Below are 121,696 nucleotides of genomic sequence, written 5' to 3' on the forward strand. Positions count from 1 at the left end.
AAGCATGGCCTAATTTCCACATCTCCTCAGCACATTTTAATATTCTTTAATATTCAATGTTGGACGTTTCCAGGGCGATCATCATCCTGGCCGGGGTCCAGCAATCAATTACTTGTTTGTTGATTCACATACACAGTTCTATACACTTATCTTAGGCCAAACATGTGCAGGAAAGCAAACTCTGTAAAAACAATTACATTGAGCCCAAAGAAACAACTCTGGACACAACTGGCAATGAGTCTCCTTTAGCTGTCAATCAAGACTGAGACCAAACAGAGCATCCAGTGGTCACTGGAGTGTGAGCAGAGGATGGACAGCTCTGGGCTCCATCCTCAACTCAGGCAGGCCCCCTCGGCCTCCTGCTTCTGAATAACAGAGAAAAAAAAATACATTAGTGAGTTTTAAATGTGAGAACTGAGACTGCCATGTCAGAGGAATTACAGGTCTTAAAGAAACGAAAGTTACAAAATAAATCTGGCAGCACAAGTTGTATTCTTCCTACTTATTAGTCACCATCAGAAGCATGGCAGGAAGACTCCCAAACGTTTTGTTGTTGTTTTAGTTTTGTACTTGGGATTGAACCCAGGGGTGCTCTACCTTTGAGCTACACCCCAGATCTTTTTTGCTTTTTGAGACAGGGTCTAAGTTGCTCAGGTTGGCCTCAAACTTGTGATCCTCCTGCCTTAGCCTCCAGAGTCACTAGGATTAAAGGTGTACAACATGGTCCCTGACTCTCAAGAAAGTCTTTTTAGTTAGAAATTTTCCTTGAACATAAGACAACTGTATAATTTTTTTTTTTTTTTTTTTTTTTTTTTTTTTTTTTTTTTTTTTTTTTTGGTGGTGCTGGGATTGAACCCAGGGCCTTTCTGCATGCTAGGCAAAGTACTCTACCAACTGAGCTATATCCCTAGCCCCTGTATAAATACTGATTACCAATACTTCATAGATAGATTTTACTTGTTTTTTATCAAACTTGTATCTATACAACAGAAACAAAGATTGCAATTCAATCAGGAAAATGACAATTAGAGAATTTTCCCCTGAACCTAGGTCCTGAAATTTAACATCCTCACAATCTCCCGGGTCCCTCTCCTCTCCTCTGAAGGCAGGACTAAGAACTGATTCCCCACCAGGCACAGTGGGTGAGAAACCACACAGGCCAGGGACCGAAGGGTGGGTGCTGCGTCTCTGGAGAGAGGCTGTCTCAGAGCTCTTCAATTCTCTTACAGGTTCTCACTGGGATGGGAGATCATGGTCAAGAAAGTAAAACACGTTTAGGGTTAAGGAGGGGGTAAGAATGGAGGAAGGAAGGACTGTATAGAGGGAAAAGAGGGGTGGGAGGGGTGGGGGGAAGGGAAAAAATAACAGAATGAATCAAACAACATTACCCTATGTAAATTTATGATTACACAAATGGTGTCATGTACAAATAGAGAAACAACATGTATCCCATTTGTTTACAATTAAAAAAAAAAAAAAAAAAAGTAAAACGTTTTTAAAAATTCACTGGGGGAGGGAAGGAGAATCAGGGGCTTCCTAGGTCCCAGCCGTCTTTGCACAGGGGTTCCAGCCTGGAAGATGTGCCTATAAAAAGGACTGGGAAAACACACACATATACGGCCCACCATCCTACCCACATTCAAGAGCACAGTCCAGGGATATTGAGTACTCAGTGTTTGCAGCCATCGAACCATCCACTTGCAGAACTTCTAAGCCAAACCCCGGCTCCCTGTCCCCTCCCCAGGCCTGTGCCCACTGTTTCCCTGGCGGCCCTGTGAGAGAGACGTCTCTGGGACGGCACCTGAGTGGAACTTCAAGGCACGCGTCCTGTGTGTCTGGCTGATCTCCCGGATGTCCTGGAGGTTGGCCCACCCAGCTTGGAGCTGGCGATGCTCCACTCTGTGATGGTGCTGCGTTATGTGTGCGGGTGGACACCTGGATAGGAGTAAACTCTGTTCAAGACGCTGCTTCCCGCAGGCATGGAGGTGCACACCTAGAGCCCCAGCTATTCAGAGACACAGGCGGGAGGGTTGTGAATTTGAAGCCAACCTTTGAACTTAGAGAAACCCTATCTCAAAGTTTAAAAATAAAAGGACTAGGGAAGTTTCTCAGTGGTAGAGTGCTTGCCTAGCTGGTGGGAGAACCTGGCTCAATGCCCAGGAGAAAACACCCAAACCCTACTTTTCATCCTTTGGAGGTGTTCTAGAAGTTGGACTGCAGGGTCACGGTCTTTCTGTGATTTTTAGGGCAGTTCCCAAATGGCACTCCAGTGCCTCTTCCAGAGATGGCATTTGACCACTCTTTTAGGGAAACCTTTCGTACCTCCCCAGGTAAACTGAACACTCTTTTGTCTCCCAGTTGTGTCCCACTGACACCTCTCAGAATACCTGGGAATTCTGCAGCACTTATGGACACCCCCACACACACTAAGACTGAGCTCCCTTTCGCTTCCACACGTCCCCCGCATCACACCAGCTTCCACTGTGACCAGGGTCTTGGCCTGCTTGGTGTGCTCAGGTTCTGGGTGCTGTGTGGCGTGTGGGCTGCAGCAGAGCCAGGAGCCTGGGGTTCCACAAGTGCTTGAGATCTGCACTGCCGTGGGCTGCTTCAACCTCCTGGGTCTCAATGTCCCTGTACCCCCAGTGCCTGTCTGTCCAGCTCAATCACCATTGCCAAGGCCACTTCAAAGACTATGCCACCCCCTGCAACACCTCCAGAATCTCCCTTCAATCAACTGTGAGCCCTCCTAGCCAGCTGGGTTTCTCTCAGGGTTATTCCCATGACCCCAACTCACCCACCTCCAGTCGGACCTGTTTTCCCTCTGTTCCCAGCTCAGAGAGGGATCCTGGACCCCATTTCTCTTTTAGGTTTCTGCAGGGTGGTCACAGGTGGTCCCCATCAGATCAGCTCGGGGCCGACCTGTGGCCTCCCTGCTGGGATCTGCTTTTGCGCAGGCAGGGTGCTGAGTGCGCTGTGTATACCAGAGGCCAGTGGGCATTGCCAGTCTGGTCTAGATGAAAGACCCCAGAAGAGAGTCCTGGAGCCCGGAAGGGCTGCTTCCTGGGGAGAAGCACATGCAGGTGGAGCCAGAGGCTCTTTCATCTTCTGCTTTCCAGGTTCCTGTTTCTCTTCACAATCCCAGAGGCTGGCCACGTGAGGCACATGCGCAATCGCTGGCCTCAACCACACCTGGGCGCTAGTAGCAGACTAGGTCTGACAATGCAGTGGGCAGGCGAGGGGGAACACTTTGTTATTGGGAACTGAGCGGGCCCTGTCCGCACACAAGCATGGGATGCCAGCAGTGAGTAAGCAGCCCCGTGTCCCCAGGCGTCTGTTAAAGCACTGTTCTGTGTCCAGCCCCCACGGAGGCACTGGCCCTGCCATAAGCACTACACTGACTGTCCTTGCAGTGAGACTAAAGGACGGGCGAGGTCTCAGAACTTTCTGGAAGGAAGGAAGGTTGTCGGACTGGTTTTGTGTACTTGGGTTTATGACAGGCAGGCTGCTATGGACACCAATTCTCTCCAAAGAGCCTCCAGAGGCTTCAGCCAAGAGTCCTCTGTCTGCCTGGATTATTTCCCTCTCTCCTCAAGCTGGCCTGAAATAGGCAAACACCTCGAGTTTGGCCTCACTGCCACTCACCGTCCTGTCTTCTGTGGGCAGCAGCAACCTTATCTCCCCGACCTCTCCTGCCTCTGCACAGCTGCCTACAAAGAGAACCCACAGGTGGCAGGAGCCAGGGAGGGCTGACCCACTGCCAGCACCTCCAGGCAGCTGCTCTGTCCCCTTCATAGCCCTCAAGGAAAAACAGGAGGGGAGACAAGAAGGGGATGCTGTAAAATGAACCTGCTTTAAAAACTATTGTTTTAACAGCCTCCAGGTGATGATTCACGAGCAGTAGGATCAGCTCAGTGTGTGACTCAGTGTTTCCAGGATGTTCATGCTGCACTGCCATCACCACCACCTAATGTTAGAACACGTTTGCCCCCAAACTGGCTGCTTCTTTCCTAGGAAGCAACCTCCCATTCTCTTCCATATGCAGGATGACCACAGTTCACTTCTGCTTCCATCTCCAGTCCTCTTCCTGTCTCCATGGGTGACACTGGTCACTTACCATCTCCACCAGTGAACATTGGTCCACTTTCTGGGGTGACCACTAGTCACTTCCAGTCTCCTGGTCCAATACCCAGGGTGACCAGGTCCATTTCCCAACTCTACAGGAGGCAACTGGTCCACTTACTGCCTCCACAGGTGACCACCAGTCCATTTCCCATCCCCATGGGTGAACACTGGTTCAATGTCCCCAAGAGTGACCACTGGTCCACTTATCCATACGGGTGACCTCTGGTCTCCCAGGTTTCTGTCTCCATGGGTTTGTCATTCTGGACACTTGTTCTGAGAGGAGTCCTACAATATGTGGCCTTTGTGACTACTTTCACTGGTACAGTGTTTCTTTTTTATTGGTGCATTTTAATTACATAATAGTGGAGTTGGTTGTTACCTATTCATACATGCACACAATATAACAGTAATTTGGTCACTTTCGTTCCCAGTTCCGCCTTGTATTAGTCAGCTTTTCTGTGACCCAAATACCCCATAAGAACAACTTAGGAGGGAAAGTTTATTTTGGCTCATGGTTACACAGATTTAGTCCATGGTGGGTGGACTTCATTGCTCTGGGCCCAAGGTGAGGCAGGATCATGGTGCCTCACCATCATGGGGATGCTAAACTGCTCAGTTCATGGCAGCCCGAAGCAGAGAGCGAGGAGGGAGAAGGGGAGGGGGAGACAGGCAGACACAAGGGGTGGAGGGAGGCCATGGGAAGATGAACCCTTCCAGGACATATCCCAGGCACCCACCTCCTCCGCCTGCCTACAGTTACTACCAGTCAGTTCATTGGACCCACAGTCCAATCTCGTCACCTCTGACCATTCCTGCATCAACACAGGAGCTTTGAGGGACATGTCATATCCAAACCATAGTACTCTCCTTTCCCTCCCTCCTTCCTTCCCCCTAGTTTATTGGTTTTCCTTCTATTTTCTGAGAAACTACCCCCCCCATTTTTTCTCTCCATTTTCCAGGCGAAATAAAACAAACAAACCTTGACTTTCTCAGTTTGCCTTATTCACTTTAAAAAACTAAAGAAATATTTTGGACATTCATTCATATTGAGTATGCATCAGTAGTTTACATGGATAAATCACATTGTTTGTCCACTCATCGGCTGATGGATAGCTGGGCTGTTTCCACAGACTGACTTGTTACTTGTTAAATAATGCTATTGTAACATTGGTGTGCAAGTTGCAGAGAACTATCTTGCATTTCTCTCAGGTACACACTTAGAGTGGAATGTTAAATTCTGTTCAACTGGGAGCACCCACTAGCCCGCTTTCCAAAGTGACAGCATGGTTGGACATTTCCACCATCAAAGTGTGAGGACCGCGGTTCCCCACAGTCCCCTGCCCACGCTTATTCCAGCCATCAAGGCACGTGAAGTAGGCCACTCATTGGGTGTGGGGTTGCATCGTCCTGACGACTAGTGACATCTTTGTGTGGCTATGTTTCATTCAAGTGCACCTTCTGTACCCTGAGTACCTGGGGGTTGTCACTGGCTAGGCTCTGGGAACACTGGAATACCCAGACACCCTGCTCTCATAACTTCAGTTCTGGGGGTACAGACATGGAAATCAACAGGTAACTGCTGAGAACGTGGTCCTGCGAGACGGCCCGCAAGGTGACCCACCAGCCACAAGTCAGAGGTTCTGGATGACAGCAGAGGTCATGGGATGGCTTCTAGACCCTCCAGGAAACCAGAGTTGGAGATGTGACTCTTGGCACATGGGGAATGGTCATAACCATTCTTAATTCTAAGACTGGCATCCGCAGAAATAGTGGATTCCAGGATGGCCCAGGGCCTTGTGTGTGTCTCATCAAGGGGCGGCGCGCTGGAGTGCACTCCGAAGGCTGAAGGGCAGGCGGGGTGCTAGTTTCGACGGGCGGGCAGGTTCTCCAAGTGACGAGCACGGCGGAACCGCGGCGTGGGCGTTCCGCACCCAGCTGCGCGCCCCGCGCCGCAGCCAGGCTAGCCCTGTCACGTCCACCGCGCGCGGCGAGGACCAACGCCCGCGAGCTCGCGCTGCTGGCTCCTCCCCGGCCACCTCCGCCCCTGCCCGAGGAGGACAGAGCGAGGTCGCGCGGGCAGAAGCAAGTCCTCCGCCCCGCGCCGAGCCCCGCAGCTTCTGCTCTGCCGTACCCGACCCCGACGCAGCGCGGGGCGCACATGGACGCGCGGACCCCCGAGAGTCCTCGCCGGGACCCGCTGCGGGAAGCGGTGAGTGGTCCCGTCCGCCCGGCGTCCGGGCAGGGCCCTGAGCGCCAGGACTGAGGTCACGGACTTGCGGAGCAGCCAGACCTTACGCCGCTTCCGAGTGGCGCCCTCCAGCCCCCACCCCTCCTTCCCGGCACTAGCGAAAACCCCACCCACCGCTGGTCCTGCAGGGCCCCACCCCAGCGCGGGTGCTTTGGGCCCTCTCCCCAAGTCCTCCGCATCCCGCCTGCTCTCCTATTTGCTAAAACAGGTTCCAAGTCTGGAAGAGAAGCTGATAAATTTAACCTGTTATAAAAAGAATTTGCTACAGACTACATTTTCCTGACGAAGCCAACTAGAGATAAGGATGGCAGATCTGCAGTGGGAGCGCAGACTGATGCTTTATCATGTAAACTAGAAAGCAGCGCAGAAACGTGTAACACTGGCCGTGACAATGTTTTGTATGACCTGGGTGTAAGAGCAACTGCAACACCAACACCAGCTGGTGAACATCCAGGGTAGACGGTGCAGTGCTGTGAATGGCTTCAGCTCTTCGAGGATGCTCTCTGTGCTCTCCTCTAGAGACTTACATTACAGCTGTGTGCTCATTGTGAGTTAGCTGTGTGGTGTACAGGCACAGTTTTGTACGGCCATCTAGTTCCGGTGCTTGCCACCATTGTCAAAAACCACTGGAGCATATATGATGGGTTACTCCATCCATAATAAATGTTTTATTCAAGTACCTTGTGGTTCCATTTTTCAGGCAGAAAGTCTACTTCAGGAACTTCAAGAACATTTTCAAGCTCTCACTGCAGCATTAAACCTGAAAAATATCCTCTTCTATCTTTGGTAAATATTAATGCTTTTGGACAGTCACATTGCCAGGGGATGCCTTTTTGTCCTGTGCTATCAGCAAACAGTTGTCCATATAGATTCTCCTGTATTTACACTTGCCCTTCTCAGCCTCTTGCTACGCTATCTGTCAAGCCAGAGGTCTATACCAAGTAGATTCTCCAGTATTTACACTTGCCCTTCTCAGCCTCTTGCTACGCTATCTGTCAAGCCAGAGGCCTATACCAAGTAGATTCTCCAGTATTTACACTTGCCCTTCTCAGCCTCTTGCTACGCTATCTGTCAAGCCAGAGGCCTATACCAAGTCTGAAGTTCAAGGGCACCCCTGCACAGGCTCCTCCTCCTGACCACCGGCACAGCCTGGTCTGCAGCACTTAAGAGATGGTGCTGACCAACAGGAAGCTGCTGTGCCTTTGCTTGATTTTGACTTCAGCAGCTCACTTTTATTTCAGAAACACAAAATGTTACAAAATTAAGACAGAATGTTTCTTGTGAGCAAGTCCAGGTAAAGGTAAAGAATGCCCTAAAACTTGTCCAGTTTGAGTTCACTTTAAACAATTAAATGCATTCCTTAAACACTGTATGCAAAGTATTTACATTTGGAATTGCTTACCTGAAGCTTTTGATTTTGAAGATGGGCTCCCACAAGGCAAAACATGACAACATGATAAATTAAACCAGAGTTGTTTTAAGAGTTAAATTTTCATTACATTTATGCCCAGAGTTTGGCAAAAATTTACCAAACTCACATCCCCAGGTTCATGTCCAAGCAAGGGGAGCCAGGTTTTAAAAGCCAAGCTCCCCACTTCAAGGTTCAAGGTGCACACTAAGAGGAACTCGGAAGGCAGTGGATTTGCATGGACCCTTCGTTTTTTAAGTTTGTGAGTCTGTAGAGAAGGCATACTTTGAAGCAGGGCTCTGAGGGTGTCTGTGGCCACTCTGCACCTTGCCCACAAGCACAGTTTCCCTTGACGTGGTACTGGAAGACATGGGGAACCGCATTGAGGACTTGCAGAAGAATGTGAATGTCCTGATGGAGCAGGCTGGGGTTGGAAATTCCACTAAGGAGCACACAGTAAGTACAATTAGGCAACTGTTTGCCTTTTGCACATCTTTTAATTGCTTTCATCTTGAAAAATGCAATCCTGTATTTGTTCACTGTGCAAATACTATTGCTGTATTAATGAAAAACCTTTCTAGATATACCAACTAAAACACTTCATCATAATTCTTTAAAATGAGCATTGGTAAGTAAGGATTTTCATTTTTTAAAATTTTATTTATTTATTTATTTAGTGGTGCTGGGGATTGAACCCAGGGCCTTGTGCATGCAAGGCAAGCACTCTACCAACTGAGCTATACTCCCAGTCCCCAAAAGTGCACATTTTAGATGAAAAACTCTTATTTAAAAATTGGATTTGGAGCTGGGGTTGTAGCTTAGTGGTTGAGTGCTTGCCTAGCACATGTGAGGCACAGGGTTCAATCCCCAGCACCACATTAAAAAAACTAAATAAACAAAATAAAGGTATTATGTCCATCTACAAATACAAATATTTTTAAAAATTGGATTTTATTAGAGTATTTTTCGTCCCTACTCCTCTAAGTTAGTCTTCAGACAGAACACAAATCACAGTGAACTAGAAATTGGGATTATAACTAGTAGTTCCTATTTGGATACTGTAAGCCCTTAACACATTTCCCAAGTGGTCCTGAGCACCTGGGTCAGCCCCACAATGGGAACTTTACCTTTTAATGAACTTCAGTTTTGAGGATGCAAATAAATTCTTACTTCCAGGTCTCAGACTGGACTGTGTCCATAGGACATGCATGGAGGTATGTAGCTTTATTAAGATAAATATGTGGGCTGGGGTTGTGGCTCAGTAGGGTGCTTGCCTAGCATGTGTGAGGCACTGGGTTCGATTCTCAGCACCACATATAAATAAATAAAGAAAATAAAGGTCCACCAATAACTTAAAATATATATATATTAAAAGAAGATAAATATGTGTATTGTCATGACAGTATTCCAAATACAACCAACCATCTTTTCATTAAACAATTTAAGGCCTTTATTTACTCACAGTTGTTATCCTAAGTCAGATATCAAATTATGGCAAATTATGCCTCTTGTCCTGCTAAACCAAAGTTGGCTCACCTGTCAGTGACAATAATTTCTAAATCTGGCATTCTGGTAAATAAGATCACTGAAGCTGTATCTTGCTACCAAGGGGCTGCAAAATATGGCAGGGTGGGGGTTCTAAAAATTTTGATTGTCCCAAGAGGCTGAGGTAGGAGGATCATTTGAGCTCAGTAGTTTAACTGAGCTTATCAAGACCCCATTTCAAACAAACAACAAGGCAAAAAATAACTTAAAGTAAAACTGAGTGAGGAAAATACTGCTTTTGCCTGCTAAGGTTCTATCAGACATGTCCCGCTGCCTTCTCCAGAAGCCTGCTTTCTCCAACCCTCCAGACATCAAATTCTGATCTCCTGAGGCCCAGGAATTGAGCTAGGGTAGGGATCTGGTCCCAGGTGCTGCTCCGGTAGTGGCCTGGGCTCCAGTGGTTGTTCAGAAACCTATTACATATCTGGCATCAAATTAAATGCTTAAGCAGTTGCCAAAACTTTGCTTTTTTGGTGCACATATAGTCATTAAAGGCAGCATGACAGGAAGTGAGAGGTCTAAAAGTCTGATTAAAAACTGACAGTCTTTTAAATTAAAACAAGTCCCAGAGTTTAAAATCTGACTCCATGAACACAGCCGGAGCTCTGCAAACCCCAAGACGTGTTCCCGAGAGATGGGCATCTTAGTCACCTCCTGCTTCTGGACACTTTCCCTGCCTGGACTTACAATGCAGATCAGCAGCACTGCTGAGTGAGCACCTGACCTGGGTACTCCTGTGGCTGGTCAGTGGTGGTCAGTCACAGTGCAGGGACGTGGGGGCCATTCGAGTTGTTCTGAGCGAAGTCCACACTGAACCCATCTGACTGAAAGGGCCCTAGCATCGCTTAGGTTTTTCTGAGTGCTGAATTTTGCCTATACAAAAAAGTTGTAATAATTGTAGGAAATTAGGATACTTCATTGAAAACTGTATTTGTGTGTATTTAACTGTATAACTGGCATACAGATCACCTAACCTCTTTTAAATTTTTTCTTACAGACCTGAAGATGTTATTGGACATATCTCTTGAAAAAAATAAGATGAAAACTTCTATGTAATATGGATTCTGAGTCTCAGTCTTTAATTTTAAAACTATTTTTAAATGAGGGATCCTGGGGATGGAACCCAGGGCCTCAGCATGCTAGGACACTGAGCTGTACCTCCAGTTCATCAGAATTCATTTTAACAAATAAAAAGATTAAAATAACAAAGGAACGAAATAAGAATATAATTCAAAAGATGGTGAACTACTTACTATGGAAGTAAACAATGGCAAAATATTTTTTCAATGCATAATACTTATAACTTATGGAATAAAAGCATATACTGGGGCTGGGGTTGTGGCTCAGTGGTAGAGCACTTACCTAGCAAGTATAAGACACTGGGTTCAATTCTCAGCACCACGTATAAATAAATGAATAAAATAAAGGTCTATCAAAATCTAAAAAAATTTTTAAAAAGCATACACTGTATTAGTTAACAATTTTTCCAAATTAAAATTCTACATATATCTTTTTTTAAAGATCACCAGCAGTTTTCTAACAGGATTTGCTTTTAAATAACAGCATTCCAAGTCACCCCAATCACTCCCAACTTTGACATGCCCAGGATGCAAGTCCTGGTGGCACTCACTCTCCTGGCCAAAGAGGGCAAGGCCCAGCCAAGCTGTACCAGCTGGGCACAAGGCGGGTGTCTATGGGGCTCAGCTAGCTATCCCTCCTTCTCCTGGCAGAGGGTGCTTTTCTCCAGTGTAGCCTTCCTGAGTCCTGAGCCCTGAACCCCGCTGCACCCTGTAGAGGGACCACTGAAGTAAAGCACGGAGATCAAACTCAAGTTGATTTTGCAGGTTAAACAGAGAATTTCCACTGAACTTGCCTCTCTCCAGGCCAAAGTAAGGTAGAGTTGCTGTCATCTAAAAATGGGCCAGGGATAGTCTCTCATTTTATAAAATGATTCTTGTGTATTACAGAACTGACAATCATGCTTAATTTTACTACATCCACTGGCCACTGTTGACATTTGTTACTAGCTGACCATATGGCCTACCATCTCTCATGCTCTTTTAGTATCATTTCTTCCATGGGAAAACTTCACACACATATTCTATTGCTGCCCAGTGTTCCATCAGATGGCTGCAATGATTACAGCAACTGAAAGGTCAACTACCTCTCAGACACCGGTCATTCCCCACTTGATGCTAATGTAAATACTGCCATAATACGTGATGGCCCACAGGTCCTCCACGTACTTCACTGGGTCAGAAGTGTGACTGAGGCACATTAAGCTGTTAATGAGGTACAACTCACATACCATGCAATTCACCTAATTACAGAACCGAATAGAGTCATGCAACCACACCAGAATTTCAGAACATGTTCATCATCTAAGAGAAACCCAGCACCCATTTGCTCCTTCCCCTCACTCACTCCTTCCAGTCTCAAGCAACCACCAACTTCCTTGCTGTCCACGTGGACCTGCCTGTTCTGCACCTTTCACAGGATGTGTGGCAGGTGGCTTCTCTCACCTGATAACTTTCGAAGTTCACCATGTTGTGGCATGTATTAATACTTCATTTCTTTTCTTTTTGTGGTATTTTTCCTTTTTTCCCTACCACTGAGCCACAACTCCAGCCCTTTTTGAGACAAGGTCTTGCTAAGATATCCAGGCTGGCCTTGAACTTGCAATCCTCCTGACTCAGCCCCATCTCTGGAATTAGAGGTGTGTGCCACTGCACCCAGCACTTCCTTTCTTCTACGACTACAGAACACTGCACTGTGCAGATACAACACATTCTGTTCATCTACCCATTGACTGATGGGGGTGGGACTTCCCCACTCTGGCTGTCAAGAACAACGGCACTGAGCACAGTCTTCTGTGGGGAGTGTGTTCAACTCTTGGGTACAAACAACTGGGAAGGACATGTTGGGTTGCATGGGGTACGGTCAACTTTTCAGAACCAGCCTGTCTGTTTTCCAAAGTGGCTACATCATCTTACCCTGTAAGCAGTTCATGAGGACTCATCAACACTTGTCAGCCTCACTTTTAACCTAGCATCCCAGTGGGCAGGGAATGGTGGCCGTGGCTGATTGTGGCCCTTCACAAGCAGTGATAATGAACACTAGTGCATGTTTTCTGGCCAACATTCTCCCTTCTTCAGAGAAATGCCAGGAGGGTAACAGTCAATGTTTATTATATGCCAGGTACTTGAGGTTGTGTAGATTTTTCTTATTAACCCCTCATAACAATGTGATATGGTTTTAGACTCCCCATTTTACAAATGGGAAAACTGATACTAGAGAGACTAAATTGCAGATTTGCATTTGAAAAAAAACATTTTTTGCAGTGCCTGGGATAGAACACAGGGCCAGATGCATGCTAGACAAGTGCTCCATTACTAAGTTATAGCCCCAGGCCCACATCTGAACTTTAAATCCAATTAGAAAGCATTCTTGTGTAGCTCAGTGACAGAGCACTTACCTAGCATGTATGAGGCACTGGGTTTGATCCTCAGTACCACATAAAAATCTTAAAAATAAAGGTATTGTTCCCTCTACTACAAAAAATATTTTTTAAAAAGGCATTCTTACCTGTATGTGTAGGTAAGAAATCTTCTTCATTCTTTCAGGTGTGCCCTGTGTTTTAACAATGGCAATGAGCACTTCACTCTACCACATACCAACCAAGCACTCAGCACCTCGTGTGTGCAGGAGGCAACCTGCCCAAGCACACCTGGCCGGCAGAGCCTCTCCAGGTATGCTTTCACTCAGAATGAATGTGCACGGAGAGGTGAGAGGACTTCCAGCCCCAGGAGCCTGGGAATGCAATAAGGAGACTGTTCTCTGGATGGACAGGGGGCCACAGCTTTCACAGAACAGGATGTGTGTGAGCACATCAAACCCAACCTCAGGAAGAAAAAGAAATACCTCCACTCCTCACAGGGAAGCCTCCAAAAAGCATTACACTGTTTTTATAACCAGAATACGATCAAGACTTTGGATTGTAATGGATTAATATCATCATAGAATTTACCCACTGAAGTCCTAACCCCCAGCATCTCAGACTGTGACCTTACCTGGAATGGAGTCATTGCAGATGTGGGTGAGATGAAGTCACACTGAATGGCATCCCTGAGAGGGAGACTTGAAGACAGACACACACACAGCCCTTGTGAAGACAGGCAGAGCTTGGGTGCCACACCTCTGAGTCAAGGGACACAGGAACTGCAGGTCCAGGTTCCCCTCAGCCTCAGGTGGAACCCAATCCACTGGCACCATCACATCAGACTTCTGGCCTCCAAAACTGAACCCTGCTTTATGGGATGGAGACCACCAGGTCTACCATACTTGGCCATGGCAGTCCTGACAAACTACTCAAATCTGCAGAACCCAACCCCACAGGACAAACATCTCAACCCCTCTGCATGGGTGAGGTAGCAATTAACTGCAACCACCAACACCAGTCAGCTACAGGAGTCCTTAAGAATGGACAGTGGTGGGTGCTCCTTCAGGTATTTATTTGCTTCAGCTAGTGAAGGCATGTAACCCTCAACCCTCCAGCTCTTAAGAGGTGAGGGCCCTTCCAGGGAGGGGCCCCACAGCACCACGCAGGCCACGGCACATGCCTCAGTATCTGTACTTGGTGGAGTAGTCCTTGGGGGACACCACCAGGCCCCGGCCCTTGCGGGCACCACGATACACAGTCTCAATTATGTCGACCATCTCCTGCTTGTCTTCCATGGCCCAGTTGATCTTGTTGTTGTTGCCTGTGCCCAAGTCAATCATGATGTGCTTGTTCCTGCAAAAAGAGAAAGGCACCAGTGCACACAGCAGATTCCACAAGAGTCCCACTTTTCCTGCTGTCACAAATGCTTGCTGTGTCACTGATAGACACATACAACCAAGAGGAAACCGTGGTTCAAAGAGAAGGCAGAGACACCCAAATGCTATTTCTAGAAACTACAATGCAGGGACACCAATCTCTTTCTGGAATTTTCTATATGTCCTTTGGACAAATATCTTAAAGGGATATTCAGAGGTTTATATTAATTTTCCTGAAAAACAGTAATTTTTTCATGTTGCTCTTAAGCTTCTTGGCACAAATTCTACAAAAATCCTACAACAGAATTTTGCATTTCTAGGACCAGGGAAGTAGATGACCCTTTAGATATTTGTTTTTCAAGAGGCTAGACTTCTGTCTTAGGAATTTATGCTTCCACTGTCCAAAGTAAAGATGTTAACCCTCTACTGCACTTGCATGCATTTCTCCTGGTTTGTTGAAGACGGATTTTTACTAGTATATTTTCTCACATCTACAGGATCACACATCTGGCTCAACCCTGTTCCACAAGTGTGCTCCTCTGGCTTGGTCTCCTCTCAACCAAAGCAGCTAACACTCATCTGATGTCACTCTTCTGTGTTAAACATCTACTTCCAGGGCGACGTTCCAGGTCCACACACTGGCCCAGAAAGTTAGATGGGACCCTCAGCTGTTCCCACCCTCACATGCTGTGTCAACCCTGCCCAGTGCTCGCTCTGGGTGCCCAGGCTTTGGGCCCGTGAAGGAGCACTCATCTAGGGTGAGCAGTCCCTTGCACATTCCCACAGCCCAGCTTGATGCAGATGTGTTGCTTATACCTGTATTTCCGTACATACCATCCCTCTGGCACCTCCACTCCTGGGTACTCACTTGGCTGATTCCTTATCAAGACAGGTTCACAGAATTACCTATCTGGTGCTATGTCTCAGCTCCAGATCACAAAAACTGGGGGTACTCAATACATCTGGTGTATACAGTGACTAAAGTGCTCACATTGCTTATCCTAGATTTCTGGGTCACAGAACAATAGCAGCAAGTTCCATCTCCTTTTCTAAATAGACTTATCAGTCCTAAAAATCACAAATACACAAAGTGTACCCCTGCCACTACCAGAAGCTATCCCCTACCTTCCTTGTCCACCAGAGCAGCTCCAGCCCCAGATGGCCTCTCTGTTTCACCTGAAGTGAGGAGTCAGCTGCTCAAAGGGAGGAAAAGGGATCCTCCTACACACTGGGAATAACAGGGTCACAGTGTCCTGCAGTTTTGAAATGCAGAATTTATAAGCTCTGAGTTTAGATATTTAGGAAAGGAAATTTCCAAGCAAAGTCTTAAAGATGCAGCCTGGTTTCTTCTCGCAACTTATAGTGAATGAAATAGCTAATAAGAATATAAATAGCTAATAAGAATAGCAAGGTGTGATGGTGCATGCCTATAATCTCAGCAGCTTAGGAGGCTAAGGCAGGAAGATCTCAAGTTTAAAGCCCACCTCAGTAACCTGGTGAGGTCCTGAGCAACTCAGTGAGACCCTGTCTCTAAATTAAATACAAAAAGGGCTGGGGATATGGCTCCGCAGTTAAGTACCCCTGGGTTCAATCCCTAGTATCAAAAAAAAAAAAAAAGCTTCATGTCTGTGACTCTGTTACACACATTGCAAAGGGAATTTTTATAGATTTAAGGCCCCTAATCAGTTGCTTTAAAATAAGGAGGTTACCCTGTATTGGGTGATCTAACCCAATCATGCAGTAGAGTTGGAAGTCAGAGGGTGTGAAAAGGACTCGCTATGTCCTTGATACTGCTGTGAGGGTGGAGGGCTCTGAGCAGAACAGCCCAGCTGATATCAGCAAGGAAACAGACCTCAGCCCCACTCCAGGATCTGCATCTGGCAACAATTCCAGCAAGCCAAGGTGGACTCTCCTCAGGGCCTCCCCAAGTGCCCAGTCCATAGTACTGGCCCACGAGACCTTGAGCAGACAACACAGGTGGCCCTGTCAGACGCTGCACCTCCACAACCATAAGCTCACAAATAGGTGCCAAGGTACACCAGTACTGTACAGAACAAAAACGAATGCACCCCACACAATTCCAGCAGTTAGGAACCACATCTTCTGGAGCACAGCCAATGCTCACACTGCTATTTACCAACTTCTGTGGTAACTACTGTAGAAGTTTTGTCAGTAACAGTGTGAAATGATATTTCTTTCCATATTAAATCTCCACAACATAATTTTTGAGCTGAGAAGATAAGTTTTTGTGAGAGAGTAATTAAGTTCAGATTTCCCTCTTACAACAGGACACTAAATATTGACTTATCACATTTAACAAGTGAATTATTTTCAAACACTTTTCATCAAAAGGTTGCATGTAAAGGCATCTTAAACATTAGTGAGGGTGTCTTCCATTTCTTTCTACTTCGCCCAAGTTTCTGGGCAAAGTTACAGTTACAGAGGGTAACTGGTCAGTGGGGAACTGCTAAAGTGGAAACTTTCACTTTGAAAACCAATCAGAGAGTCACTGATCATCTTGTGATACAACCTGCATTGTGAAATGGCTGCATAACACACTTCTTCTAGGCTATAGAATCTGACTCAAACCAACAATATGCCACGTAAATAACAACTTAAAGATAACTTACCTGAAGAAAAACATGACAGTACATGGATCGTATAACTCATACATTTTGTTGAAGTCCGGTACTTCTGTAATATCCACAAGATAAATAACGGCAAAATTTTTCACCTAAAAGTAAATGAGATTAAAAAACCACCTAAAATAAGATTGATTTAACTTTCATTCCATAAAATCAGATTTAAAAATCAAAAACAAGAATTTGTGTAAACTGGACAGTTTTTTCAAACCATTTACACCTTTTCCCCACAGAGCCAACACCTAGAAAAATACCACCACACTGTCACCATCCTGACAAGCTGGCTACTCCCATCTCACTGGGACCTTCTCAGATGGTCTGGAGCTAGCCGAACTTGGCTCAAGAAGCTAGCTGCCAAACCCCTGCAGAAAACGCCCCAGACACATCACTCACGCAGACCTGGTGTTATGCAGGTGACCCTCCAGAATTACTCATGCCAGCAACACTGCTGAGCAAGCCTGGATAATCTGCCCATGGCCCCAACTGCTGAGGCTTGAACACTTGCAAATATGAACAGCTAGGACACCAGCTGATACTGTACAACTTTTTGGTCATTTTTTCTTTAATCACAAGCTCAGGGGTTGGGGATTTAGCTCAGTGGCAGAGCACTTGCCTAGAACATGACAGGGGGGGTGGGATGGGGGGGCAGGGAGGAACATATGCTCATCCCAAGTTTAGAAAAAAAAATTTTTTTAAATAACTTTAGTTGTAGATGGACACAATACCTGTATTTTATTTATTTATTTTTATGTGGTGCTGAGGATCAAACCCTGTGCCTCACATATACAAGGCAAGTGCTCTACCACTGAGTTTCAACCCCAACCCATAGAAAAATTTTAAAAGACTAAAAACACCTCACATCCCACACTCAGATATATATTAGTATTTCTGATAGATTCTGTCCCACCTTTTTTCTAGGTATATTTGAAAAGTTTATTTACACTGTTTTTTAAAAACTTCATTTTACTTATTTAATGTGGTGCTGAGGATCAAACCCAGAGTCTCACATGTACTAGCCACAACCCCAGCCCATATTTACACTGTTTTAATAAAATGAGATCATATTTTGTATCCTGCTTTAATATAAGCGTTCTTATGCAAAATTACCTACTTTCCAAAAACATAGTTCTCATTGCACATGCTATTCCACCAAGTGGCTATGCTATTATTTTACCACTCTTCACTCATTTTCCACCAACACCTATCATTCACCTGTGTGAATGCCCTTAAGTCTGTGTGAATACTTTGTTACTTCCTAAGGACAAACCCCAAAATAGAATCTCAGGAGCAGAGCATCTTGACTTGTTAAAGGCTGCTTATAAACTGTCTCAATACCCTCTAGGAAGCATAATTAACTTACATGTAACATTAATGCTTGAACTGCATTTGCCCCCAGAGACAGGAAGTCCTAACTCCCCAAACTGAGAATGTGACTTAATTGGAAAGAAGATCACTGAAGAAGAAATCAGTGTAAGAAGAGGTCAACCTGCAGGAGAAGAGCCCAGGAGCCCACACCTATAATTCTTGTGATTCTAGAAGCTGAAGCAAGAAGATTGCATATTCAAGCCTGGACAACTTGAGAGACACTGCCTCAAAAAATATTTTTTAAAAAAGGGGGCTGAGGGTGTAGTTCAGTGCAAAGCACCTTGGGTTCAATCCTCAGTACAGAGGGAGAGAAGGAGAAAGGGTCATGGGAAGGGAAAACAGAAACATAGGCACACAGAGCCTGGATGAAGGGTCCACAAGCTGAGGGAACCAGAGGGGCTAGTAACCACCAGAGGCCAGGAGAGGCTGAATGTCTCCCTTTCAAAAGGCTCCAGAGAGCATAGCCCTGCCCACACCCTGACCGTTGACTTCTGTCTCCAGAATGGTGAGAGAATTTCTATTGTTTCAAGTTCTCCAGGTTGTAGTTTTTCACGGCAATCACAGGAAACCAGTATGCACAATATGCCTTCCAGTAAAACCAACTCTAAAATCCGGTCACTTACAAATGAACGACATGATCCCTGTGATCTGTGCTAAGTATCACAACATGGCAATTAAGGGTTAGAAAACACAAGACTGGCAAATGCTGACACCTGTGGAGGTCAAAGGGGAGAAGCCAAGCTCACTGACTACACGCTTCTCTTTTGGAATATTACTAAAGAAGCAAACCAACAAACCAGTCAAACACAAAACAAAACAAAGCCCACTAAGGAAATTTAAACCACCACTGGAAAGACAGTTGGTCCTTGGTGCGGCCTCATCTGCCTTCCAGCTGTGGTGGAGACACCGCGATGGAATGCTGGTGCACCGGGTGTGCCCACTGCCCATGTGTCACTTTGGGAAACCCTTCACATGAGGCCTTCACACTGTGACAATGCACACCCTCCTCTTGGTCAGGCAACTCATGAACACGTACTTCTTTGTCTGGTTTCTCACAGCACCTGCAGAGAGAATGGAACGGTCAGGTCACTAGAACCAGCTTTACTTTCATAGTAAACTGGTAAGTTGTGTTCTGGTTTTATTTAAAAATAAAACCAAACAAACCTCACCACAGAAGCAAAGATGTGGAATGGTCACAGGCACTGGGAAGGGGAGGCCAAGCTTCATTTCTATCCCAGGAAACTTGCTCAGGAGCAGACACAGTGAACACTAGCCACACAACCCTTGAAACCTGTGGGTACCTAGTACCCAGGGAAACCATGTGTTGAAGACACAGCTTGCATCTCCTGCATGCCAGCCTGTACCCACACAACTCCCCCAGTGCATTCCAAAAGACTATCATGTCCAGCTCTGGTACTGCAAGGACCGACTGAACTCATGGCACACTGAAGCCTGGCTCAGGAACATCTAAGAATCTACCCTGCACAAGGCACTCCTCAATCATGAATTCTAATTCTACACCTCTAAATAAAATCAAGACTGGCTCATGACTTTGAGCCACATGGAAAGTGACCCGTGTCTGCTCAAAGCCCACCCTCTAGATGAGATCTCTTGGGCTGAGTCTTGAAGGTATAGTCCTGCCCAAAGGAGACAGAGGCAGAAGCCACAGGAGGATGGAATCCATCAAGCAAGAGAACAGCTGCGTAGAGAGAAATACAGAAGACGGCAGTCAAGTTCCAGAGTCAGCACCTGGGACAAGGAAGCAGAATGCAAGAAGGTGCACTCAGGACCAGACAAGGGATCTACATTCAGGAAGCTGGGCCAAAGAAGGAGAGGGGGGATCCAAGCATTCAGATTTGTACATACCAAGCTTGAGAAAGTTAAGGAGAATCCAGAGAAAAGTCCCTACAAGTGGTAATTGGCATTTTCCCATGGAACGAACCCAGGACGCTGGGCTGGAGACCACCTTGCCTTGTCATCTGCTTCTGCAGTTCAAGAACCATGGTGGCAGGTGCTGGGGGCTCTAGAGTTCATACAGAAGCACACTGAAGAGCCAAGGGCAGTAAAGGGATGGCTGGGATATAGCTCAGTGTCACCAAGTACTTGGCATGTGTTAGGTGCTAGGTTCATCCTCAGTTCCAAAAATAAACATAAGCATAAAAACGAAGACATCTGGACAGGAGGTTCCAAGAAGGGAACCTGTGCCAAGGCCACAGAAAGTGCAGGTCAGAAAGGCCTGTGACTTTGATTCCTAGGTCAGATGGCACAGGGCTCTGAAGAACAAAGGCTTTAAGTGTGTTTAGCCCCAAAAGAGGCGTGACCACAAAAAGTGGGGAGTTGCTGATGGACTTGGGTTTTCAGTTTTTTTTGTTTCTGTGATACCAGGGACTAAACCTAGGGCTTGCCCATGCCAGGTGAGGGCTCCACCCCAGTCTGGAGAAGGAGGGTGAGTCTTTGAGGCCCCCACTTCCCTCTCCTCCAAGAAAACAAGCATCTGTGAGATGGAGGGGGACCTGAGCAGCACAGCCCTGCTGGAAGCCCATTCCCACACCACGCAAGGTGCAGCCAGGGCTGCCTATGGAAAGCACACGCTTCTCTGAGGCAGAGTTCTATCTACATTTGAATTTCACCAAGCAGAGAGAATCTCTTACTACTTTACATGCATTAAAACAAAGATGTTACAATAAAAAAACAATAAACGTTAACAATATAGAAAAACAACACAAGAAACAATTCTGCTCGCTTCAGCATTAACTGCCAATCCAAGGAGAGCCCTAGACGCCTTTCAGAGCAGAAGAGAACTATCTAGCCAAGCCTCTAGCCTCCCAAGGAAAGCAGAATTGACAAGAGAAGCTCATCCTCTTACAGTGACTGAAATATCACATCTGTCTACAAGTCAGGACAAATATCCTTCCCTCGATAATTTCATGTTATTTCCAACTGTGAATGCTGGTTTTGTAGTAAGACTTAAAAAAAAAAAAAAAAAAAAAAAAAAAAGTCTCATTTCCCCTCTTTTTCGATAAGCAAGAAACAGTAGATGATCCAGCAGTAAGCAGGGCACAGTTCAGCGGGCAAAGCAGTGTTTTCCCCTCCTGGCTGTACACATCCCATGTGCTTGAGCCAATCAGGTCTCCAGAGAGTCCACAGAACCACAAAACCTGACACGTGCAAAGTGTCAGAAAGCACTGAGTGAGTGAACTTTCAAAGGCACATTTCCGAACTCAAGAAACATGCCACCATCATCAGAAAGAGATCTTTGGGGAGTACTAACTTAGCTGATCACCTTGGTTATGCATTCTTAGCATTCGTATATGATCCTAAATCCACAGTCCTGCCTTAAGAGCAGGTCATGTCCAGCCTTTTACTTGGGGGCATCCTGGCAGGAGGCTGGGGGGACACTCCTTGAGAGGACTGGGTCACTGCCAGCAATGTGTACTGGCTTGGTGGTGAAGTAACAAGTATTAACACAGCCCTAGGTCTGACTCCTCTCCCTACAACTCCTGAGCTCTCTCCATCTCCCTGGAGAAGTGCAGTCTGCCAAATGCCTCATAAATCAGACTGCGTGGGCTCTAGCACAGGCCTCCACGTTGGTGGAAACAGGGATTCACATAATGAATTTGCAGCTCACTAAAATACCTGTATATTTTTTATATAAAACTGAAATTAAATTAGGTGTCCACTATTTTTTTCTAACTTAAAAATGTTCTTTTAGAAAACATAAACATGGAATGTAAACTACTTTGTATATGCCCAGTACTTTTATTTTACACAAGTTATATAATTAAAAAAAACACCAACAGTCAAATAAAATCAAGAGCAGAGGAGTGAAGAGTAATGCTTACCCAGCCCAGACAAATGCTTCCTTGTCAGAAAGGCACACGCAAACACTACACCATATTACACAAAGCTTAGGGGGAAATAACATTCCATGGTGGAGGGAACTTTCCCAGTTCAAGCCCCAGCCCTGTCGTTTCCTAGAAAACGTCTTTCTTACTTTGCACCACCAGCCCAGGGACCTCTCCTAGTCCAAGTGCTCAGTGAAGGGATTGTTCATGACCAGGCTCTCTATCATGGACATTCTGGTGTGTTTCTAACGTCACTAGATTACAGCAAAGTTCTCACAGAGCATAAAGCTGTGCTTACTTGGGTCTTTTCCTGCTGGGAGGCAGAGTTGCTTGGCCCTAAGTGTGGAGTATCCCCAGGGCTCTTCAGGTGATGCCAACTGCTTTCCAGGAGGATTTAGCAATGTTATTCCTACTGGGCCCTGTGCTGACTTCACCCCAACCCCCTTCAGTTCTGCCAGTGATTCAGCACCAAGAAGGGTTTCTGTGTGCCTCCACCTCTACCTCCAACTGAAGATGGAATGACTACAACAAACATGTGGTCCTAGACTGGCACATGGGCCAACATTCTGCACTTTTCTTTGGAGTTCCTTAACCAGCTAGGAATCCACCTAAAGTTCTGGAAAAAATGATCTGGGCAGTCAGCTGGCACTATGGATTTTTGAAGCATCAGTTTTTATATTTTTAGGTAATTCATTTTAAAGCCATCCAAATACTGAGTGATAACTTTATTTTTTCAAAAACTAATACATGCCTCAATTAGCTATACTCACAGTAACCTGCAAATTTTGTAACTCAAGAGGTAATGACAAGGGGCTGGGGCTGTAGCCTAATGGCAGAGCACTTGCCTAGCACGTGTGAAGCACTGGGTTCGATCATTAGCACCAAATAAAAATAAGCAAATAAAATAAAGGCATGCTGTCCAGTTACAACCACACAAAATATATTTTTTAAAAAAGAGGTAATGAGGGGCTGGGGATATAACTCAGTTGGTAGAGTGCTTGCCTTGCAAGCATAAGGCCTTAGGTTCAAATCCCCAGCACCTCAAAAAAAAAAAAAAAGAGGTAATGACAGTAATAACAGTACTTGACAATTACTGAACATGCTTTCGGTGACAGGAAATCTTCCAGAAGTCTTTTATATAACTCAGTCCCACTTGAGTCCTATGAGTCATCAACAAGTAAGATGAGGCACAGTAACCAGCTAGGAAAGGAAAGAGTGTAGCAGGAATCTGTCCCTCACCCCACCAGAATACCACACACTCACTACACAGGGTTGTTCTTAACCAGAGACTAAACTCCTCAGCAAACAGAGATAGGCTCTGTGTTCCCACGAATCCTCATCGGGCTGAGCACTAACTTCCACTAGACCCACGGACTCTGTGGTCCTTAATGGGATGCTTAAGACAAGGTTCCAAACATCATCCTTTAAAAGTTCATAGATGTGGGCTGGAGTTGTGGCTCAATGGTAGAGCACTTGCTTAGCATGTGTGAGGTGCTGGATTCAATTCTCAGCACTGCATGTAAATAAATGAATAAAATAAAGGTCCATCAACAACCAAAAAAACCAAAAAGCTCATAGATGTATCTGCCTTATATACAGATTTATTAGACTGCACAATTGTGTGTCAAGGATATCACTGAAGAGATTTTAAACTCTATCTGCCTGGACTTTTGAATACACAAAAAGATCCCTTCCATTCCTACTCATCATGGGATTTAGAGAACAGTGAACCCAAAGCACTGCTAAATGCTAAAACAGTTCACAGGGATATGGAATACTCTCTGTGGCAGCTAAATAGGAAACTCTATCTAATACGTTGTCCTATACTTAAAAGTTCTACACATCTGTAAGACATTCACACACCTTCAAGCATGTCTGTTTCAGACTAACTCTCTCCATGAAGTGTTTAGCCTGAGGAGGTAGGTGGTGGGTGCTGTAGGAGCAGCAAGTCCACAACATATCCTCGGATAAATGGTCAGTCAAGTTCAGCCTGAACGTGTGGAACTTATACTCACCTTTAGACAGCTGGGAAGGTCAAACAGGGCTTGTGACAAGATGGGGAAGAAGCCCCACTATCTGTCATTGCTACAGAGGGAGATTATTAAAATTATACTGTGCTTGCAGACTCCTACCCCACCAAAACAACAAAACAAAACAAAAAAACTGCTGTTAAACTTCCCCCAAGAAGGCTTTACTAAGAAAATAAAACATTAATAGTTCTTTTTCTTTTTGGTATCAGGAATTAAACCTAGAGGTACTTAAACACTGAGTTGCATCCCCAGCCCTTTTTAATATTTTATTTAGAGACAAAATCTCATTGAACTGCTTAGGGCCTCACTAAGTTGCTAAGGCTGGCTTTGAACTCTTGATATCCCTGCCTCTCCTGCCTCAGCCTCCCGAGCCACTGAGATTATAGGTGTGCACTCACTAGTATTTTTTTTTTTAATTATTTTTAGTTGTAGATGGACACAATGCCTTTATTTTAAACTTTTTAGTTGTATATGGACACCATGCCTTTATTTTATTTATTCATTTATATGGTGCTGAGGATAGAACCCAGTACCCCATGCATGGGGGGGCAAACGCTCTATTGCTGAGCCACAACCTCAGCACACAATGCCTTTATTTTATTCACTTATTTTTATGTGGTGCTGAAGATCAAACCCAGTGCCTCACACATGCTAGGCAAGCAAGCTACCACTAAGCTACAACCCCAGCCCCATTAGTAGTCTTTTGATGCATTTAAAATTTACATTTTTAGCCAGGTGAGGTGGTGCATACCTGTAATCTCAGTGGCTCGGGAGGCTGAGGCAGGAGGATCATGACTTCAAAGTCAGACTGAGCAAAATTGAGGCACGAAGCAACTCAGTGAGATCCTGTCTCTAAATAAAATACAAAATAGGGCTGGGTATGTGGCTCAGTGGTTGAATGTCCCTGAGTTCAAGCCCCAGTATCGAAAAAAAAAAAATTGCATTTTTAGTAATTGTAACACAACATTAAAAGTTTATTAAAACAGCTGAGGGCAGTGGTGCACACTGTAATCCCAGTACTCAGGAGGGTGAGAAGAGAAGATTCCAAGTTTGAGGCCATCTGGGCAACTTAAGAAAACGCTGTCTCAAAGAGCTGGGAGGGCAGCTCAATGTAGAGTGCTCGCCTAGCATGTGCAAGGTCCTGGGTTAGATCCCTAGTAGGGGGAGAAGGGACTGGCAAAGTTTTGGACAAAAGAAAAAGAGTAAAAGACCAAAGAAGGGCTGGGGCTGAGTTTGACCCTCAGCACCACATAAAAAATTAAAAAAAAAAATAAATTAAAAAAAAAAAATTTAACAGTGAGCCCGATCAAATCATGCTTATTAATCAATTCAATACCAAGTGAAGTGTGAGCCTACTAGTAACAATGTAGTGACTCAGTCTGTAACTGCTCCAACAGAATTAGGAAGGAAGAGAAAGAAACCTGTTAAATCCCTAAGCACTGATGTGGACACCATGAAATCTGCTCCCTAAGAGCCTCCCGCTGAGCTCCACTTGGCTCTGCAGAGCCAAAGGCCCTCCCATTCCCAGTTATCCCCACTGATCAGATGCTCATGCCACCCCTGAAAGGTGAACAGCAACAGATTCCAGAAGCTCAGCCCAAGTTATTTCAGTCACAGCAATGATGTGTTTCTGTGACTCTTCACTGAAGTGAAGCAGCATCTGCCCTTGTCCACAGCAGCTTCTGCAATGTAGAAATGATCCCACACAGGACCCTGGCTGGCAGGACCCCAATGTGTTCCCCAGGCACCTCCAGTCCTCACTGTCTTAGCATCTGAAAGGAAGAGGCTGGAAAATGGTTGATAATCAATGTTCTCCTCTGATCCTGGCCTGAGGAGTTCCTGAAAGTGAGGCCCTAGATCAAGTCACACCAGAATTCCCTCAGAAGTTTCTTTAAAAACCCTTTCTGGGCCCCAGACCAACAGTATCCAAATCTCTGATATGCACTTCTGAGGCACTGCAAGAGATATCTGTTTTGAGTGAAATATAGGAACAGTTCCAACACTGCTTTTTCTAAAAAGGATAGCAAAAATTAACAAGGGGCAGATCAGAGTGTTTCCTTTCTTGCACATAAAACATATCCTATATCTACTCCCATTTACTCAAAGGAATTACTTTAACCCAGCTTACATTAACAATTGTGAGAGTGAAAAAAAGCTTCAATGTTCCTATAACTTTTACTTTTCATTATAACCTTAAATTATTTGTGGAACATAAGTATGTTATATATTTCACTATTACTTTACTATCTTTACCTTTTTACCCTATTATTACAATTACAAAAACCCAAATAAAATTCATCCTAAAGTTATCAAAAGAAATTTACAGGAAAGGAATAAGACCTCTGGCCACACACAAATGCCCTACAAATGCACTTTTACTGTCAGCAAAAGAGTGCTGCAGACCATTCAGTGTACTAATGTGAAAAATCAGAAAAACTAATTCTAACCAAACAAGTTTCTGTTTTCTCTAGTGTTTTCTGTGCTTGACTCATTCCTAGCTACAAATGAAATGACTTCACAAAAGGTAAGGAAGAATAAAGCAAAAAACGACCATAGAAATTTATAGGATTTACCACGGTGCTAACAAGTTCTCTTTATAAACACAAAGATAAACAAGAGGGGCTGGGGTTGTGGCTCAGTGATGGAGCACTCGCCTAGCACGTGTGAGACCCTGGCTTCGATCCTAAGCACCACATAAAAATAAAATAAAGATTAAAAAAAAAAAAAGATAAACAAGAAACCCACAAGAGCAATGCAGGGGCTAAACACTTTAAAGAAAGCATCCACACTCTCAACAGAACCCGCCCACGTTTTTGTTCACTGATCCATCAATTTTTAAAAATATGCTCTCCATAGGAATCACTGACTTATTTAGGGAGCAGTCTGAGAACCTCTTTTTAAAAAAATCTGAAAAACAATGGACGCTTCAGGCAGAAACGGGCCACTCTGCTGAGGGGAGCGCAAGTTCTCCGCCGAGCGTGCAGGGTCGGCAGAGCTGCACTCGGCCTGCGGCCGACGCCCCGCGCCGAGGGAAGCCGGGCGACCCCGAGGCTCAGGTCTCGCGCCCGGCCCGCGCACGCGGAGTCCGGGCGGGCAGGGCCGTTACCTTTTCCGCTATGCTGTACAGAACCTCGTCCATCTTCATGCAGGTGGGGTCCCAGTCGTGCCCGAACCGAATGACCACGACGCGGTCCTCCTCCGAGAGGATGGCCTGGTCCACCTGCCAGCCGTTGTGCAGGTGCGGGAGCATGTACGACATGCTGGCGCGGCCGGGCTGTGCGGCAGGGCGCCGCGCGAGCTGCCTGCGGGCGCGGGGAGAGCTGAAGCCGCGAGACTGCGGGGACCCGGCCCGCCCCGTGGGACCCCGCCCAGGCCCACGGCCCACCCCCCACCCCGTGGGACCCCCGCCCGCGTCCCCGGCCCCCCGCCCCCAGACGGGCCCCCACCTTGCCCTGAGTCCTTTCTGCACCACCCGGCGGCACCAGCGCCTCCGGCGCAGCGCCACTTCCGGGGTCGCGTTCTGACGCAAACGCGTGCGCCGACGTACATGGCGTCGGCCGCCCGGGCGAGCCCTTGGCAGTGCCTGTCGCGTAGGTTACCCAGGCGTCTGGACGCATCTGCGCCTGCGCGCTCGGCCCCGCTCGGCCCCGCCCGCCCTGAAAGCTGACTGGCTGGGAGGAAGCCAGCGGTTTGCTCGGCCTTTCTCCCCGCGCCTGTCTCGCCGGCCTAGGACGTCTCGGGAAAAACCTGTAGGAAAGAGTCCCCATCGGCCGCCCACTCCCCGACCCGCCCTGCTCCCGGGGGCACTTTCCGCTCCCCGCGGCAAGACGTGGCCGGTCCCTGTGCCCGGGCACGGCGGCGAGGCGCCCTCGGCCGATCCTGCTGTCCCGCCTGAGTTTACTGGAAGGACAGGAGAGGCACAGAGCGGGCACTCGGGATAAAGTGGGCCATCCGAGACGACCTTCCCGCACCTGGCTTTACCGGGCTCCCACTAAGACTGAGGGAAGGTTCCAGAGAATTCCATCCACGTCCACCTCTTAACAGCAGGGTGACATCAGACTTTCGGTCCCCATTGTGGGACGGATCTGGAGACATGCTAAGTGAAATGAGCCAGTCCCCCAAAACAGGCCGAATGCGCGCTGACTCGCCATGGGGATGTGAGGGGATGGGACGGGGTGGGGGAAGGAGAGGGACGGGCATTGGAAAGGCGTAGAAGGAGTGGGACCAACTTTCCTGTGTTCACATCGGAGTACACAACCCGTGTGAGTCCACGCATCTTCAACCACAGGAATGCCAAGTTATACTCCATGTACGTATGATATGTCAAAATACAGTCTACTGTCATGTACACATAAATTTTTTTTTTAATTTTTAAAGTCCCATTGTGCATGACAGGTCTAAGTCACTCTGACCCTTGGTGACTGATTTTAATTGGAATCTTTTTTTTTTTACTTTTTAAAATAATGTTATTTTATTTCTTTATACCTTTATTTTTGTGGGTGCTTAGGCTCGAACCCACAGTGCCTCATGCATGCTAAGCAAGCGCTCTACCCCTGAGTTACAACCACAGCCCTTGAAATCTCTTCTTAATAGATTTTATGGGTAGGAGGAATTATCCTTAACTCCCTGAGGTTGGGGTTCTGGTCTGTGTAAGAGTCACTAAGTTCCCCATTTTGGGGTTCATTTTCCTTGCAGATAAAAATTGCTGAGGAATGTAAATATCCTATTGACTTTAACCAGGCAGAGATGCAGGTAAATTGCTTTTTCAAAGAGAAAACATGAGGGGTCAGCAAAGTGGACCCGTTTTATACAAGTATTCCCTTGATCTGTGTTCTCTGTGCTCTAGTCTCTTTGTTCTTATCACTACCATGCTCTAGCAAGTATAGTTGAATTATTTATGTCTCCTTAGGCCCCTGGCACCAGCAACTGATCTGGTTTTTCTTCCCAGGCCTATTCTGCTCCCATTGCCACCAGCCTGCTATAACAGGTAGACTGCAGGTGAGCCCAAAGTCCGATGACAGTGTAGTCGTTCCTAAAAAGTTTATGTACTTATTCATTTTCCACTTGTGTTAGCCCCGTCCTAAATAATAAAAAGAAAAAATGTAATATTATTCAGAGAAAGAATGCCTAGGACAAACGGATGCTGCTTCCATAGAGCTGCCTCACCCCAACTTTAAGCAAGGGCGTCTGAGGCATGGTTAAGTAAAGTGAGCACAGCCCAGGCCAGAGAGTAGGGAGGCTGCAGTTGCTCCCATTAAGTGAGGGGGGTTAGGGGGAGCTCTGTCCACAAGAGAGGGGAAGGTTATCTGTTGCTAGTGGGGGCGGGTATGATTTTTCTACCCTCATGAGTTCCTAGTTGGGACAGACCTGTAGATGTTTGATGAACAAGAGAAAAGTAAGCAGGTTTATTCAGAACCCTGGCTATGCAGCAGCTTAAAAAAAAAAATTTAAAGGACAAGACAAAGATAAGGACTTTGAGTCTCTAGGCAGCAAATAGGGGGAGACAGACAGGGGAACACCCAAGTTGGCTAATCTGGAAAAGTGGACTCCAGGGAATCTGTGAGACCAGAGGGTTGGAACTGTCCTCAGTGGTAAGTGTTCCTGCTGTCCTGTGTCTGGAAGCTAGTCCTACTTTCAGACAATTGGAGGGAGAGCAGAGAGAACTGCTCTGCTCTTACATCTTGTTGATTTACCTGGTACCTGGTGTAAGCAAATGCAAATCTTCTGAGAAAAAAAAAAAAAAAAACAACAGCAAGAACAGAAAAAAATGAACATTGAGTCAGAATCAGCAAACACCAAAATTGAAACATCAGGTCTGGGTCTGGTCAGGTCTGGCTCAGTATTGGGGCCCTTGCTTATCAGGCGGGAGGCCCTGGTTTCATCCTCAGTACTGCAGAACCCTGGGTCTGAAGGGTACAGGACTTGGAGCAGCTGGGTGCAGAGCTGCGGTGTGCATGTGTTTGGAGGAATGAAAAGCATCAAGGTGGAAGGCGTCAAGACTGTTGAGGAGCCATGTAGAGAAGTAGATGAAACTTGTAGATGGGAAAGAAGGAAGAGCTGGCATCAGAGCCAGTGAAAGAGCTACAAAGCAGACTAGAGAGTGGACTGAGCAATGCCACTTAGTGGAGAAGAAACAGGCGAGACACCTCAGGAGAAGTGGGAGGATGGTTGGCTGACATGAAGTCCAAGGTCACGGCTCTTGGTAGACAGAGAAGGCATACAGACACACCACTGACAGATGAGGTGTGGGGGCATCCTATGCATCCTAGGGCATTGAGCTCAGTCCAGACCCCTGCACCAGAGGCCAGCAGAGGCTCCCTCCCAATCATAAGACCTGAAGTGTCTCCAGACACTGATGGTGACCATGGGGAGCAGAGTTGCCCCTGGATGAGAGCCACTGAGTGAGAGATCAGGTTTGAGCAACTGACCCTATGTCTTAGGCTGTCTTAGTAGGTGTGTAGTTCCTGTTATTTGAAATGTCCACACAGTCACCCTTTCTTTTATAATATATTTTTCATTACAATTATAGCATGCCTGCTCTGGCCGAGCGACAGAGTGGAGAGTTCTGCGGAGAAATGAATGTGGGAAATAGCTGAGCCTGGAAGCTGGTAGCAGGGCTTTTCAGTGCATTTGGCATTTGACTACTTACTGAGAAAAACCCCAGAAGAAGCACTTCTTTAAAGCAGCTCTATTGCCAGACTCAGTGGCACTCACCTGTAATCCCAGTGGCTCAGGAGGCTGAGGCAGAAGGATTGCAAGTTCAAAGTCAGCTTCAGCAAATGCGAGGTGCTAAGCAAATCAGTGAGATCCTGTCTCTAAAATACAAAATAGGGCTGGGGATGTGGTTCAGTAGTCAAGTGTTCCTGAGTTCAATCCCTGCTCCCTGCTAACCACCAAAAAAAAAAAAAAAAAATGTTCTATTAATTCTCACACCATGAACCCCATGAATCCATCCACTTAATGTGTAATATTGGTAGAAATGTTTGCTTGGGAGGTCATTAGACTGGAGTGACCCCAGCGCTTGTGGTTCTTAGTAAGTAAATTGAAGCCCCATGTAAACAGCAAGATAGCTAGACACATAACCAGTCAGAAGCTGACACCTGACCCCTGCCTAGGAACTTTCTACCCTATCTTTGCCCTGCCTCCTGGAGCAGCTCACAGAAGTTCCCTCTGCCTCTCCCTGCAGAGCCAAGCTCCCATCAAAGTCTGGAACTGCTGATTCATGTATTGTTGAATGCTGAAATAAACTCTTCAAAAAAAATTTTTTGTTGTTGTACTGGGGATTGAACGCAGGACACTTTACCACTGGCTACACCCCTCAGCCCTATTTGTATTTTATTTTGAGACAGTGTCTTTCTAAGCTGCTGAGGTTGGCTTTGAACTTGCGATCCTCCTGAGTCACTGGGATTACAAGTGTGGACCGCTGCTCCTGGGTTCAAGTTCTTTTAACAATAGATTCACGGATGGACAGCCACCACCACAGTCAATTTTAAAACATTTTCATTACCTCAGAAGGAAACCCCATGCCCACTGCAGTCTCATCCCCACTCCTCCATAGCCATGCCTCTAGGCAGCCACCCATCAATGTAGACATCTGCATGTGGACTCATGCAGGACATGGTCTCTGTGCCGTCCTTCCTCAGTTGGGCGATGCTTTCAGGGTTCCTCCTTGCTGAACTGCTTGTCAGTGCTACACTCCTTGCTCAGTGCAGTTTTATTTAGGTACTCATCTGCTAAGGACATGTGGTCTGCCTGCACATCTAGGCTGTCGTGCCTCATGGAGCTGTGAATCTTGGTGTACACATTTGGTATGAACTATGCCTTCCTTCCTCTTGGGCGTATTCCTAAGTGGAACTGCTGTGCTGGATCATGAGGCCCCTCAGCATGAGCACTTGGAGGAGCTGCCAGACTGTTTTCCGCATGGCCATGCTATTTCACATTCCCACCAACTGTGTGTGAGGGATCTCATTTCTCCTCATCCTGGCCAATTGACTGAGTCTGGCATCCTGGTGGGTGTGAAGTGGTATCTCATTGTGGTTTTGACTGGTGGCACATGCTGTTGAACACCTTTACATGTGATTATGGCCATGGCATCTCTTCTTTGGAGAAATATCTACTCCCATTCTTTGCCCAAGTTTAAATTGAGTTAGTCATCTGTTTATAATTGTGTGGTGAGTTCCGTACATTTAGAAGAGGCATTTTATATATACACTCCATGAACTTTGTAGTGTCATGGTACCAAGAGTCAAAAGGCAACAGACACTTGAAGGACTGTGTGTTGGCATGAACAGCTTTACATGTGAACCTCCACTTACCTCAAGAGATGCTGGAGGTGTAGTTATCCACTCAGGTTACAGTTGAGGAGGTCAACCCAGCATCCTGCGTCCAGGTGGGGGCTCCTGTCCTCCTCACACAGGGATAGACGTACTTCTGCCACAGATCACATGTTGATGTCTTTTAACCATCTGTTCTTTAGGCTGCAGTACCACCAGGTGCTCAGTGGCCTTCCTTCCCCACAGGGATTCTTCCATGTGTAGAATCTGGGCCTTCAGCTGTGGACCTGAGGACACCAAAGATTGATTTTTTTCGCTGGATGAAGGGCAGAGAATTACTGGTAGGTGAAAAAAGAATGGGGTTTGAAAGTGGCGGAGAGTAGACAAGAGGAGCCAAATGGAGAGGTGCTGGATGGAGGAGAGAAGTAGGGAGCCTGCTGGCTGCTGTTGGAAGCAAGGTTTGGGGAGTGAGATGGGGTACTGCTTCCCACTGTGTGTGCAGAGGAAGTCACAGGGAAGTCGTGTGTTCCAGGCCACTGCATGTTATGGGTACGCTCTTCCTTTGATGTGTTCTTGCTTATTGCTAGAGACTTGGGCAGATTTCTTCTTGTGTTATTTATTTGTTAGTGTATCATACTGATGCATATTGGGATTCATTATTACATATCCATACATGCACACAACATAACTTGGTCAACTTCATTCCCCAGTTGTTAAAAACATTTAATTTATTGTTCTGTGGTGCTGGGGATGGACCCAGGGCCCTGAGCATCTCCCACTGAGCTGTGTCCCAGTCCCTTTTTTTTAACTTTTTATTTTGAGATAGGGTCTCCCTGAATTACCCAGGTTAGCCTCGAGTTTGCCATCCCCCTGCCTGAGGCTCTCAAGTAGCTGAGATCACAGGCATGGGCTACCACACCTGTCTACATTTCTTGTTTTGTTAAATTAAAAATGTTTTCTCGGGCTGGGGATATAGCTCAGTTGGTAGAGTGCTTGCCTTGCAAGCACAAGGCACTGGGTTCAATCCTCAGCACCGCAAAAAAAAAAAAAAGTTTTCTCCACTTCCCCTCCTCCCCCTTGGACTTTATCAGTTCTGTTTGTACTTTACCCCAGTGCTTGCTCCCTCATTAGTGCATGCTCGTGCACTGATTGGCTGCCCCAGGCTCAGGGGTCCAGGTCCAGACCTCCTCCCACTGGTGGCCTGGGAGTCTCCTCACAGAGTGCTACATCATTTTCCCTGACTTCCCTCTGAAAGAAGCCATCGAAGGTCCAGCCTACGTTTTTTGTTTCTTTTCTTTTTTTTTTTTTTCTTTCTGGGTTCAATTTTCCAGGGGCTTTAAAAGAAGAAAATCTGAGTTTGGAGCCTTAAGCCTGTTAATGGCAATGTCTACAAAGGTAATGCTCTTTTTCTTTTTAACTAAGCTACCATCTTATGAAAAGAAAGTAATTCTTAAACAATTTTAGCAGTTCAAATTGAACAGTGATCAGGAACTGTAAATGCCTGAATTGTCACTCTGTTAGCCAAAAACAAAACTAATAAGTCTGGTTTTTCCAAATGTTGATTTTCCAAATGAATGGATTTGTTTTCTCACTTCCCATCACAGAAGGCCAATGAGTCTTCCTTTGAGTCGAGGACATTCCTCCAGGTCCATGCTCCTCCTGCTGTTCAGTGCAGGACATCTACCTCTCTTGGTCTTGTGGTGCAGAAATTAGGGAAGAGAAGAAAGCAGAGTTCCTAGCCAGTAGTACACAATGTGAAAGGAGAGGACTCTGGAGGGCTGGCCACTACATGGACAGAACTGCTGACCATGGTAGCTAGTGCTGGTGGTTGCCCCTCATGGCTGTGTGTTTGTGCCTCCCCCAACCTCACCCGCCCCCGCCCCCACAGACTCCTCAGATAGACTCCAGCCTGTGAGGGAGTCTGGGCTCCTGGAAGGGAAATGTGAGCCTGTGCTCTCAGTTGCTGGTCTCTTATGACTGGGGACAACTCCTCAGTCTTCCCCACAAACAGTTGCTAAGAGTGACAGGGCAGTGACCACACAGTGTGGCATGGACAGTGAGGTGAGGTGGGTGCAGTGTCACGTGGCCGTGGCGGTAGGTGTGGAGGGCACAGTGTAGGGAATCACGGTTGCAGACTCCCAGGATGCCGCGGCTGCCTTGTGACAGTCGCTGAGACACTCCTGTCTGGACGAGGCTGTTTTAGTCTTTTCCCAAAGGTCAGAAGTACAAGCCTGTGTGTTTCTTTGGTCATGGTGTGAACTTTGATCAGATCTCGAACATTCTTTGACTTGTTGTCCCCACCAAATTGCAGGGACCCAAAGATAAATGACAGTTGTCAACCTCAGTGCTTGGAAAGCAGCTGATTTTCTTCCTAGAGGAAGGATACAAATGTTTAAAAATCTCGTATTTAACCAGTAACAAAGAACCTAAAACTTTAATTCACTTGACAGACAATACATATTTTTTATTTTCACAGTAAAATATGGTCAGGTTTTGTTTGTTTGTTTGTTTGTTTGTCAGCATCGGGGATTGAATCCAGGGATGCTTAACTACTGAGCCACATTCCCAGTCCTTTTGTTTTAATTTTTTTTTTTTTTTTTTAATTTAAAGGCAGGGTCTCGCTGAGTTGCTTAGGGCCTTGCTAGGTTGCTGAGGCTGGCTTTGAACTTACAACCTCCTGCCTCAACCTCCTGAGTTGCTGGGATTATAGGCATGTGCCACCACGCCGGTCAGTTTTATTACTTAATTATTGCCATGAAGGAGTTAAAAATACCACATCCCAAGATACACAGCCCTGATGTATTGGCTATTTTGAATTAAAGGCACTTAAGAACATAGCAGATGCAAAATATCCCTGACCTTAATTCTGCCCCTTAAGAGCAGAAGCAAAACTCCTGGGGACAGGTGATGCATTCTCCTCCCCGAGAGAGAACCATGCTGGCAAACCCTGCCACATGCACGTCACTTCCCTGAGGCCACTGCCTGGCCCAAGCCCCTGATCTGTCCTGTCTTCTGGCCACCACTCTGTCTAGTTCAGTGTGGAAGTGACTGGCTCAGTGCCTCTGGCTCTTCCTTTTTTCATGGGGGCTTCATCTGCTAACAGTGGATTGGAAGAGTTGGAAGCTGTTTACCTGCTCCAGTGTCTCTTGTCTTTAATTCCCTGGCCTCCATGGGAGGTGGAGGTGGCATCCTCCTCCCCCACAACTGCATGCATGCATTATCCTGACACTTAGGACTGGAAGCACAGTGTTTATTGTATCACAGAAGCTCACTGGGTACTCCTGGCTGAGGGTCTCCATGAGTGCTCCAGGCTTTGTGAATGCTGGCTGTCCTTATTGCATCTGCTGCCACAGCTCACATGGCCTCTGTACAGGAAGACCTCTCAGCACCGCCTAAGACTTTGCCCCAGAGTGAGACAGAGGCAGCATGAAAGGGGGACATGGAGAGAGGGAGAGTGATCAGCCAGAGAAAGGAGACAAACCCTGGTCTACCTGATCATCTCTTCTGAGTCCGGAGTTCAGTCACCTCCCAGGGCAGGAATAAAGACTGAGGCAAAGCTGGAGGAGCAGGCAGGATGAGATGGGTGCAGGTCAGGCTCTGGCTGACTTTCAGCTACCTGGGAATTTATCCAGTCAACAAAAGCCCAGCCCTGCCACCCTGGTGTGCTGGAGCAGGAGCTGTGGCTCTGTTGCAGACACTTGCTCAACTGCAGGTCATGTCTGTCTCTGCAGGCTGCAGGAGACCCTGCACTGCCTGGAGTTCTGGTGCCAGACTTTGAAGGACCTCACAGGATAAGTGAGGATCACGTGGGAGAGCTGCAGAAACACTTTACTCTTATTACCATGAAGCAATTTTTGGAAAACAAAACAGAATTCAGTCAAAAGATCCAAGCTATATATATCTGGGGCGGAAGACCAGTGATCGACCTGCAGCTGCTGGGGAGCCTGCCCTGCCTGAAAGTCATTGCTAGTCCAGGTGCAGGCCTGGACCACCTGGATCTGCCGCTCATCGCCAGCTATGGTGTGAGGGTGGCCCACACCCCACATGCAGTGTCTACTCCCACAGCAGACCTGGGGATGGCCCTGCTGCTGGCCTCAGCTCGCAGGGTGGTAGAAGGTAAAATTGTCATTGTTGGTTGTCCAAAGGTTCAAATGATAAATATTTAATAATATACATGTTAAAATAATTTCAAAACATGCAAATAGGTCTTTCTCTGGTCCTGATATCTTTGAGTGGCATGTAGAATTCATCTGCTAGGAATTGAGCCCCTCCTGGGTATGCACAGCTTCTGTCAGGACCTACACCCACCCTGGCCTCTGAGACCACCACCAACTCTCATTCATGCATTGTAACAGGGTAAAATAAGATAGCCTCAGGATTGCCACAGGAGGTTGGTGGTAGGAGTCAGTTGTATCTTCTCCCAAAGGGAGCTCTGCTGCAAAGCAGTTTAAGAGAAGAAGCAAGAGCCAGACTTCTCTTGTTCTTGGCTATTTCAATACAGACCCTGAAACAAATTCTAGCCAGAAATCCTTAATGTGAAATAAGCTGCCATTTCAGAACATCCTCTCAGAGGGTCTGGTTTTGTTATGAGGAAGCTGCTACCTCTTACTCTTGCTGTCCAGCTGCAGAAGTACCGAGGGCCTGAGCACCCACCTCCACCCAGGCCTTCTCTGCCTTGAACTCACAGAAAGGCCCCTTTTGCTAGTGGTGCCATTTAATAATTCAGCACTTGTATGTTTTAGGTTGTCAGTTGGCTATCTCACCGGACACAGTGCACTTCCCTATAAACTGGCTGGGGCAGGAAGTGTCCGGGGCCACTCTGGGGATCATTGGCATGGGTACCATTGGCTATAAGATTGCTCAAAGGGCCAAAGCATTTGAAATGAAGATTCTGTATCACAACAGGAACCGCAGGTAAGACTCAGAGGTGGATTTGGGGTGAGCTGAACAGAGCTTAAGTCATGACTGTCCAAGCATGGCCAGGAGATTCCCACCCTCTCCAAGGAAAGCTCATGCCAAGAAGGAGTGGAGGTTTCTTTTTTCTTTTTCTTTCTTTTTTTTTTTTTTTTTTCTTTTTCTTTCTTTTTTTTTTTTTGTGGTGCTGGGGATTGAACCTAGGGCTTTGTGCTTGCGAGGCAAGCACTCTACCAAGTAAGTTATCTCCCCAGCCCAGGGATGGAGTTTTCTTGACAATTCCCTGGAAATGTGGCTCTTATGGAGTAACTTCTCATGAAGAAAATATCACTGGAGAGAAATAAGGTTTCGCCACACAACACAAGTCCTTTTTAATTTCCAAAGTGACTTTTCCATCCTAGGAGATGCATCCACACCCACCAAGCAGTGATCAATACTGAGGTGTGCTGGTGCCTCTCCCTGGCTCTCAGGCCTGTGTGACTCTTCAGCGCTGTAGATAATCTGCAGGAGTCAGTGGCATGTCTATCTCAGCTGCTTCTGTGCAACAAAGCCACAGGAAGCTGAGGTAGCCTGTGTGTGTCATGGCTTCAGGGGTCTCACATCCCTCAGGGTGAATGTGCTACCCTCTGTCTACCCCAGCCTCCTCAACTGACACAGTATGTCCTCCACTCTCTAGGTCTCAGCTCCTCACACGCCAGGTCCAAAACTAACTCTGGATTTTTGCCCATAAACTTGTGTCAAGTACCTTAATAGCACTTCCCATTTCTTCTTTTTTTTGGGGGGTACTGGGGTTTGAACCCAAGGATACTTTACCACTGAACTACATCCCCTGCCCTTTTTACTTTGAAAAGGGGTCTCACTAAATTGCCCAGGCTGGAGGATCACCCTTGAACCTATGCTCCTCCTACCCCAGCCTCCCGTGTTGCTGGGACACAGGTGTGCCCCGTAGTGCTCCTATCTCTATAGACAGCACCTACACTCCCCCTTCTTGAGTTTTTGCCCCCACCACCCAATGCCCGTCCTAGTCATGGACTGAAGAACACAGCCTGCTCAGCCTGTCCCATGACCTACCCAACAGCAGGGCACCTGCCCCGGGGGCAGTTCAGGTGCTCCAGTGACCACCCTCTGCAGACCAACCAGGCCTTGACTTCTGCTCACAACTGTTGAGTGGCTCTCACTACCCGTGGGAAAGATGGTTCCTTAGAGCCAGGAGGCTCACGTCGAGGCCACCGTCTCCACGGGGCTCCTGGAACTCTGCCAGTCTCGCAGCATCGCAGGACCCATCTCTCAGGACAGTATTTTTAACTGGCACTCTGGGGTACCATTCTGAGATGTCTGCAGCTCCCAGAGTGCCGTGTCCTCAGCAGGAGGAAGGCACAGAAAGGCTATTACATGTCCAGAATCAGATCAAGGACTGTGCCCAGCTGGGCCTGGCCAAGAGGAGTGTGATCATTTTCTACTGAAGGTGATTCATCCCTCAGCACCGGGCTCCCAGGGGTCCACCCTGGAGCTGTTCACCTTGCCTCTCCCTGGTGGGTCTACCTGGGACATTCCTGGTTCATCCTGTGGCCTCAGGTTTCCTTCTACTTGGGTTGCCTTCCTGCCCCTCCTTGGTGAGGCCCCTGGGACCCCTCTTCCTGCAGGCCCACCCTCTGGTGGCTTGCGTGTGGTCCTGGGTCAGGTGATGCAGAAGTGGAGCTTCTCCACATCGTCACTGCTGCCCCACCCCAGCAGGACTGGCCCCAGGGCAGCTGCTCAGTCAGCTCTTCTCGTAAGTGCATAGATTTCTGACCTTAAAGAAATTTGGGGAAACTGATTTTCTGTAATTGACATTTGCAGGCATGGTAAGTGGTTTCTCAGGTACTGTGTTTGCACAGTGAATAATGGAGAATAGTAGTCTCAGATCTCAGTGTCACCAGAGGGCAAGAGCAGGGATGCCAAGGTCAAGCAAGTGAAGGGGACAGCGTTCAGGGCACTAGGTAGCTGGCCACCCATCTCCCCTCAGGCTGCACCTGCCTGTGTTAGAAAAGAATGGTGTCATTTCATGTTCCACATCTGAAAGGCTGTTGGTGGCCACCAGGGATGCTGTCAACTCCTGGTGCTTAGGGTTTTTGTTGAATAATCAGTTGTCTGGATTGACCAGAGTAGGGGTTAAAATTTGACTGAAATCAAAACAAACCAAAACAAAAGCCATAGTCCTGCCTGCATTGACACTGTGGTCCTGGCTTTCCACTCAGCAGATAGCACCTTGAGGCGTTTCCTGTACCTCCCTGGGCATCAGATGTGTTTGCCCAGCCTCCACTCTCCCTAGAAGCAGGTCTGGGGGCACTGGTTTGGGGCCTAGTGATTCTGCAGGGACTGGGCAAGCAGTTTCCACAGGGGAGTCATGAGTACTCCTGGGCTGACCATGCTGCCTGGACTCTGGGGCTTCTGGGCCTAGCTGGGGATCAGGCCCAGTGGACCCCCACCACTTCCCCTGAGAGACTTCTCCCTGGAGGGGTCACCCACCTGGGCATCTAGTTGAACTTCTGAGGAAGTGATTTCTCTGCAGGAGGCTGGAGGAGGAAGCTGCAGTAGGTGCTGCCTACTGTGCCAGGCTAGAAGACCTGCTGCAGCACTCTGACTTTGTGATGCTGGCCGCCAGCCTGACACCCCAGACCCAGGGACTGATCGGGAGACGGGAGCTGCAGCTGATGAAGCCAAGCGCTGTGCTGGTCAATGTCGGCAGAGGTAGGCCCGTCTGTGAAGCAGCATGGCCAGGAGACATGCCAGGGAGCCCCCAGCTCTGCCCTTGACGTTTCTCATCTTTTTTTCCTGAGGGGCTGCCCTGGTCCAAAAAATTCACAAAATCCATTTAGATTGGTGGCAGGTGAATTAGGGGAATTTGTGTTCTGTTTAGAAATATTCCTGAGTTTTGTCTTTACACGACTTTGAACCTCAAGTTAGAATCAAACAGGATAAGAGCTATGACATGGAGGCTTTCAAGTCAAAGGTTGGATGTCTGTTGGGCTGGGGTGGCGTTGCAGTTTGATGCCCTGGGGGGATTTAACACAGCTCCTGGGGTGAGTTTCTGAGTGGTCCCTTCCAACATTTATGTGCCAAGAGGCAGCATGCACACGACATTTAGAAAGAAGAGAGATGGTGTCCTTGTGATGCTGGCATGGGGGCCCATGTGAGGGTGGCTGTTGAGGCAGGCATCTGGACAGCACGCCCTGAGGGACTGGGGACATGGTGAGAAATCCAGCACCCCCCTGACTCAGCTCAGCCTTCTCATCCAGGAAGCAAGGACCAGCACTTACCATGAAGCTGCACGTGCTGAGTTAGTTGAGAGTTGTCTGAATATTCAGAACTTTGGTGAGATAATGTGCAGGACCAGTAGCATCAAGGCCCGTAAGCCTCCGTGGGAGGCAAATACCTGGGATCAGCCTCGGCCTCAGTTTGAACTTCCTCCAATAGCCTGTGGGCAGGAGTGTGCACTGGTCCTGACCTAGGACAGTGGCTCACAGACAGACTCTCTGATGGGCAGCACCCTCTACCAGTGGTCTCCTCACAGACCTCAGCCTCTGGTGCTCACACACACTCTGCTATTTTGTACATATAGATGTGCATCATGTTCTGTTTGTTTCATACCCCACTTTTGTGTGGTGCTGGGGATTGAACCAGGCTCTCCTACTGACCTGCATCTCAGCCCTCATTTGGCTTTTGGAGACTGTTTTTCAGTTGGGCCCCCCAGGTGGTTTGGGGGAGATGGCATGCAAGTGAGAAGGGACCAGGTTTTGGTCAGACCAAGGCTGGGGTCCAGGATAGTTGTGGGCAAATTTTTAACCTACAAGTCTGTTTTAGTCAGCTTTTCATCCTTGCAACTGAAATGCCTGACGAGAACAACTCAGGAGGAAATTCTGTTTGGGGCTCAGTGTTTCAGAGGTCTTAGTTCCACAAATGACTGACTTGAATGCCCTGGGCCCACTGGGAGGCAGCAGGGGGATCCAAGATGGCGGACTGGAGGGAGGCTGCGTTCCTTGTCACTCCGTAACTCGGGTTTCAAGCAGAAGATATCTCTTCTCTGTGAGGTAGTCTTTGTTGCTTATCAATCCCCTGCTGTTTATGCCATTTGTCCACTGCGATCACCTGTGGTCTGCTACCATATCAACTACTTTTTGAGTGCAGATTGCTCACTGACTGTCATCCTCCATCTGCCTGTTTGCCTGCCTCCTGCCTGCCCATCACCTGCCTTTCACCTACTCATCACCCACCACCACCTGAGGTCCACCTGCTGATCATCCACTGGTAGCCTGCAGACTGACCACAGACTGCCAGCGAATCTCCAGCTGCCTGCTGCTGCCTGGAAGTCCACTGTCACAGTACCCGCAGGTTTGGTTACACGTGGCTGCTGCCATTTTGAGACAACAGCCAGGACCTGCAGGACTCCTCAGCCTGACTGACCATACCCTGCCTCCAGGACCCCTCAACCAGACCCACCACACCCCATCTCCAGGACCCCTGCCCAACCAACTGCATCCCACCTCCAGGACCCCCGGCTGACCACGCCCACACCTGCAGTTCCCCATTTGCCAACACATTTGGAAGCCACTGTGACCATCTTGGATTATCCTGGAAGCAGAAGTTCCCATCTTTAGGTGGGGCAAATCCCATCCTGAGATGCCTGCTGGAGACTGGAAGCTTATTGTCAGATACCTCTCATGTATCAGGCTACTGAAGACTGGGAGGTTTGAATACTAAGTGGCTGTTATAGTGTAGATTTTTTTCTTCTTTTTGAAAAATTTAAAGTTTTTATTTCTTTACTTTTCTTGCTCTATTTTCCTTTTATTTACCTGTTTCCTCAGAGTCTCTTTCTCCCTTTTCTCATGCTAACAGCCAACTTCTTTGGATTATATTTTCACTCTTTCTACGATCGAGAACTTCTATATACTCCTTTCTTAACCCATTAACAGTTACTTCCTACACCACTCCCCATCCTCTCTGTCCTCCATTAGAAACTGCAGACCTTATTACAAATCTGTTTGTTATACTGTAGATAATAATTGAACTCATCCTATTATGACAATATTGTTAACGTCTTCATAGGGGCTGTTTGGTTTAGGGCTGAAGATTGTCTGTACTGGGTGCTGCTAGTATTGATCTCCCCCTTAAATAAGAGGTTTTGGAAATGTATAGGGTCACTATAAGCTTATGGGGGGGAACTGCAATAGCCCAGATCTGCACTGCTAGAGGGGAAGATATGTGAACAACATGAAACAACAAGGGAAGAAAATGTTCCAAACAAACCTAGATTTTATATTAATAAAATCCAGTGACAGCATGGTAGAAGAAATGTCAGAAAAGGGGTTCAGAATATACATAATTAAAATGATTGGTGAAGCAAAGGATGAGATATGAGAGCAAATGCAGGCAAGAATGACCACTTCAAGAAGCAGCTGAAAGAGCACCTGCAGGAAGCAAAAGATCATTTCAATAAAGAGATAGTCTCAAAAAACAACAACAACAACAACAAAAAAAAAAAAAACAGAAATCCGCAAAATGAGGGAAACGATAAACCAAATAAAAAACTCAATAAAGCATCATCAACAGACTAGATCACTTGGAAGACAGAACCTCAGACAATGAAGACAAAATAATTAATCTTGAAAATAAAGTTGAACAAACAGAGAAGATGGTAAGAAATCATGAACAGAATCTCCAAGAACTATGGGACATCATGAAAAGACCAAATTTAAGAATTATTGGGATTGAGGAAGACACAGAGATATAAACCAAAGGAATGAACAACCTATTCAATTAAATAATATCAGAAAATTTCCCAAACCTGAAGAATGAAATGGAAAATCAAATACAAGAGGCTTATAGAACACCAAATGCACAAAATTACAACAGATCCACACCAAGGAACATTATACTGAAAATGCCTAACATACAAAATAAAGATAGGATTTTGAAGGCTGCAAGAGAAAAGCATAAGATTACATCTAGGGGGAAACCAATACAGATATCAGCAGATTTCTCAGCCCAGACCCTAAAAGCAAGAAGGGCCTGGAACAACATATTTCAAACTCTGAAAGAACATGGTTGCCAACCAAGAATCCTATACCCAGAAAAACTAATCTTCATATTTGAAAATGAAATAACAGTCATATAGTTTTCATATCTTTCCATGATAAACAAAAGTCAAAAGAATTTACAAATAGAAAACCTGCAATACAGAACATTCTCAGCCAAATATTCCATGAGGAGGAAATGAAAAACAACAATGTAGGTCAGCAAAGGGAGGAACTACCTTAAAGGAAAAGGCAATCAAAGGAGAAACCAAGTCATGTTAAAAACCAAAAATAAGCCCAAATGACTGGGAATACAAATCATATTATGATAATAACCCTGAACATTAATGGCCTAAACTCATCAATCATAAGACATAGACCAGCAGATTGGATTAAGAAGACCCAACAATATGCTGCCTTCAAGAGACTCATCGCATAGATAAGGACATCCACAGACTAAAGGTGAAAGGATGGGAAAAAAACCTACCACACACATGGACTCAGTAAAAAAGCGGGGGTTTCCATCCTTATAGCAGATAAAGTGGACCTCAAGCCAAAGTTAGTCAGAAGGGATAAAGAAGGACATTTTATACTGCTTAAGGGAACCATAAATCAGGAAGATATAATAATTGTAAATATGCCCCAAACAACAGCACATCCATGTACATCAAACAAATCCTTCACAATTCCAGGAATCAAAGGGACCACAACACTATAATTCTGGGTGACTGTAATATGCTGCTGTCACCACTGGATAGATCTTCCAAACAAAAACTGAATGAAGAAACCATAGAACTCAATAACTCAATCAATAACTTAGGCTTAAAAGACATATGTAGAATATTCCATCCATCAACAAACGAATACGCTTTCTTCTCAGCAGCACAAGGATCTTGCTCTAAAATAGACCAAGGTGAGGCACATATAACAGCAGAAGGGCACAGTGGGGGAGAGCTCTCTGCTCATGGTGGAGTCAGGGAGCAGAGAAAAAGAGTGGGGGAAGGAGGGGAAGGAACTCAGGGGAGATGCAGCCTCCCCGGGCAGCCCCCAGTGACCCACCTCCTCCAGCCACAGCCCATCTGCCCACAGTCACCACCCAGCTTGTCCATTCAGACTAGGATGGACTGATCAGGTTACAGCTCTCACAGTCCAATCACTTCCCCTCTGAACATTCCTGCATCAACACAAGAGACTTGTGAGGGACACCTTGTATCCAAACCATAGCATTCCACCCCTGGTCCCCAAAAGATCACGTCCATCTCGCAGTGCAAAATGCATTTAGTTCATCTCCAAGAGTCTACACAGTCTTAACAGTTTCAGCTTTTCCCCAAATGTTCAAGTTCAAAGTCTCTCTGAGACTAAGGCAAACTCTTAGCTGTGAATCCCTATAAAAATAAAAAGTAAATTACATATATCCAATACACAGTGGCAGAGAGTAAACATTCCCATTCCAAAAGGGAGGAATAGGGGCATATAAAGAGGAATGGGGCCAAAGCAAGACTGAAACCCTACTGGCAAACAGCTCCCTTAACTCCCTTAACTCTACCTGTGACTCTGCATACAGCATGGACACTGGCTGCAAGGCGTTAGTCTCAAAGGGCTTGGGCAGCCTCACCCCATCGGTATTGCCAGTTGCAGTGCACATGGACTCTTTTAACCTGGCTGTCTTCACAGCCAGCAGCTTTTCTCAGAAGACAGCGTCACTATCGTCTCTTAATTCCTGGAGTCTCCATTCCAGCTTCACTACACCTTCACAGTTTCATGCATTGCTCTCTCCGGGGAAACCTGCAGGACTCCAACCCTGGTACACGTTGCCTGATCTTCCAGGCCTTCCTTTGAAATCTTGTTAGAAGCCTCCATGACCCCTTAACTCGAGCAATCCTGCATTTCTGTAGAACCATGTGGATAATGCCAAGGTCTGTTGCCAGCTAGCATAGTATCTGAACCCCCTGGAATCTTAGCTCCAGCAGCTTCTGATTGCCTATATGGTTCAGCATGGTGAATCAACTTCCTAGGCACTCCTGTGTAAGCAGAGCACCCATGATCTCTTCTCAATGAAATTTTCTTTTCTGTACCGTGGAGCCAGGAGTGGACATGGTCTTGTAAATTCCTGAGATGCTCTCAAGTCATTTTTTTCTATTGTCTCTGTGCAAAGTACTTAGTTTCTCTTTAGGGGCTATAATCTCTTTGCAAAGCACACTTTCCTTGGCCCAACTTTACCTGCACTTTTCTGGCCAGATTTCAAGTTTTAAAAATCCTTTAGCTCTGGCCAAATGTGGTGGCACACACCTGTAATCCCCAGTGGCTCAGGAGGGTGAGGCAGGAGGATCGCAAGTTCAAAGTTGGCCTCAGGATAGGGAGGCACTAAACAACTCAGTGAGACCCTGTCTCTAAATAAAAATACAAAAGAGGGCTGGGGATGTGGTTCAGTGTTCAAATGCCCCTGAGTTCAATCCCTGGTACCCCAAAACAAACAAACAAACAAAAAACTTTAGCTCTGATTTCTCTTCCCATTTCTCACAGAAAACCTGGCCAAAAGGTGCCAGCAATCTCTGTGTCACCAATTGAATGCTTTACTGCCTTGAAATTTTCTCTACCAGATTGATTAATTAATCACCTTTGTCCAGCCTCACACAGTCTTGGCATATGGGCAAAATGTAGCCAAGTTCTTTGCCAGAATGTAACACAAGTGGCCTCTAGAGCAATTCCCAGTGGAGTCCCCATTCTCTCTGAAACTTCATGAGCCCAGTCTTTACTGTCCATAATCCTATCAGCATTCTGGTCTGAGCTTACAATATTCTAAATCTTTTCCAGCTCACTTTTCTAAACTTGCTCCCACCAACCAGCTCCAAGGGTTTCTGAAACACATGGTCAGATTAGTTATAATGAGGATCACAGTTCTTGGTACAAATTTCAGTTTTAGTTAACTTTTCTGTTGCTGTAATCAAAATACCTGACAAGAAAAACTTAGAGGAAGGAATCGTTAATTTTTGGCTCATAGTTTCAGAGGTCTCAGCTCATAGATGGCCTAGTCCATTGCTTTGGGCCCAGGGTGAGGAAGAACATCATGGGGGAAGTACCTAGAGGAGGAAAGCTGCTCAGCTTATGGTGGGACCAGGAAGCCAGTGCAGGGTGGGAAGGAACTCAAGGATGAAGCACCTGTATAGCACATGCCCCACCTTCTCCAGCTGTGCCCTACCTGCCCACAGTTACCACCAGTCAGGTCATTCAATCAGCTCTCACAATCCAATCACTTTACCTCTGAACATTCCTGCATTAACACTGCAGCTTTTGGGGAACATTCAAATAATAACAGAACCTCACCTGCAACATGAATCAACCTTGCTGGGCTATTCAAAGGCTTACTGAGCAATGCACACAGTGGGCTCAGGCCTGGTTTTGTTCTAATGATTGGTTAGACATGATTTAGATGTGATTTTAGCGTGAAGTTCGCATGTTCTTTGTCAGGCTTTGCATACCTTTAAACATGTTTCTGGAACAAAATGATACATTTGAAGCCATGGCTACATGATGAAACTCCTTTCCCACATGTCACCACCCATGTGGTTGCTGAGGAATTGTCTCATCCATCTAGGGCTGCTGGTTGAGCAGGATGCGTTGGTGGAAGCTCTGCAGACTGGGGTCATTAAGGCCGCAGCACTGGATGTGACATACCCAGAGCCCCTGCCAAGGTAACAAGATCGGACAAAATCCATATATATATATTTTTTTTTTCTTTTTTTTTTTTTTTTGGATGGAAGGTAGCAAGGTGGCAGATGACTGCTTCTGTTGGCCTTGCAGCCTCAGGGAGCCATGAAACTGTGGGGTGTGGCCTGTCCTGCTGGATACAACAGACTTTCCAGCCTCTGGGCCAGCTTTGCCCCAGAAAGGGAGCTCAGGGTGCTCAGGAGTGAGCCCTCCGTAGATCCCAGAATCTCTGCCTTCTCTTGGCCCTGGGTTGTCTCTTTCACAAACCTCCCTATCCGTGCAGTGCTTCATCTTTGTGAGTTTGAAGCTGGCAATGCCTGTACCCTCTACTGTAACCTGAGTCAGGGGTCCCAGACACATTGCCACAGTTGCTGTCCTCCTCCCAACATTTTAAACTACATGTAACCCAGAAGTAGTTTATAAGAGATTTGGGGTCCACAGAACTCTTGTAGGTGTGCCCTTGACCCTTAGCAGCTAGGGCCAAGAGGCTGTGGCCCCTCATGGCTACTTCAGCTGTATCCAAATGGTCAGGACCTTGTGGGTGAGGTCACACCTACTCCTAATGCTGGCCTCTAGTGCTACCCATCAAATTGAAGTCTTCCTGACCTACTTCACTCTACTTCATCCCCTTTCCATGCTGACTTCCATCCTGTGCCTTCCTCTTGGAAGTCAACTCCCTTTAATCTGCTAGTTCTAGCCGATAAATCTCCCCTCTGAATGCCACTCCTCATAAAAATGAATTCATTTTGTCCCACGATGGCCCACCAGTCCTGGCCTCCCCTAAAGCCCTTTTCCACCTTGCAGGTCAGTGTCTCATCAAGCAGGCATGTATAACATTGTGTGCTAATGACCTCTGTGCAATTAGGATACATACTTTGTACCCCCAAATTCTGGGTCTCCTGAACTAGGGTTAGCTGAGTGCTGGGTACGTGTGGGTGTAATTCTGAGTGTGCCTGAGGCACCCTGTAAACTTCTTATCTCAGGGAGGCAAAACCCTGGTTTCACAGGGAAGGTGAAGCCAGAATATGAAATTACAGACCAAACAACTCAATGGTTTTCCTAATTAATGTGTATTTCAGAGATCATCCCTTGTTGAAGTTGAAGAACATCATTGTCACACCTCACATTGGAAGTGCAACTCACCAAGCCAGGCAGCAAATAGTGAGAGATCTGGTTGAAAGCATCCTGGCAGCTCTCCATGGCTTTCCTGTTCCTAACGAAGTGCTACTTAAGTGACTTGTGTGGACTGAGAAGCCCAGCAGACTGAAGGGGAAAGCTGTATTTCTGTGTGCTTTGTGTCACGTCCATCATGCAGACCAGCTTCAAGTTATCTGGGCTGGGTAATCTTTAATAGGTAGCGTTTATTGAAGGCTTACTGCATGCTTCGCTTCCATCCTCTCACTTCTTCCTGAGGGAAATTCCATCCCGCTTGTCTAGAGTCAGCTGAATTTAAAGGAGATCCTAGACTTAGTTTTGATTTGAATTTAAATTGAAACCCTGGACTAGATCTGCAAATCTAGTGGGCTATGCTACTTTCTATTTTGTTAAATTCAGATAGCTTCTTGGATTATATATTCTCCCTGATACTTAGATCACTGTTTATTTCTTTCAGTCATCCAATAGGTAATTATTGAGAACCTCTCAGGTTGCCTGCCACGTTCTCTGAGCTGTGGCTACCACAGGAAACAAGGCAAGGTCTGCTCTCTGGTGTATTTTGCAGTGAGGGGCGCCAACCAGCATCTGCAACTGGGGAGGGCAGCGTCAAGGAGGAGGCAGGAGGAAGGAGGGACGTGCCTGGGCCGTCAGTCGCCTGCAGGGACTGTTGAGAACGGCCAGGATTATGGGATCCAGATTAGCACACTTCCTTTTGGAGGTGCCTAGATAGACAAGTGCCTTGTCTTTGTCTAGATGGGCAAGTGAAGAAGTATTACAGGAAAGAAGTATTATGGCAGGAGCAAATAAATTGGCTGTAGGAACGGGAAGAAAAATGAACCCTTCGCAGGCTGGCAGGCGGAGGGTCTCCCCATCCACCCCGCGGGATCATTCAGGGAGGCCTCACTTCCACCCCGCCGTCCAACCAGCCAGTTCGGTGCGGGAGGGCCTCCCTATCCACGCGACCCGCCTTCTCCTGCGGGCTCTCTCGGCCGGTTTCTCGTGCACGTACCAGCCTTCTCGTTCACTTCAGCAGCGCTCCCTTCTGTCAGTTTCGTGCTATTTCTAACCTGTCTACACAAATTCATTTTTACTAGGATGCATAAAAACAGAAACTGCATATTAAAGGTACCATGTGATGCTTCAATACATTTGCACACTGAATGGTGTTAATCACGTTAAGAATGTCTGTCTCCTCAAACACGGTGAAAAACCATCAAAATCCTTTCGGTTTTTTGAGACGTGCAGGTCATGACCTTTGCAGCACCCAGCCATCGGCTGTGCAGCTCCTACTTTGCAGCACGCAGACTGAGTAGGCGGGACCGCCCGCCCTCGCCCCGCCCAACCCTGCCGTCCTCAGACCAATCGGCAACCCGTACGTCCGCACCCCGCCCACCAGCCACCTGAACCTCCAATAGTCGCCCGGCCAGGTACCCCGTCGTCCGCCCGCCCGGGCGTCACGTCGCCCGCGTCCGCATCACGTCGCCCGGCCCCAACGTCGCCGCGTCCCGCGCCCCGCCGCCCCGCCGCCCCGCCCTGCCCGGCGTCCGGCGGTCCTGCGCCCGCAGGTTCCGCGGAGTCCTCGAGGGCATGTGGGCTGCCGCCCGCCGGCTGTGCGGCCCCGGAGCGGGGTTGCTGTTGCTGCGGGGCCGCGGCGAGGCCGCACTCCCACCCGCCCGCACGCGGAGCCTGCACGGCTCTGCCGTTGCCTGTGGCAGCAAGAACTTGCTCAAGAAGTTTGCTTCGAAGACCAGGTGTGCGCGGTGCTTGGCTGCGGGGACGAGCGTCCACCGGGGTGACACGTGTTCACGCGGGACGAACGGGTGTCTGCGGGGGATGGACGCCTTTCCGTATTAATGCCGCCTTTTCTGTGTGGCCTTAATTTGGTGAATGAAGCTTGTCATGTTAGCTTTTAATGTTAAGATGAGTACAGTAAGACAATTTATTTTCACACCACTTTAGTTTTTGCCAAGTGTGGTTGGGTGTATGTTTGTTGGTTTTGTTTGTTTATTTTTTTATTTTGAGACAGGGTTTCATTTAAGTTGCCCAGTCTGACCTCAAACTTGTGATCCTCCTGCCTCAGCGTCTGGAGTAGCTGGGATCGCAGGTCTGCACCTCTTGTTTTGTTTAATAAACCACTTTGAAGATGGTTTTAGGTTTACAGAAAGATTGCAAAGCTAGTTCCTAGTTCCCCTGTGCTGGCCCTGGTTTCCCTTTGTTGACGTCTTACCTTAGCATAGCTGGTGTGTCGCAGGAGGTGAACAGGTAGTCATGCAGTATTGTCTGCCAAGCCCCTTCCTTTCCCATTTCCTTAGTCCATTCCTATCCTTTTCCTTATCCCTGACCACACCCAGGATCCACGCCACATTCAGCGGTCTTCTGGTTCCTCAGGACCAGCAGTTGCTCAGCCTCTCCCTGTGGTTGACACTGGTTTGAAGAGCACAGTTGGGCTGGTGGTAGTGTGCCCTCTACTGGGGTTTGTCTGGTGTTTCCTCCTGATTGTGTGTGGGCTGTGGAATTTGGAGAGGAGCCTCAGAGGCGATTTCATCACATCAAGTTGTGGTTCTCACAACTATCACTGTTGATTTTGGTGCTGATCACCTGACTTGGTGTTTGTCAGATGTCTCTCCTGAGCAGTGACTCTTCCCCCACCTTCCATACTGTCCTTTTTGAGAGGAAGTCAGTATGCAAAGCACCTGCCTAGGGAGGAGAGAATTGTGCTCAGAAGTTATTTGGAATTCTGCGTGGGAAATGCATCTCTTCTTCCCATTTGTTAATTCACTCATATCAGTGTGGATTTTTGGATTATAATCCACTGTGACTTGACTTTGCTCTTATTGTTGTAACTTTGGCCATTAGGAGCCCTCTCAGTGTCTCTGTCCCTTTGAAATCCCTATCAGGTGGGATTCTGCATGCATGTTTAGCACTTTCTTACTTTCTGATGCTGCAAGGTACGCCAGGTTCGTTTTATATGTCCTGTTCTCGTGCCACAGCCCTAGAATCAGCCCTTTCTCTGAGGAACCCTGATTCTTGGAAAGTGGCACCATGGGTTGGGTGCCTGGTGTGCATGCTCCACTGGCATGTCTGTCTTTGGGGCCTCTCAGCTGTGAAGTAAAAAAATGTGTGCTTACAGCCCCCTTATACATATGCTTAACCATAAGCATTTTTGTGTGTAACAATCTGCCTCCTACTCAGCTTACCACCACATTTATCATGAACCCCTTTGCCTTGCCTACCTGTAACTCCCTCTCCAAAAGTGAGAAGCGGGACTCCCCTGGCCTTTATGATTGTCCAGCCTCAGTATATTGCCTAGCAGTACCAGCACCATCAACCTGGCCCTTCCATGGGAACCACTTGGTGTTTATGTATATCTTGGGAGATAGTTAAGGTCCTCTTTCTCTACCCTTAGGACTGTAGGCAGAATTAGAAGTCGAAATTATAAGGTTGAATTAAAATCGTTTTCTGCCTTGCCTCAACAACCATGCTGTTCATTAAGTGCCTACACTTTTGTGCCCCATTAACATGGCCTCACAGGTCCAAGCACAGCCTGTGCTGTTGAGGTGTGAAGCCTCTTACGGTAGCTTACATGGCTTTTCTCTTATGATTTGCTGACACTATCCACCATGGCTTTTGCTTTCTCCTTGCAGGAAGAAGTTCTGGTATGAAGGTCCTTCCCTGGGGTCTAACTTGGTGAGTCTCGAGCAGCACCTTCTCATCATGACGGGTGAGATTTACAGTTGGCACAGCTCTTGCCTGACTGGCTGTCCAGATCCGTCCTGGAGGGGAGTGTCTGTGTGCAGGGATGGCTAGTGTGCACCTGACCTTTTCTGATAAAAATTGACTATTGCTGAGGTTTTCTAGAATGACCTGTTATTAAAATCTAATTCTTTAGTGTTCATTCAGTTTTTAGTAAACGTGTACCGTAAAAGTCTATATAATAAATGGTTCAAACTAGAAAAAATACATCATGTATGCTAAAAATATATCTTGTATATGCTTAAACAGTGAATTTTTATGGTATGCAAATTCTTCCTCAAATTAAAAAAAAAATAAGCAAAACTGACAGCACTTTTAATCTTGGAGGGAGCAACAGACTTTACTTTCGAGCTGAGGTGACTGGGGTGACCATTGTCTGTCTTAGGTTAGTGGCACCCTTCCCAGCCCCAGTTGGTGACAGGTGACAGGTGTAACCTTCTCTTGAGGTGTGCTCTTCTTCTTAATGGAGACTTACAGGCCATCCAAGTTGGACTTGCTCCTCAAGAGAACCTCAAAGAGGAGCAGGAAGGAAGACCATGTACGCCTGCGGGCCCTGAATGGCCTCCTCTACAAAGCGCTGACGGATTTGTTGAGCAGCCCTGAAGTGAGCCAGGAAGTCTACAACCTGAATGTGGAGATCTCCAAGGTAGAGGGCAGGCCAGAGGAGAGCAGATGGCCCATGCAGCAGCTCACTTGGCCTCCTCACTCCCCTGGCCTTGGTTTGGGGCTGCAGAGTGATAGAGAGTCCTGGAGACAAGGGGTGCCTGTGCTGGTCCAGAGGCAGCCAGTCTGCCACCAATGACCCAGCAGCACGTGCACGCTGCCGGACCCTAGAAGAAGGCCTGAGGAGGCGCCAGGGTGTGGTACGCCTGCCTCTGCTTGTCATAAAGACAGGAAGGTTCTCAGATCCCCCTAGAGGGTGCGAACTGAAAGGAGAAGAGGCAGCTCCGTGTTTCCAGTCAGTATCTTGCGAGAGGCAGCGAGGCCAGTGCAGGGCTCCAACTGCCGGCAGGTCTGGGGAAGGGGGCGTCAGGGTCCCACCTGCCCTGCGTGCTCTGTGGCAGCAGGAGCTGGCCTCTGAGGGACCACGGCCCTGCTCTCGGGTGGGAGGGTAAAGGAAACTGGTGTCTGAGGAAGCCTGTAAGCTGCAGCGTAAGCCGAGGTGTGCCTGTCGTGCGGTCCAGGTCTCGCTGACTCCAGATTGCTCAGCCTGCCGCGTCTACTGGAAGGCGAGTCTCTCCGCAGACCAGAACGAGCGCACAGATGCCGCCCTGCAGAGGAGTGCGGCTCACATGAGGTGAGGGCCCTGTCCTTCCTTCCTGCTGGCACCCAGGTCACCTGGCTGTTGCCCTTGTAGGTTTCTCTTGAAGAATTTCTGCTTTTAAGGAAAATTCTGGGGAAATTTTCTTGAATTTAGAGTACAGTTCACATTTTTCTGTAGGATGTGATGTAGTCAACTTTCAGCTCAGTTGCTTAGGGATCTGGAGGTGCGTTAGGGACGTGCAAAGGTTAATACTGTTGTTGTGACACAGGAATGTTTCCACCTTTGTCCCTGGAGGCTCCTTGTCAGCACTGTGGTGATGCCCACAGTGAAACGTGCTGCAGGCCCTGCAACATCGCAGTTGAGTAAGCAGGGCATGCTCTGAGTGCAGTCTGTGACGCCTGCGTGGTGGGGGCCCGTGTCCTAGCTGGTGCAGGAGTAGCCGGCTGTTCAGGGTGGGTGTGTGGTGGACACTGTCTCAAAGAAGAGTAAGGCAAGCTGCTACCTGAGAATGAGCAGCTGGCCATGTCCTCAACAGCAACAAGACGCTGAAAATCAAAATTTGAGAAAAATCAGCATCCACCACTAAGCTCATGGCTTCTGAGTGCTCCAGTTGGTTCTGAGAGAGTGCATCAGTGTTCTGAAAATCTGGGTCACTTGCTGACCAAGTGCCATACAGGTGACCAGTGTATGAGACTACAGGCCACGTTTGAGGAAGATCCCTCAGCATGCCAGAGACCGCCGAGTAGTCAGCTGCAGAGGACCTGCTGGTTGGTGTCTTGGATTCTTTGTTGCTGTGACTTGGGTGTGTTGGCCACAGCTAGCTTGGCATGGTGGCACATGTTTGTGTCTCATGACAGAGCCATGCAGAGACCATTCCTCTCCAGCATCTAGGACTTGAGAGTAGAGTCAAGCCAGGGACTGTCCACTGAGTGCAAGATGGGCTCTCAGAGTTCAGACCCTGGTGCCCAGGGCCCAGGAGGTGCTCTGTTCAGACTGGTGCTCATCAACTCTGATGTGTTGGAGGAATTGGTTACAGTGCATTCTGCACTTTTCTGTGATAGGCAGCTCAGTGCAGGAACTTCTGGGCTGATATTTTCATCTTTCTTGTTTTTATTTTATTTTTTCTCTTGACATGGTCTTTCTGCCCTGCCCAGGCTATCCTCCAAGTCCTGGGCTCCATGACCCTCCTGCCCTGTCCCCGACCCCATGTGCTGGGCGGGGTCTAAACATCACCTCTGAGTAAGAGACGAGCACATCTGGGATTTCCATGTAGCTTGTGTTGCGCACCCAGCCTCTCCACTAGTGCCCTGGTGGAGTCCGGAATCACAGTCTCCCTTCTCCTTAGGCACCTATTGATGTCCCAGCAGACCCTGAGGAACGCGCCGCCAATAGTATTCATTCAAGACAGGAAAAACGCAGCTCTGGCAGAGGTAAGGCTTATGAATAATTGCCCTTTTATGTTACAAACTTACATGAGTAGAATTTTAAATTTGTTGTATTTTAAATACTCAAAAGATGATGCAGATTTTTTTTTAACACAATACCTTTTTTATGTGGTGCTGAGAATCGAACCCAATGCTTCACATATGCTAGGCAAGGGCTCTACCACTGAGCCACCACTCCAGCCCGATAATGTGGTTTTAAAACTGCACGAAGGAGGTGGCGTGGCTGGGGTGTGTGGGAGGCCGCCAACTTGAAGCGCGAGCAGTTCCGGAGGTACTTGGAGAAGTCAGGGGTGCTGGACACGCTGACCAAAGTGTTGGCAGCCTTATCTGAAGATCCAGAGAAACCTAATAGTGCTTTTTAAAGCATCACTTAGGAGCTGCTACCCCAGAAACTCCGGAAATAGAGTTGTTCTGCTTAGAATTGGCAGAAATGAAAGAGAAATCTGAAGCTACTGTAGGAGAAAATAAAAAACTAAAAGCAAACCTTGCTCAGTATGAACCACCTCAGGAGGAGAATCATGCTGAATAGGATTCTTCTCAGTTGAAAAGACACTGGAAAAATGGTTTTGTATGACTTGAATAGTTTGTATAGTATATAATCTTTTCTGAACAGGTGCTATAAAACTCTTGATATGTTGAATTCACCTATCACACTTTAACTGTTATAAACACATATATACTTAGAATCACCAATAAAAACTCAATATATCTTGCTTTGGGTCTTAAAGCAGAAGAATCCAAAGTAAATCCTGAAAAAAATTATACAGCCATCTAATTCATTACCTTAAAAGATTTCTATTTATTAGTCTGATTAGGAATAATGGTACTAGTTGGATTTTAGCCCAGGAAGATTAGCATGCAGGTGTTCCTTGGTTTAGTTCAGGATGTGAGCATAGATAGAATCATTCTTGACAATGAAGATGACAGTGTTTATATTCTCTTTAGGCAGCTGGAGAGATCTGTGTGACAAGATGCTTTTGCATGGGTTCCCACGAATCATCTTCTCTTATTTATGTAATGCAGAACAAGTAACTCTTCTTTGCCACCTCTTTGCCGTAGATAACTGTGTGTGTGTGTCAGTTTGAACTCTGACACCACGTTTTCCTTCTCTGCAATCATGTCCTATCTGATAATGTTGCCTTGCTTTGCTGTGTGCTTTATTGGGTCCTAGTTGCACATTTAGCCCATTTGTTTTTCAATTTGCTTAATAATGCAGTTACCCTGATTGTAATTTATATGACTTTAAACAGGATCACATAATTACCCTGCCTTATTTAGTTGCTCAGGTGAGCACAGAAGTAATATAAAATTCCAGTTCACGTACAAAGTGGAGTGAGAAGAGGAATGAGCCATACATCATGGGCAATGATGGGTATAATTATATAGTACTTTTTTCCCTCAAAGTATTTTTCTACTTCTGAATTCATTTTATCTTCATTATCCCTGTGAAGTAGTTAGGGCAAGTATGAGGGGAGGTTGGGTGCTGTATTTTTAGGCCAAAGATTGATGTTACTAGAGACTGTTTGCTAACTATAGAACCTTTGGGCACATCAGTTAACGGCTCTGAGATTCACTTTCCTCGTCCGTTAAATGAGAAGAATGCCTGTGCTGCCTGCCTCACAGGGTGGTTGTGAGGGTCAAAGGAGAATGTACACGAAAGATTTGTAAATGGTAAACTGCTATTTTAGGAAAAAAAAAAAAAAAAAACTACATGAAGGAGTTTTTAAGGAAGGCCCTTGCCCTGGTCTGCGGTGGCAGCGGAGCTAACCCTTTTTCTGGTTCTCCAGCTTTGCTCCTCACTGTAGCGCTGACCCGCGACCCGGCGCTGTGTTTTTCAGTGTGACTATAACCTTCGCTGCACCTGCTGCCTTGCCTTGGGAGAGGCTTCTTCTCCCCTGAGGCACACAAATTATGTGGCCATAGGGAAGCACTTTATGAGACTACATTAGACACTAGTAAATACTAGTTGTTTAATTCAGTCATTGTTTAATGGGTTTATTCATAGACCTCACATTTACAAGTTTCACATCAGCCTCAGCTTATTATCAGAGATAAGCCATGTTCGAATAGCAACGAGATCCTCGCACAGCCCCAGTGCTGAGAGGTCTACAGAAGGTACAGATGAAGTCTACCCAGGAGGCCCATGGTTGGCCTTTGCCTGAGGGCAGCCAGGGTGGAGGGCAGGTGTGGCCTGTGGCTTCCTGGGGGTGCTGGGAAGCATGGTCTACGGGAGCGGGGGGTGACTGGTGCTGGGTGGACTGGAGGTTCTGTGCAGGTGGAGGTGGGCCTGCCACTGTGCTCTTCCTTTTCAGGTTGATCGTTTATTGGCAGTGGCTGACTTTGGACCTGTAGATGGAGGAGACCACCCCTCGAGAGACTATCCCAGGTGATGCGGGGGGAACCTGTTTCTATTCCCTGGGGCAGATTCCCAGGTGCAGAATCAGTGTTTTCACAGTGGCTGTGTCATCTCTGTCCCACTAGCCTGTGTTGCCCCTTGGTGCTTGGCCCTGGGGCCCAGGCGTCCACACACAGTGGTCTGCGGGCACATGGCGAGACCCTGTGGCATCTGCGGTGCCTCATCCACTGAGGAAGTGACCTTGTCATCTTGGCCTCTTCGTGGTTCAGTGCACTTGAATGGGGTGCCTGCGGTGTGCCAGGCCCTGCTATAGCTCTCAGACGCCGCCCCCGTGCTGTGGGTGGGCAGGCTGGGGGAGGCCGACAGGACACAGTGGTCATTACATGGCCAGTCGTCCTTAGGGCAAGGGTGCAGGAAGGTGTGGGTTTGAATGGCTCCTGGGGGTGCAGCCTGGTGGGGGGCACAGGCCTGGAGGACAAGGGTGTTTGTGGAGGGGCCAGCCCAGACAGGGGCAGCATCTTCATCTTTGGTGCTTGTGTGGACTGCAGGACCCAGCAAGTTTCACCAGCCTGCAGGAGCCAGCTCCAAGGCTCCACACCACCACAACCCACACATCCTGACCAGCAGGGGACCAGCATGGGGAAGAGGCAGGTAGAGAGACACATGGGGCTCAGACACCCTCCAGGGCTTAGTGTTGGCAGGTCAGAGGGTGATGTGTCTGTGGTCAGGTTTTGCTTCAGAGAATGGACTGTCCTTTGGTGTGTCAGTGACCTGAGTAACGGCACTTGTGGGCCGACCTGTCTAACTACCTGACACACCTGCCATGCTTAATGCACTCATGATGATGCCAAGCGGCAGTACAGGACTGTGCTGGCTGCTGGTTCTGAGAACCTGACGTCCCTCCCCACATCCCTGTCCAGGAGGTGCATACGTGGGCAGGGGTAGAACATGCCCCCAGTGGCGTTTTATACTGATGACTGTGGTCATGGCGTGGCTTGTGCTTGGTGTGAAGGTTCCTCTTTTCCCCCAGGGACCCTGATGCCCTTTCACCACATGACCCCCCAGGACCTGCTGCACACTCGAGTCTGTGTGGGATCGATCATGAGGCACTCAACAAGCAAATAATGGAGTACAAACGAAGGAAGGAGAAAGGACTCCTGAGCCTGGCGCTGCTGGGGCAAGAGCAGGGGGCTGAGCCCACACAGCCGGTGAGGAGAAGGAAGGCTCTGCCCTGCCAGGGCCAGGACGGCTCCCCCAGGAGTTCCTTGCTGGGCGAGGGTGAGGACGAGGATGAGGACAAGGACGGCACTCTGGGGCGTGAATTTCAGGCCCAGGAAGCAGAGCAGGAGTGGGAGGCAGATGCTGGGGACCAGGGGGCACAGCAGGGCCCCTGTGGCAGAACAGGGCAGGTGCAGAGTTAGGCTTCAGGCTGTGGCTGTGCCTGTGGGACGGGAGCAGGTATCTGAGAGGCATGTTTTCTGCTCTTCTGATAGCCATGGAGCTGAAGCTGTGGCTGATGGTGGCCGTTCCCTGCTGCTTAACAGTGTGATAGCTTTTCCATGCGTTTAAACATGATGTTCTGCACAGCAGTCATTTGTTTTTCTTTAACACTGTGTGATCAAAAAAATACATGACTGCCTTACCATTGAGACCTGTACAAAGGCGAAGACAGTGAGTCGTGCCTCAGACACTGAGGCAGGCACCGCCACTGCCGAGCTGGCTGCAGCAGTGGGAGGGCTAGGGTCAGAGCCTGCAGTTCTACCTCTGCAGACCTGCCCAGCAAGCACTGTGCCCGGTGCCACGTCCTCTGGCTGTGATCTCTTCCGCACAGCTGTAAGCTGTCATTTCCACCTGCTGGTTAAGGCCAGGAGCAGGAAGTATGCGTAGGTGGGTTTGGAGGGCTCCTGGTGACCCCTGCCGTACCTGAATTCCATTCAGCCCTGAGGTACTGACACTTTCCACTGTTCAGCTAGTGCACTTTCTAAAATCTGTCTTTGCCTTCCAGGGTACCTGAGGCTCTGGACAGGTTTCCGTCAAGCCAAGAGCTTGTCTCTTGTGCTTAATTCCTTACTACAGCCTCAAGGTGATGACTTGTTTTACCTTCGTCAGAGCAGAAGACACAAGGGCCACCTAATAAGTTATGTTTTTGTTCATTTTGAACAACAGAATTACCAACAGGAGATGCAAAAATGTGCAAAATGCAGTGCTCAGACTGTTGAAAATACGATTTTTTGCAATATGAGCTAAACTGAGAATGTAGTCACCTTGCTTAGCATCAGCTAGGAACACGTGTTGAACTGGGCTAAGCTGATTGTGTGTGTGTGTGCGTGAGTGAGAGAGTATGAATGTGTTTTGTCCCCTGGATGAAGGAATGCACCACAGTGACACTGTAGCTGCCTGTGATACCAAGTAGCAACTTGTAGCTCCCTGCAATAATTAGTAATAGCCAGCAACTACCAGTCATAACCAGTAGCAACCAGCTGCTACCTATGGGAACTGCCTGTGACACCAGCAGACAGGAGTGGACTGTAGTGCCCTGCAGCCTCAGCCCTGAGGACTCCTGCCCCAGCGACGCCCTTACCCGTGCCCTTGTTCTCCCTCTGCCCTGGACCGTGTCCCCGCATCCTTGAGCCAACAGGGCTTGCTTGAGGGTACAGCCCCTCAACTTGGTCTGCCTGGTGTTTCCTCAGGTCAGAGTCAGGCTGGACTTGTGTCTTTGGTGGGAACAGGTTCTCTGCCATGGGGTGCTGGCTCCTGACACCATCGTGTTGATGGCCCATGAAAGTGATGTCTGCCAGCCTCCCCCACTGTCAAGTCGCTTGCCCCATCATGGGGGTCCTTGTGAACCCCCACATTCATTTTTTTCAGTTGTTGAGCCAGCATGCACTGGAGCTTCCTGTTTTACTCAGTAGTTATGTTCTGTGTACTCTTCATGCTACTGTGTGCTGGAGCTCTGCCTGTTGCTGTGTTGGCGTGCTCTGTGGCTGTGCTCTGTGACTTGTTAATGTGTTCCGAAGCTTATAGTTTCCAGTTTAGCCATTGCTTCGGTTTCCTCTGATTGCGCTAACAAGTCACAGAATCAATGGCCGAGAGCAACAGAAACTCACTGTTCTGGAAGCTGGAGTCCAGATGCAGGTGCCCTGTAGCCGTGCTTCCTCCCAGACTACTCCTGTCTCTTCAGCCCCCAGGGCTCCAGGACTGCTGGGTTGGGTTGTGTCCTCAGGTGTGGTCTCTGTGTCCATCTGTGTGCAGTCCCCCTGTCTTCTCTAGACATGTGTGGCAGGGTGGAGCCACTCTTAGGTCCAGGATGATCCCATTTTGAAGTCTTTAATTACATTCGTGAAGACCATTTTTCCAAATGAGGTCAGTTTGGACACTGTGGCTATGAATTTTGGGAGGAAATTTTTCACCATGGCAGGGTGGAAGTTTTACACCATCATTTCTTTGATGGCTTTTTCTCTTTTCTTCCCTGTCCTTTCCACTTTACACATGTGGTGCATTTAATAGTGTCCATGATATGCTGGGCACAGTGGCCACACCTGCAATCCCAGCACTAGGGAGGCTGAGGCAGCAGGATCACAAGTTCCAGGACAGCCTGAGCAACTGAAACCTGTCTCAGATCAAAAGGGCTGGAGATCTAGCTCAGAAGTAAAGCACCCAACTTCAATCACCAAAAAAAGAACATTTGCTGTTTCTTTCATCTATCAAATCTATTATTGAGCCCTAGTAGTAGATTTTTCATTTTAGTCATTGTCCTTTTTGGCTGCAGAGATTTTTTTGTTTTTGGTTTTAATTTTCTTAGTTGTAGATGGACACAATATCTTTATTTTATTTATTTATTTATTTATGTGGTGCTGAGGATCGAACCCAGTGCCTCACACATGCTAGGCAGGTGCTCCACCACTGCGTCACAACCCTAGCCCCTGCTGCAGAGAGCTCATCACTTCTCCCTGCTTCTTCATCTTGGTTCCTCTGGTTATGATCCTGCGTTGGTCTTTATGGTGCCGGTCTTCCCTTGGCTTGCTCTCCAGGGTGAATCTGCCACTGGGCCCCCAGAATTCTCAGCACACTCTTCCTGGGTGGAGCCTTTGTCCTGCTGGGGATTGAGCAATCCCTGCTTCTCATTGCACTGCAGAGGTCAGCTCTGCAGCCAGTGCCAGGGCAGGAGAAACTGTGGAGTCCCAATAGGAAGAGGCCCTCATGGTGGCCAAGATGAGTGCCCTGGATAGTATGACTTTCCTGAGCCAGGCTTGAGGAGGGAGCATGGGTCTCAGTTCCACTGCCAGACTTGCTGCAGATTTTCTTCTGTCAGATCTGCCACAGAACGTGGCTTGTGAGTGCACCTGGCCACAGTCTGCCTATTTATATACCTAATGCAGTGTGGCCCTCCTCCCTGGTTGGAGGACCATGCATGCATTTAGTGATTGGCTGACTTTAGAATTAGGGCGGTCTAGGGGAAGGGCTACAATTAAAATGACTACAATTGGATCCAGTTAAGACTCAATACTATATTCTGAAAATGGACCATGACTTCCTGTTTCTCACAGTAGGACCACTGGAGAGCAACAGCAGCATCTGCCAGCCCTGCTGCCAGGCAGGGATTGCTCCCAGCTTTTCAGGGGTATAACACATTTGGATGATTGTCTTCATGGCCAGTCTGGCCACGTCTGTGATTTTTCCCTTTGGATTAAGTCTCATAAATAGAACAAAGTAAATTCTAACTTGGTCGTAAACTCAAGGAAACCATGCCACAGAGGTCCAGTGGTTAGGACTTTATGGGTACATCTGGTTAACAGTGGAAGCACTGTGCATGCGAGCGTCTTGAGCACCTAATATGCCAGGCTTTGCAGAAACGAAGAAGGAATTGTCTTTTCTGCTTTGCTAAAGGATTTGAAGATGAAATTAAGAGATCATCCATTTGAATTCTCCCATTTCTCATCCCAAAAGAACTTTTTAGTGTAAGAATCAAAAGGATATATGTTGTTCCCCATATTGCATAATAAAATGTAGGAAAACAAAACATGCAAGACTTCATTTTTAAAAGATGGGCAGTTCTTAGTGTATTAATAGCGCCTATTTCAATTAAATTCACAAAAGAATCTACGGGATGCACAGTTTGGTGTTTGTTTTTTGTAATAAACATTTTGATGGCAGTTCCAGGTTCACAGCAAAATTGAGAGAAAGAAAGATGTCCCATAGTTCTCCTGTCCCTCCCCACTATTTCATGTCCTGGATCACAGTCCATGAGTCCACATTTACATGTCAGTATTCCCAAAGTCCATAGTGTACGTTAGACTTCACTGTATTTCCTAGAATAGCAAAACTGATTTAAAGTTTTAGAGTAGAACCTAGAACTCCACATACCAAGAAATGGATCACTCAGTTAATAATTATTAGAAAATTTTTGGCATGCACCTATAATCCCAGTGACTTGGGAGTCTGAGGCAGGAAGGTTGTTGTAAACTCAGGGCAGCCTAGGCAATTTAGCAAGACACTGTCTGAAAATAATAAGGAAGGACTGAGGATATATCTAAGTTTTATAGCATCCCTGGGTTCAATCCCCAGTATATAAAAAAAAAAAATCCAAGTTAGATTCAGAGAAAAAGAATCCCATTAAATTTACAGATGCAGTGTATCTTGGTACAATCATGATAACTCTTCAGAAATTCATGAACCTCTGATGAGAAAGGCTCAGAACTCTGAGGAAGACTGAAAGATGTGTGCCCTTGCTGTCTACCTTGCTTTTTTCTGGCTCTCTGGGCTCAACCGTCAGATTGCAGATGGGCATTTGGATTGACCACTTAGGAAAATATGCCTGTTGTGGCCTGGATCTGGAGTACCCTCCAAAGATGTGTTGAAGGTTTGGTCCCCAATGCAGCATTGTCCAGAGGTGGAGTTTTGGGGACATGATTGGATCATAAGGGATCTGAATTCATGAGTGGATTGATCCATTTCATGGATTGATGATTGGAATGGACTGTGGGAGGAGATGGAAAGTAGGCATTTGGGGACACTTGGAAGAAGTGTGTCATGGTGGTGTGCTCTTGGAAAGGATGTCTTGTCCCACCTCCCCCTTTCTAGCTGCCAGTGAGCTGATTAGCTTTCCTTTTCTACTGCCCTTCCAGGTGATGTTCTGCCTCAACTCATGCCTGGAGTGATGGAAGCAGTCTACCATGAACTCTTTTCCTTCTTTAAGCTGTATATGTCTGGTATTTGGGCACAGTGAGGAAAGGCTGACTAACAAGAGACCCCTTCCTTTTGCTTTTCCCTCCCAAACAACACTAGTCCCTTTCCTGCTGGTCATTGTTGTCTGGAGCACCGGAGCACAGTCGTGCAAAATGCGCAGGTTCCAGAGACTAAAGGCTGGACACCTGGAGTTCTGAGGGCCAGAGAAAGGCGTCCCAGCACCAAGGGTACAGTGCTGGACCCGGAGATTTGCCTCCTCTGCCTTTTTGTACCTGGATGGACCCAGCAGGGCTTCCTTCTCAGCTAATCTCTGGAAACACCCTTGCAGGCACACCCAGAAATAAGCTCTACCAGCCCTCGAAGTGTTCCCCAACTTAGTCCGACCCAGGCCTACAAGGAACCATGCATGACCTTTTAAAGCCATTCCAGTTCCCAAAGTCAAAAATCTAGCCAGAGGCCCATAGAGAGGGGTTAGACCTGACGGTTTTGAGCAGATGCCTCTGGGGACTACCAGGCCCCATCCAGTTCCTCGACACTCAGGAAAGAGAACACCAGCTCCCATATTGCTTTATTTTAAACAAGAAACTGGTGTGTATTTCCACAGCCTTATTTCTGTTCAGCTTCATGAGGCCTGGAGATCAGGGACCTCTGCTCGGTTGCAATCTCAGACTGAGGGGCAGGAGATTTTGATGCGGTCCCCAGGCTGCCCCACTGTCTGCCAGGTCTAAGGGAGCCTTTGTTCCTGTCCTGCCCTGGCTATTCATTACTGAGAGGAAGTTTCAGTGGCTTTTGAGATACCAGGAGGCGCCCACCCAGATCCTCGCCTGAGCACCGAGCTCGGGACACCCCTGGAGAGCCAGGTCAGCGCCCACTCTCCGGGCACCGGAGGGGCAGCCGGGAGTGGTTCCATGATGCGTGCCTGTTCCTGGTGGGCCTGGCGGGCGCAGCGCGGAGCCCCCAACCTGCAAAGAATCCTGCATGGGGCACTGGTCCTGGCACCTCCAAGATCCCCAGGCCGGCGCTGCAGGTGAAGGGCCAGGGTGAGGGTCCACCACTCGACTGAGCAGCGGTTGGAGATATTTTCTCCCAGGGTTTTGGAAAAAGCAAGGCTTCTGGGTTGCGGCGAGTGCAGGGCGACACCTGGTGGCGGCACGGAGGCTGTGGGGATATGAGGCGGACATAGGCGACTCGGGGAAAAGCCTTTCTGATCCAGGCTGCACGGTGGAGGGGAGGCCAGCCTCTCGAGAGCCGGCAGACCCGGCGGGGCAGCGGCGCAGGGCTCAGTCCTGGACTCAGCCTGGAGGCGCCCTGGCGTGGGGGTGGGGGGAGTGGAAGGCGCTGGAACCCACACCTGGGTGCTGGCAGGAGGGCAGAGGAGGGGCTGGGGAGCGGCTCCCCCACCAGGGCGAGCGCACAGGGTTTAGGTTGGGAGGTGTGGCACGAACGCCTCCTGGGACCACTTTGGGCCGGTGCGCTTCTAGCTCGGGGCGTGCAGAGGGAAGTTCACCCAGGTGAGGAGTTACCCGAGGGTCGCAGGGCTGGACTTGGGAGGACGCAGCGACCTTTCCCAGGTGGTTGCTGGGCCCTGCCTGTGATGGTGCCCAGTCCCACCGGTGCTCCACATGGACAACCTGGGCGCCTCCTCCTAGATGCTGCCTTAACAGGCGAGGGTGCTGGTCTTCTGGCAGGTACCCAGCTCCACACCTGGGCGACCGCTCATGGAGCTTGGCTGTCGCATTCTGCAGAGGCGCTGACCTGACCCTCTGGTGCTGGGGAAAGAAAGCAGAAAGCTAAGCCTTTCCATCTCGGGTCCTTTCCATCTCTTCACGTGGCCCTTTGCTGGGGATGGAGGGTCCTGGGAGGATTCCTAGTCCTGAACATTGCGCTAGGAGAAGGGCGCCTGCCAGTCCCTCCTTTGTGGAACGTTCTCTTCAGGTTTTTAGTGGTGATAGAGTGAGCAGTGGGGCTGGAAGAGTAAGGATAATTCTACAAACTGGGCCTAACGTGCTGACCTCCAGTACTTTATCTTAAAAGCACTTTAAATGCAGCCCTGCCTGACTTAAGTTAATAGGATGAATCACATTCCTCAGTGAATAACCTGCTACTGCAGGAGAAACACAGGCTAGCAGTGCTGACCAGAAGAGCACAGTTACCTTGAAAGCCCTGCTGTGCTGTTATGACCCTTGCTCAGGCTGGATTCCAGAACTCGGGAGGTAAGGATGATCACCCCAGCCATCAGATCTGTACGGCAAGTTCTGATCAGAACCCATCAGCACTGGTTGAGATGACCCAGAATTGTTTTGGATTTTTACCAAGCCCAGTGGGGACTTGGAAATCTGATATGATCCTGTTGTCAGTCAAATGTCAAGGGGTGGATCTGGGCAGGTTCTCCAGAAACATCCCTGGGGCCCCCAATAGAACCTGAAGGCAGGAGGGTCATACTGTTGTCCTCCTCTCTGAGGACCCCCCTCTCTTCCCTTTTCCCCTTTCCTATCACTTCTAATAAATTGTACCATTCCTTTACTAATTAGTTAATCTTAATTTCAGACTCCTGTCCCTCCCCACACACAAAGCCTGGGTGTGCAACTCCGGGACTGTCCCCATGAAGGAACAGGTGTCCCTGTGGGAGAATATGAGCAGAGTGCTCTTCCACACAAAACAAATGTGTCTTAAGGCTCCCGATACCTAAAGGCTGGAGCAGGAATGGTCTCAGGTTTTCTAGGATTTTAGGAACCTTAGATGCAGCCTCGTGGGGAGGGAGAAATGAAACCACAGCCTGTTCTGTATCTCCCAGCTCATTACTAAGGGATAGTTGCTGTGTTCTTCTCCTCTCAGGGTCTGGAAGAATGTGATTTCTATGTGCAGCATTCGACAGCATTTCTATGTCCAGCTGGGTTCCAGGTTTGAGCACAAGTCTCCACAGAGAGACTTGCAGTCCCTCTGCCCCAGCTTCCCTCTGAGAGAAGGCAGTTGGCTGAGCTGCGCAGTTCAGTCCTGTCCTTTTCTTGACGCTACTTCTGTGATGGTGGAGACCACATTGCCTGTAACAGTTGCTCTCTTCTCCCTGTTCATCAGCACAACTGATACTTATAGGATACATCAACACAAACTTTCTAAACTACCACTCATTTTTTAGTTGTCTATCTGTGAAGGTCTTGACTTCCACATTTTTCTAAGGAGAGGAGGGAGCAGTGACTAAGAATAGTGAAATGGTTAGCAATCAGAAGAGATGGGCCAAACCCGTCTTGTTCAAATGCCAGAAACACCTGGAGGCTAACTGCAGACACATTACTGAGCACTGTCTGGCCTGTTTCGAGTGTAAAGGGCCTTGAGGCTCACCTGTGGGAACACCTCCTGCCAACTCCTGTCCCGTGGTGGGAAGTGTAAGGTGGGGGTGAAGGGCGATGGCTCACAGGAAGGCGAGAGCCTTGGTGCTGTCTTCAGGGCCTGCTTGGCAGATTTCGCTCCAAGCTCTGCCCAGAACCATTTACAAGCTCCCAAACTGGCACACCAAACTGGGGTGTTCTACTCTCAGGCTCCCTCCCACATGGCAGAGCACTCTCCTCGAGCAAGTCAGTCCTGCTCCGTTTACTCTCGCTCCATGATTGTCTGTAGATTTTATTCTTCAAATTTTATAAGACAAGAACCCAGAAGGAATTGGTGAAGTGGGGGATCTAGTCTCATCCCCAGCCTCTGGTTTCAATAGGATTCATGTTTACTGGACTTTCTTGGCCGGTGAACACAGCCTGAGGCTTCTAATGAAGTGAAGCAGAGTGTGTGGATGCGCTTATTAGCCTCCCCTAAAGGGTAATCATGGTTAACTTGACTTCTTCATTTCAACACGTCAGACATTGGGTGAACATCTGTCACAGAGAAAAGAGATAAGGAGAGCAGATTTGCACATAGCCCTCATCCAGTGACTGGGTCAGCTACTTAGGCTCTTGGTGTTCAGCATGCAGATGTGGCTCACTCATTTTGCTTTGTCTGCGAGACTTTTTACTAAAGTGTTTTTTTGTTTTGTTTTGTTTTGTCTTGTTTTGTCCTGGGGATTGAACCCAGGGCCTTGTGCATGTGAGACAAGCACTCTACCAACTGAGCTATATCCTCAGTCCCACTGGAGTGTTCTTGATACCAAAGGCTACATCCTTGTCCCTGAGGCCAATTCAATAAAAAAGACATGGTCTTGAGAAAAAGGAAAAAGGTTTATCACAGGAGAAGAAATGTCTCTGGAGAAGAGTCCAAGGAGTTCCCAGAGGAGAGGGGACTCAACTCAGGACCAGTGGGGTTCTTGGCATAGGTTATATAAAAGAATTTTAGCATGAGACAGAGGCACAGACAGCTTTACTTAGGAAGGTGGACACAGATTCAAGGGAAACTGGGCTATCTCCAGAGTGAGAAGGCTCTCTTGGGCTGGGGTCCAGTATTTACAGAATGGCTGTATCGGGGCAGGACTGGAGGTGGATCCAGGGTGGAGCTGCACAACTTCACACCAGTTTTCCTGGGGTTGCATAGTTCCCTCATTTTACAAGGGCATAGGCCAAGGTTTACAACTCTCACTGGGTCTTCTGGCAGGTCCGGGTGAAACTGTGGAATCACCTCTCCTTCCAGAGTCCAACTGTGTCTGCTTCATCTTGTTTCTTTATCCTAAAAAAGCACAACTGACCAGAGCACTGGCTGCAGCCCCTGGGAACTGTGCGAGACTCACTCCCAGCCCCTTCCATGAAGAGTTACCGCCCAGACTGGGCCACTCATTTACAGCGCTGTTCTGGCTCTGACCCAGGAGCTCTGACCACTTGTAGCCCTGTCCTGGCTCTGAGCTCTGGCCACTTGCAGGACTGTCCTGGCTCTGACCCCGGAGCTCTGACCACTTGCAGCCCTCTTTGCTCTCCTACTTGCTCAGGTTCTCCCTTATTGTGCAAAGTTCTGCAGAGGCCCCTGGAGTAGGCTCCTGGCATACCCACAGATAAGCTTTTCTGCACAACTCTGGGAACCTGTAGCCACCTCCTGCAGCCTGGGGCACAGGGCAGACTTACAGCAGCACAGGCAAGAGGAGGCCATGGAGGCTGGCAGGAAGTACCCCTTAACTCCCCAAAGAAACTGCACTGACCCTCCTCTCAGCTGCAGGCTGGGGCAGGGTGCCCTTTAAGGATGCCCTCAGGGTACCATGCTCACCAGATCCCATAGTTGTGGGACATTGTGATGGAGGTGGGGCTGACCCCTGGGAGAGAGGCCAGCAAGATGATGTGAATTCCAATTCTACAACCACCTGCTACAGACAGGCTGAATGGGATAATAAATAAAATCATGGATTTTTGCCTTCCTAAGACAAGATTCCTATTATTTCTGCTGTCTGAAGTCTTGAAATACCTTTGCCTTGCCTGAAGGATGGGATGAAAGCTGACCTTGTTAGTGCTTTACCAGTCCAGTTGGGCAGGGGCCTCTCTGATCACTCTCTGAGGAGGCCTGGAAACTGATGGAGCAGCCAGTACATGAACACGCCTGACTGATGCCTGGGGACACAGAGGGAGGAAGTGACCTGACTGGCAAGGCACAAAGGACTGGGGTCACTCCAGGTGGGCCTTGCGAGCCATGGGGTTTCCAGGGGCCCTGCGGCCCTGTCTGGGAGCTGTGACGGGGGGAGAGAGGACCACTGTGTCTGGCAGGGCTCTCAGACCTTTTCTTAGGCCAGAGCCCAGGTGTGACCAGATTCAGCACCTACCTGTGAATCTGCAGAAGAGCCTGGGGAGCTGTGTGTGTAGATCCCAGCAGGTCTGTTAGGAAGGAGTGGGCCTCAGCCAGCCCAACCCCAGGGCCACAGTCCGGGGGCGCTTACGTGGGGCCCTGAACTGACAGCCTTGGCAGCAGCAGAGGAAGATTCCTGGAGAAGGTCCTGTCTTGGCCAAGTGAAAAGGCTGTGTTTAGAAAACAGACTCATGGACGATTTCCAAAGGTCCCCACGTGTACAGTCAGTGCAGGCTTGAGTGCAGCCTGCCCACCCAGAGCACCTTGCCTTTGCACATCTAGAGCAGCCCCATCCTCTGCTGGCTTCACAGTGCTATTTTATGGATGTAGAACTTAAGTCTGCGGCTGGTGGAGAGGTTGGTTTCCTGTGTCGTTCAAGTCTTCTCCTTCCTTCCTGACCTACTATGGAAGTCCCCACTGCTGAGAGTGGGCCTTGAAACTTGTGCAGAGTCATCTCTCCCTGACATTTGCTTCACAGGTTTTGGAGCTTCAGGGTCTAGTGCTTGCATGGCTTCCATTATCACATTTGTGACCAGGTGTCAACACATGCTGTCCTTTTTCTCTCCCAACACTTTCCACTTACATCTCTTCTGTGTGATGTTAATGGAACCACTCTGGCTCTTTCAGCTGCTATTTTTTAAAAAATATTTTTAGCTGCAGATGGACACAATATCTTTCTTTATTTGTTTATTTATTTATTTATGTGGTGCTGAGAATCAAACCCAGTGCCTCACATATGCTCAGTGAGTGCTCTACACTGAGCCACAACCCCAGCCCTCAGCAGGCTATCTGATGGAGTATCTTCTTCGATCATTTTGCTTTCAACCTATTTGTATCTTGGGTCTAAAATGGTTCTCTTACAAGTAGCGTATAGCTCGATGGTGTTTTTAAAATCATTCTATCAGTCTTTATCCTTTAACTAATGAATTTGATACATTTACATTTAATGTGGTTATGATAATGAAAAACTTGTGCCATTTGGCTTTTTGTTTTCTATATTTCCTTTGTTTTTGTTTCTTAATTCCTCCAACATTGCCTTGTTTGGGTTTGACTGATTTTGATTTCCTTTTCATATTCTTTTCTGTATATTTTAAGTTATTTTCCTACTGGTTACTATGGGGACTATAGTTAAATCCTAAATTCATATCAGTCTAGTTTGGGTACAAACTTAGCTTCAACAGCATTCATTAAATCTGCTCCTTTATATTGTTTTAACTAATTGCATCTTTATAAGTGTATACCAATTAACATAGATTTATAATTATTGTTTTTTACATCTACCTCTTAAATCACACATATCAGTTATAACCCAACAGCACATCACAGTAACACTAGCTTTTTTATTAGGTACTTACCTTTACAGGAGATCTTTGTATTGACTATTGGGAGAACAGCCCCAACCATAGGGTTGCAGGGGTTTTTATATCATAAGTCAGCAAATCAATCATAAGTGTCTGTTGCTATGATTCAAAACTACAAACTAACATCATGAGATCTAAAATCATTAGCAGAAGGGGAAGTGGGTCAAAATGACCTTATTTATTTATTTATTTTTTGCACTGTGCAGTTTTATTAACCATTCAAGTACAGTAGCATCTGGTAAGATTGGGACAGAATTGGGATTGAAAGTGAACAGATATTCAGCATCTAACAATTTGAAAGAAGCCACTATATACTCTTCACAAACATGTTTTCACAGAGCCAATACAGTACTAGCCATTAACCCAGTACACCAAGTGCACTGAAGATGCAACAATAAAAATAGCTACGTTAAAAAGACCAACACTTTAGAAAAAGATTAAAACACTTTCAGTTTCTCCCCTCTATCCCCTAAAACAACATTTTACAGTCTGGATCTACCTATACAGTCCTATATCAGCTTCTAGAGTATTTGTCAGGAGGGAAAAATAAAATGACACTGGCCAGTACAGTCTTTGGATATTTAGGAAGGGGAAGAGGAGAAAGTCAGTTCTCAGAACCAATTAGTCAGCTTCAGTCTCATCAGCAGGGTCTTTGGATTCTTTGTTCTTCTGCACTTCTTTAATGTGCTTATCCTTCTCTCACAAATGCTCCAGTTTGGCAGCCATTTGTGCCTCTTGGTTCTCTTTGTTAGCTTCCATTTTGTGGGTAGGCTTCTCTCCGCCATTTTACTGAGGTTCTGGTTTTCTTCTGTTGCTTTCTGAAGCACCTCTTTCTCATCCTCTCGTGTCTCAGTCAGCTGCAAGACCTCAGCTTCATGGGACTTGTGTCTTTCTTCTGCAGCTTCTAATTTCTTCTGAATTTCCTCCAGGGAAAGATCCTTCTTCTTTGGAAAGGAAAGGGGAAAATCTGGGACAGATTCTTTTGACCAAGGGCTGAGAATCAGCTCAAAAGCCTGGCCTGAGGCTCACTTCTCCAGTTCTTTCACCTGAATATCAGAAGCAGCCGTGGTGAATAGAAGACAAGAGACTGGCAGTGTATTCTACACAATTCACTGGTAAGGAAAGTCCTGCTCAGTCCCAGCTGCCTGGTCACACTCCAAAATGTCCTTATTTAGGTACAAATTAAAGAATGATTTCTAACAGCTAAATAATCACTGTTGACATCACTGTTGACATGGTACATTGTTTAGGAAAATAGGAATCAAAAAGAACAATTTTTCATTATATCAGAATTGTCATTTTGTGTTGCTAAACGTCATGCCAAGCAACTCTTGACAGGTACAGAGGTGGGGTTCCCATGGGAGAAGCAGTTCCTATATGACATGGAGTCTCAAGGTAAAATGGAGTCTGTTTAGTCATTGCCCATATAGCCTGGCCTGTAACATTTCCATGGAGCCGAATCTGTCAACCCATCACTCTGGGTTGGAACCGACGGCCTCACAATGCTAGGTGAGCGCCACCACTGGGTTACATTCTCAGGCCGTTTTTAATTTCAAGATAGTTTCTCCCAAAGTTGCCCAGCTGGCCTTCCTGCCTCAGGCTCCCAAGTAGCTGTGATTACAGGTGTGTGCCGACATGTCCAGCTTATAATTGACTTTTGAAAGTTGGTTATGTGTCTCATTGTGGGTTTCTGTGTCTATCCTGCTCAGAGTTTTTGGAGTTTCTTAGATGTGTAGATTCATGCCTTTTTTTTTTTTTTTTTTTTTTTTTTGCATTTGTGAAGTTTTGTGTCATTATTTCTTCAAATGCTTTCTCTTGCCTTTCTCTCTTCTTCTGGGACTCCCATAATGTACACTGACGTGTCATATAAGTTCCTTAGACTCTGTGTATTCAGTTTTTCCCTTTCTGCTCTTCAGACTGGGCAATTTCAATTGTGATATATTCAAGTGTGTAGACCCTTTTGCCTGTCTGCCCAAATCTGCTGCCAGGCCTCCTAGTGAATATTTATTTCATCCAGCTGTTATACTTTTCAACTCCAGAGTTTCTATTTTGTTTGTTTAAAAATTTTTGTCTCTGTAATAATAGTCTTTGCAGTTCATAAATTATTCTCTTGGTTGCCCTTAGTTCTTGTCCATGGTTTCCTTCAGCATCTTTAGCACATTTAATACAAGTATTTTAAAGTCTTTGTCCAGTAAGTCCAATGTCTTGGTTTTCTCAGAAATGTGTATTGTTGTTTTCATATTTTCTTCTGTAAATAGACCATAATTTGCTGTTTCTTTATGTACTTTGTAAATTTTTATTAAGAAGTAGAAAATTTGGATGCTATAATGTGGTAACTCTGAACATAATATGTGTCCCTATCCCCCTATCCCATGGATTGGTGGAGTTTCTTGTCAAGAGGTACAGTTGGTAAGGCTGGGGAGATAGCTCAGTCGGTAGAGTGCTTGCCTATCAAGCACAAGGCCCTGAGTTCGATCCCCAGCACCACAAAAAAAAAAAAAAAAAAAGAGGTACAGTTGGTGGAGTTTCTTGTTGGTGGTAACATCTCCGAGGACAGATCACATGACAAGTCATAAAACATTCTTCAGTGAGTTTTAAACAATTGAAATCATATGAAGTATTTCTTCTGATCACAATAGAATGAAGCTAGAAGTGAATAAAATAAGAAAACTGGAAATTCATAAACAAATGAAAATTAAACAGCACACTTTTTAAAAGAACAATGGGAGAAATCACTAAGCAACCTTGAAAATATTTTGGAATGACTGAAGACAAAACTATAGCATGCCAAAACTTATGGGATATAGTGAAGGTAGTACTCAGAAGTTATATGGGTAAGTGCTATATTAAAAAAGAAGGAAGTTCTCATATTAGCAACTTAACTTCATATCTTATGAGCTAGAAAGAGAAGAGCAAACTAATCCCCAGGCCAGAAGAAGGAAGGAAGTAATAAAATTAGGCAGAAATAAATGGAATCAAGGGTAGAAAAACAATGGAATACACAAAAACAAAAGTGAGTTTTTTGAGATCAACACAACAGACAATTCTTTACCTTAGACCAACTAAGAAAAAAGAAGAGAAGGGATGGGGAGATAGCTCAGTCGGTAGAGTGCTTGCCTTACAAGCACAAGGCCCTGGGTTCCATCCCCAGCACAACAACAACAACAAAAAAAAACAACAGAGAAGGTGCACAAACAAATCAGAAATCAAAAAGGGACACTAATACTGAACTGACAGAAGTTAAAAGCCTTTGAGGAGACTGTTATGAACAATTTTATGCCAACACATTAGATGATTTAGAAATTCACAACTCTGGGAAACACAAATTACCAATACTGACTCAAGAGAAAATCTCAATAGAATCCATAACAATAGAGATTGAATCAGTTATCAAAAACCTCTAGAAGGAAAGCCCAGGACCAGATGGCTTCGCTGACAATCTATAAAACAGTTTGAGAAGACACAGCATGAATCCTTCCAATCTTCCAAACCCTTGCTAATGCATTCCATGAGGCCAGCACCACCTGAGACCAACAGCGTCACCACAGAGAATGCCGCAGACACCACCCACTCAGGGAGTGTGGCCTTCCTGGGGTCACAGTAAGGGAGTGTCACAAACCAGGCAGCTGAAGACAGCATGAGCATCCTGGAGCCAAAATGCTGAAGTCGAAGTGCTGCCAGGCTTTGCCCCTGTGGGGTTCCTGTGGGGGTCCTGTGGGGGTCCTGTGGGGTCCCTGTGGGGTCCCTGTGGGGTTCCTGTGGGGTCCCTGTGGGGGTCCTGTGGGGTCCCTGTGGGGTCCCTGTGGGGGTCTGCAGGAAGTCTGTCCTTCAACCCCTGTTGTCTCTCGACCCCCTGATGGCTTTCCCAGAACCTCTGGAGCTCCCTGGCTTACTCTGCTTCACTCCTTCAGCTTCACTCCATGGTCTCCCTGAGTGTCTGTCTGCACAGAACTGTGTTCTTACAGGCGCACCAGTCATATTGGTATAGAGCTCCCCAACTCCATTTTTAAAGAAATAAACAGCATCTGAAATGGAAATGAAGAAGCAAACTATTCGTTTTCATGAAGCTGGTTCTACATATAGAAAATCACAGAGAATTCACACTAATCTGCTAAAGCTAATAAACTACAGAACACCACTTAAGTAAATGGAAAGAGAACCCATGTTTATGGATTGGGAGACAATGTATTTAAGATGGCAAAGCCACCTGGATACAGTGCCACCTGCAGCCTGTAGGAAGGTGAACAGGTGTAAAGTTGAGGTATTGATAGGACTGCATGAAGTTAACTGTGGTACACTGCACTACTGTGACTTTTTGAGGGAGTCCTCTGTTGCCACTCAGAGTGCCCATGAGTCACCAGAGTGTGTCAGTATCAGGGCAGACAGCAGCTGGACCCCAGCGAGTTGTGCCTGCAGAAAGGGATCTCACAGCTCTCACTGAACATGACACATAAACACGAGTACATGTTGGTTTACTGTTCAAGTTTGTAGACTTCTGGTCCATAGCGGGCTGGCAGTAGCTAAGCTCTGAGGAGTTAAAAATTAGATGTGGAGTTCAAAGTGGACTGTGAGTGGCGAGAAGACCCCAAAGAACCCCAAGCAGCCATGCCACCAGCCCAGTCACCATTATCTCCATCACACTCTGCCAGGCCCCATCACCCTGCCTATCACCATCCCCAACATATCCCGACATTACCACTGCAGCCCAGGTGTCACTATCGCACAGGTACATATCACCACTGCACCCCACATGTCACCACCAGCTCATCTGTCATCATCACCCATCACACGCACCCTGCCAGTCACTGTCACACCCTACCCATCACTATTTTTTAATACTTTTTTTAGATGTTGATAGACCTTTATTTTATTCATTCATTTACATGCAGTGCTGAGAATCAAACCCAGTGCCTCACACATGCTAGGCCAGTGCTCCACCACTGAATCACACCCCAGCCCTACCCATTACTCAGCCATTGCCATCCCTGAGGAGCATGGGAGGCCCAGAGCCCACAGCTGTCTGATTGGCATGGCTCCACCCGGCTCCAGCACAGACGGCAGCTCAGGACTTAAAACTGATTGGGATTTGCTGGAGGCATCTCTTTTCACTCCTTTCCTGGTCTGAAGTTGTGGGGAAATAACAAGTGTTGGGAGGGTGGTATATTGGCAGCAATTGGCAGAAGATCAGACCATCAGAAGGAAACTTTTGGGAACAGTAAAATGGTTCAAAGTAAGAGTTGGACATGACTCCATCAACAGGAAAACACCAAAGAAGATGTATCTGCACACAGGTGGCCATGATAAAGAGCCCAGGGAGATCCTTGAAGCACAGGAGATAGAGACGCTGGGTAGCTTGGTGGTGAAGGAAAAGTGGGTGTGAAGAAGCAAATGAATCAGTTCCAGGGAGTAAACATGCAGTGGACACAACCATCCCAGATTCTACCCACAACATAGGGATCTCCACAAACCATTGCAGGACTGCAAGAACAGAGTGAGGATGAGGAGCAACTGGTGAGTGCCCAGGGCCAGGCCCAATAACACCACTTGATGTAGGTCAACATTTCCATGGCACAGTGTGTGGGACCCCAAGGCTTAACCATAGTCTTGTATAGGAGCAATATCAGGTACTGTTTTCTAGAGTGCAGGAGGGCCAGGAAGACCTCCCAGGATGGGCGCTGGGTGCTGCCAGGGTGTAGGAGGGCCAGGAAGACCTCCTGAACAGGGTGCTGTGTGGACTATAGAAGGGGAAGACAGGAGGAAAATTCGGTTCCCCTATATTGAATGTCTTTTGAGGAGATTGTTGAGGGAGTGGGTGGGAGGTATACAGATTTTCAGTCAGTGGATGGAAGAACACCTTGTTCCTCCACATATCTAATGTTTTCTATGTATACTGCAGAATTTAAAGACAGGAAGAATACAATTTGTTGAACAAGAGGACAGGAAGTTCACAGGTTCTTGATTCAGCAGGAAGGAAGAACAGTTTTGTTCACCTTACATTGCTACATGACTCTGGTTACTGTTAAGCAAAAGAGAATTCTCACTTCTACCAGGACCTGCATCCACTGTGGACACTTGAAATTTTTGGTGCACTCCTGCTTTTGGAAAGGTAATGTTACAAAATCCGAGGCACCGGGGGTGTTGAAGTTAGCACTCTAGAAGATCCTGTGCTGCTCAATTTTGGGGTTTTATCCTAGCTAAAACCCCAAAGACCAACCTGTTGTTCTGGGAGTGTAGCTCAGTAATGCCTGGCATGTGGCACTGCTCACTATGCGCCCCCACTAACCCTCTGGTGGGACTCGTAAAGCACAGAGGCCATTTGTTCATGTTGCTCATGAAGCTCAGGTTGTTCCCCTCAGTCAAACTCTGGCATTTTTAGAAGGCTCTTGGTGGACTCTAAATGGACATCAGCTAACTCTCAGTGGAACTACTCATCATGCTACAGAGAAACTGATTGTATCTGAAGTTGCATTAGCCAGAAAACTTAAAAAAAACTTAAAAAAACTCTGAGGTGATTTTCAGGCCCACAGAGCAAACAGGGATGAGTCATAAAAGTTTGAACCTGTTGGGGCCAAACCCCAAGAGCCCTTGTATACCTTTGGAGAATTTAATCCAGCTCTTTCCCTGCATGGGGTCTGAGTAACTTTTAGTGTGTTTGTGTGTGCATGTGTATCTGTCTGTCTCTGGGATGCACTGATGCACTTCCTTGTCCAGAGCTTCAGCCCTTACAGCTACTTCATGTTTCCTACCTGGACATCCCACTTTTCATATCCAGTGAGGAAGGAACACACTTTGAGCCCATTATATCAGAACTGTTATCTCTTCCTCAGAAACCACACTGTCTTTACCCCCATGGATTCTGGGAAACTTGAAAGAACAATGACATCTTTAAACTAAAAGTAGGAAAATTGGCAGAAACCCTTGTGATCCTTTGGCCAAAAGTACTCCTACTAGCTTTTGTAGATACAAGGTTCTCTCCCGCAAGGACACACTAGTTACCTTATGAAATGGTGTAAGGGACTGAATGTTTCTCCCCAAAATTCAAGTCGAAATGCTTCTCCCTCCCCACATGATGGTATGAGAGTAAGGCCTTTTGGAGGTAATTGGGTTGGGAGGGTGTGACCTCCATGCATATAATCCATGCTTTTGTCCCACAGGCCCGAGGGAGATCCATCAGCCCCTCTATCGTGGGGGAAGGATATAATGAGAGGGTGGCTCTTCATAGGAAGTGGGCTGTCACCACACACCAAATGTGTCAGTGCCTTAGTCTTGGACTTCCAGCCTCCAGAGCTGCGGAAATAAATTTCTATCTTTTTATAAGCCCCCCAGTATATACTATTTTGTTACAGAGGCCTGAATGAACTGAGGCTACTAGTAATGGAATGATCTATGCATTTAAGGATTTCACCTCTGATACTAGACTCTGCCCTATTTCATACAGACTGGCAACATTTTGCCAAGGACTCGTATTACCAGGCCCTGCACCAATAGGAGTCTTCCTGAGTGGCCAAACCTGGAGACCTGTGTCTGTTGGGGGAGACGGGGGTCGGGGGAGGGAGGTGTATCTCTTGGGAAATCTATTCTCAGATTTCATGGGAACAACAAATACCTCACAGGAGGTTCTTCAGTAAGGACTCTCATACTTCAGAGTCAGAAGCACCCAACATAGGAAGTGGTCAATGTGTGTAGTGTTTGGGGGAGCAGGAGAGAGCTGAGGCTGGCCAGTTCTGGAAAATCTCCTGCCATGTTGACCAATGAGGCTTGATCCTGAGGGGATCTGGAATGAAGGAAAGAAGGGTCTTGCCTTCAGAAAAGACCTGCTTTCCAACAGATTACTAAGCGACTGGCTAGGGAATGTGCCTGGGTCGAGCTGGAGGCACTGGACACAGTGCCAATGAGGAAACAGACTTGAGGAACCTTAGGATGTGAACTGCAGAACTGAAGCTGTGAAAACACATGGCTTACTATGACAGGCTGCTGAGGGGGACAACTGGGAGCATTTTGAATCTAAGGTGCCTGTGGAACACTCAGGTGGAGCTGTCTAATTGGCAGCCAGAAAAATAAAACTGAAACAGGAAAGAGATGGAGATATTGGTTTGGTTCAAGTGATGAGGTTTGTAATTGAGATTAGTAAGGGAGAATATGCAGAGTAAAAATGAAAAGCATGGGATTTCCAACACCTGGTACCATGCCTGACAGCAGCAAGTAGGTAGAGAACATGTGTTGAATGAAGAAGGAAAGCAGGCCAAATCTTGAAGACACCAACATTCAAGGATGGGTGAGGAAGCACGAGAACAAGGAGAGACTGGAGGAGATTAAAGAGCAAGTTGGGGAGTTGAGGAGGAAGGGCTTAGAAAAGGGGGAGTGCACAGGTGGTCACAGAGGAACGACAGGGCTGAGGATGAAAGTGTTCTCTTTTTGGAGGTTTTTGCAGAGTGGTGGGGCAAGAGATGAAGATGAGTAGTGAAGGGGTCAGGAGATGGGCCATCCTAGACAGAGGACTATCTGCCAAGGTTGGTGGCCAGTCCATTGCCCACCTGTGCCTGAATCTTGTTTGCCTTGCCCTCTACTGAGCAGGGAAGGGAAGAAATGAGGTGAGGTGTTTAAAGAGTACCTGGGACCAGAGGCATTATTTAACTATACTTTCCTCTCACTCCCACTTTCTCAAGGAAAGTCTACAGGAACAACACACCTAATTACCACTGTAATTTACAATAAAAAATAAGGCATGATTCATAAACATATAGGGCAAAATCTCCTCCAATTATGACTTATCTTCCCAAAGGAATTTAGTGCAAATTGTGGTCAAGTGGCATCAGCCCAGCATTTAAAAGTTGATGTGGACATTTACTGAGTGCCCAGTATGTGTCTAGTCATGGGCTAAATTGAGCAGAAGGCACCAGTAGAGAGAGAAAAGCTGCAATTTGGGGAGTGTGGATGATGCACAAAGAGGCTCTGGACAGGGCAGGGGAGATCCAGGAATGAGCAGGTGATGGACGGCCTTGGGCTGGGCATAGTCTGATAGTTCTCTGAACCTAGACAAAGCCTGATGGTTATCAGTAGACAAGTATGTATGTAGGGCTGGGAGGCCAAGGAAGCCCAAATTTTGATGTGGTTTTCTGAAAGGAGACATGGCCTTCTGTGGAAAAGGAGATCTGGCAGGGCAGGTCCTGTCCGGGAGTTGCCAGACCTGGACAGCTCTGGAATAGTCTTTGAGGCACTGGGATAGGACAGGGGCCCTGGTAAAAGGTGGACTGTCAAACATTTTAAAAGTAGATGTTTGGGTTTGCCCTTCTCAATGCTTAAGCTTCCTGAGGTCTGCCTCCCACCCGCATTGCCCTCTGGCGGGTCTGCACCCCAGAGGGGAGCAGTCCACGCGAGGGTCTTGGTGACCAAACGATGGAAACCAAGAACCACTTGAGAGAGCTTCTACTCCACGTCTTTGCGCAATTTGATAAATATTCTATTATTACACAACTTAAAAAAATCTGGGCAAAAGTGAACTTTTTAAGTTTATGCAAATGCATACAATTAACTCTCTTCTTAGACAACATATAGTAAATGTATCTTAAAAAAATCATAATTCTCAAGAAAAGGTGGGACATAGGAGGCCCTAATCCGACATACACCAAGATGTGTCAATCAAGGACACACTTGTCCAAGTTCTGAGAGCCGAAGCCCTATTCTCCAATGGCAAGGCAGTACTCTAACAGTTTGTTTCTTATTGGCCGAGGTGTGGGCGGGGCCACCCCTTGCTGGGGCTGCCACTAGCTCCGCCCCCATTCCATGCAAATGAAGTCAAAGCTTTGGCGAGACCACGTGACTAGTCACGTGGTCGATGACGCACTTTCCCCACCCCTTGATGACGTCATTACCAACCAAAACTCTCACGAGAGCTTGCCCAGAGAGGTGGGAGGCTGGCAGGACCGTCCACTGGGTCTGGAGGGCCCAATGTTGGGGGTGGCCTCCGGCAGGCCCCACCCCTCTCCAGAGCCTCGAGTGCTGCAGGACCCAGGGGCCCAAAGGGCCCCGTGGGAAGTGTCCAAGGGCCCCCAAGCACAGTCTGCGCCCATTGGCTGGCTACGCCGGCATGCAAATGAGGCGACGTCACTTCCTGAGCCAGCTGAGCGCCATCTTCCCTTTCTGGCGCGCGGGAGGAGGGACGGGGCGCGGGGCGGGCGCGGGCGGGGGTCCCGCCGCGCGGGGCGGAGGACGCGGCGGCGCTGCGAGCGGCGGCGGGACGCGGCGCTCCTCGCGCCCGGCGGTAGGTATGGCCCGGCCCGCGCGGCGACGCCCTCGGTCCGTACCCGGCGGCCCACCCGGTGGTCCGCCCCACCGTCCACCCGACGGTCAGCCCGGCCGTCCCCACCGTCGTCCGCCCCGCGTCCTCCCTGCCGTGGCGCCTCAGGACTTCGGGACGTTCGCAGTGCGCGACTTGCGGCCCCCGACGCGCCCTCCCGCCCCGCCCGCCGGTCACGTGGGAGCCGTGCCGCCCCGGGGGAGGGGGAGGGGCGGGGACAGGGACATGGCAGAGGGGACGGGAGGTCGACGGGGACGGAGGACGGGAGGGCGGGTCCGAGGGGACCGGAGGGCCGAGCCCAGAGGGGAGTGGAAAGGACTCGGGCGGCGCGGGCAGGGTGCCCTCCGCAGCGACGCGGGAACCACCCAGCAGCGCCTCCCTGGCCCGGCAGCCCGCCTTGCTCTCCCGCGGGATCCGCGGATGAGCGGCGTGCGGGAGGCTTGCGGGGAGGTAGGGCAGCGCGGCCGCACCTGGAGCGCCCGGTTTTCCAGGGCATCCCCTGTTCTTTCACTGTTGATGGGTGTGGAAGACCGATGAGCACAGGCCGACTATTTAAAATTAAACTTTGCATCCGCCATTGCTGATGGCCTTGAAATAGAGTCCCTTTACAAATTTCTACAAGTATTTGGCCTAGGAACATCAAAAATTGGAACTGCCAGTTCAAGTGTGGCATGTTGCAGAGCAATACATAATTACACATCTTAAATATCTCTGATTTGAGTGGAAGACCCTCCTGTCATTAAAACTTACTGAACGTGAATAAAAATGGTGATAACTGCCTCAGGAGTTGTGGCGGAGACTCGAGGAGTAGGGGAAGCTGGTACCTGTAACCTGCAGGTGGTACTGATGGAATGGTGCTGAAGGTTGTTGGAGATGCACACGATTTATCAAATGGGGTCTTGGAGTCTGGCAAGGTGTGTGGTTGAGAGAGAGGACCTGTGTAAGAAGTTAAGAGTTGTGAAAAACTTGTTTGGCTTTGACTGGAAGGCAAGTCATGTGTGTGCGACTTATCTAATTATATTACCTGGTAATGACCACATTACCAGTGTTGTAGCATTTCGGGTGGAAGTGGGACACTCTGGAGACATTATTGAGTCCGTGGTCCTTCAACCAAGTGACAGGTCTGTTTAGAAAGGCTGGGTGGGAGCAGGGAGGAAAGCTTAGTGCAGACTTCTAGTAGAGATGGGAGGACCGTGAGGGCTGGGTCTTTGGTTATGGGGGATGATGATAGGCAAGATTTTTAGTTGAAGAGAGCTTGGGATTTTTGGGATACCTTTTAAAGTTTAAAGCCAAGCTTGCAATGTATAAACATCAATGATAGAATCTCTGTGGTTTGAACCCAGACCTTCTGGATCTTGCTTTTCTGTGTGGCACACACATTTGTGTTTTTAAAGTTGGTTTAAAAGAAAGCTCTGTACCCTAATAGTTGGAACATTTTGATTAGTTTTTTTGGAGTTAGCCAAGTGCTTACTGCTGGTGTTGACTCCATCCTAATAGCTGCCCAGGAATTAGACCACATTCCCAGTTTTACAACAGGCAACTGAGGCCCAGAGGTACTAAGTAATTTGCTAAGATCACACAGCTGATAAGTGATGGAGCTGACCTCACCTGCCAGATAGCCTCAACCTGTGGCTGGGATTGTTGTGCTCCCTCTCAAAACAAAGGCCTTTAACATTGAAAAGTAAGCTCTGTCTTAAAAAGTGTTTTGAAATTTTTAGAGTCTGTTTTCCATAATCAACTATTCTCAAATGATCAGAATACCAAAAACAGCAAAGGAACCCTTTGAATATGCCTTCAAGAAAAATTTTTGAGTACAGCCGTGTAATTTTGTTGTGGTTCCATGTCTACTGCAAACTGAGGTTGAAGACAAGTTGCCCTGCAGGAGGTGTGGAAACCACCCGCTGCTTTCCTAGCTCAGTCAGTCCACCAGACGTTTTGTATGGAATTTTATGTTAGAACAATACAAAATTATGGGTGAAAGTCAGCTTCCTCTTCTCCAGGTGGTTCAGGAATCTTAAGACTTGCTTGAAGGTTAGAACCTTCTATAATTAACCTGTTTTGTTGTTATTTCGTTTGTTTCCCTAAAGCAGTGAACTACTAAGCAAAACAAAACAAAACAACCTTTCTCTTCTCCTTTAAAATAAAAAAGGAATCTGTGTGCTTGGTTTTTTTTGTTTGTTTTTTTTTTATTTGGGACCACAATATCAATGTCAAGGGCATTTACATTTAGGAATCGATTGAAGAAAGAGTGGATTGACAGTTCCCAAGCATGACAAATAACTATAGAACCTGTTTTGAAACCTGCCAGGTCTGACACCTCATTTCAGTAGCCCCACTTGTGAGAATTGTACTCTTGTTTCTGGGAGTGTGCACACCTTCCTGGTGAGTTTGCCTCCCAGTGTAATGAGGGTTACTGTCTTGCCACCACTCCAGTGGTTTCCTTGTTTGAGATGGGTGGATGAGGATCCTTCCTGTGGATGTGGAGAAAGAACCCCAGAGGTTAGAGGATAGAGGAGCTTGAAGGAGGAGGTCAAGCAAGTGTGATGGAACCAGGCACATCTGGTAGAGTTGGTTGCATCTTGCTTTGTCACAGCAGCTAGTTGGCTTGATGGTGACCTTGTGCATGGATTTTTGAAACACATGAGGTTCTTGACAGCTTGTCTACTAGGGTGTGACCTTTGGAAAACAGACAATTCCATGCATTTTGTTTTAAAATCTTATTTTTTACTTCATTTCTGTGAGTATACCCCCCAGTTCTTCAGTGTTAACAATCATTAAAGCTCTAAGATACACTTTCCATTTAGGTAAACTTGTCTGAAACTTTTCCAAATTGACTTTAAAAACTGTTTCATTGTTACTGCCCAAAATTCATCCCTCCTACAATAATCCTCTCTGCCTCCCTTTCCCCAGTTTTGCTTAAGCAAAATACACTGGGTATATTCAGAGTTCCCTCCTCTACCTCAGTTTCTGATGTGATCTCTTGGCCTGCAGTGGGCCCCGGCTTCCCACAGCCTTCCCTCTTGTGCCTTGGTGCAGTTCTTCTGACCCAGTTTTACTTTACATCTTGTTCATTTAGTGAACTCGTACCTTGTACTTCCTGCCCTGAGGAAGTCCAGTTCAGTAGGGGGCAGAGCTTAGTGGGTAGCTGTGGCAGAAAGGGAGTGTGGAAGAGGTGGTGCTGGTGACCCAGCCCTGGGGCTCACAGCCTGCTGGTGGTGGTGGGGAATGCAGGAGGGATGTGAGAGGGAGATTGCTTGCCCAGAAGTTGCCCTTTGAAATTTTGGGAAGGGTGGAAATTGTGAATTTTTTTTTTTTTTTTTTTTGGGTGCTGAGGATCGGACCCAGGGCCTTGTGCTTACAAGGCAAGCACTCTACCAACTGAGCTACATCCCCAGCCCGATCTTGGCATTGTTAGTTATTGCGACTGGTTGACTTGTCTACTTTGGGTGGTCTTTGTGTTCTGGGTATTGTGGCTGGTTGAATGTCTTGGGTGGTCTTCGTGTTCTGGGTATTATGGCTGGTTGAATGTCTTGGGTGGTCTTCGTGTTCTGGGTATTATGGCTGGTTGAATGTCTTGGGTGGTCTTCGTGTTCTGGGTATTGTGGTTGGTTGACTTACCTGCCTTGGGTGGTCTTTGTGTTCTGGGTATTGTGGTTGGTTGACTTGAATGCCTTGGGTAGTCTGTGTTCTGGGTATTGTGACTGGTTGAATGTCTTGGGTGGTCTTTGTGTTCTGGGTATTATGGTTGGTTGAATGTCTTGGGTGGTCTTCACATTCCGGGTATTATGGCTGGTTGAATGTCTTGGGTGGTCTTCGTGTTCTGGGTATTGTGGTTGGTTGACTTACCTGCCTTGGGTGGTCTTTGTGTTCTGGGTATCATGGCTGGTTGAATGTCTTGGGTGGTCTTCGTGTTCTGGTATTGTGGCTGGTTGAATGTCTTGGGTGGTCTTTGTGTTCTGGGTATCACGGCTGGTTGAATGTCTTGGGTGGTCTTCGTGTTCTGGGTATTGAGGTTGGTTGACTTACCTGCCTTGGGTGGTCTTTGTGTTCTGGGTATCATGGCTGGTTGAATGTCTTGGGTGGTCTTGGCATTCTGGGTGTTGTGGCTGGCTGACTTGTGCAGTGTCTCTTACCTGGGCTTGTGTGCCTGGCTAATGCTGATAAGTGTTATGTGGGGCGGAAAGTATCCTGCTCTTCATCACTCTTTCAGCTTATTTATGTCAGTGTGGACTTGAGTTTATAGTTTGTGGGCTTTGTTCTACTTACTGTTGCTGTTTTCAAACCTCCTCAAAAGGAGAGTAAAACTGTTTATTAAAATGGCGCACTAGTTGTGGGTCAGAATTCATACCACTTACCTTTATTCAGTGCGGAGAGACTCGGAGGCAGCAGTGACTCGGCATTGGGCCAGCAGTGGTGTCCGAGGTCTCCTTCCTCTTTCACCATGGTCTGTTGCATCCTTATAAGCATAGTGTCTGGATTCTGTCTCTCTGAAAGAAACGTGTACTTTTTTTTTATATACAGGGTATATACCCAGGGTGTCACTTCTGAGGTGAGAGCTCTACCACTGAGCTGTGTCCTCAGTCCTTGTTTTAATCTTGAGATGGGCTTGCTCAGTTGTCCTAGCTGGACTCCAGTTGTGATCCTCCTGCCTTAGCCTCCCAAGTAGGTAGGATTATAAGCATGCAGCATGGTGCCTGGCTTGTGTGGTGGCTCTACCATCTAGGTTGGAGGCTTTGCTGGCATTGCTTCTTCCATGCTGTATTGGTCAAGAGAGTGCGTATAGGTGCTGCACTTAGGGGAGGTGCTTCCAGGTGCTGTGTTAAGACGCTTATGTGATGGGAGCAGCAGGGCGCCTGCCTCTCTTCTAGTGCCCTCATTTACTGGGTGCTCAGGTTGTAGTGGCATTGCCATGTGAGCCTCAGCGCTGGGTGCTTTGTGTCCTCATTCTCTGAGAATTGCCTTATTTTCTGGAGTGAGATGTTCTCGGCCTATCTTGCCTTTACTGTGCGTCAGCCCTGGAATTGGCCATTTTACCAAGGAATGCTGATTTTTTTTTTATGATTGTAGTGTTTAGGAATTGAGGTGGTTGTGCCACTGCTGCTGGGATGTGTGACTGGAATCTCTTCTGGACAGAGTGTGGAATGTGTGTAGACACACACACACACACCTTTTTGTTGAAGATGGGTCACATCAGTGCCTCTCCTCTGGTCAGGTTCTACAGGGTTTATTTAATTTTCTGCTTGTTTGGATATTTAAATGATAACTAATGAGATACAATTTTTATGCCATGTAGTTCATGCATTTAAAATGTGCAGCTTAGTGACTGTTGGCATAGTCAGTTGTGCACGTGTTGGCCACATTGATTGTCGAACATCGTGGTTCCAAAAAGAAACCCTTTTCTTTAGCCATCACCTCCCCGTTCTCCCTCCTCAGGCCACCACCATTGTGCTTTCTGTGTGTAGATGGGTCTGTTCTTTACCCTTCACACATGGAATCGTCCTCTGTCCTCAGGATTGTATTGGGATTTGTCCATGTGGGAGCATGTTGCTGGTGCCTTGTTTCTTCTGATGGTCCCAATGTGGATGCAGCTGTCACGCTTGTTCAGTGTCACTTGATGGACCCTGAGTTATTATGCTTTTGGCTGCTGTGACCACCCTGCCCTGAACATCCTGGTCCATGTTTTGAGGTGCATATGTGCTGTTTCTGTCTCCTGGGTGGATTTGCTAGTTCACATGGTGCCTGTATTCTTCGTCTTCAGAAGCACTGCCAGGCTGTTTTCCAAACTGCTGCTTTTTACTTTACCCTTACCAAGAATTCCACTTTCTCCATATCCTTGCCCATACATGTTTTTCTTTTTTAACTTTTTGAATTGTAGACATCCTGATGGATGTAAGTATTTTGTTGTAGTTCTGATTTCAATTTTTACATCCGTTTTTATCTGCTTTGGAAAAGTGTTCAGATCCTGTGCCCATTTTAATATTGGATTATTGTTCTTTTAATTATTGAGTTACACAAATTCTTTTCTGGGTTTAAGTTCCTTATCAGAAATAAGACTTGAAAAACTTTCCCATTTTGTGTGATTTTTGCTGTTTTTTTTTTTTTTCCTTCGGTACTGGGGATTGAACCCAGGGCCTTGTGCTTACGAGGCAAGCACTTTACCAACTGAGCTATATCCCCAGCCCTGATTTTTGCTGTTTTGATGATGACTTAGCATTAAAGTTTTAAATTTTGTCCATGTAACCTATTTTCCTCTTTTCTTTATAGTGCTTTTTTGGTCATATCTAAGAATATTGCCACATTCAAAGCCATGAAGATTTATGTCTATGTCTTCTTTCTTTTTGTGGTCCTGGAGATAGAATGCAGGACCTTCGTACATCCCTGGCCCCACTTTTAAATTTTACTTTATTTTATTTAAAAAAGTGTGTGTGTATGTGTGTGGTGTGTGTATGTGTATGAAATATGGACATAATTTTTATTTTATTCACTTTTATGTGGTGCTGAGGATAGAACCCAGTGCCTCATGCATGCCAGGCAAGTGCTCTACCGCTGAGCCACAGTTCCAGCCCTCACTTTATTTTGAGACAGGGTCTTGCTGAGTTGCTCAGGCTGGCCTGGAACTAGCCCTCCTCCTGCCGTGCTGTTCCTCACTTTCTTGCAGGTGTGTTGTGGTTGTCCATGTGGCTGTGTGATGCACTTGGCACTGCAGTTGGTGTGGGGAAGGAGCCTTGTTCTTTTGCATGTCACTTTCCAGTTTTTCCCAGCTCTTGTTTGTTGAAATTATGTTTTATTCCTAGTGTTTAACCAACCCTGTTAAAAAATGTATTTTTATATATTTATTTTCATCTTACAGTTTTGTTTTCTTTCCTTTTAAGGAAAATTTCAAAAATGTTTCAAATTCCTGTGGAAAATCTTGACAACATCAGAAAGGTGCGGAAAAGGGTGAAAGGCATTCTTGTGGATGTCGGGCTTGACAGCTGCAGGGAGTTGCTGAAGGTAAGAGGGTGTCAGAGCAGCTGAAGACCTGGAGCACGTGGGAGAGTGGGCCTGCCTCCCCAGTGGCTGGGGGGCCCCAGGGCTGGTCTGTCTTTCTAACCGAGCAGTTGGAGCTGTTCAAGTTCTGGGCTACTTTTAGGAGGGAATTTTTGTAGTTATTAGTGACAAAAAATATTTGTTTGCAGGCATAACACTTTCTCAGTGTTAGAGAGAGCAACAGGTGGGCATGCATATGTGCCATGCTAGTTTCACTTTTTATTGCCCTGATTCATGAACTTTGTATGTGAAGTCTTAAGTTTCAAAATTAAGGCCATAGTCATACTTTTTTGATAATTTGATTGCTTCTCATTTTTTTTCTTATAACATTGAGACCATATGGTGGGCATATATAGTTTAAAAATGTTAAATTAGGGTTGATATCTATCTTATAGTCATTGATAATTTTGTACATGTATTATTCATTCACTAGAGAAATAGAAATACTGTCTACTTTTAACTTTTAAAACTTGTAAAGAATTTGGGTCACAGTATGATGACCTGGGAAGAGCTCAATTTCTTAATCTTGAAATTTTAGACTTTCCACCAGATTTTTATTTACAAAAAGGCAATTTGATAGTGAAAGACTAAGAGTTACCAGGATTCCCGTCAATGGTCAGGGCTCTCAAGTAGATTAATACTATGACTTTCTGAAGGGCCCCAGACAGGTCTCTGCTCAGACGTTCCCTTTTCTGGGAAACATTCGTCCGCACACGCTGCCTTCTTTGTGCTCTCTGCTCTGTCGCCCTGTTTTCTTCAGAGCACTTCAACTATTTGGTCATATTTGTTGGCACTCTATCTTCTACTTGAGTGCGAGGGTGCAAGGGCCTCACTGTGTTGTACCTACGATTGGAGTGGAGTCTGACACATGGAAGCTTTTGTAGATATTTTTGGAATGAAGGAATAAAATTAAAACCCACGTAGGAAAACATTTTAATTTTAATTTTTTTTCTTTTTTTTTGGTACTGGGGATGGAATCCAGGGATATTCTACCACTGAGGTACAACCCTGACCCTTTTTATTTTGAGACAGAGTCCTGCTACGTTGTTGAGGCTAGCCTTGAACTTGCAGCCCTCCTACCTCAGCCTTCCCAGCATCTGACATTACAGGTGTGAGCAACATGGTAAAGAGGGGAGCATGAGTATGCTCACAGGAAGGCATGAGAATAGGAGTGTGCTGGAAGAGGATGTGTTCAGGCAGGACCTCTAGTTCAGCAGCAGTCCTAAGAAAAAAAACCTTTCGGAGGTTTCTGCAGCTCTGCCTGCAAACCATACTTTATGCACATGGAAGGAAAGCCTGGTGATTGTTTGGAGATAAAATTGAGAATGCAATATTTGCTTAGTGGGTTGAGAGTGGATATGAGACCTTCAGGGCAGATTAGGAGTGTGACTGGCTGATGTTTGTAGAGAATGCAGACGTGAACACCTGGGAATACAGTGTGTGTAGGCCATGAAAGTTTCAAGTGGTGGCACACAGTGGGCTCTCAGCACTGGTCCTGGAGCACACACTCCAAGGGGAGTGTGCTCCAGAAGGGCTCCTGCGGGGTGGAAGTGTCTTTTTTTGCAAATGCTACCTGTGTTCTTTTGATCACTAGGGAATGAAACAGAAACACCTGTTTTGTGTGTGTCCTGGGGATTGAACCATCCCCAGCCCTTTCTATTTCTTATTTTGAGACTGGAGTCTTGCCAAGTTGTCCAGACTGGCCTTGTGATCCTCCTGTCTCAGTCTCTGGAATTAACTGGTATTGAGGCATGCCCTCTCAATCCCAGGGAAGGGACATGGAGAATTGAAACCAGAATGCTTGCTCCGTTGGGCAGTGACAGTCCAGCAGAAGCTGAGACAGACTTGGGATAGTCATGGTACAGAGGAGGCGGGAACATAGTGTCCAGTAGGAGCCTAGGGTGGCCTTTGTGGAGGAGTTGAGAGTTGAGTGTTGTTTAAGGTTTGTTTTGTGGGCTGGGGATGTAGCGCACTAGTAGAGTGCTTCTATGGCATGTAGGAGGCCCTGGGTTCAGTCACCAGAACCGCACAGAAAGCAGTGAGGTTTGTTTTTGTTGAGTCTGGTTATAGGGTTCTCCAGTGGGAAGGATTGGAGGCATTTCAGGAACGTGAATTTAGAAGCACCCCCCCCGCCCCCAGACCAAGATGAGTGAATCCAGCTTCAAGAATGTTCTATTTGGAAACACTAATTAAAACTTAGAGAAAAGTTATAAGAATAAGAATGATACAGAGAACAGTTGTCCTGTTACCTTTGCCCAGTTTCACTTGTGAACATGTTTTCCCCTCTTTGAGGTGTCCTCTTGCTGGTGTTCTCTTTTCCCCTGAGCCATTGCCGACTAAGCCGTACACCTTGTTACTCTTTTTACCTAAATAGTGTGCATTTTCTTCTGCACTGCTGGGATTGAACGAGGGCCTTGTGCATGCTAGGCAAGTGCTCTACCTTTGAGCCACACCCCCAGCCCACTGTGTTAAATCTGAGAATATGGATAGTCTCCTCTATTACTGCAGAGTGTATATTGGCTTATATGAATGCAGCACTGATAGGGTATTTTTTTGTCTGATCTATCATGTCCAGTGTTATTTTCCCCTTAAATACTAGATCACTAGAGTTGGGTATTGAATTTCATTGTTATATCATGTTAATCTTCATTTAATGTGAATTCCGCTTTTAAACTGGAATTCTGTTATGTGATTATTTTCTCTCCACCCCTCCAATTTTTTGTGGTGCTGGGGATCTGACCATGGTCTTGTCAGGAAGGCAAGAGCTCTGCCTGTGAGCTAGGGCACTGCCCTTTGTTTGGTCTTCACTGATTAAATGCCAGTAACAGCTGTAGGTTTCACTAGAGGCCTTAGGTTTTGACTCTGAGTGGCACTTGAACATGCTGATGAAGGTTTCCCTGGTGAACCTGAGGAGCAAATTGCACATCCAGGTTTGTTCAAGACTGTTACTGACAGAGACATCAATGCACTGCAGGGGAAACTGAGGGATTTAATGCCTTAAAGCTGTTGAGTTAGTGAGATCATTAACTATTGAGTTAAGTAGGACTAATTCTTACTTTTGTGGTGCTGGGGATTGAAACTAGGGCCTTGTGCTGCTAGACAAGTACTCTACCACTGAGCTGCAGTCTCAGTCCTGGGACTGGTTCTTTTGGGGTAACATTTTTATTTTTATTAATTTGTAGTTGTGTCTGTGTCTTATGAAATTTTTGAAAATGTAAGCAACATAAATTCTTATAACATAAACATTATAAGAATTAGGAAATGGAGGGACTGGGGATATAGCTCAGTTGGTAGAGTACTTGCCTCACAAGCACGAGGCCCTGGGTTCAATCTCCAGCACCGCAACAAAAAAAAAAAAAAAAAAAAAAGAGGAACCTGAAGATAAGGCTCATTTATAACCATTACCTCAAAATATCTGTTGTTGTTAACATTGTAGTTTAAAAAAAAAATGGAATATATTGTATTTCTTTTTCCTTGCAAGGATAGGCGTGAACCATACAAGAAGACATTGCACTAGCTTTATTTTCCTTTCACTGAACCTCGTATTAAATGTTTTTCAGAGTAGAGTTCACTGACTGACTTGCATCACAGGGATCTCATGGGAAGGCTGTTGGCAGCTAGAAACAAGGGGCATCGCCTGTGGTCCTTGAATACCTGCTCTGCCTTCTGGTGGGATGTCACTGTGCCTTCACATCTAATTTCCACAGTGCATCTTATTTTTTTTTTTTTTTTTTTTTTTTTTTTTTTGCTACTGGGATTGAACTCAGGGGTACTTGGCTACTGAGCCACATCCTTGGCCCTATTTTGTATTTTATTTAGAGACAGAGTTACTCAGCGCCTCACTTTTGCTGAGGCCGGATTTGAACTTGCGATCATCTTGCCTCAGCCTCCCGAGCTGCTGGGATTACAGGCATGTGCCACTGTGTTCAGTGACCCCCCCGCCCCCCCAACCTCTCTTAGCAAGAGTTAGGACCTTAAATGGGAGGCTGTCTGGTTCCTGTCAATAGTCTGGTTGAGAAATGAACCTTAAGGTGGATCTAAACCCTGCTACAATAGAGTCTTGTGGAGAGTTAAGAAAATTTGTACTTGCTGAGTTAGACCACAGCTGGCTGCATAATAAGCAGGGCACATGCACAGTGAACACTGGGCCTGGCTAGGCTCCAGCCTCTCCTTCCCAGTGCCTGCTGCTGTCTCCACTCCGGGGTGTGTTCAGTGCCTGGACCGAGGGTGGGCCTGCGGCCTCTGTTGGCTTGTCTTGCAGACACCTCTTGCACTGCCAGTGCAGGTCAGGAATGGCTGCCCCCTCGCCCCACCCTTGATGTCATGGCTTATGTTCCTTTCCAGCGCTTGTTTCCCACAACATCTGTACCAGGCTCCCATAGGAGGCAGCGTGGAATCTGGACCTCCTGATAACTTGTTCACTGTCCCAAGTAAAAACAGAATAGGGGAGTGGTGGCTGAAGGAGGTGGGGCACCGAGGGGAGGCAGAGTAGCCTCAGAATGGGTCTTGGAGAGGCTGGAGGGGGACCATGTATGCTGAGGCCTCAAGTCTCTGGCTGTCACTCCATGTTTTTCGGGCTCCAGGACACAGATGCAGAGTTAAGATTGTTAAAAATTTCAAGATTGTACCCACTGAGCATCCCCACCATGAGCCTAGGCCTGTTGCCTACATTGGCCCCCTGCTTGTAGAGCCAAAATTTGCCAAAATTTAAAATACTTTTTTTTCTTTTTCTTCCTTCCTTTTCTTTCCCTTTCTTCTTTCCTTTCCTTTTTCCTTTCTTTCCTCTTTCCTCTCCTTTCCTTTCCCTCCCTCTTTCTTTTCTTTTCCTTCCTTCCTCTTTCTTTCTTCCTTCCTTCCTTTCTTTTCCCTTCCTTTCTTTCTTTTCTTCCTTCCTTTCTCTTTCTTTTTCTTTCCCTTCCTTCCTTCTTCCCTTCCCTTCCCTTCCCTTCCCTTCCCTTCCCTTCCCTTCCCTTCCCCCCCCTCCCCTCCCCTTTCTTCTTTTGTTTTTCTTTCCCTCCCTCCCTTCCTTCCTTCCTTCCTTCCTCTCCCTCCCTCCTTCCCTTCCTTTCTTTCTCTTTCCCTCCCTCCCTTTCTTTCTTTTCCTTCCTTCCTTTCCCTTTCTTCCTTCCCTCCCTCCCTTCCTTTTTTTCTTTCTTTCTCCTTCCTTCCTTCCTTTTTCTTCCTTCTTTTCTTTCCCTCCCTCCCTCCCTCCCTTTCTCTTTTTCTTTCTTTCTCCCTCCCTCCCTTCCTTCCTCTCCCTCCCTCCTTCCCTTCCTTTCTTTCTCTCTCTTTCCCTCCCTCCCTTTCTTTTCCTTCCTTCCTTCCTTTCTTTCCCTTTCTTCCTTCCCTCCCTCCCTTCCTTTCTTTTTCTTTCTCCTTCCTTCCTTCCTTTTCTTCCTTCCTTTCTTTCCCTTCCTCCTTCCCTCCCTCCCTTCCTTCCTTTCTCTTTCCCTTCCTCCCTCCCTCTCTCCCTTCCTCCCTCCCTCTCTCCCTTCCTTTTTCTTTCCCTCCCTCCCTTTCTTCCTCTTTCTTTTTTGCCTCCCTCCCTCCCTTCCTTCCTTCCTTCCTTCCTTCCTTCCTTCCTTCCCTCCCTCCCTCCTCCCTCCTTCCTTCCTTCCTTCCTTCCTTCCTTCCTTCTTTTCTTTCTTGTTTTGAGATGATGTCTCATTGTAGTGCCCAGGCCAAATCTTGAACTCCTGGGCTCAAGCCATCCTTCCAGTAGGATGACTCAGCCTCTCAAGTAGTTGGAACCACAGGTGCACACCACTGCACCTGGCTTTTATTTTAGCCATTCTTAAGTGTACAGTTTATTAGCATGAATTATGTTCACAATGTTTTGTAACCCTCCTTATTAACTATTGCCAGAATTTTTCAGTACCTAAAATAGAAATGTAACCATTGAGCGGTAACTCCCCACCCCCACACCCCCAGTCCTGGGTGATTTCTGATCTACTTTCTGTTTCTGTGACGCTGCCTACTAGAGATGCTTCATTTCATGGAGTTGGATGTAGTGGTCCTTTTGTGTCTGGCTTATATCACTTGAGTTTTCAAGTTTCCTCTGTAAAATATTGTTCCTTTTTATGACTCAGTAATATTCCATTATATGGATGTACCCCATTGTGCTTATCATGTCATCTGTTGATGGATGTTTGAGTTAATTCCACCTTTTAGCTATTGTGGATGATACTGCAGTGAACTTTGACCTTCAGGTATCAGTTTCAATCTCTGTTTCCAGTTGTTTTGGGTAATAAGTAGGAGTGCAATGCCGGCCACACAGCAGTTCTGATCAGCATTATGAGGAACTGCTGCATTTGTTCACATTCCCCCTGAGCACACTGGTGGTTCATGCTGTTGCCAGTCTTGGCTGTTCATTTCCTCGCTCCCTGCCTTCTCCACCTTCCTACCTGTTCTGCCCTCTTTGCCTCTTGCTCTTCAATTCTTTCTTCTCCCTCTCCTTTCCTCCCTCCCTTTCCTTCTTGGTGGGTGTGCAGTGGTATCTGGTAGTGGTTTTGATTTGTGTCTCCTTGAAGACAAATGATATTGAGCACCTTTTCATGTGCTTATTGGCTATTTGTATATATTTTGGAGAAATGTCTATTCAAGTCCTTTGTTTTTTTTTTTTTTTTTTTTAATTTTTTAGTTGTGAATGGCACAATACCTTTATTTTTATTTTTTATGTGGTGCTGAGGATCAAACCCAATGCCTTAATGTGAGCTTGGCAGGTACTCTACCACTGAGCCACAACCCCAGCCCCTTTATTTGTTTTTTAACTGGGTTGTTTATCATTTTGTTATTGAGTTGTAGGAATTTCTTTTTGTATTCTGGATATTAAACCCTTATCAGATAAAAGATTTGCAGCTATTTTCTCCCATTTTGTAAGTTGTCTTTTTACTTTTTTTTCCGTTGCAGTGCTGGGGATAGAACCCAGGGCCTTGTGCTTCCTAGGCTGAGCTCTATCATTGAGTTACATCCCCAGCGTTCTTTGGTGCTTTTGGGGATTGAGTTCAGGACCATGTGCATGCTTGGTAAGTGTTTTAGCACTGAGCTATATCCCAGCCCTTTTCTACAGGGTCTGGTTGGGTTGCCCAGGCAGGCCTTGAACCTGACAATCCTCTTATCTCAGCCTCCTGAGTAGCTGGGATTACAGGTGTGTGCCACTGTGCTTGGCCCCAGCCTACTTTGTTAATAACATCCTTTGGTGCACAAAAGGTTTTAAATTTGAAGACCAGTTTGTCTGTCTTTTCTCTTTTTTGCGGGGGCGGGGGGGGTGGTCCTGGGGATTGAACTCAGGAGCATTGAACCACTGAGCTACATCCCCTGTCCTATTTTGTATTTTATTTAGAGACAGGTCTCACTGAGTTGCTCACTTTTGCTGAGGCTGGCTTTGAACTTGTGATCCTCCTGTCTCAGCCTCCTGAGTAGCAACTGGGACTATAGTCATGGCTTTCATATTATATCTAAGAATCCATTGCTTCATGAGGTCATAAAGATTTTTTCCTGAGTTTTATTTTTGTAGCTCTTGTGTTAGGTCGTTGGTCTGCTTAGAGTTAGTTCTTATGTGTGATATGAGGTGGGGGTCCATCTCCATTCCTTTGCATATGGATATCCAGTTGTTGTGGCACTATTTATAGAGACTCTTCCTCCTTCAAATGGACTTGGCCTCCGTACTGAAAATCAGCTGGTTGTACATGTGAGTTTATTTCTGGGCACTTGAGTCCTATTGGTCCCTGTGCCTCTCCTTGCCAGGACTGTGCTGTTTGATCTCTGTAGCTTTATAGTAAGTCTTGAAGCTGAAAGTATGAGTCCAGTTTTTTTTTTTTTTTTTTTCTGTCTTTTCTTCTTTATTGTTTTGTCTGTGTAGGGCTCTTGTAATTTCATATGAACATGAGGAATTCCTTTCTGTTTCTCCAGAGACTGTTGGAATGTGGTAGGGACTCTGTTGTGTCACTTTGGATGTCACTGACATTTTAGTGATGCTGCCTTCCTTCCAGTGGACATTCTTGTCTTATTACTTAGGTGTTAATGTCTTTCCATACTGTAATTTCCAGTGTTCTTTCCAATGTGGTTGGATCCTTCATAAGCTCATGGCTCCTTTCTTCCTTTAGGTGGCGTTACAGTGGAGTTGTGTTCTTGATTCCTTTTCACACTTTGATTGCAGATGTGCAGAAAGAACTGATCTTTGGGTGTTGCCCATGTACCTTTCAGCCTGCTGAATCTGCTGTTTCTCCTGGAGGCTTTCTGTGGATTCTTCAGAGGTGTGGCTTTTTTTGACATAAGATCATGTCATCCATGAGTGGTTTTACTTTTCCAATGGGATGTTTTCTTTCTCGTTGCATTGCTGTGATCAGTGGCGGCTGTGAAAGTGGGCACTCTTGTTTTGTCGCTGCGCCCAGACAGGAAGGTGTTGTTCTTCCACTGTCAAACAATGTCACTGAGCCCCTCTATCCCGTTGAGGAAGTTTCCTGGGAACCTAGTATATATTGTGGAAGGCACTGGATGTTGTCACATCCCTTCTCTGTGTCACTTGAGGTGCTCTTGTCTTTGTACCCTGCGTTCTGCTGACATGGTGAGTCACAGTGATGGCCTTCCTTAGGTCAACCTTCACCTGGTCATGTTGTGCAGTTGTTTTCCCTCTGTTGGATTTGGTTTGTAATTGTTTTGTGAACCTATCTGCATTCGTGAGGAATATTTGTAATTTTCTTTTCTTGCGACATCTTTATTTGGCTCTGATGTCAGGTAATGCTGCTTCAGTGAATTAGGAAATTTTTTTTTTTTTTTTAAGTGGAATTGTGTTAATTCTTGAAATGTTTTGTAAGATTTGCCAGTAAAGCCACCTAGTCCTGGACTTTACTTTGTTAGAAAGTTTTTTATGACTGATTAAATCTCTTGTTACAGAAATCTGAACATTTTGTATTTCTTCCTCAATTAACTTAGGTGATTCATGTGCTTAGACTCCTTGCACTTCATCTGGTTTATCTTGTTTATATAGAGTTTTTGGTTTTCTCCTCAGATCCCCTATTTCTGTAAGAGAAGTTGTGATGATCTCACTTTTATTTATGATTCTTGACTAGTCTAGTTAAACACTTGTAAATCTTCGATTCTGGTGTGTTTTTTTTTTTTTTTTTGCAGTGCTGGGGATCGAACCCAGGGCCCTGTGCTTGCAAGGCAAGCACTTTACTAACTGAGCTATCTCCCCAGCCCCTGATTCTGTTTTTACATCTCTTTTTTCCGACTCTCAGCTCTAACATGTAGCAGTTTGAGATCTCTGTCTTTTAAATTCTTGATACCCTGGAATCAGACTTGACCCCCGAGCACTGAGTTAGGTGACATGGACTTTCCCTGGTTTTATTTTAGTGCTATAAGGTAGTCCTGTGAAATTTTCTTTTTGTGGGGTACTGGGATTAACCCAGGGCCTCATGCATGCTAGGTGAGTCCTGTATCACTGACCTATGCCCCTATCCCTCTTCATTTCTATTTTGAGACAGGTCTTAAGTTGTCCAGTCTGGCCTCAAACTTGTGAAACTCATGCCCCAGTTTCCCAAGTTTCTGAGATCACAGATCCATGCCACCACATCTGGCTCTTCTTCTTTTCTCTTTTGATGCTGGGGATTAAACGTGGGGTGCTCTACCATTGAACTGCACCCCCAGCTCTTTTATTCTGAGACAGGGTCTTGACTTGCTAAGTTGCTGAGACTGGCCTCAAAGGATCCTCTGCCTCAGCCTCTCAAATTGCTAAGATTACAGGCATGGCCACTGCATCCGACTTGCATTTTCTCTTCATGTGTTTTGTTTACCTTCATCATTTTACCCAGAGTACTCATGGGAAATCTGACATTCTGACCACAGGTAAGTTGCTGAGGCTGGTCTTTTTGATGTTGAGTTGGGGTCTTGCTGAGTTGCCCACGCTGGTCTTGAACTTGCAGTCCTCCTGCCCAGGCTTTGAGCCTGCTGGGATTATAGGTAGACACCACTGTGCCTGGCAACAGCTGTCTTTTTAGATCTGGGGCTGGGAAAGATCTGCTCTTGTAAGTGTGCTGAGCACACTGTGCTCAGTCCTGCCACCTCTTCTGATGCTCCTCAGTCCCTTGCAGAGGGCCCCCTCCCTTGAACAATGTTACCACCTTGGGAATGGAGGAGGTACAGGATTTGGTAGCCTACTAACCAAAACACAGCTGTCACAAACTGCGAAGGGGGAGAGCTGAGTGTTGTTTGTGTGTGCCTGTGTGTTGCCCAGAGTGCGATTTCTGTACAGACCCTTTGGGTGTCAAGACCTTCCCAGGGAGTTATTAGTTTCTCTGCTGGTCTGAGAATTTGTTAGCAAATGAAGCCCATAATAAAGACCAGAATGTTAATAGATACTGATGTAATAAAAATACCCTCATTTACTTAAAGGTATCACTGTTCCTAGCAGCTTTTGTCAGCCTGTGTGTTCTCCTTTTGTTTTCAAGTACCCAAGACTCAGGCCTAGGTGAGGGGCTCCTGTGACCAGCTGGTGGGAGGTGCTCACGTCCAGTCTGTCTTCGCCTCCCCTTGGGGCCGCCACCTTTCTGTGTTTTTCTGTCATTTTTCTTGTTTCAGTGTTTTCCTTATTTCTGCTTAGAGTTCATTTATTTAACTTTTTAATTTGTTTTTTTTTAGGTGGCAGTTTAGATTTTCTTTTATTTTTTTCTATTATGAATACCTAATGCTGAAACTTTCCTACTTGGATTTATTCTGTTGTTCTTTTCATTTGATTTGAAATGTACTCCAGTTTCCTTAGTGATTTCACACATTTGCCCTTTCTGGTACTCTTCATTCCTTTGTGTGAATGTAAATTTCCATCTTGAGTTATTTCCTTTTGCTGAAGTACTTCTTTTAATATATTTTGTAGTGTTGATCTGCTTCTTCCCACTGTGCATGAGGACCTCTGGTTCAGAATCTCCAGGATACCCCTTGCAGGCTTGTCATACAGTCAGTATTGCAGGGGGTCCCTATGTAGTAGTGGCTTTTGAAAAGGTGATTTTGGGGGTATTTGCTGGGGATTGAACCCAGGGCCTCATGCATGCCATGCAGGCAGTCATGGTTAAATATGAGGTGTCCCTTAAAAGCTCATGTGAGAACATGGCAAGAATTTTTAGAGGCAGATAATTAGCTCATTAATCCACTGATATGGATTAATTGAGGTAACTATTTAGGTAGGGTGCGGCTGGAGGAAGTAGGTCACTGGGGGGCGTGCCAATGGGGTTTATATTTTGTCTCTGGTGGGTGGAGCGCTCTTTCTTCTTCCTGGTAGCCATGTTCTGACTGCTTTCCTTCCCTGCACTGTTCCACTATGATGCTCTATTTCACCTTCGACCCGAGCTATGGAGTTGGCCAACCATAGACTGAACTTTTGAAACCGTGAGCCAAAATAAGCTTTTCTTTCTCTAAATTGTTCCTGGAAGTTCTTTAGGGCACAGTGACACAAAACTAACTAAAACAAATGGGTACTGAGAAGTGGGATCTTGCTGTGACTAACTTGACCATGTGATTCAGAAGCCTTTGGAACTGGTTTGGTGGTGGTGGTGGGTATTTTGAAAAGATGCAAGCTAGTAAAGCTTTAGAATTGTAGGCATAGCTTAGTGGGTGATTCTGGTGAGAGCTTAGACCAGAATGCTGATAGAATTGTGGACAGCAAATACTGGGCCCATGAGGTTTCAGAGGAGGACTCTATGGGGAATTGGACTAGAGGTCATTTGTGTTATGTTCTGGATAAGAAGTTGTCTGCATTTTATCCACGTACTGAGACTTTGTGAGGCCAAATTTAAAATGTGATTAGTAGTCTGGTGGAGGAAATTTCAAGGCAGCACAGCATTCAGGAGGTGGCATGGATACTGCTAGAGGCTTTTAGCCAAGTGTATTGTGATAATCAAGAGCAGAAAGCAAAGTGGAAAAGATTTGAAAAACTTGCAGTTTGACCAGAAAACTGGGGCTAAGGAAGGTGTGGTTGTTAAAGACATTATTGCCACTAAACAAATGCTAAATATTTTACTCAAAGACAATAGGAAAGATTGCTTGAGGGCATCTCAGGAATTGGCAAGACCACACCCATTTCAGGCTCAAAGGTGTAAAAGTAAAAATTCCTTTGGGAAGAGACCAGGGGCATCCTGCTTGCACAGCCACCTAGGCATGCAGAGGCAGTAGCTGTGGACCCAGAAGGCTTGGCTACTTCCTGAGATGGTAGTAAACCTTGGTGTTGAGCACGTGGCTTCAGCCGAGAATTCAAAGGAAGACCTGGGAGGCCAGGCGCAGTGTCTCAGGGTTGGAGTCCCTGTGGGCTGCCCCTGAGAGGAGTGATGCATGAAGTGAGAAGGAAGCTGAAGCTGCAGGGGAGACTCCCAAGATTAAGACGTGCCAGTACCAGGGCACATCTGCTGAGGAACCTGCAGGAACAAGCCTGGAGAGGCTGTAGGGCCACATCCAGCAAGGCTTTAAGGGCGGAGCTACACAAGCCCTTCTGAGAGAAGGGCACAGTGCCCTGGGCACTAGATCCTGGACTTGTAGCTATGGGACTTGATTGCCCAGCTGGATCTCAGTCTTGCGTTGGTCCCATCTCTTCTTTTTATGCCCCTCTTTCTCCTTTGTGGAATGGAAATGTTTACTCTGTGCCATTCTATATTGGATGTGTGCGACTTGCTTTTGATCTTTAGGGGAGAACATCTGTGAGTTTGCCTTGAGTTTCAGATGAGAATTTGGTCTTGGATTTTGGGTAATGCTGGAACTGTTGAGACTGGTTACTTCTGGAAATAGACTGAATGTATTTTGCATTGTGAGGTGGACATAAGCTTTTGGGGCCAGGGGCAGAATGTTACTGTTTAGATATGAGGTATCTCTCCAAAACTCATGTGAGACAAAGCAAGAATTCTCAGATGTAAAGTGATTATATTATGGGAGGTATGGTCTGATCAGTGGATTAACTAGGGGGTAACTGTAGGCAGATGGGGTGTGGCTGGAGGAAGTAGGTCACTGGGGGTGTGTCTTTGGGTTTTGCTTTTTGTCCCTGGTGGGCAGAGCACTCTGCTTCCTGGAGGCGATGTCCTTCACCATGATGTTCTGTTTTACCTTGCACCAGAGCTGTGAGTTGGTCAACCATGTACTGAACCTCAGAAACCATGAGCCAAAATAGGCTTTTTTCTCCTCTGAATTGTTCCTGTCAGGTCTTTTGGTCACAGCAATATAAAGCCAACAAAAACAAGTCTTCTACCACTGGGACACAATCCCCACCCCAAAATAGTGAAGTTCTGCTTTGTGTAAGGCCATAATAAATTCATAATGGCTCTGGGCACTTCTGAATCCCTGGCTTCACTGTTTCTGGTGCTGCAGCAGTTTTTCATTTAACTGTGAGAATGCCTTCTATTTCTGGTTTAATCCTTGGTGATGACTTGTCTTTTTGTTATTATTATTTTTTTTTCCGGGTTGGGGGCGGGTACCAGGAATTGAACCCAGGGGCACTCAACCACAGAGCCACATCCCCAACCTTGTTTTGTATTTTATTTAGAGACAGGGTCAGAGTTGCTTAACGCCTCACTTATATTGAGGCTGACTTTGAACTCGCAATCCTCCTGCCTTAGCCTCCTGAGTTGTTGGGATTACAGTTGTGCGCCACCATGCCTGGCTGTTATTTCTGAGTTGACTTGATATGTGTACCTCAGTGCAGTTGGAACAGTTGTATTAATTATCATTCTCTGGTTCAACTCTTTTTTTTTTAAATTAAATTAAATTTTGGTTTATTGTACACAAATGGGGTACAACTTTTCATTTTTCTGGTTGTACACAATATAGAGTCACACTGTGTAATCACACCCGTATATAGGGTAATGATGCTTGTCTCATTCCATTATCTTTTCTCCCCCCAGCCGTCCCTTCCCCACCCCTCAATTCCCTCTACACAATCCAACATTCCTCCATGCTTCCCTTATCCCCCTTACTCCTATTATGTATCATCATCATCTACTTATCAGAGAAAACATTCAGCCTTTGGTTTTGGGGATTGGCTTATTTCACTTAGCATGATATTCTCCAGCTCCATCTGTTCACCTGCAAATGCCATAATTTTATTCTTTTTGGCTGAATAATATTCCATTGTGTATATATACCACAGTTTCTTTATCCATTCATCTGTTGGAGGATACCTAGGTTGGTTCCACAATCTAGGTATTGTGAAGTGAGCTACTATAAACATTGATGTGGCTGTATTAATGTAATATGCTGATTTTAAGTCTTAACTCCTTTTTTAATATTAAAAGCAACCTTTGATTGCAAGAAGAGCACTATAGACAGGTTACTGTACAGAAGTAATCATTTCCCTAGAAAGAGAAACTTGGACTACCACATGGCCTCAGAGTCTTTGGCCCTGGCTCCCTATTGTGCGCCTCTTGGTGCAGTGTGCACGTGATGCTTGTGTGTGTGTGTGCATGCATAGTGCTCCTTTCCCAGGTCTTGCAAGTCATACCTTCACCGCCTTTCTCACGTACCTCTGTCTTGTGTCGCTGGGTGGGCAGTTGATGCCCCATACCTGTTCAGGTTAGTGCACTTTTCCCAAACCCTGCTCACTTGTACTCTGTGGGGCTCAGGCCACAGACACCCTCCCAGGTGCCATAGCGTCGTGGAGAAGCTGTTGGCCCGTGTGGGCCTGGAGTGTGCTCTGGGTGAGCTGTGCACTTTTGGAGTCACATAGTTGCTGCAGTCCCAGGCTTTTACATTTTCCTGTTGACCAGGAGGTGGCACACCCACATTCTGAGGCTTGGCGGGCGCTGTGGAGTGAGGCTCTTGCCTCCTCGCCTGTGCGCCCTGGGCGCAGTGGCCTCTTTCCTGAGCTGAGTGCTGGTCTCTGAGTGGAAGGCCTCTTGGAGAGGTAGCAAGGGCTCCTCTCTTCTCTGAGGTGCTACTTTTCACAGTGGGTAGTTCATAACTTCTCATATTCATGGAGTTTCTTTTTTTCGGGTTTTTTGAGCCTTACGTGGATTTCCCATGATGGAGTGTATTCTGGTTTCCATAGCCATAGGTCTTTTTCTAGGATCCTAGGACCCTAGATCCTGGACTTGCATCCAGGATCCTGCTAGCAAGCACTGCACAACTGAACTGCACCCACTCCCACCAGGTGTTGCTGCTGACCCCTGGAATGTGCCCAGGGTTGCACCTAGCAGCCTGTCCTCTGAGTACCTGCCTCGGGTGCTTAGGTCCTGAGCTTGCTCTCCCTGGACTCACTCCTTGGCAGTTTGCATTTTTATGTGATGAACTGCTGCTGCAGAGGTGAAAGGGTGTGCAGGGAGTCTTGTGCAGCACTTTTCACAGGCTCTGGGGTGTGCCCAGGGCAACGCCGAGTGCCCTGAGCCATGTGGACCGTAGACTCACTTGAGAGCGTCCCTTGATGACTGGTCTTTCCTCTGGGAAGCACCTGTGCTCCTGCCCCGCCCCGCCTTCCTGCAGGTCAGTCCAGGCTGTGGGTTCCCGCTCCCTGCTCCCTGCTTCCTGCACCTGCACCCTGAAGGCGTCTCAGTGGGTCTTCCTAGCAGTGAACCTCTGAGGTTGGATTCTCTCAGGCCCCACCTGACCTGAGGGCTGAAGTTGGTGTTGGTGTGTGGTACTGGGATGGAACTGGAGCCTCCACACGTTAGGCGAGTGTTCTGCCACTGAGCTGCCCCCGGCCCCCGCTCGTTTGTGCCCTGTCAGTCGCAGGTGTGTGCGCCCTCCTTGCCCACCTTTTCCAGTCATCCTGGTTCACATGCTATTCCTGCCTCTTTCCCTTCTCCGGGTCCAGCCCCTTCTCCAATTCTGTGTCCACCCGCTCCTTGGAGGCCCTGGCAGTGCTTCTCAGGTAGCTGCCTCTACCTGCTCGTTTTCCCAGCCAGCAGTGCGTTTCTCTCCCTCACACCCTTATCTGCACTTTCTCAAAGGAGCAAGTAACTTTTTGAGTGAAAAATAACTTGTTCCACCTGAGAAAAAGACTGCAGGTTGTAGTTCTTGGTTGAAATGTCCATCCTGAAAGGTAAGCGGAAAGCGCACTTGCTTTCCTTCTCTAAGACAAGGGCTGGTCCTTACTGGGAGTGTTCATTTTAAAGATGACCACAAGAGGGCTGGGTTGTGGCTCAGTGGTGGAGCACTTGCCTTGCACGGGTGAGGCAATGGGTGCGATCCTTAGTGCCACATAAAAAAATTAACAGTTATTTTAAAGAAGTGCAAATCATAAAAAAAAAAAAAAAAAAAAAAAAGATTAAGGATGTAAAACCTCTCAGAGGGAATGAGACAACCAAGCAGTCCTTAGTCTTACAGGGTTAACAGACATACCAGAAAATTGGCCAGGACTCCAGGCTGTGCAGTTAAGATATATACCTGGAGACTGAGGCTGGGAAGTCAGTACAGCCTTGAAAGACTGTGTGGGCCGCGGAGGTACCAGGGAGTCCGAACAGAGAGACAAGGTCACTGAAGTCATGTTGCAGTGTCCCAGGTGGGGAAGGGCAAAGACCTCCACTAAGGGGACCTTTCTCTTTGTCTTTTTTCTTTTTGGTATCAGGGATTGAACCCCAGGGCGCTTACCACTGAGCCACGTCCAAGGTCTCGCTAAGTTGCTGAGGCTGGCCTTGAACTTGGGATATTCCTGCCTCAGCCTCCTGAGATCACAGGCATGACTGTGGCGTCTGGCCTACAGATACCTTTACTTCCTCAGGATAGTAAAAATCACATCTGAAGGGGAGACTTAAGATGGTGAGAGGAGGTGTGCAGGTCCCACTAGACCTCACCTCCTCCTGTCTTGGTGTTAGGAGGCTGGTCTTTGCCTGCCCCTCTGAGGCCCTCAGAACTGTGCATCTTTGTCCTCTGAGCTGGCCTTGGGCTCTCTGTCCCCATGGATTACCTCCCTCACACTCATTCTTGAGAGTGGAGAGGCTTGTTCCTGTCTTGGTTGGACTTTGTGTCTGATTCTTCTCTTGGAGGGTGGAGCTGATGGAGATGGTGGTGGTTAAGGATCAAAGCTCTTCTCCTTTCAACTTTCAAGTATTGCTGTTTCTTTGTTACTGCTTTATATGAGCTGCATATGCTTTAGAATCCTTTCCTGGGGTGGGCTCTTGTTTACATAAATGTAGTATTTTAGTCAGTTTTTCCATCTCTGACCTTAAGACCTGACAAGAACAGTTTTTTTTTTTTTTTTTTTTCACATAAGGGAGTTTATTAAGCAGAGTGTCTCCCTGCAGGGTAAGAGAGAAAATGAGAGGAAAAGAAAGGGAATGAGAAAGAGCGTGCGCTAGAGAGCGTGGAAAAGGGAGGAGGATAGAGAAAGTGAGTAGGAGAGAGAGAAGCATGAGAAAAGATGGCAGGGTAGCTACCGTGAAGCAGTTGAATTCCGCCGGGCTAACGGGACCAATAATGGAGAAGGATACTTGCAAGCTGACTGATGAACCAATAGCTAGCTAGGATGTTCACAGATTGACAGTAGTTGGGAGGCGGGGAAATGGCTGCAACGGAAAGGGCAGGGGGAGCAGCTTTGTACATTACATTCCCCCGTTTCTGTTTTTATAAGAAAATCTTTTGTTCTCCAGTTCTTTCCGAAGCCTTCTCTCCCTTTCCTGCCTAAATGACTGGGGCTGGTTTTGCAGGTGAGATGTAAAAAGTCCATTCTCCTTCCAGACTTCCAGAGGCAGATGGTTTTCATGGACTTCATTTCCTCGATTTGACTGATCCCCTATTTCTACATTAACTGCCTGTCCCCAATTCTGGCTTCATTCACCCCTCTAATTTTAGGAACTCCTTTGCTGTAGGGAAAGGGGGTCGATGACTGCTCTGGCTTCTTCGGGCTGGAAGTGGGCAGTGTGGGGCAAGCAGTTTGGAGTTCCCTTTTTAGAAATTGGGTCAATTGAGGGGTCCATGGTAGAAGTCCATTTGGGAAGAGCAGGTTGTACAGGCATCTGGAGGTGGGTGCTTCTAAGAGAGAAGAACAAAAAGACATGAGTACCGAAATGAGATTGATACAATATAAATGTTGCAGAATCTGGAACATGCCAATGAATATCATAAAGATGACGGAAGTCAATAATTCCTCACCAGGGGGTGGAAGAACTGAGAAGTTGTTCCCATAACAAGGCCTAGCAAAGGCTGGGGAGGACAAGGCCTTTATTTTGGAACTTTAACATTGTCCAGGTTATCAGGAATGTAAACACAACATTTAGTAGAGATCTCTATACTTCTGTTACTAGCAAACATAGATTAAGCCTACCTGTGTCTGTAGGCCTTAAACTGACTAAACCTTCTGACTCTGGCAGTCTCTCTTGATAGTTATCAGGCACATTTGCCTAAGAATCTCTCTCTTGTAGCTTTTAGTCTTTATTCTAGTGGGCTAACACAAGTGTACATCTTAAGTTACATTTAACTATTATTTCTTTTAAGTGCCCAAGAATGGCTATATTTTGGTTTTAACTGTTTTGCTGGGTGTTTAAGATCAAGCTGGTCAAAGTGACCTGTTCCTGACAAGAACAGTTTTGAGGAGGAAAAGTTTATTTGGTGCTCAGGGTTTTAGAGGTCCCAGTCCATAGACAGCTAAGGCTACTGCTCCGTGCCTGAGGTGAGGCAGAACATCATGGCAGAAGGACATAGCAGTCAAAGCAAAGAGAGCTCTCTGCTCACCAGGGACAAAATTAAACCCAAAGTCTTGCTCCCAGGGACCGCCTTCCACCACACCCTCTGCCTGCAGTCACCCCCCAGCTGATCCCTGTCAGTGGATGAGCGCACTGGTTAGGGTAAGGCTCTCCTAACCCATCCTTTCACCTTTCGACTTCCTTGCACTGCCTCACCTCGTGCCCAGACTGTAACACAAGGTATAGATGCTTATTTGTCCGGAGGCCTCATCGGTTTCTTCTGTAATTGGGCTTGATCACTCCAGCCTTTGCAGTGATTGCACCTGCACCTTAGTGTTGCCCTTGCCGGTGGCTTCACTTGTGTGTCTCTTTGCCCAGATAGATTTTAGGTGCCAGGTAACCTCATCAGGTCCTAATGAGTATTTCTTTATCTTTTGACTTTACATAATGATCATTTTTTCTACATTTTTTTTTTGAAGGACCTTAAAGGCTTTGATCCAGGAGAGAAGTTCTTCTATAACACGTCATGGGGAGATGTTTCTCTCTGGGAACCTTCTGGAAAGAAAGTGGTATGTATTTTTTATTTGGTTTTCAGTAGAGAGTGAGTGCGGGTTGGTCTGAAGCACGCCACAGGTGTTGGGATGCCTGGTGGGTGAGGTGGGTGAGTGGGAGGGGGCATAGGGATTAGGAGGAGACACAGTTCAGTGTGGCCACGTGGGACTGCCGATGCCACTGGACCTTTGACTTAGTAACTGTCCTAAGTTCAACAAACCACGTCATTACATGTGGAACCTCGCAGTGCTAGTGGCTTCTCAGCCATTGAAGGCTGCATGTGAACCGTGGCCCGAGCTGCTGTAGCAGAGTGGCCGTGTGGCTTTTGCCAGTGGTGTAGCCGTCATTAAGGCCTTAACCCTGCACACCGGCCATGCTGGTGTGACAGCCTGTAGCAGCAGGTCATAGGAGAGAGTAGCACAGAACTGTGTGCTGTGAGTGGCCCTCAATGTCACCATTGTGTGTTGCTTCACAACAGGGACCTGTTCTGAGAGTGTGTCCTCAGGTGACTGCATTGTGTGCTTACTAAGCCTGTGGGGGCAGCCCACTGCACACCCAGGCCGCAGACCTCCTGCAGCTCACTCAGCCCTGTGGGCAGCTGCACAGGCTCAGTCGGTCTCTGCACTTTTGAACACACCTACATGTAGGAAAGGAAGAGCAAACAGCAGGTAAAGATCAGAAGGGGGAATCCTGTGTGTGGATGTACTCGCTGTGCTCGGAGCTGTAGGACTGGGAGCTGTGATGGCCAGGACTTTGTGGACGCTGGACCCACACGTGTGATAAACAGCCCTAGCTTACCGTAATGTTTCCACGCATAGACTTATGCGTGTAGGTGTGTAGATGTGCAGAGAGCCGGTGTGCCTGCCCGGTGTTGAGTGACCTGTGTGAGGTTGGCCGCCCCCTGCCGGCTTGGGTAAGTAAACCCACAGTTGATCTCACATCCTGGTTCTAGAAACTAAAATGAAAACACACCACTGGATCAGGGAACATGTTTGATAGCTGGAAATCTCAGACTATCATACTGAAATGTGCAGCATGTGGCTGAATCCCCTTGCTGAGGGGCTCTGTGGGAAGTGGCACCATTGTTGTCACATCCGTCAGTGTCAAATTGAGCCTGTCTCGGTTCACTTGCTGGTCCCTCACCAGTCCCTGTCATTGCTGGCCTTGGGGGCTTTGAGGTAAAATTCCTGTAAATTATTCATTGTTTTGTAAAAATTTCTTCAGGCATCTTTCTTTTGTCCCACCCTCAAGTCCCATTTTTCAGTGTTTTGACCAGCCTCCTGGACAGGACATTCGGTTCTCTACTCAGACACAAGAGTCCCCTGAAATCACCATGAGTTAGTTATCTCCTATTTAGCACAGTTCATGGCTTTGAGAGACACCTTTTTTAAAAGATCTTGATATCTTGAATCCTAGGCCTCACTGATTTTTCTCACCTAAATTCTTAAAATATCCCACAGTGTAACAAGCAGTGTGTGTAATTCCATGCTTTCATCAGGAAACATCTACGAACTCCTGCTGCAGAGCAGGTAACAAGCTCTGCAGTACCTGCTCTGGAGATGTAAGAGTCAGGGGTTCCGTTGCCCCAGGAATGTGTGTTCTTGGAGAGAACAGGGCCTTGGTGTTAACAGACACCACTGAGGAAGGAGCGACTTGGAGTCCCAGTGTCAGCGTGGTGCCTGCTGGTCTATCATTGCATTTGCAGGTGGCCCCTGTCAGTCAGGCTCAGGGGACGGGGTTTAGGGACAGAGACCAGACAGTGTCAGAGCAGGAGAGTGGTTAGTATGCCACACCGTGTGGCTTGTGGTGCAGCGAGTTCCTTGAGGGCTCAGAACAGAGCCCTGTGATGCAGCTTAGGGCCGTGGGCTCTCGAGGAGCTCTTGTGGGTGTGGTGCAGAGTGGCTCTGCAACCTGGAGTCTGGCTTGTGTGTGTCCGCCCCTCTCGCGGGGAGGCTTCTGGGCACACGTGGTTTTGTTTCCCAGGTGAGTGCTTGGGTGAGTGGCTGTGCCATTCCTCCCCACCAGCGGCGGGCATTGCTGTGGTCTTCAGATGGTGTGTGGCATGGGTGCCTACCTTGCTCGGGTCTGCATCTTGCCCACAACTGAAGACCTGGAGCTTGTTGCCTTGAGTCTCTTGGTATCGGATGCCCTCTTTGGAAAGAGTTCATATCCATGGTTGTTAGAGCATCAGGTCGCTTGTCATCTTAGGAACTTTGACCTTGAGACATGGCTTTCTTTTTTGGGTGACTCCCAAGTTCGCATCTGCCTGTGATGCCGCTTGCAGTTCTGAGCAGTGTCTTCCAAGGAGCAGAAGCTTGTTGTCTCCATGAAACCCAACCATCCGCCCTTTCCTTTCGCAGGTCTTGCCTGTGGCATTGCGTTTTAGAAACTTCCTCCCGGTTCTGTATTCAACTTCACAGAGGCTGGTGTGCGCTTATGTCCGCTTCCACTGATTCTCTGTTGAGCGTTGTTTTTCACTGAAGTACAGATTTTCAATACTGCATTTCATTGAGTAGAAGGTGGACCATTTTCAATGAACTACTAATGAAACTAGAATAATACTTAAAACAGTGTTGTACCTTGTACCAGCCCCAGCGGCTCGGGCCTTTCACCCCAGTGAATAGGAGGCTAAGGCAAGAGGATTACAGGTTTGAGTCTAGCCTGGACACTGGTGAGACCCTGTCTCTAAATTTTAAAAAGGGTGTGTGCACTAGGCAGTTGCTTGTTCCTTACAGTTCTTAGACTGTCAGGCATCACCATCTGTTGACTGTTACCGTCTCTAGCAGTGGGAAGTGAAAAAGACAGTAAAGGTGGGTCTGACGGATTGGAAGTCAGGTCAATTGTAGGTGAATTCCAAGTTCTAGAATTGGGAGTAAAATGACATAACCAAGACAAATGAGGAGCTAGGGAAGAAAAGACTTTCTATTACAGAAAATTTTTATTGTAGTTCAATTCAAAATACAGGGCTGGAACTTGTGGTTTCAGGGCATAGCTTAGGTGGGTCAGTAAGCTTTGAGTTTCAGGCCAAATTTTGGGTTTGTATGGTTGACAGGCTAAGTATATTTGTTATTTGTTAGGCCTGTTTTTTTAAGAATAATATTTGGAATGTGTGAAAATCCTGTGAAATTGGAGTTGGTTCCATAAGTAGAGTTGCACTGGGACACAGCAGCTGTGCCCATCCCTCACTGGGGCAGTGCAGTGTCACTGTTCCACTGTGGACAAGTCCCTCACCCTGGGCTCGGAGTGAGCACTGCTGCTCAGGGTGGGTGGCGTTGGTGTGCACCGCGGTGGGGAGCCCAGCTCTTTCTTCATTTGCCTAAGACTTGTCTTTTCTTTTGACAGAGATACCGAACAAAGCCATACTGTTGTAGCCTGTGCAGATACTCAACAAAGGTGCTTGCTTCGCTCAAAAACCATTTACATCGTCACCACGAAGATGAGGCTGACCAGGAGCTGGTGATCCCATGCCCCAACTGCACCTTTGCCTCTCAGCCCAAGGTGGTGGGCAAGCACTTCAGGATGTTCCACGCACCTGTTCGAAAGGTCCAGAACTACACAGTGAACATTTTAGGTGAGACTAAGTCATCTAGAAGCGACGTGATCAGTTTCACATGTTTGAAGTGTAGCTTTTCGAACACCTTGTACTACAGCATGAAGAAGCACGTGCTAGTGGCTCATTTTCACTACTTGATCAACTCTTACTTTGGCCTGAGAACTGAGGAGGCAGGGGACCAACAGAAAGCAGGCGATGCTGCTTCTGAGGACAGGACCCCCCCGCCCGACCGGTACTACTGTAAAAAGTGCAGTGCCAATGCCAGCAGCCAGGACGCTCTGATGTACCACATCCTGACATCCGACTTGCACAGGGACTTGGAGAACAAGCTGAGGTCTGTGATTTCAGAGCACATCAAGAGGACGGGGCTCTTAAAGCAGATGCACATTGCCCCAAAGCCAGCTGCCCGGGTGGCCATACCACCCAGCAGCGGCGCCCCTGGCATCCCGGCACCGCCACCTTGCTTTCGTCTTACCTTGCCACAGAGCGGCCAGAGCCCGGCCGTGGTGCAGCCAGTGACAGTGGCCCCGGGTTCTGCTGGGAGCCTGACCCACTCCCCGCCTGCGGTGGCCCAGTCCCATGTGACCCTGGTCTCCAGCCCTCTGCCTGTGTGCCAGAGCGGCCTCTCCCTGCAGCCCTCCGCCCCCCAGCCTGTCCTCCTGTCTCACGGGGTGCCACTCAGCCAGCCCGTGAACCCCCCTGTGTTGCCCCTCACCCAGCCTGTGGGGCCCATGAATAAGCCTGTCGGGAAGAGCGTCCTCCCCGTGAGTCAGGCTGTCCGCCCCGGGGTCTTGCCCCTCACCCAGCCTGTGGGACCCATAAGCCGACCTGTTGGGCCTGGTGTCTTGCCTGCCAGTCCCTCGGTCACCCCCGGGGTTCTGCAGGCTGTCTCACCAGGGGTGATTTCTGTGGGTAGAGCAGCGCCATCGGGGGTCCTTCCTGCAGGCCAAATGACCCCTGCGGGGGTCATCCCTGGGCAGACAGCGACTTCTGGGGTTCTCCCCACTGGCCAGGTGGCCCAGTCAGGAGCTCTCCCTGTTGGCCAGACAGCCCCTTCTCGGGTTCTTCCCCCTGGTCCGACGGTGCCCTTGAGAGTTCTCCCTGCAGGCCAGGTGGTCCCATCTGGCCTGCTCTCTCCCAGCCAGGCCGTCCCTGCGGGGGTGGTCCCTGTGAACCAGGGTGTGAGTTCTGGTGTGCTGCAGCTCAGTCCGTCAGTCAGCACGGGTGTCCTGCCCGTGAGCCCCCCGGTGAGGGCCGGGGCCTCGCAGAGCACCACCTTCCTCACGTCAGGCTCCATTCTCAGGCAGCTCATTCCCACTGGGAAGCAGGTGAATGGGATCCCCACCTACACCCTGGCTCCGGTGTCTGTCACTCTGCCTGTGCCCCCTGGCACCAGCATGGCCACTGTTGCCCCCCCGCAGGTTCCCGTCCAGCTCTTACCCTCGGGCACAGGTACGCACGGGGCCAGTTCCCTGCCCAGTCTGCCCTCCCCACCGGTGCTGGTGAGCACTGCCCAGAGCGTGTTCGTTCAGGCCGCCCCGTCCGCAGCGGATGCCAACCAGGTGCTCAGACAGGCCAAGCAGTGGAAAACCTGCCGGGTGTGCAACGAGCTCTTCCCGTCCAACGTCTACCAGGTGCACATGGAGGTGGCTCACAAGCACGGCGAGTCCAAGCTCTGCCGGGTGTGCAATGAGCTCTTTCCGACCAACGTCTACCAGGTGCATGTGGAGGTGGCTCATAAGCACGGCGAGTCCAAGGCAAGCGAGAAGCTGGAGCCCGAGAAGCTGGCTGCATGCGCACCCTTCCTGAAGTGGGTGCGGGAGAGGGCCGTGCGGTGCCTGTCCTGCAAGTGTGCGGTCTCGGAGGAGGAGCTCATGCGCCACCTGCTCATGCATGGCCTGGGTTGCCTGTTCTGCCCCTGCACCTTCCACGACATCCGGGGCCTCCTGGAGCACAGCAGGACTAAGCACCTGGGCAAGAAGAAGCTGCCCCTGGACTACAGCAACAGGGGCTTCCAGCTGGACCTGGACGCCAGTGGCAACCTTCTGTTCCCCCATCTCGACTTCAGCACCATACTGCCACGGGAGAAGCTGGGGGAGCGGGAGGTCTACCTGGCCATCCTTGCCGGGATACACTCCAAGTCCCTGGTGCCCGTGTACGTTAAGGTGAGGCCTCAGCCGGAGGCTCTGCCCAGGGCCCCCAGCAGACAGAAGCTGACCTGTCCCTTCTGCTTTGGCACCTTCCTGACAGCTGAGGCCTATGAGCTGCACCTCAAGGACAGGCACCATGTGATGCCGACCGTCCACACGATGCTCAGGTCTCCAGCCTTCAAGTGTATCCACTGCTGTGGGGTCTACACTGGAAACATGACCCTGGCGGCCATCGCTGTGCACTTGCTGCGCTGCAGAAGTGCTCCCAAGGACAGCAGCTCGGGTCTGCAGATCCAGCCAGGTTTTATTGAGAGCAGCGAGCTGCTGTTGGTCAATGGGGAAGTGATTCCTGATTCTACTTTTCCTGTAAAGAGGAAGTTGCCAGATGGCCATGTGGGAACAGATGACCAGCTGGAGCGGGAGGAGCCTCTGCTTGTCCTAAACACTGAGGTAGCGCCAGGTCCAGAGAAAGGGACAAGTGTTGTGCCTCTGAAGAGACAGAGGAACGAAGGCAGGACAGAGGGACTCACGGCTGGCGATGACATGCTCCAGGTCTTGGTATTAGACCCTAAGAAATATGAAGGCCGTTCCTACGAGGACAAAAAGCAGTTTCTTAGAGATTATTTCCATAAGAGGCCCTATCCTAGCAGAAAAGAAGTAGAATTGCTGTCCTCGCTCTTATGGGTGTGGAAAATCGATGTGGCTGCGTTTTTTGGGAAAAGGAGATATATTTGCATGAAAGCAATAAAAAACCACAAGCCCTCTGTGCTTCTAGGCTTTGATATGTCTGAACTTAAAAATGTTAAGCACAGGTTGAACTTTGAATATGAACCACAGCATTCATAGGAGAGTGAGCCTCAGCCCCAGGCCATGTGGTTCCTGGACATAGACTGCCCTGCTGAGTCCAGTCCCCCCTGCTGCTCTTCAGGTGCTCGGAGAGACTTCTGCTGAGGAAGAGGAGGGTTCTTAGATTGGTTGTTTCCTGCAGTTGGGGTCTAACAGTTACTCTGTTTTCTTCTGTCATGTAAATTAAATCTTTTGGTATTCATGCACGTCTTGTTTTCCTAGTAGCTCAGTATTGGATGAACTGAAACCTGCAAGTACTTGGTTTTTAATTTTAGGAAATGTCAGCTTGTTGGAGAGTTCTTGATCCATGGGAGATTCCTACAGACCTACAAAGTGGCGGGCACAGGGTTGTGTCGGAGGAGTGCACCCTGTGATGTGTGCAGCTCCCTGTGGACACCCTGCATTAACTTCTGCCGGTTCTTCGGAAGCTGCTTGCTTATGAGATTATAATTCTGATTTAACACTTCTTCATATTTGTCTTGACGACTTTTTTTTTTTTTTTTTTAGGTCATAACTCATAGAAAACCAAATGTTTTCATTTATTAAAAATACCCCGAGTCTAAGGTCTGGCGTGCAGCTCATCATGGAGCTTTGCTTTATAAAGTCACCGTAGGAGCAGAAGCACTTTCCAGCTCAGACTTTGGCAGGCCGCTCCTCACTCAGGTCAGCGGCTGCTTAGTGCCTTTAGAGTAACACCCCCCAGCGTGCTGCTCCAGCCTGAGCTGCTCCCAGGCGGGGCAGTGGCCCGGCGAAGGACCCAGAGCTGTCCCTGTGGTGGGGTAGTGAGGGTTGGGATGCGTGGCGAGGAAATCCTGGGCTCTCTCTGCTCTGGCCCGATGGTGCAGGTGAGTGGTCAGGGTGGCTGCTGAAGTCTTCACCTGTGGTGTCTCAGGGTGTGAAGTAGCATGAGCTCCCAGCACCAGGGCCGCCCCACGGGGCTGATCGGTGCTGTGGGGCACGCAGCAGAGGGCAGGACAGTCCTGGGAGGCCAGCAGTGGATTGCTTGCATGCAGTTGCTGTGATGTGTGCTTTTGAGGCGGTTGTGAAACTGGTCTGTGGCACTCGGTGTACTCTTGTAAATTCAGAGAGCTTGTTGGACTTTATAGTTGTTTTTTTTTTTTTTTTTCTTTTTTTTTTTTTACCTATTGTTTCAGAGTGTCTATTTTGAATTAAAATTTGTTACACCACTGCAACTAGAGCTGGTTGATTCTTTTAACATTAAAACATGCTGTGAGCCAGGCATGGTGGAGCTCAGGAGTTGAAGGCCAGGCTGGGCAACATAGTGAGACCCCATCTCCTGAAGAAATGAACAAAAAATTACCGACTCATAGGAATAATCTAAACAGGGATATAGATACACATTTATTGTTAAGGATCATTACTTGTGTGAAAATAAGCATGACTCAAGGCCAATCACCAGTCACCACGTTGGTGCATGTGTGAATTTGTTTTTGTTACTGTGAGAAAGTATCTGAAATTGGGTGGTTTCATAAAGAGGTGTTGGCTCATGGTTCTGGAGGCCCAAGGTGGGGGAACTCACCTGGTGCCCTCTTGCTGGCAGGGGCCTGAGGGGGCACAGGGCATCACGAGGCAGAGACTGATCCTTCTGCTCTCAGGGCCACCAGGGTCCAGGCTGAGGCCCTCATCTCATCCGACCCTCCCAGAGGCCATCTGTGGGCCACGTGGAGGATGCAGCTCTTCTGCCCGATGCCTCACAGAGGGATTAGGTCTCAGCATGTGTGCTCGTGGGTGGCTCCCAGACCATAGTGTGACTGGGGTTCCCTGTTTGTGGCAGCCCCCACAGTGCCAGGGAGGACACAGCTGGGAGGTGGGTGCCATGAGCTTTGCTCTTGCTGCCCCTGTGCTGGGTGGTGGAGTCTGGGTTGGCCCTCCTGCCTGCGTGTGTGCTGGGGCCCCTCAGCCGCCACACCTGCCAGAGAGCAGCAGCACACCCCCCCCCATGCCCCGCCCCGCCCCAGTTGGGGCTGCCAAGTGGCCCCTAGTGAGGCAGAAAGCCTCGGGAGCGTGACCACCATCAGTACATTCTGATTTTTCACGCATCTTAGCTGTGTTACAGCTTTCGATGCCGAATCTTAGTGCTGTGTGAATTGCTAGTTACTAAGCAGATTTATAGGGGTATAGATAAGTAAAGTTGAGCTTTGGAAAGCACACGTGAGAGTTCTTGCTGATGTAATAATTTATTACTGAAAAATGACAATAATTTTTAAGGTCTGCCTAGAAATACCAGCTATTCAGTATTTGCAGGGAGATGGGCTGAAAGATGGGCAGCCAGTCAGGCCCAGTCGGCACTGCCATCAAGGTGCCTGCCCTGACCTGTGGCTGAGGGTGGGTGCTCAAGGGGTGGGCAGGGGTGGGCTTGTGTGCCTCCTCGGGTCCATGCAGTCTCACATGTGTTTCTGCTGCCCTGGTGACATGGTGCTCAGCGGTGCCGTGCTTCTGCTGTAGCTCCTGAGCTTTTGGGGTGTGCCGGCTGCTGGACGTGGTGGCACGCACCCATGGACACAGGTGCTTGGGACTGAGGCAGGAGGAAGAGGAATTCAAGGCCAGTCCAGGAAACGGACTGGTCTCAGGATAGGAGAGGGCTGGGGATGGGGCTCGTGGTGGAGCATTTGCTTAGCATGTGTGAGGCCCTGGGCTCCATCCCCAGCACTAAAAAAAACAAAAGACGCACAGGCATCCTGACTTGCTCTGCCCTTTTCTGGTGTTGACACTGTTGGTTCCTGGAACCCTTGCCGCATGCCTGGTGCCCTTCTGGACCCTGGGAATGAGTGCCACGTGACAGCCTGCGTGCAGGGGTGCTGGCTGGAGAGCGGCGAAGCTGCACACAGCTGGGGTGCAGGACTCCTGCGGCCCTCACCTGGGCAGTGCTGCTGGAAACGGCTGGGCTTAGAACTGAGCCGTGTCCTCGTGCTGGTCAGTGGACTGCTTTCCCCCAGCAGCCCTTTCCTTCAGCTCTGTGGTCCAGTTACATGGGCTCTGGGGCCACACCTGCTGACCTGGGCTTCTGCAGCTTTGGTTGTTTCCAGGTCCTACATGCCAGTCTCAGGCCTCTTCCAGTTCTCAGTGATTTGTCCTTATTATTAATCCATCTTTAACTACAAGCTTTAAGTCATTTTGGCAGCACAGATGGTAAAGGATTGAGACCAAAAGGGAAGCTACTTTGACATGTCGCAAATGTGCCCTGAGAACGCTTACTCAACAGTGTGTCCCCAGCTGAACATGCAGATCCTAAACCTAGGAGTTTGCAGTTCATGACCTGTGCACCTCCTAGGAGAAGGGTCCGAGCCGCTTAGAAGTTTGAAAGACAAGTGGAGAATATCATCAGGCTTTTGTAACAGTTGGGATGAGGGTTGAGCTAGACACTGTCACCCTCAAAGCTCTAGGATCATCCTTCCCGGGACTGCTGTACTCTTAGGGGCTGCTCTGTAGGTGCTGGGGCTGGTGTTTCTCAGCCCTTAAAAGAAGGAACTCCCAACCACTTGTCCTCTTCTCTTTGTTCTCCTCCTCTGTCAAAGGGCAGGAACTTACTCCAGGCCCGGGTCTGGGTGGTAGCAGTTTCACAGTGACAGCTTGGAGTTGACTTGCGTGGTCATCACAGGTGGAAGCCACGCTCTGCTAAAACCTGAGGACACACAATCTGAGGTTTGTTGCTATGGCGATTTTCCTGGGCACAGCTCGTGATGAGTGATCAGGTGATGGGGTCGGGGAGCTCCTCATTTTATGGTTCTCGAGGGGCTGCACCATTTGGAGTTCTGGTGTGTTCCATAAGCTCGTGGGCCTGGTTTTCCCATATGAGATTGATATGCCCATGCATCCATGTGCTTCTGATTAATTCTGTAAGTTCACAGGTGGTCATTCTTACTAGCATGATTAATTTATCAGTTTGTGTCTACGGTTGTGCCAGGCAGATGGTGGCTGTTTACTTGTACAAACAATGTGTGTAGTCATTTCACCTCAAAGGTTATACTCAAAATGGAGTAGCTCCTGGTACAAAACTGCTTTACAAGATAGCAACACAGGTTTAGGCACAGTCTGAGAACTGCTGTTCTACACACCATGGAGTCACTCAGGACAGGCGCAGCCTGAGAGCTGCTGTTCTACACACCATGGAGTCACTCAGGACAGGCACAGCCTGAGAGCTGCTGTTCTGCACACCATGGAGTCACTCAGGGCAGGCACAGCCTGAGAGCTGCTGTTTAACACACCATAGAGTCACTCAGGGCAGGCACAGCCTGAGAGCTGCTGTTCTACACCATGGAGTCACTAGGGCAGACACAGCCTGAGAGCTGCTGTTCTACAAACCATGGAGTCGGTAGGGCAGACAAAGCCTGCTCTCCACAATTCCTGTCCTGCGAGGGGAGGCAAGTCAGATTTACCCATTACAGATGAACCAAGCATGACCCAGAGGGCTGAGTGGCTTTTCTTGAGTTGTAGTAGAGTCCTGTGTATAGCCGCATCTTAGCTGAGACCACTTGCCAGCATGGGAGAGTCTTTAGAAACTGCTGAGCTGCATGGTATTAAGCAACTTCGGTGAGGAGAAAGGGCCGTGCTGAAGAAACTAGAGAGCAGCCTGAGAGAGAGTCTGGTACTGGGCTGAGAAGCCCTGCTGAGCAGGAGTAGGCCAGCCTGCTGCTCCACATTGGCATGCATCAGCTGGGGATGGATCCGGGTATAGTTCTGCTGGTGTTTGGCTTTCGCATTCCCCAGCAGCAACGTTCTGCCCTCTGGCAGGGTGCAAGGAAGTCCTTGGAGAGAACTGAGGTGGAAGAGAGGAGAGCAGAGTGTCCTGGTGCATGTGGTCCTCAGCCAGTGACTGCCAGCTGGAGCCTCAGCTGTGTGGTGGGAAGTCCTGCGAGCCTGGCACGGGAAGGGCTCTGCATCACTCCATCCAGGAGGTGCTGGGTGCCCCGTACCACAGGCCCTGCCTGCTGTCGTGGCTGCATGATCTTGGGTTCAGTCAGACCCCAGTCCCAGCTTCACCAGACCCTTGTGGCAGCTCCTCTCCCAAGGCATTGAGGCAGTGGTAGCATTGGCTTTAGGCCCTGCAGGGGACGGCTGCTTCCATTCTCTCCACCGCAGCAGGTGGCCTTTGCTGAGACACTCAGGTCAGAGACATGTGCAGTGTGGGCCCAGAGCAGAGTCCCGGCACACAGCTTAGGCCACTCGAGTCTTCTGCAGAGCACCTTGTGTGGTCTGGGACTTCATTCTGAGCGTTTTCCTTTGGACGCTGAGTTTTGGATCCAGGTAGGAAATACCACAGTCAAGTTCTTTGTTTTCTCCTCACTGCTGGGGACTGACCCCAGCCTCTGCATGCTGGCAAACCTCTGCCACTGAACTGTGTCACCAGCCCTTCTTAGTTTACTTTGAGGCAGGCTCCAGCTGCCCAGGCTGGCCTCCAGCTTGTGACCCTCCTGCCTCAGCCTCTGGGATGATGGGATTGCAAGCGCGTGCCACCGGGCCCGCCACAGTCACGGTCTCCCTGGTCACCCCACCTACTTGCCACCCTTTCCCTGCTGCTCCTGCCTCCATCACTGGCTGATTCTCCACCTCCCCATTGGGTCCTGTCCGACACTGGGGGACCATGGTCTTGCCCTCGAGAGCTCCCAGCCCTGAAGCTGTGACCCTGTGCCCTGTCCGTGCTGCAGAGTGTGGAGAAGGCAGGCTGACAGGGGAGAGAGTGGATCCTGGGTGAGGGCTGGGTGCTGGCGGGGTGCCCGTTTCAGGCTGGTAGCAGCACCAGGCAGCTCTGGGCTGCTGCTTCTGGGCAGTGCCCCTCCCCCCCCCCCCCATTCAGGAGTGCCAGGTAGTAGCAAAGAGTTAGACTTCAGGGTTAAGTTCACAAATGGGATCAGACCGATAAGCTGGGAGGTTCTGGAGACATTTTGCTGAACAAACTTGATGGAAATCACCTTGGCAGTAAGTGGCCAAGAGCCTTCCTCCTGCCCAGTCCTGTGCTGAGGCAGAGCACAGCTGGGGTACAGCTGGCAGAAGGCCCAGCAGGCTGAGGAAGGCCCATGAATGAGGTGTGGTGCCCAGGAGGTAACGCAGGGGCCCATGTGGGGTGGTGGCCTGGGGTGGGGAGCAGCGGGTGGCATGCAAGGCACTGATGGACTAGTGCATCAGGGGTGACTGAAGCAGGCTTCTTGCTGTGTTGGTGACTTTGCTTCATTATGACCCGAACACCTGCCCAGACAACTCGGCTCACAGTTCCAGAGGTTCGGTCCATGGTGGGTGACCCACGACTCGGGGCCCTCGGCGGAAGGGCGTGGCAGAGGAGCGCTGCTCCATTCGCGCCATCCCGGAAGGTGGCGATGAAGCCTCCCAGGCACACCCCACCTGCCTCTAGTCGCCACCCAGTCAGACCACTCAAACCAGGATGGACTGGTTGGGCTACAGCTCTCAGCGCAGCCATTTCACCTCTGGACATTCCTGCACTAACAGGAGCCTCTGGGACACTCGTCAAAACCACAACACTTGCAGACAAGGAGAGGGAGAATAGGAGGGGAGCCCTGCAGAATAGATGGGAATGAGGTGTTGGAACCTACGGTGGGAGAGACAGGAGTGGCAGGGGTGGGTACACGCGCCTGTGTGAGGACGATCAGGCGGCAGAGCACTCGGTTTGGAGCAGCTGAAGGACTCAGAAGTTCCTTTCACTTGCAGCTGTGGCTTGTCCAGTGAAAGGTTGCAGACAGTGTCCTCCACGGGAGATGCGGGTGGGCTCTGGAGGAGGCCGGTGCGCAACCTCTGGGGAGTCACGTGGATGCTGTGGCCGAGCAAAGCAGGGGCAGCTGCTGAGCCTGGCTCCCGAGCTCCAGAGGAAAGTGGGGGTCACCTTCAGTCTCGCTGTGAGCAGACTGTCACCTTCAGTCACCTTCAGTCTCGCTGTGAGCAGACTGTCACCTTCAGTCACCTTCAGTCTCGCTGTGAGCAGACTGTTGAGGTGAAGGGTGTGATGCTGGTCAGTGAGCGTGTTCCTGAGGGCAGCCCAGGAGGTGGCCAAGGATGAGCAACTCAGGCCTGGGGCCGACTTTCTGCTGTGTGTGTGTGTGTGAGTGTGTGTGTGTGATTCTCCAGGGCTGCCTCTGGGAAGGCCTGGGGCCGACTTCCTGCACGTGTGTGTGTGTGTGTGTGTGTGTGTGTGTGTGTGATTCTCCAGGGCTGCCTCTGGGAAGGCCTGGGGCCGACTTCCTGTGTGTGTGTGTGTGTGTGTGTGTGAGTGTGATTCTCCAGGGCTGTCGCTGGGAAGGCCTGGGGACGACTTCCTGTGTGTGTGTGTGTGTGTGTGTGTGTGTGTGTGTGTGTGTGATACCCCAGGGCTGCCCCTGGAAGGCCTGGGGCCGACTTCCTGCACGTGTGTGTGTGTGTGTGTGTGTGTGTGTGAGTGTGATTCTCCAGGGCTGCCCCTGGGAAGGCCTGGGGTCGACTTCCTGCGCGTGTGTGTGTGTGTGTGTGTGTGTGTGTGTGTGTGTGAGTGTGATTCTCCAGGGCTGCCCCTGGGAAGGCCTGGGGCCGACTTCCTGCACGTGTGTGTGTGTGTGTGTGTGTGAGTGTGATTCTCCAGGGCTGCCCCTGGGAATGCCTGGCGTCGACTTCCTGCGTGTGTGTGTGTGTGTGTGTGTGTGTGTGTGTGAGTGTGATTCTCCAGGGCTGCCTCTGGGAAGGCCTGGGGCTGACTTCCTGCACGTGTGTGTGTGTGTGTGTGTGTGTGAGTGTGATTCTCCAGGGCTGCCTCTGGGAAGGCCTGGGGCTGACTTCCTGCACGTGTGTGTGTGTGTGTGTGTGTGTGTGTGTGTGTGTGTCCAGGGCTGCCCCTGGGAAGGCCTGGGGCCGACTTCCTGTGTGTGTGTGTGTGTGTGTGTGTGTCTGTGATTCTCCAGGGCTGCCTCTGGGAAGGCCTGGGGCCGACTTCCCGTGTGTGTGTGTGTGTGTGTGTGTGTGTGTGATTCTCCAGGGCTGCCCCTGGGAAGGCCTGGGACCGACTTCCCATGTGTGTGTGTGTGTGTGAGATTCTCCAGGGCTGCCCCTGGGAAGGCCTGGGGCCGACTTCCTGTGTGTGTGTGTGTGTGTGTGTGTGTGTGTGATTCTCCAGGGCTGCCCCTGGGAAGGCCTGGGGCCGACTTCCTGTGTGTGTGTGTGTGTGTGTGTGTGTCTGTGATTCTCCAGGGCTGCCCCTGGGAAGGCCTGGGACCGACTTCCCGTGTGTGTGTGTGTGTGTGTGTGTGTGTGTGAGATTCTCCAGGGCTGCCCCTGGGAAGGCCTGGGGCCGACTTCCTGCACATGCGTGTACTTCTATGTGTATGCTGCGGTGCTCTCTTGCATGCAACGCCAAGGGCTGCCCCGTACACCCATCCTGCAGCCTCATCCTGTCTCCTGATGGCTGTTCTCCTTAGTTGCAATAGTGCTCCCTGGGGAGAAGGTGCGTGTAAGATGGACC

General features: G+C 47.9%; 5 protein-coding genes and 2 pseudogenes across 21 annotated transcripts; 5 read left to right on the forward strand and 2 right to left on the reverse strand.

Annotated features, from left to right (window-relative positions):
• Positions 1-5,995: 5,995 nt before the first annotated feature.
• On the forward strand, positions 5,996-11,319 carry Hsbp1l1 (heat shock factor binding protein 1 like 1). Of its 5 annotated transcripts, none has more exons than XM_047526028.1 (5): positions 5,996-6,331; positions 7,071-7,156; positions 8,117-8,234; positions 8,955-8,992; positions 10,321-11,319. In XM_047526028.1, the coding sequence occupies exons 1-5, from the start codon at positions 6,281-6,283 to the stop codon at positions 10,349-10,351; spliced, it is 324 nt and encodes a 107-aa protein (XP_047381984.1). In that variant the 5' UTR covers positions 5,996-6,280; the 3' UTR covers positions 10,352-11,319. The 5 variants fall into 5 exon arrangements, with proteins under 5 accessions (XP_047381984.1, XP_047381987.1, XP_047381986.1 ...); XM_047526030.1 differs by having other exon boundaries at positions 6,001-6,331; positions 7,071-7,137; positions 8,146-8,234; XM_047526029.1 differs by having other exon boundaries at positions 6,014-6,331; positions 7,071-7,137; positions 8,140-8,234.
• Positions 11,320-13,817: 2,498 nt separating this feature from the next.
• On the reverse strand, positions 13,818-27,627 carry Txnl4a (thioredoxin like 4A). 3 transcript variants are annotated; one of them, XM_047526025.1, is made up of 4 exons: positions 27,467-27,627; positions 27,127-27,322; positions 16,769-16,872; positions 13,818-14,115 (listed from the first exon to the last, which is right to left on the reverse strand). In XM_047526025.1, exons 2-4 carry the CDS (start codon positions 27,277-27,279, stop codon positions 13,944-13,946), a joined length of 429 nt encoding a protein of 142 aa, XP_047381981.1. In that variant the 5' UTR covers positions 27,280-27,322; positions 27,467-27,627; the 3' UTR covers positions 13,818-13,943. The 3 variants fall into 3 exon arrangements, with proteins under 3 accessions (XP_047381981.1, XP_047381982.1, XP_047381983.1); XM_047526026.1 differs by lacking the exon at positions 27,467-27,627 and adding an exon at positions 24,772-24,872 and having other exon boundaries at positions 27,127-27,266; XM_047526027.1 differs by lacking the exons at positions 27,127-27,322; positions 27,467-27,627 and adding an exon at positions 19,182-19,206.
• A 573-nt stretch (positions 27,628-28,200) lies between these two features.
• Positions 28,201-49,240, forward strand: LOC124965241 (glyoxylate/hydroxypyruvate reductase B-like). Of its 4 annotated transcripts, XM_047526024.1 has the most exons (8): positions 28,201-28,329; positions 32,540-32,634; positions 33,625-33,688; positions 36,025-36,409; positions 37,036-37,207; positions 39,759-39,937; positions 46,856-46,952; positions 48,048-49,240. In XM_047526024.1, exons 3-8 carry the CDS (start codon positions 33,671-33,673, stop codon positions 48,202-48,204), a joined length of 1,008 nt encoding a protein of 335 aa, XP_047381980.1. In that variant the 5' UTR covers positions 28,201-28,329; positions 32,540-32,634; positions 33,625-33,670; the 3' UTR covers positions 48,205-49,240. The 4 variants fall into 4 exon arrangements, with proteins under 4 accessions (XP_047381980.1, XP_047381976.1, XP_047381977.1 ...); XM_047526020.1 differs by lacking the exon at positions 33,625-33,688; XM_047526021.1 differs by lacking the exon at positions 33,625-33,688 and having other exon boundaries at positions 28,262-28,329; positions 32,497-32,634.
• Positions 49,241-49,516: 276 nt separating this feature from the next.
• Rbfa (ribosome binding factor A) lies at positions 49,517-64,458 on the forward strand. Of its 6 annotated transcripts, none has more exons than XM_047526014.1 (8): positions 49,534-49,874; positions 51,768-51,810; positions 52,346-52,522; positions 53,061-53,173; positions 54,486-54,570; positions 56,898-56,971; positions 57,972-58,219; positions 58,947-61,950. In XM_047526014.1, exons 1-8 carry the CDS (start codon positions 49,711-49,713, stop codon positions 59,186-59,188), a joined length of 1,146 nt encoding a protein of 381 aa, XP_047381970.1. In that variant the 5' UTR covers positions 49,534-49,710; the 3' UTR covers positions 59,189-61,950. The 6 variants fall into 6 exon arrangements, with proteins under 6 accessions (XP_047381972.1, XP_047381970.1, XP_047381973.1 ...); XM_047526017.1 differs by lacking the exon at positions 58,947-61,950 and adding an exon at positions 63,067-64,458 and having other exon boundaries at positions 49,544-49,874; positions 57,972-58,149; XM_047526018.1 differs by lacking the exon at positions 58,947-61,950 and adding an exon at positions 58,435-58,931 and having other exon boundaries at positions 49,546-49,874; positions 57,972-58,149.
• Positions 54,786-56,880, forward strand: LOC124965245 (c-Myc-binding protein-like; annotated as a pseudogene).
• A 5,968-nt stretch (positions 64,459-70,426) lies between the features above and the next one.
• On the reverse strand, positions 70,427-74,208 carry LOC124965408 (stathmin-like; annotated as a pseudogene).
• A 6,191-nt stretch (positions 74,209-80,399) lies between these two features.
• Adnp2 (ADNP homeobox 2) lies at positions 80,400-113,443 on the forward strand. 3 transcript variants are annotated; one of them, XM_047526012.1, is made up of 4 exons: positions 80,400-80,491; positions 87,400-87,520; positions 106,620-106,709; positions 110,035-113,443. In XM_047526012.1, exons 2-4 carry the CDS (start codon positions 87,413-87,415, stop codon positions 113,239-113,241), a joined length of 3,405 nt encoding a protein of 1,134 aa, XP_047381968.1. In that variant the 5' UTR covers positions 80,400-80,491; positions 87,400-87,412; the 3' UTR covers positions 113,242-113,443. The 3 variants fall into 3 exon arrangements, with proteins under 3 accessions (XP_047381968.1, XP_047381967.1, XP_047381966.1); XM_047526011.1 differs by having other exon boundaries at positions 80,449-80,495; XM_047526010.1 differs by lacking the exon at positions 80,400-80,491 and adding an exon at positions 86,119-86,213.
• The last annotated feature ends 8,253 nt before the right edge of the window (positions 113,444-121,696 follow it).

This window comes from Sciurus carolinensis, chromosome 15, assembly GCF_902686445.1.
Source record: "Sciurus carolinensis chromosome 15, mSciCar1.2, whole genome shotgun sequence".
Taxonomy (NCBI): Eukaryota; Metazoa; Chordata; class Mammalia; order Rodentia; family Sciuridae; genus Sciurus; species Sciurus carolinensis.

What these genes read in the sequence shown, in the direction of transcription:
- Hsbp1l1 (XM_047526028.1), top strand. Translation starts at nt 6,281, where the DNA reads ATGGACGCGCGGACCCCCGAGAGTCCTCGCCGGGACCCGCTGCGGGAA. An exon ending in AATATCCTCTTCTATCTTTG is followed by an intron (nt 7,157 to 8,116) that starts GTAAATATTAAT and finishes CTTGCCCACAAG; the next exon opens with CACAGTTTCCCTTGACGTGG. An exon ending in TCCATAGGACATGCATGGAG is followed by an intron (nt 8,993 to 10,320) that starts GTATGTAGCTTT and finishes TTTTTCTTACAG; the next exon opens with ACCTGAAGATGTTATTGGAC.
- Txnl4a (XM_047526025.1), bottom strand. Translation starts at nt 27,279, where the DNA reads ATGTCGTACATGCTCCCGCACCTGCACAACGGCTGGCAGGTGGACCAG. An exon ending in TGTACAGCATAGCGGAAAAG is followed by an intron (nt 16,873 to 27,126) that starts GTAACGGCCCTG and finishes ATTTACTTTTAG; the next exon opens with GTGAAAAATTTTGCCGTTAT. An exon ending in ACTGTCATGTTTTTCTTCAG is followed by an intron (nt 14,116 to 16,768) that starts GTAAGTTATCTT and finishes CTCTTTTTGCAG; the next exon opens with GAACAAGCACATCATGATTG.
- LOC124965241 (XM_047526020.1), top strand. An exon ending in AGCTCGCAGGGTGGTAGAAG is followed by an intron (nt 36,410 to 37,035) that starts GTAAAATTGTCA and finishes TGTATGTTTTAG; the next exon opens with GTTGTCAGTTGGCTATCTCA. An exon ending in GCTGGTCAATGTCGGCAGAG is followed by an intron (nt 39,938 to 46,855) that starts GTAGGCCCGTCT and finishes TCATCCATCTAG; the next exon opens with GGCTGCTGGTTGAGCAGGAT.
- Rbfa (XM_047526014.1), top strand. Translation starts at nt 49,711, where the DNA reads ATGTGGGCTGCCGCCCGCCGGCTGTGCGGCCCCGGAGCGGGGTTGCTG. An exon ending in AAGTTTGCTTCGAAGACCAG is followed by an intron (nt 49,875 to 51,767) that starts GTGTGCGCGGTG and finishes TTCTCCTTGCAG; the next exon opens with GAAGAAGTTCTGGTATGAAG. An exon ending in TGAATGTGGAGATCTCCAAG is followed by an intron (nt 52,523 to 53,060) that starts GTAGAGGGCAGG and finishes CGTGCGGTCCAG; the next exon opens with GTCTCGCTGACTCCAGATTG.
- Adnp2 (XM_047526012.1), top strand. Translation starts at nt 87,413, where the DNA reads ATGTTTCAAATTCCTGTGGAAAATCTTGACAACATCAGAAAGGTGCGG. An exon ending in GCTGCAGGGAGTTGCTGAAG is followed by an intron (nt 87,521 to 106,619) that starts GTAAGAGGGTGT and finishes TTTTTTTTGAAG; the next exon opens with GACCTTAAAGGCTTTGATCC. An exon ending in AACCTTCTGGAAAGAAAGTG is followed by an intron (nt 106,710 to 110,034) that starts GTATGTATTTTT and finishes TTCTTTTGACAG; the next exon opens with AGATACCGAACAAAGCCATA.